This window comes from Alosa sapidissima, chromosome 4, assembly GCF_018492685.1.
Source record: "Alosa sapidissima isolate fAloSap1 chromosome 4, fAloSap1.pri, whole genome shotgun sequence".
In the NCBI taxonomy this organism is placed as follows: Eukaryota; Metazoa; Chordata; class Actinopteri; order Clupeiformes; family Clupeidae; genus Alosa; species Alosa sapidissima.
This window is the reverse complement of record NC_055960.1, coordinates 16,850,635-16,994,813: the sequence shown is the minus strand read 5'-3', so window position 1 is coordinate 16,994,813 and position 144,179 is coordinate 16,850,635. Positions and strand designations below refer to the sequence as shown.

Here is a 144,179-nt window from a genome sequence, read left to right as displayed (position 1 = left end):
CCCTAATTCCCTGCTCGTTTGTCAGTGTAGAACTGTGGCTGTGCCCCTCCTCCACATGCAACTGGTGGTTGACCATCTTCAAGCTTGCTGCTCCCACGCCACCTGATGCTGTCGCCCTGTCTTCTACTGCTGGTTATGTTTGTACCGTGTTTGTCCTCATCTTGAATGTTTGAGTGAATGCAACCCCCTCTCTGTACATACGTGCAGGTTGCGACCTTAAAGCTGACCAGGTGGTTGCGCTCATGCAGCCTGACCTCCAGGAGCTGTTGGGCCAAAGTGGGTGGCAAGCTGATTCCCAGGTGGTTGTTTCCCTTCACTGTCCTTTGTAATTGCTGTGCAACATGTGCTGTACCTGGATCCTACCCCTTGTTAGCCTCTTGCTAGCCCTGGTGAGCCCACTGCCCTGTTCCCGGCCTATTGGACCTTGTGCAATATCTGTGTGCAACCTGCTTGTATGTGGGTGTATCTTGTATATGATTAGTCTCGTGTGGTTGTATTCCTGTTTGTGTAGTCTCTGTGCAGTCCATAATGGACCTGTTATTGTTGTCAATAAATTGTCATTTTATTTTTATAGAACCATGTCTAGTCTCAGTGTTGTGAACCTGTGTGCCCAAAGGGGTCTAAACTGACCAACAAGGTTTCTAAATTAGTTCCTGGGAGGGCCTAACCCTTGCAGGTGGCGTAGTCGACTAGCTCCATTCTAACATCTACCTCTGCCCTGCTACACTTAGATACAGTATAAACCTTTGCTTCTGCAGTGATATCAGTTCAAAAACAATATCTCAGCTGATGATAAACAAACAATTGAATAATTGACACACAACTGATTTATGTTGGGTAAATTGGGCCAACCACAGCTGATTCCAGTCTGGCTTAGACTCAGTGGCAGGGGTTATTTTTTTCTATTACATTGACACTTAAACAGTAAAAGGAGGACTTTGAGGTAGAAAACGACTGGAAGAGGAAGAGCAAGGGGCCCAGGGAGAAGAGCAGGCCCAGTGAGAGGTGCAGGAGAAGAGCAGGCCCAAAGAGAGGGCAAGGTAGAGGTGTAAGAATGCGTGGTGGTGGCATTCCAAAGGCTGCAAGAACAGTTGTCAGTAATGAAATTCGTGCCACTATCATTGACCATGTAATCAATGCGATGTTGATGAAAACACGGTGCCTAACCCTGAAGATCGCAGAGATTAGATACAGTAATTTTGTGCTTTTTTGCTGTTTTTTTGTTCAGAATGCTCTTGTGTGTTTCATGGGTATTTTGTTCACTGTAAACAATACTGTAAAACCTTTTCTGTTCTGTCATACTGTAAACAGTATTTCTACTGTACCTCCTGTAGTAAACAGTATAAAGGGAAAAAAACTGATTTGCTTTTTACTGGAATGCTTTTGAATGTGAACATAACATGTAGACCTACAGTTCCCAATAAAGAAATTTAGTGTAAAAATGGCATGCAAATACCTGTAAAACTGAAACCTAAAAGTCTATGCAGTTTTTGTAACGTCAACAATAGCCAGTATTTTGAAACCTGGGGGGTACTACGAAGAACGTTAGACATATCTAGGCTATGTAGACATATCGAGGCTTGACAAAGCCTTGACTCAGGGGTATACGTTAAGTGATACTACGAATGCAGTTATGTGATACATTTGTCAAACTAGGCTTTCAGCTCAGATCTGTGCGCGTTCTCGGTGTTGGGATGACTTTGGCCAATCATGAAACGTGGAGACGCACAAGACCGCCTCTATTTAACAACAATTACTTAATTATTTAAAAACAATTACTTCCGCATTCATGAGCGATAGCTTAATCTACACTGCGGTGATTTTTTGTGTCTAACCTATAACATCAAATAAATCAATTGTCATCATTGTCATACACGATTTGAGCTATAACTTAGCACATAACCTCCTCCCGACCAGGTTTGGTTGACAGCATAAGATGCTATGGTGATATAGCGACACTAAAACAAATCCACTTTCGTGTCACAGTATACCCTAGCTTTGAGCGCAACATACCTCACTAACCCACTAATCGAGATTCGTAGTACACCCCACCGGTGTACTTTGATTGACTGCATGTACCTTGTGAAGTGAAAACAAGTGTTATTCTTTGACAGAATAATTTCATTTTGAGTGAGATTTCCAGTGTTTTGGTAAAGTTAGTGTGTGCAGAGAAAGATGTGTTAGTAATATATTTAACAAAATGTGTTTTTGAGAAGAAAATTATCCATTTGGCCCATTGTGTTTTGTAGGTGCGAGTCTGTGTTAAGAGTTTAGAAAAAGTATCTAAAGTATGAGTAAGCGCTTGTTAGCGATTAAAAAAAAACTGTAAGTCATCGGAGAGTTATCAGAGAGACAGGAAGAGGATCGGCAGTTGGTGGCCGTTTGACCCTGTGTGTCTGTCTGTGAGTCACATCGACTTGCCTCTCTTCATGACAGACTAATTTTTATCGCCATGGCAAAGGGTAAAAAGTGTACGCCACTGTTGCTATCTGGAGGAAGTGGGAGGTCTGAAGCCAATATCTTTATATGTCTCTCTCTCTCTGTGTCTGTGTGTGTGTGTAGGGATGCTTGTACTTGAGTGTGTGCACCTGATGGCTTGTGTGTACAAGTAGTAGCTATGGTATGTTAGTGCTTGTTTGTCTTTGTGTGTGTGACTGGGGAAAATAATCTTAGGAAATTGTTATTTGTGTTCTCCCTCCTTTCAAGTTCCTGATCGATTCGTCTCTTTCAACAAGTTTGTTATTATCTCTTGGATCAGTCAGGTGTTAAGGCTCAGCATTGACACTGTGTAATTCCAAACAAAAACTGTAATATAAAGAAAACCCAAAGAAGATTATTTAAAACATTCTTATACAGTCTTTTTTGAGCTCAGTGTGTTTGATTCCAGGTAACATTCAGAAACGGGCATTGCAGCCATTTTCATGAACACATACAGCAGTCAAAACTTCTCTGCATATACTGTATACTCATACTGTATGGAAGCACGTTTCTTCAGTAAGTCCACAGGCAATAGCTGTTTTATTTATTCTATATAACTGTTATATACAGTATAATATATATATAACTCTATATTTTAGTGTCTTTTTTTTCGAACATCTTCCTCAGTGCTTGACACTCTGTATCGTCCTCAACAGATTGCAGGCCTACTGGGTCAAAATAGATTTTTGAAAGCATTTCTTATTATCACTATATCAAGATATCAATATCAGAAAGATCACAAAGTGTCACTCTGTAATGGTATCTCATAGACCAAGTGATTGCTGTCGTTAGCAATAATATTTTTAGCTTTGTGTTTATCCACAAGAATTGCTCATTTAAAAATGTATTTTGGACTCTCCAGGGCTCTGTAGTCAGCAACTGAAATTCCACTCTGTCCAGCTGTGTTAACCAAGGAAACAACCAAAAGCCCAAGAATCCCTGACTGCCAATTATGGTGTGTATGCAGCACACATTCAAGGGATGAAAAGAAGTCCTGTGAAAAGGCCAGGCGGAAATGACGAGAAATGGTGACGGCAACCCTAATGATTTTACAGCCACATTTTGCTGTAATAAAACACATCACAGTAATAAAAGAAAGAGTGAGGTTATTGATTTATTAAAGATGATGAGCATGGATAGCATATAAACTACCACCATTACTATTAAATTGTGAGGTGATACTACTACACATGTTGTGGTTTCACTATTTATGGCCCACCCTGTCAACACATGCTTGAGTCAAGGACGTTTGTTGATGTGGGTTGCTGTAGGTTTCTATGTGTGTTTGTGAGAAACCAATAGCAAAGTTGTATGTGCTATGCATATGTTTATTTAGACATCTACAGCTGTGTGACCCTGCATATGTCATTCTTCACTACAAGCGCGGTGTCTGGTTAGTTTATTTGGCCCTTTGGCTGTAACAATTGCCCTCAGAAATGGCTCACACACTGCCAGTGAATCACTTATGATATGATAAACAATGAATTATTATACTGCCATATGTTACAAGCTGTGAACCCTAAGCCTTGATGAAATAGATGAGGGCGACTATCAAAACTAAATACAGTAGATTTTCAAGGACACTTCCAGAAAGTGAACCTCTGAGTAGAGTTTCCTTATCACAACAGCAGCATTACTACACTCACTGCCACAACATATACTGGTGTATGCAAAGAAAGACTCAAGCTCACTTGGAGAGAAGAAGGAAAGTAATTAAGTCCAAATTATAGTTTATGTCTAGGGGCCTCATGTACAAATGCTGCGTACGCCACTTCTCACGCTCACGTCCGGATGTGCGAAGAATGACTTGAACGTGAGAATGTGCGGTCCTACACGCAAACTTCATGTCTGGCGTACGCACATTTCCAATGTGTAGCCTATTGTCAGTTGGTGACACTTAGAGGCAATGCAGCGCAACAACATTAGTTGACCGCGAGTCTAGGCCTTTATTTGCACAGTATATTGTGAAACGTGGGTTATTAAAAATGATAACACTTCGAAAGTAGGCCTACTGTATGTTTCTATATAAATGGACATGCAACATGCTCAAATTCTACTAAGTTATGCAACAACCTATCTATAATAACAACTGTAGACTTATTAGAGGATATGAATTAAAAGGTAATGTGAAACCTATAGCCTACACAGATAGATAGAATAGACTGACTAATAAGTGCAGATATAAGCTATTTCCCTTAGTGTGATTGACTGCATAGGATACTTTGACATTCCTCGAGTAAGCATTCGCATTATTGTTGTCACACTTGTATGCAAATATAGGGATATGATCCAGAAATCGTAATGTTGCACGCAGGTCCTCCCCTCTGTCAGCTCGTCGCAGTATAACTGCGGGGGCTGGGTGGAACTGTGGCCATTAATGGGTGCCCAGGTTGGCAATCAGTCAGGCAATCAACCAGGCAATCAGTTATTCCTATTATTATACTTATCTTTAATAGAATAATTACAACTCCTCTCCTCTGAAACCCTCCCTCTGTGTTCCAGCTTCTCTCCTCCTGGCCCAACAGCAAGCCAGACTTACACATACTGTATGCACACACACACACATACATCCTCACATACTCACTACCCGTCACCCCCCATCCCAACACCACCTCTCAGAGCTCCCATCCGCACCCCCCCCCCCCCCACTTCTTTTCATTCCGGTCATCAATTTCATCCCTGATAATCATATCTGTAATCATCCTGGACGCAAATCATCCTTAGCCTTTCTGTTATTAATGTTATGTTGTGTTATGTTTGTGGAAGCCAAGTCAATGTGATGTCTTGTTGAGTTACAGTATGTGTTTATGTAATGTACCTCTGTTTGTCTTATGTAGTATTCTTGTGCATGTCGTAGTGTTGCATTTTCTGTAATGTCAATGATGTTTGCAAATAAAAAAAATAAAAAAAAGAAATCGTAATGTTGTGGCGATGTGGCCTGGATCAACTTTGTTTATTCCACCTCGAGTGCGCGATGCGTGGTAGCCTACTTGGACACGAGTGATGTAATGTTTTTTTTTTTTTAATTAATGCAGTTGTGTTGTAATGGTTCAAATGCATCAAACCCAGTTATGCGAACCCGGTCACCTACTTGCAGACTGACCAATAATTCTACCACGGTCTCTGACCCTATAGCTAGCCACTGCTACACTCTGCACTACTGTTTTTTTTGTTTTTGTTATTACAGAGTATAAAGACGTAAGATTCTTGCCATTTCGTCGGATAAACACTTCTACCCCGCATTCGCTGGAGATAAACTTTCTTTTATTGATTTGATGATTTAAATTATTACACTTTGGAGCAGGTTCGAGTATGAATGGATCCACAAATGAGTTTTCATTGTTATTAATATTGCGGGATAGGCCATTTTGTCTTCGCGGAGGTCTGCGCTCTCGAGTGGCCTTCTAGTTAGCATATTAAAATGAGTGTGATTGAGGGAGGAGAGAGGGTGGAGTGTAATGCTCGTGCATGTACGCTTACAGTAATTTCACGTTAATTGGGATGTACAAAGAAAAGCTGCGTGGAATGCTGCGTCCGCACAGTTTCATACATCAGGATTTTTTTGTGCGTACGCTACTTTTCAGGTTTGGACGTACGCAGGGGCGGAGCTTCAGGGGGTGCGGCACGCCCCCGGCCCAGGACCCGCAGGGGCCCGGTGCGAGGGCGCCCCTCCCCCACCTCCGGGTAAGGTGGGACGGGCCTCTCCCACGGCACAAGGCCGGAGGAGCTAAGATCACGCGAACAGTTGCTTTTCAATCATTTTCATCAGAGTGGGACGTATTAGGCTTATAGGTTGCCCCAGTCAGGACGAGTTGACTCACGGTTGCTGAAAAGTTTTGAAATTTACTTTGATGATTTAGTAGGTGTAAAATATTGAATAAAATGTTCTGTTGTATTTATTTTAACTCTCATATTGAACTTTACGACGTGCATATTTACAAAATTGGATCAACGATATTGTCTCCTACAGGCGTCAATGAGAGAACACTTACACTTACATGATTTTGGCTTCGATTTTCTAATTGGAGTAAGTCTTTCTGACAACACGTCATGATACATTTGAAAATGTTTGATAGTTGTTGTGGTATGAAGCATCTTTTAAGTAGCCTAATGAATGCGCTCTAGAAAGTGAAAGTAGCCTAACCTAGGCCTATATGCACTCTGTGTCTGAGCTGTCTGTGCACGTCCGCAATTGATTACGTTTCTCAGTTGGAGAACACATCAATCCCATGGTATTTTTTGCCCTAAAATGCATAAAACATGCAAGTTCAAAATCCCGCCGGTAGCCACGTTACATCTCCGTTTTATTTGCCTAGGCTACTAGCCTACAATAAATGAATTGAACGAACTCAACTGACAACAGGTATATCTACTGATTCGGTCATTGAGACTACAGAATAGGGGAGAACCGGGACGAATTAAACATTTCTTAATTAAATGTATATAAGTAAGTATATATACTTTTTTGATCCCGTGAAGGAAATTTGGTCTCTGCATTTAACCCAATCGGTGAATTAGTGAAACACAAACAGCACACAGTGAACACACAGTGAGGTGAAGCACGCGCTAATCCCGGCTCGGGGAGCAGTGAGGGGTTAGGTGCCTTGCTCAAGAGCACTTCAGCCACGGCCCACTGGTCGGGGCTCGAACCTCCGCCTTACAAGTCCAGAGTGCTAACCAGTGGCCCACGGCTGCCCAAATGTAATTTACAAAGACATCGTAAAACACTGAAAGTTAATATTTTGTCTCTAGCAACCTACATCTATCCTCTGTCAAATACAGTTGCATCTTCAGCTCTGAACAAAACCGTTCAAGAGTTATTGGTTGATGTCTGTTAACAACTCATTGATGTCATGGTAAAGCGCTTATCTCGCGGTTATGGAAATAGCATGCACTATGCCATTAATATAGCTAGAATAATGCATGTTTCGAATTATATAATGTTTCTGTTATTTCACTCTGTTTTTAAGTGGTTAAAGCCACCACACATCCAAATAAGTGCCCTTCATGACCGAATCTGACAACAGGTAAATCTAGGCTACTGATTTGGTCATTGAGACTCTATGAATACAATACAACAAACTTGTAGCCTAATGTTTTTGTTGTTGTTCTTTTGGTTACACTTCATGTACGTTTGATGGACTTCGAAATTACATAGTTGCTCTCCGTGGCGCTGACGCTTGTAGGCTAAGACCCGCTGTTTCGGGCATGTTGTAAAATTATGTTATGATGAGTTTAATAAAGGGCCCGGTCATGTGCCCCGCCCCCGGCCCGGCTCTGACTTGTTCCGCCACTGGACGTACGCAATGTTTTAGTATGAAATCCACACAAGTCTTTGTACATGAGGCCCCAGGTGATGGTTGTGGGCATGGCCAACAACTTCAAACAGGTCAGATAGTGGTGTCTGATTGAAATACTTGTTGAGAGGTGTCTGCTCACTGGCACAGGAGAGACACTCACAGGGCCATAGCCGAGGGCGAAAAGGGGGAAGAGCTTTTGTGTTGCCGTGAGGCAGGGTACATGCAAGGAGTTTGCCACTAGAGCTCTCAAATGTTTGGGGGAGGCATAGCCTACCTGAGGCATTGTATGCTAGGGAGTTTGCCTCTATTAGCCAGTGAGAAAGCCTTTGCCAGGAGACATGATCATGAATTCATGCATGAATAATTCATGACTTGTGCATTACTTAATTCCTTATATCTCATGATTCATCAGGAATTGACATGAGTTCTGTCAGGAGATATAAGCAACTCCTCTGCAGGATGAACGTTGTTTTACTCAGTCATTTGAACATTATTAGGGTAAGTGTTGCTTTTTCCAGCCTAGGCATGGTACTTGTACAGCCATTTGAAAAATAAATGAGTACAAGACACTGAATATTTAGACTGAGTTTTTCTCAGTCGCTTTTTTCAGATCAGAATGATAATTCGCATAACTATTAGTTCAATCTCCACAACATTTAGTCATTTGTGCACATCATAGTAGCAATTTCTCCTTCCTCTGAACAAATTGCAAATGCTTTTGGACATGTATCAGTTGCTTTTATACAATTCTCTGCTGTTTTTTTAACATTATCATTATCATAACATTATCATTTTTTTAACATTATCATTGTTGCAATTCTACAGCATTGTGACAGAATTTGATAACTAGTTCACCAATTTTGTATGTAACGACTCAAGCAATGAAATGAAGACTACAGTATTAGTTTTATTGGGAACGACTTATTTAGCATCCATAAGTATAGTTCATTTTGACTGACATGACAAAGCAACTGATACATGTTCAAAAGCATTTGCAATTTGTTCAGAGGAAGGAGACATTGCTACTATATGTGCACAAATGACTAAATGTTGTGGAGGTTGAACTAATAGTTATGAGAATTTTCATTCTGATCTGAGAAAAGCACCAAAGCGACTGAGAAAAACTGTAATCAAAAGGACCTCCCTTTTGCCAGCAAGCACAGATTCAGCCGGGGTGAGTGGAATCAGAATCTGTGCAAGCGGTAAATAAAACTCTGCCCTCCAAAAGAATCACCCAGCTCTCTGGGTGGGAGGTGTGCATATGTAAACATGTCATTAAAACTAGATGTCATTCTATTGGATGTTTTGTCACTGGCGCAAAACTATGACCTTTTTTTGTAGTGCGACACTCGTCACCTAGACCAGAAATGATCCATATTATCCATATTAAGGACAAGCACTTTAGTACAAATCCACTGTTGAAGTGCTTCTCTGCAAGAAACAGAATAGGCTTTTGTCTTGCATTGGCGTACCAAGAAAATGATATTGATTGACTATGGTTTGTTTACTGAAGATATACTGTATTAGATGACGCATGACATCTCTATTATGCGCGTCACATGATGTATAGACAATAATTTACATGTCAGGCATTGTGTTTGGGAAGACAACATACTTATCAGTGTAATATTTAGTGTGTCATGTAGAGTAAACAGTTGCATTTATAGTAAAGTGTTGAATTAAGTTTTGAAAGTCACCGTGCATCAAAGCTTTTGCTCATTTCATTTTTGTATGTAGAATAAAATGATAAATTAAGTTTTTTGAACTGAGAGTCATTATTTACGCTCATTTAATTTCATGTTCTTTTACTCAACAAAAGTTGAAAATGGGTATCGTGTCTGTTTTGTTCTCCAGGACTGACCCTTACTTCAGTGTGGAAGTTCTCTTAGGGGCAGCCGTGGCCTACTGGTTAGCACTTGTAACCGGAGGGTTGCAGGTTCGAACCCCGACCAGTAGGCACAGCTGAAGTGCCCCTGAGCAAAGCAGAATTGCCGTTCACCCTGTTACGAGTTGTTGAACCACTGAAACGATTTTGGAAATATTATTTTAAGGTACAAAAAACTCTTGGGTGTTCCTTTAATGCCTACTGCGACCGAGGGCCTCAGTAGGGTACTTTTACCACTCTATTCTGCCTGCGGCTCAAAGGGCGCTATCGTAAAAGACTCAGCACAAGCACAATTTCCCTTTTCCTCTGTGCTTAATGTGTCACTGTGTTGCAGATAGATATTGAGAAGACTCAGGGACCGACGTATTGCTGTGCTGCGAAGTTGTGACAAAGACTAATGTGAACATTTGAACGGTGCAAGGGTCTATACTTGCTAGAGGGAGTAAGCATCTGATTAAAATTCTGGGGTTCTCTGAGTAGAATGCAGAGCCGCTCAGTCTGTCTGTCAGTGAGGCGGCTACACAACATATGTGAGGTTATGTCTCCAGGGAGCTAACAGCATATGGTCCGCCAGCCTCCAAAGAGGCTGTCATAATCGAAGATCATGGTTCACATGTACTCTGTTAAACCAAACATGGCAATATGCCAATAACTGATAAACATCCCACGTGCCTGAGTCCCGTGCATTTGTGACTCAAATCTTTTACTTTCATTTTCATTGTCAGTATACTAGTATAACATGTCAGTAATGAAACTACCAGAAGCCTTTTCAAATAAATACTTCTTTGGGTATGACTGTACATAACATGGGGGTATTATAGTGCTTATTAACAGTTTTTAACCATTGCTTACAAACTAAAAACAAATACCTACACAAATTGCCTTAAACACTGTGTAACCATAACCAATTTTCTGCTTTATACATAGTTTGCAATTCTGCAACATACGTATTGCGAAACACTACACAGTGTCTTATATTTGAATAAATCATTATACCTTTGTGCAAATACCAATTTACATGTCACAAATCTTGACGTTGCGCTTGCAAATTGTCATCATATGGGTGGATTGCGGTGTTTGCATATACAAATAATATCGAGACATATCTCTCTCCATATATGTACTCTAAACAAATAAAAAATGTAGCAACGAAACAAAAGTAAAAGAAAAATTAATGGAGAAATTGCTATTGAAAAAACATATATTTTTTTCTTGTGTGTGTGTGTGTGGCAGGGGTGGGGGCTTTCCGGATCCTGTCGTCTATTCAGATCCGGCCACAAGTCATCGTCGACATCACAGGTGATGTCCTCTCGGGCTAGGCAACGGGGAGAATATCACCTTGTGTGCCATATGCACCCTTGAACTGACCAAACCTCAATGTCTCTGCATGCCCCTTCCATTGCATGGCATGCAGGTATGTGGTTGGTGGTCATACTTTTCATTGACCCACTGAAAATGATTCTCAGATAGGTTTTAGAAATGGGGAGTAAAGGGGCAAATACAGAACTGTACACAGGTACTTACAGTTTTTCTCGATTGCTTTTACCTGCTTAAGTAGAACCCACTTGGTCTTCATGACTACTTTCTTTGCACAGCAGAAGTCATCTCTTGCGAATGTGTTCACACATTTTCATTGGGTTCACACATTTCTCACACCCTTTTGCAAAACAGTTAACAAAGGTGTCATTCAAAAGCCCCAAACTCTATTGGTTTTCCCATGCTAAACAAAAGGAAAACATCTTTTCACAGGTGGTATAGATTCCTTGCATAAGTCTGAATCTCTGATACACCTGTGTGAAACTCCTTTGCACAATTCTTCAATCAGCAATCATTCATTATACATAAGAGATGTCTGTTCTGTGTTGCTATTTGCAAGTGTGGATCTAATGCACATTTAGACAAAGTACTGTATTGCCTATTTGGTGGAGAAAATAGTTAAAAAGGTGTTTACTGTAGGTCTATTTCGATGAAAAATGACAAGTTGTAGTTCAATGAAATTTACTGTATCTTGCTAGGTATTTACTGTATGTCTTACAGTAAATGTCAATGGCAGTTACATCTTGAGAGGAATGAATAAATTATTTTTTATTCAGTACATTTTGTCTTTTCACAGTTTTTTTCTGATAGGCCTACCAGAAAAATGAGAAAGTAATGGAACAGACATAGCAAAAAAGCTCATTTTGAGAACTAGATTTTGCATTTTGTTGTCCAGTGTGTAATGATTGATTAAAGAGTGTTTTTTAATTGGCAACAAGTTGTAGTGTTTGAAGGCAAGATTTGCTTTTGCTGCATGTTTTAAGTGTTTTGAGAGAATAACAGCCTTTTGCAAGCAAAATGTGTCATTTTGTCCAGAGTGCTTTTGTTCAGACACGGGTGTTAACTGTTTTGAGAGTGTGATTTCAGAGTTGACACAGGTATCAAAACGATCGAGAAAAACTGTAATGTACTTAATGTAGTCTTACCATGCTATTGTTATTATATTTGATTGAATGGACACTATAGTTTAATGTTGCTATTTTCCTTCATTTTCATTGTTTATTTCCATTAGGCTATTGATTGAATTGGCATAGTTGTTTATTATTGCTATTCTCCTTAATGTAGTCTAGCCAACATTTTTAAACTGTTCCCTGTTAAATTTCAGTTGGCCTATTATTGTTTTGTACTTGGACAAAAGCGTCTGCTAAAGCCCATAACCATAACCATACATGTACACACTTGAACAGGTACACAATAACTTACCTGAAATCTATTTGTAGTGCTAAGCCTCAGACTAATTGGTTTTCAGTTTTCTCTCTAAGTGTTTTCAGGTATGTGTGTGGGTTTTACCAATTACCAGATGTAATGTGCTTGAAGAGTTTTCTCAATGACAACAGGAGATCAAAGTGTTTAATGTAAGAAATGTGTAATAGGTGTGTTGCTGTATTGCAAACAATGTGCAAAGCAGAAAATGTCTTTAAGCTATGGTTACAGTGTTTAAAATCGAGGGTGAAATACGTATAGCATACACTGGACAGTTAAACGCAATTCCTTCAAACTATTGTGTTCAGAAACAAGCGGAACCCCATCTGAATTTAAAATGAATGCAGAAAGTGTAGGCTAACTGCTAGCATGCTTTCCTCAGAGCTCTCTTCTGTTCTGGCTTTCCCCAAAGATCATTGAGACACAATTGTTTTAAATTTTAACTTTTGGCAGAGAAAAGCAGACTGAATTTCCCCTGTGCGGTACAGGAGACATCTCATTTTTTGTGATAGACAAGGTGGTGAATATTCGCTAAATGAATAATTCGCCAACTTGAATATTCGCTGAAATTAGAAATTTACAAATATAGCCTAACAATTTTCTGTGTTAATTGAAATGCCTTGCGGCCACCAATCCGTGACGTCATACATTCAGCTTGCTAATGGTGGTAGTTCACTGTGATAAACATTAAAATTATAGCCTGACAAGCCAGACTAGGCAATAACATATTTGCTGCCGCTAGGGTGCGTCTAGATTTCTAGGCTATTAAAATTAGCTTTGAATTTAATCAATAAGATGTAGCCTTATAGCCTATGATCTCTGTGTAGACAATAGCCTAATGAAAACTGAAAAGACCTATCTGTCTGTGCCCTGGCTTGTCAGGCTATAATTTTAATGTTTATCACAGTGAACTACCACCATTAGCAAGCTGGTGTCTTGCAGATTCACGTGCTGTGCGTGTGGCCACTGAGTGAAATGACGCGTAATGTAGCCTACTGTAAACAGAGAACGACATGTGGAGTTGGGTTAGTTAAACAACTACAGTAGCTTATGTCGTCGGCTTATGACGATTTAGAACATGTTTGCCTACTCTGTTTTATTAACTAGGTCTACTAACCTAAGCTACTATAACATAGAAACCTAAACAGAATATGTTATGAACGTTCAGCCTTTGATTGATAGCCTACTTCATTAAACATGAAACAACTTTAAACATTTTATTCTCTATCTCTAAGCTGAATACTATTGCATGTTCAGACAGGCTAACTGCCAAGTGACCTTACCGTGCTCCCAAATGTCTCCTGCAGCATTGTGCCTGCGTGCACCTCCTGAGAGTTCACTGAATGTATGACGTCACGGATTGGTGGCCGCAAGGCATTTCAATTAACACAGAAAATTGTTATTTTTGTACATTTCTAATTTCAGCGAATATTCAAGTTGGCGAATTATTCATTTAGCGAATATTCAGGTTGTAACTAAGTATTACACATTTTGAAAAGTAAAAAACGGGTCTTGTCAAAAGGTCACTTGGACATCAAAGGGGCAAAAGGGCAGGTGCCAGAGCCCCTGTAGCCCCCCTTCTCTGCACGTGCCTGCACGGGTGTATGACGTTATATTCACCACTACCCTGTTCACAGAGTTCACCACTATCGTCGGGGTGGTCGTCTATGATAACGGGAGGTCCTCCAGTAGGTGCTCGTGCTTCCATGGCGGTCCTCCTCTAGCAACAAACAAGAGCTGAAATAGAGTGTGCAGCATGCGGAGCGTGCGTAATGCAATCTAGGAGCAGTGATTCGCCAAACCTCCCTTATTGCAGTCGCACACATTTTTCTAATTTTATGTTTTAGTAACGAGTAACGAAGATGCTTAGTGGAAATATAACGGAGTAAAAGTATACATTTTATCTAGGAAATGTAGTGGAGTAAAAGTGGAAGTTGACATAAATTTAAATAGCGAAGTAAAGTACAGATACGTGAAATTTCTACTTAAGTACAGTAACAAAGTATTTGTACTCCGTTACATTACAACACTGGTATGTAGCCATACATCTGTAACATTAAATTGATATTGGTGATACCTTACAAATTGTGGCTGCATTAAATTTTAGCCTTTGGCTCCAAATCCGTTTCCCATTCAGGGCTCTATCTTGCACTTTAGCGCAATCGACTTTGCGCAAATCGCTTTGTGGGCGGATCTTGGGCGCTGTTTCTATTTTACCGGCAGAATCATGACTGTTGCACCCGACGCAAATCTAAAATGGGGTGGTCTGTAGTAGCTACATTACTCATGGGTGTGGTTTGGGCGTAACGTGCAATAAACCAATCAGAGCGTCATCTCACATTCCCTTTAACAACAGGCACGCTTGTTCCATAGCGGATTGCTATTATGATGGCGGAATTGCCAGGAACGGTTCACAGCGCTATAGTCAGTTGGGAACAGTTTTCTATTGATTTTTCCTCTTGACAAAATGTAATACAGAAATGTCACTTTCCGATGTTTTGGGATCACTCTCACTGAATCACGAGGTTATGAATGCATGGTGATATTTTTGCAATGTAATCTACCTCACTATAGAGTGAGTATAGACAATGCAGATCTGTCAGATAAGCTCTCCTCTCCCGTGCTGCTGCTGGGGCATTTGGGTTAAATGGCATTGGCATGCAGTTCAACATTACGTCTCACGTCTCTAATATTTCCTAATTTATGTCATCAACACATCCATGATTCGTGGAAATGTGTACGCTAGATTTATACCTATTTTTTCACATCGGACACCACACTGATTTCCCTTGTGTAGCAATATTTGTCCTTGTAATTATGTATGGTTTGGAGAAATGGGAACTGCGTCGTATAGATGAGAGGAGCAAAGTGCATTGCGCAACACAGGCGCCCAAGCAAGCGCTCCTGCAGGTGTAAGCTACGGCTCTACCTTACCATCAGGCAACAGAAACTGTTTCCAAGTTGACCTAACTTTCCAACTCAACCCAACTCAACTCTACAGTATCCCATTAACTGCATGACAATAGGCTATTTACAATATTTTATGTAAAGTAGAGTTTGTAAACATGTTATCATCAACTTAATGCACGCACAACTTTTGTTTGAGCAGGAGAGAGAATAACAATGAATGGACGCAGCAACTACAGAAATTGTAGCCAAGGCTACTTGCTGCTTTCTTTTACTGTCTATGGTTGCTGGTTAACAGCACATAATAAGCTTATTTAAGCAAATTCACAAACTCAAGACTTCAAGGCCATCATAGATATAAAACGTTTTTTGAAAACAACGAAAGGATGGAGGGAACATAGCAAAGCTTGGAGTTATTTCAGATGGGCTACAACAAGGTAGGCAAAATTGTGGTGCTTGTCAAAACCCTAGCGCAGCTGGAATAATGCTTATAGGCTGATGTTAAAGCGCACACGATGTTTAAAGCCATACACAGGGCTCTCAAGTTTTGAAGTGAGACTTTGTTTCTCAGGGGGGAGGGGGCGTGGTATTGTCACAGTGCCACGCCCCCTCCCCCCTGATCAAAGTACATGAAAGTCCTACGTCTGCTTGAACTACTCGCTCCCCATAACCCATCGACCCAGCTTCACGAGAGAGCACAAATTCCATTATTTCAAACACACTGTTTTATTTATTCTAGAAACTTATAGTAAATAATAATAAATAATAATAACATAAATTATAATAATAATTTCACCCAAATGGGCCCTTTGAACAGCAGTGGCTCATTTTGCTCTAAACAAACAGAAAACAACCAAATGAGAAAAAGCACATTTAGCCCCAAAATGGTCTTTTGAACAGTGGTGGTTCTGTCCGTGTGTGTGTGTGTGTGTGTGTTTTTGAGTGATGTTGTGTGTTGTAAGTGTTTGTGGCAGATTTTGATGCCTTGATGACTGATACTGGGGGCTCCCATTTAAAGCACTGTGGTTCAATGTCAGCCATTTTCAGTCATGAGGCCATCCTTAAAAATATTCTTGTTTGCAGTAACAGCCAAATAAATTAAAAAAATGGGTCGGTGGGTAGGTCAATATTTTTTTTTTTCAAGATTCAAAGTAAAAAGAAAAGTACAATTTTGGTCATGGTGATTACGTAGGTATGAATTTAAACAAATGTGCATATTGTGACGTAACTGACAGGGTCCTCAACCCATGCCTTCAAGCGCATCACTGCAAACCTCAATCTGATGCAGGTTATGTAGACCAGCCTTTCTCAAACTTCTTTGACCTGAGGCCCAGTCATGGCAGACTTTGGGGTCATAGGGCTCATCTACACGTACCCAACCCCACTCCCTCCAAATCAAATTGTCATTATCATTATCACAATCATTATTATGCCTATATTGTTATATATGCACTTATACTTAAATGTTTTGTGACATGCACATCAGAGGACTGCTTTACTAATGTAAGATATAATTAGTTTAATTGCTTTTGCATGGTTGCATGATGCTTGCATAAGAAAAGAAATACTTCTCAAAACAGCAACAATTATATGGGTGCTATTGTTTTGGGATGTTTCCCTCATGCAAGCATCATACATTGGTAGGAAATGGAAAAACAAATACATGTTTTTTAATGAAGTTTAATTTGAATGCCTGAAGGATTCAGGAAACACAATACCAGCTTTTTTGTCGAGCAGATAGGCGTAAATCACTGATCTGTTGATCTTTAACAGATAGAAAGAAGGCTACAATAGCTTTTGGCCACGTTATATTCAAATTTGACTATACAATACTCAGTGCTATACAGTGTATTATACAGTCTCTGCTCTGTTTCTATGGAAGTTCCAAAAATCAACGTTGTTGTCAAGTGTCGTTAAACAATTAAATAGCATTCAACAGGTTGAAGCGGAGCTTTGATACCTTATCGATTAGTTAGATATAGGCCTAGGTCCGTGCAGACATAAAATATTTTAGGGTAAGGCTATTTGCACACCTGGTACAATTAGCAGTGTATGCTATTCATACCCTGGTGCAATTAGAAGTGAATTATATTTGTACCCCCGTGCACAATGTGTTCTATTAGGGTAAGGCTATTTGTACCCCTGGTACAATTACAGTAGCAGTGTATGCTATTCGTACCCCGGTGCACACAGCAATGTGTTCAATAAATACCCCGTCTGGTACAAATATCAGTGTATGCTATTTGCACCCCTGTGCATTTACTCTGGCATATTGATCACACAATGTAATATATAAAAAAAAAAACGAGCAACATGTTTTTGTTGTTACGTCAGGGTGTGAATAGCTCAGCTGTGTAATAGACACTCTGAATAAGGTATGCTGTTTGCATCAATGTATAGTTAGAAGTGGATGCTATTCATTCCCTGGTGTATATAGTAATGTACAGTATGCTTTCTGCTGACGAAAAAACAAATGTCTGCCATTTTTTTTGTGCACGTGAGCAACATCTTTTTGTTGTTATGTCACAGGGTGTGAATAGCTCAGCTGTGTGGCCAAGGCTATTCGTACCAGGGGTGTAAATAGACACAAATAGAATATTTTATTTAATAGGCTACAACTTCAATGAAATGCTACGCTATGCACAGCTAAAACATCAGAAAATTAATAACTGGTGAACGATAAGAAGTTCAATAAAAAGATTGTTTAATGCTTATTTCTCCTATTACTCCGTTTGTGTGAATGGAGGCGGGACACGTCTCCTCGTTGCCTGATCCGCCACCAGGTTGAACCACGTGATTGCGTGCTTGGTGACCTCCGTGATCGTGGCTGACCGTATCACCGTGTTTTTCCTCACAGCACCTGTAATCAAACAGACAGATATGTTCATGTTTATAGTATGTAGCATCCAAAGCCAAGAATGCCTACACAATACAATATATCAGATAGGTATTAAGGAGATTAAATTTAAAAAGAAACATGACTTGCAAAGTTCCTCTATTCTCTGTATGTTGAGGGCTGGTGTGGAGGGAGTTGAGGAGGGACTGCCGTTCCTGGCACATAGTGAGGTGGGCGGTGTGTGAGAGGGGGTAAAATTGTATTAAATAGTAGTCATATATTAACCTTTAAACACTTCGTTGCTACCCCCCTAATTTACTGTTCGTGGTCAAATTTGACCATACAGTTTTAACTGCTCTTATTTTAACATAAATTAAAAATGTACACTATAACAATAGTAATAATAATATTTTTTATGCATATATTTTTTTGCCTCAATGGATGTTGGTATGGTAGTCAGGGCACATACTCAACCATAGTGCTGGCATTTTGTAAAACTTAATGAAGCACACTAATGCACTTCACACAAACAGGTGCCCCTCGTACATCCTTCCATCCACTGTTCATCACAGACACAGAGTGCCTCACTAATGCATCGCCTTTCCATGGGGGCCCTCATACAGGGGTCAACCTGACCTAGGGGGCCCTCATACAGGAGTCAAACTGACCTAGGGGGCCCTCATACAGGAGTCAAACTGACCTAGGGGGCCCTCATACAGGAGTCAAACTGACCTAGGGGGCCCTCATACAGGGGTCAACCTGACCTAAGCGTCCCTCATACAGCTCTTACTTTGAGCACACATCCGTCAGCATCACAGCAAGCCCTTTCACTTATGGAATTATGTAGCAACAGGAGAAAGCAGCCCCACCTGGCCTCAAACCCCAGTACAAAACATGCACTCTGATTGCATTTTATTTATAGAGTGCTTTATCATGTACTCATTGTAGGGTAAAGAAGGGAGGCAGGCAGGATTAAAAGTAAAAAGAAAGTAGAATGAAATAATAAATAAGGAGGTGCACATAAAGTGTACAAGCAGTTGCAAGTGTGGAAAGAAAAGACATATGCCAGCATAATTAAAAAGTATTACATGTATAACTCTGTTTCTAACAAATGCAGACAATACATTTGCCAGTTTACTTACAAGTATAGGCAATATATTTGCTCCCATGGGCTCCTATAATTTACACAAGATTGATTTGTTTGGCAGGTTTGTGGTTCACATTGGGGGAGAAGTACATTAGTTCAAGAAAACACTGGGCTCCCATAATTTACTCTAAGCTTTCTTGTGGAAAGTACGATTGTATAGAATGGGCACACAAGCACAGGAAAGTTGTAGGAGTGTGTGTATGGAGATGTCTTTCATCTCCTTGATGAAAAGTATACTCTTTCACATTCATTTCCTATGGCGGTCATTTTTGACTGTAAACAAAAAAAGTGTGACCAAGTTGAATAAATCACTCAAAATTCAAAGACATTAGTCACAATGAATTTCATGTGTTCAAATGCCTTTTGTGAAGGATATCAAGGTCTTGAGGCAATCTGATGAAAAATGGCATATTTATGGTACAGGGAATGTGTAAATCGGTAATTTTTGTCCAGACCAGTGTTAGAAGGTTAACCATGACTGATAATACACATGGGGCCTTTCTATTCACTAATATTTTAGAGATCAGTCCGTACCTTGAGTAACTCTCTGCATGTTAAAAATGTGGGTATGAGCTGAAGTGGTAAAAGAGTGTTGCAGTGGTGAGGTGCTAAGAGAGAGAAATCGATATTAAATGGTTATCTGTCAACCATGGTAGACTGCAAGCTACAGGGCAAATGGCAAACAAAATATCTCTGGTATTGCTGAACATGAATTTGTATGTTTCAACATTTTGGTATACCTATTTCAACCCCAATGGATTGACATTGAAAATCAGTGTGTTTCAATATGATTTGATAATGATGAATGTAATATTGCATGTTGGATGCTGAGCCTTGCATGGAAGCGGATATTGCATGGAAGCAGATGATTTTAACTGACAAAATATTTGGCTGAGATTTTGATATTTTGAAAGTTACAATTTCATTATGCAGAAAATCTGAGATGGTACTGCAGATGCAATCTGTTGATTTGAAACAGAGTGACCATTGTTGTGTTAATATAGATGGGGCCACTGTATTCAATATTATTTTCATGTATATACCATTTTGTTCTATGGCCAAGTGCTCCAATTGCTATAAAAATGTGTAAGCAACATTACATTTTAACAATCCAAAAAGTATCTTACTTGCCAGGGCGTACAGTAGGTTTGGTCTCAGCTTTTGTGGGGACACACCCCCAACTCTGTCATGATACCAAAATTATTGTTTCAATAATACAAAGTGAAGAATCTCGATTTCAATACTTTAATACTCAATCCCCCACCACCTTGACGCCATCAGTAATATTGAATATTGTGTTATCATTCACATCGGTGGCGATCATAGAATATGATTGACCCTCTACACACACACACACACAAACACACACACGCATGCATGCACACACACATAGCCTCTCAAAACTACCGGTAAACACAAAACCCCAAATCTCTAATTCTCAAAACCTCTGACCTTTTCTCTGTCTTCAGATCATCTCACAAAGCAGTCAAAATGAAAACACTGCACTGAGCAGTCATTAAACACTACAACAACAAAAAATGGAAAACACTGTTCAAGGCAACTCATATAGCTCCAGGAGAAATTTTCATCGTTTACAATACAGTAAATGCATTTTGCTGAAATTGCCTGGGGTTTTTGTGTGTGTCTATGTGTGTTTGTGGGTGTGTTTGTGTGTGTGTGTGTACTGTATGTGTGTGTGCACGTGAGATAGAAAGAGAGAGACAGAGGGTGTATGTGCAGTACATTGGTAATATCTGTGCGTACATGCGTGTGCGTGTTTGGGAAAGAGTGTGTCTGTGTATAAAGACTGGGTGCAAATAGGGACAGATGATCATACATTTCCGTCTGACATTTTAAAAGCTGACTCCATTATATGGCCAGATGTGGCTGCATTCCAGTTTCTCACCAGAGAGATGAATTCTCACTTCCTGTGAGCTCTGTAAGTACCCATGGACAACACTACAGGGAATTGTTTGGGAAATTGAAGTAAGAAGTGTTCCCCACGTATAGTAGTGTTATCTACATCAGTGTTTCTCAAACTTGTTCATACCAAGGACCACTTAACGAGTCAAAAATAACCTCACGGACCACCTAGTTAAAAAAAAAAACCTACCTAAGACCTACTTCAACAGTGTATTACACAATAGACCTCACTGAACAACCTTGCTTATTGTCTTTGCACCTTGCTTATTGTGTCAGAGATATGATTTAAACTGGCGTAGCTTACATAGGCAGCGTTGCAGAACTGTTTGAATTTACATACAAATTGGTTCAATATTGCAAACAACTCATCTATATTATATTTTACCACGTCTGCTCGTGGACCACTTGGGGTAGCTTGTGGACCACACTTTGAGAAACACTGATCTACATGATGTAAGCTGCCTTGTTTGTTATGTTTTGTTAAATAACATGCCTTTTTCTAAACTAGCTGTAACTAGCTGTCCTTAGCTTGGTGTTTGTTTTATAGGAGCAAAATAAGTAAGGCCATGGATAAGTATTTCCACTTGAAACAACAAAGATACAATGATACAATAAATATAATGATGTGTTAAAAAGGTGATATCTGACAGCCTGGATTTCCTGTGTCGCAAACCTAACAAACTTATCCCATCAATTTGAGGGATATGCAAAGTGTCATGTTGGAAGAGAGACTGTTGTATCTGACTGTTGGAACTAATAAGCTCTGTAACCTAAATACTGTAAAAGGGGTACATGAAATGAAACTGAAAATGTGTAATCTTGAGGAACAGACATGACTTTTTAAGGGTTAATCAATGCTTGGAGGAAATGTCAATATGTGTTGATTTGAATTTCAGTACATTGTGACTGAAACATTATGACCATAATGAATGAATGAAAAACTTAAAAAACAAAAGGTTCTTTACTTGCTGAAACATTATGCAGTCAAAGTTGAAGTTAAAGTTGACATGGCCGTTAAAACTAGTTATGACCTCTTACCCTTTCATCTCTGACAATCTTTACATGTCTTTTGCAATCTATTTTATGCCAATCTTTTATATCATATGTTTTTTTCCACTCTAGGGTAAATGTGTGAAAAAAAAAAAAAAAAAAAAAAAAATATATATATATATATATATATATATATATATATATATTGCTCTCTACTGAAACATTGACAAACATCTGATATCAGCTGACTATTCATTAACTGTGTAATTTAGAAAGTATATGATACATTTCCGATGGTAATCGATTAGTCAGTTAGTGCTATCCCTTGTTTTTGTTTTTATCAAAATATCTGAAAACCTTTGCACATCATTGTACCAGGGTATGCCTAGCACCAAGCTGCAACCCCCACTCCTTATCTGGCCTCGTGGGGAGGCCTGATTATCTGATTGTCTGGGGATCTCCCTCTGCCACCTACACTGGATTGCACAGAGAAGTTTACAGCTTGTGTATAAACTTCTGCCCCCTCATATCATGCTGACTAGATAAGGTACTGTTAGACAGCTCACCTAAGAAACCTTGCCTACCACAAATCACTCAGCCAGGGTACGTCCCCTGTGTGTGTAGACCTGCTTTCGGTGATTGGGATCCCTGGATTGGGTATGGGCTCGTTAAGTACACCACTAAATTGTCACTTTGGTAATACTGTATGTCTGAGTCTACGACAGATAGGAGACCTCAAAAGCGTGATTTATATATAGTTGGAGTTGAGCTCAGGTCTTTTCTGGTGATTTAGTGCAGTGCAATGTTGTAGGGCTACTGCGCTTTTAAATAGCTGGCTGGCTGGCATTCAAAAGCCTCAGGTAATCTTCCATCCATCTTATGGGTGTCAGTGTCTGGAAGAAGAAGTGATTTTAGCTGGTACTCTCTCTCTCTCGCTCTCTCTCTCTCTCACTCACACACACACACACACTATTATTATAGACCCTTTCAAGAGAGTTCCATTATCAGCATCATAGTTGGCCCCACAAGACTTCCTTTTTAACATTCCATATGTTATCTTAATGCAGAGGAAGTAGATTGGGGCCCAAATAGAACGTTCAAGCATTGTTTTTGTTTTTATTGTTGAAAGGGTCTATTTATTGTTACCTGAGGTCTCTTCTGCACTTGAATGCTATTTGTCATTTTGTTAAATGAATAAAAGTAAATGCAAATGTTTATTGTCAACACAGGAGGTTTTTCATTATATAGGACAGTGGGAACGGCTGAAGTGCCCTTGAGCAAGGCACCTAACCCCTCACTGTTCCCCTAGTGGCGCTGTAGCAAGATCACTGTGTCTGCTTCACCTCACTGTGTGTTCACTGTGTGCTCTGTGTGTTCACTAATTCACAGGGATAAATGCAGTGACCATAGTCCTTGTATACGCAAGTATACTTGTCTAGAAACCTGATTTACATTTACATTCTGACGATGGTCGGCCGTCGTATAGGTGTGTCAATGCCTTAAGGCCCCGTCCACACGAGGCTGTTTTTCTTTTAAACCGGTAACGTTTTTTATCGGTTTGGCCATATGTCCACACGACCCTGGCGTTTTAGGAGCCCGAAACCTATCTTTTTTGAAACCCGGGTTCCAGAATGGATTTTTTTAAACTGGTGGTTAACTTTTGCCATGTGGCATTTCCAATGACGACATAGCCCCACCCCTAAACCCTGCCGCCCCCCGACCTAACACTCTGCTCGTCAGAACAAACCAAACTATTTGTTTGTCACATTGAAATGTGTTTCTTTTCCCTGTCATGATTTCTGTGCACGCAGGATAAGCCTATTGTGGCTAAGTTAGGCTACATTAAACGTTACTAAGCTTACTACAACCTATGAATAACGCATGTTAATTTCCCCAGTGTAACTTGCTGTACCAGAAGGCTACCAGAAATAATGCAAAATGTAAAAGCATTTCTACATACAGTATATAGCAGCCAGTCACAAACCCTGAAAATGAACTTTATTATGGTGATTCAAAAATTCCGTAAGAATACTTATCTAGAGAATGTCTGGCTTATCTCACGCGTCCGCTTCTGGAATGTTATTGTCTCTTCTTCATGAATTAGCGTGAAGCCTCTGCACCACCACGGCACAATCAACTGGCCTGGCATATGCACAGCGCTTTCTGATGATTTCACCTCTTCGTGTGGGCGCAAGTTTTTTGTTTTTACCTGTGTTGTTAAAGGTGTGAAAACGGTAAGAAAAAATATACTCGTCATTTTTGTGTGGACGTTGCCTAAATCTCAGCTCAGCTCAGTCTGCCTCAACTCTCTGACTGAGGTGAAGTAAATATCTCCAGACAAATCTTCAAATTGGACCAGATTTTTTCTAGCTCTGTCAAACATGCCAGAGGGTCTCATTTAAAGGGCCTCTTTGTGTTGGCCACTACCATGAAATATTTTAAATGTCCTCCTGGCGAAACTTTTCACTGTGCCCATGACATATGAAATATTGCTATGAAACAGTAAAAAAAAAAGCTTTGATTATTTTGCAGTACTGCAGGAACTTAACAGTATGTCACGGTTGAGTTATAATGCAAAAACATCAATGGAAGTGTATGGATGAATTGAAAAAATTTTTTAAAAAAAATATATATATATACATTGACAAGCATGAAACTGACTGCCCTGTCTGTATTGAGGTGGCATTGGTGTGAACGTGTGTCGGGGGCAAATAAGATGTCGGTGTCCTCTCTAGAAACCAGCACTGACTCCCACCATACTTCTGCTGACAGTGCAGGCACCTGTGACCGCTGACGCTGGGGCCTGGATCTTACTAAGAATGAGTACAAAGAAGTCAATGTGTTTGAAAGATGTCAACATTATATTCTTGCCCCTCATTTAGGTATACTGTCAGCTGTTGCTGGGCCTATGAGTAAGCATATTCTCCAGAAATTCATATGTCTGGCCATTATTAAGGGACCATTATTTAATGAGGCGCCAGGTTTGCAATACTTCCTGTGTCTGCCCACACTCCTAAAACAGCTGATTGCAATTTTACATAAACACTCACACATAAACACTCATAAACACTCACACAGACATAAACACTATTTATTATGAGCAACTGCAATGGTCAGATGATGATTAGCCCCCAACCCCCCTATACTCATTAAACTGTTGTCCCTGGTCCTCACTGTCTGGCCTAATTCCTGCCACTCCAAAAACCACACTGATTGACACTGGCTGAAGGTGCCTTGTGCCCCCCCGCCCCCCCAAAACAAAAATTGAAATCCCAATTACCATCTATAGCCCAGTGTTAACAGTAGGTTGCTTCTCAGAATGCACAGTAGGGCAGAAAGTGGTGATGACAGTGTGCTAATACTTAACATGGTTCATGTGAGCGAATAATAAAAAAGATGTTCTCTTGCTGATGTCATACCTCATTAATCAACAACGAGGAGAAATAAAGGTACATTTCTGTGATGCTTTCAGAGCAGACTGTTGATACTCACGCTGCTGTGACTGTTTATCTAAGACTGATAGTTCCTTTTAATGTGTTGCCCAGTAAATGTTTCAATTTAACATCAGGAGAGTGTCACTCCGGATGGCTTAGCTACCGTTTAATGGAATGGAATGGATCACTGTGTTGACAGGAGAGACCCTCAAGATCCCTGGAGCTGAAAAACAAGTGCCTCTTATTCTTTCTGGAACTGATGTACACTGTAGGACATCTGCACTTAAAGCTGAGTAGAATTACTGCCCTGCATTATCTTGCTGTATGTTATGTGCACTTTCTGTGGAGTGACAAAGGCAAGCGTGCCGGAAGCACTGGTGCAGGGGGTGCGAACGCTCGGGGGTAAAAAAAAAAGGGCAGTTGTTGACCACAACACCGACACGGCATCGCTCAGTGGTTCCCAAATGGGGGTACGTGAAGGCACTTCAGGGGATACGTGAGATTTTAACCATTTCGAAGCCGATTGACGCAAAGTGCGTCAAAAAACACACCCTTTCTTCTCTGTTACATTGCTCCGCAACTGTTCATAGCAGCGAGAAGCCTTTATTGCGTGACAGAGCAGAAGTGGGGCTTTCCAACGAGATCACGCACTTGTCTGTATGTTAAAGTATGAAGATTAAAAAAAATCAGGAAATTAAATCAAATTGCATCATATTTACAGTCTCTGCGTTCACCTGCGCACCCATTACTTTCATTTGAATAACATGACAATAAGATATGATATAATCATAAATAATGAGAGTAAGACCGTGACCAAACCATGTTTAAATAGTGAATCTTGAAAATGTCAGATATGGACTCAGCATCTCCAGTAACCCCTAAAAACATACTAACATTGTCAATTTTGGCCAAGCAGCTCCTATAATATGATCAATATAGGTGATTATGTTAATTAGCTTCATTACACAAATTGCCCAACATATGCAAATTAGCATCCGGCAGTTTCTGCATGCTGGGGACCCATAATATATATTTCTATCATAAAACTTTGGTGTACTCAACATTTCCGGGTTCACCTTTCTGTCAACTGGACTATCTGATACCTTCTTTACCAAAAACTAAACAGTATCTTAACAAGTATCCCATTAATCTGTGTTATTGGACATTTAACATTAGGATGTGCAATTTAAGACCTATTTTTCTAGCCTGGCGAGCCAGACCCACATTAAAATGTAGGGTCTGGGCACTCACCGTTCGCAGTGCTCAGTCCGAGGGGTGGGATAATCAGTTGTCTTTCAAATTCCCTCTGCACGCAATAGGACGCAATAGGATATTTGTTTTCAAGTAGCAGGGAATTCAAGCCAAACCGTTGCAACTCTGCCATCAATCATTATGTTAAGCCCACCAAACGACTCTATACACGATTTCAAAGGCCTGATTAAGTTTCGATTTCTGGAGCTCACAAGCCAACGGAGAGTTGCTAGACTAGCCCTGGCAGCAAATTTGCTAGGGGCGCATCTAGATTTCTAGGCTACTATTTTTCCCCACTGCTGGTCAAAAGTTTTGAACTCCTTTACTGGTCTTTCTTTTTTGACTTTTGTTACATTGTAGAGCAAAATTCAAACTCAAAACTATACATTGACACGTGGGGTTATGTAGTAAACAGAAAAGACTCATCAAAGCTGTTCTATATTTTAAGCTCAACAAAGCAGCCCACCTTTTGCTATGATGATAACATTTTACACTCTTGCCATTCTCTCAACCACCTTAAGTTAGACTGAGACTGGGAATGGTTTTCCAATAGTGAAAGAGTTCTCATACATGTTGAACACATGTAGGCAGGGACGTGCACAGGATTTTTGAGGGGCAAAAAAAAAAACTCACAGGGCTATATGGACTGAGAATAACAGGGTCTTTATTAAAATATATATACACAAAGCAGGGTTGTGCACAATTCGAATTGCAATTCTGCTTCCTGTTTGCTACCTCAATTGAAATGTAAGTGAAATTCAAGAACTGAATTGGAATTTAAGAGCCAGTTTCAATTCAATTCTGGAAGTAGAAGTAAAACACTGAAATACAGACCTCAATCACCTTAACTACTACTAATAATAACACAGAAAAACATGACTTGAGTCATGAAAATCCCTACATCAATATCCCTGGTCCACATTTTCCTCACATAGTCTGGAGTCTTGTGACTGCTCCTCATCTTAAATGTATTGTAATTATGAAACATTGCCATTAGTAGGCTAAAATATGAGTGATTAATTAATCAGTTCGCCAACACAGTGTCATGTCATCTTTATCCCAGTCCCAGTGAGAGCTATCACAGAGATGCCCAGCCCAACTAATGTGGGAGAGCTGCGCCTGTCTCACCTGCTGGTTGGCTTTTTTCGCAGCCAACCCTGCAGTGATGTGCTGCCCTTTGCTGCCTCCCTGAATGGTCTCTCCCTCTCCTGAATCCGTCTCTTTTCAGTGGGCATTGTCACATTACACACACACCGTGCTCTTGTTAACGCTGCCTTTCCCACCACCTCAGCAGGAGTCTTCCACCCCTTTTCTGTGTCCAGCTTAACTCGCACAGCCTGGCCTGTGGGCAACCCTGGAAGAGGGTGGGCAAAGTGTCGGCGGTTGTAGAAATACTCGTAGGATCTCTTGGCTTTAGAGTAATTTACTCGGACTTGGTCATGGCTTATTGGAGTTGCACACGAATTTTCCTCCAATGTGGGGACTGTGGTCCGAATCTGTTGTCCCATCATTAATTGAGCTGGACTGGCCCCTGTTGCAGCAATGGGTGTTGCCTGGTAACACATCAGGGCGAGGTATGGGTCCGGTTGCTTCAGGAACCTTTTAGCAGTCTGGACTGCTCTCTTAGCTGCCCCGTTCGCCTGCGGATAGTGGGGGCTCGAGGTTGTGTGTGTGAACCCATACTCTCTACTAAAGTCAGTGAATTCGGCTGATGTGAACTGCAGGCCGTTATCGGTTAGTTCAAGAGGGACTAGTTCAAGAGGGACACCCCATCTGCTGAAGATACCTTTGAGGCGAGTGATGACCTGCTGGCTTGATGTAGAAGGTAAGTGAGCCACTTCGATGTAACGGGAATAGTAATCCACTACTATCAAATACTGCTTCCCTTCTAGTTCGCATAAATCAGCAGCGATTCTCTGCCTGAAGACTTGGTGCAGCTCTCCCACATTAGTTGGGCTGGGCATCTCTGTGATAGCTCTCACCTTGCTTTTGTCTGGTTTCATGCCGTCCGCACTGATTATGTGTCCGAAGTAGCCAATCTCTGGCTTGCTGAAACAACACCTTGCTTTGTTTAGTTTTAACCCGGACTGCCAGATGGTCTCTAGGACTGCATTCAACCGTCTGTCGTGTTCCTCCTCAGTTGACCCATACACAAGTACGTCATCCATCACGACAACGACTCCGTCGTGACCCCTAAGCAGGTTAGTCATCAGTCTCTGGAAAATTTCAGGGTCTGAAGAAATCCCAAATGGGAGCCTCCTGAAGCAGAACCTGCCCATGGGTGTAATGGAGGTGGTCAGTGTTTGGCTATCGGGGTCAAGGGGAATGTGCCAAAAGCCACTAGAGGCATCCAATGTGGAAAATACTTTGGCTCCGGCTAACTTAGGAGTGATGTCCTCCAGTGTAGGCAGTATGTGTCTTTCCCGCTTGATGGCTTTGTTAAGACGCTTGAGGTCAACACACACTCTGACCTGATCCTTATTCTTCTTCTCTACTGGCACCATAGGTGCACACCAATCGGTGGGCACCATTACATGCTCTATGATGCCTAGTGTAAGGTCGGCCTCAAGCTGCAACTTTTGCGAGACATCTTCGTCTTGTATGCCAATGAAAAGTCGGTCTCTTATCTGCTCGTCTTTTGTCATGCCAAATTCACAATATTGGGCTAACTCATATAGGCTTCTCACGAAAGATTCTACGATTTCGCCCGGCTTCTGTACACGCTTGTGGAAGTAGGCTCGGTCATGAATTATGTTGCGTTTAGGCACAAAGTGTTCATCAAACTTTGCTACAACTGTCTTGTAGTCTAATTCTGGATGTTCTGCCTCTCCCGCATACACAAAAGATTCATAAATCGACTCTGCGTCCTTCCCCATCGAATACAGAAGGGAGTTAACTTGTACCTAGAAACCTGTCGAGGCGGCGCTTCCACACTGGCCATTCAGCCGGCTGGGTAAAGTTAAACTGTTTGGGTGGTCCAAACTTTGCCATCTTCGTTTTTGGCGTTCATTCCTTGACTTCTGACACCATGTCATGTCACGTTACACACACACTGTACTCTTGTTAACGTGGAGTTTATTATTCACACAAGCTAGTACAACCTATGAGTACAACGCACACATATGTCTCTGTCTCATTCTCTAGTCGCCCCCTCAGCTATGTCATCACCGTAACCATACCAACATAGTTGGGCATGTTCGTGCATCTCACTACAGGCATCATGGCTTCAAACAATACCCAAAATAGTGATAGGATTTAGCCATTTAACCATTTTAAATAAAATAATTAATGTGATGCATTACTTCCATCATTCATTCTTCTTGCTAAAACGAAATGTGAGACATGTAGCTTAGTTTGCCTAATGCCTACCAAAAAAATCTTAGCCCAGGCTGATAACGGGTTGCTTGTCTGCAAGCTATCTGTCTGATTATTTAGGCTAAACGTGGCAAACTCAGCCTGGATTTATGAAGATTTTAATTCATTTCATAAAACTTGATGATGATGATCGTTCGTTTGTTATACATCACAAACTCACCTTTTCCGACAACGCTGAGTCGTCTCACCCGACAACCGCGACAATCTCCTTCTAGGGCCACTCATGCAGGCTCAGCTCAGGTTGCCAGTCGCGTGCAGCGCTGCATCCACATAAACAGAGTTTGCCCTTCCCCTACTGACTTTCACTTTCGGTGCCCGAATTGAAGTGAATGAGGCTTTGCGATTTTTTTGATCTAGGCCTACGAGACACCCTGCTCACTTGAGACCTCTGCCGGTTGTTGCAGCGTCGTTGCAGCGTCACTGGAAAAATACAAATTAAAGTTGCGTGATGCCGCGTGATCCCGCGCGCTGACCGCGAGGGAAGCTGGCCAAGTCGAAGCACTGCCCACTGTACGAGAAATTCTGCATCCATTGTACGATTTATTTTTTTTATTTATTTTCCCCCTCAGAAGGGCAGCGTGAGTTGAGAAGGGCATATGGGCAGTTGTCCGGGCAACCTGAGCAACCCCCCTGTGCACCTCCCTGCATGTAGGCTGCTTTTCATTCACTTTTATTCATTGTTAATCGAGAAGCATTCCAGGTGACTGTTATAAAACTGATCTGAGTCATGAAGGTAAATGGAAGTTATTTTGAAGACTACATTGAAGGTATAAGGGTACATTTTAGAGTGACCCAGCCAGAGTCCAGACCTCAATCCATAAAAAAGTGAGCACAAGGCCAGAGTGATGGCAAATAATCGTTCCTGCCTCGAAACCCGGACTGGACACGGAGAGGCTTGGTAGGTATTTTAAGAACTATTTTGAAAGCTGTGATGGCAAATAAAGATGTTTCCATTGATTATTTTAAAAGGGTATGAACCATTTTGGACACACCATTTTTCATAAACTGTCACTGTCTTACAACCTTTTGGCAGTGGTAGGTAGTAACCCACCACCAGTACCCCTAGTTATAAGTAGGCCTAATGCAAATTTAAAAAAGAAAAAAAAAAAAAAAAAAGCACTTTTTTCAGGAGGCCAAAACTGATATTAAAACTTTGTCGGACACTTTTTGGTACAAGCATATAACCTATCCAGTATTAATATTTAACCCCTCAACATGTGTTCTAGCCAGGTTGTCAACTAAGCAAATGTTTTTTTTGTTGTCCATGACCACTTTTTTCTTAAAAGTGGTAAAATCAGATTTTGAAAATCAGATTTAAAATCAGTGCTTCCATTTTCTTCCATGTTACCTACTGTAATTTTAGGCAAATGTGCAATATAATCCAGATGATCACAGCAGGTGTCAACAGTCTGAACAAAACTTTATAAAGGAGTGAATCACACAATCACACAACAGATTAATAGTCAGGGGGCCAATTCTGAAAAGGGCTTCCGTTAAGACTTTTGCGGACATGTTTTGGTACAAGCTGTCACCCTATGTTTTTAGGTAGAAGACACCCTTAGGTAAGATATTAGGGTGGATGAAGTACCAAGTCCAGCTATTCTATCCACAGCAGAACAGTTTGTCTGCAAACTGTATGATCCAAAAACAACCATCACTTCAATTCATGATGTTTACTGTGCCCTGTTTCAGAAAGTGAAATCCAATGTGGATACTTTACCACCATCTCAGGATGCCTTGTCTCTGCACCTCATGAGGGCCCATTATCAAACAAAGGATTGGAAACAGTCACTAGTGACCCATCCACAGTTGCCCTCACTAACCAGTTGTGCAGGTTGGTGTAAGAATACTCAGGTACTCACATCATTATTATTGAGTTTTGCCACATTATATGCAACTATAGTGTTTGAGATTATTTACCATGATATCGTTTTTCCTGTTTTGAAGATTAGAGTTATATTATGCCATTGGATGCATGCATGCATGTCTTGTATTGGGAAGGTATTCATTATCAAAACAGTAAACTCTTCTTTTGTGTCCCTGACCAGGACTCAAGACTGAGCACACGGACATGGGTGCCTTCTGTTGGCTGCCTACCTGTGTGTCACTGCTTGGATGGCGAAAAACATACCTTTGCCATACGACTATTACATAGTTATTGCTACTAACTAGTTACTAACCCCTAACCCTAAAGAAGTGAGAGAGCAGTTATGTTAGGATGGAATTAATAACTATAGTGATATGCCAATTAAATATAATTTGTGTTACAACCTGGTACATTAATGAAGTCAAATAGCACCATAGACCACCATCTACCATTCTACATTTCCACCTTGACATTTAAGTATTATAACTTGTGCAGTATTGCACTGTCTCTCCCTACAAGCGTACTGATTGATAGAGGTTTTGGGATACTATGTATGTTATGTTTTCAAGATGATATTCACTTTGAAAACTGGTTATCTTTAGGCGGAGATTGTTTTTTTCATGTTCTAGTTCTGTTGTCTCTTACACTGAACAGTAAATGTTCATTCTGACACTTCTGCAGGCAGCCCATGAGTGTTGGCGTTCATTTAATATCATTTGTATGTATATGGACCTTGTGGTTGTGGAGATATTCAACATTTATTGTTGGCATGTTGTGTTGAGCAGGAAACCAAAAAATTGGTCACAATCTTACCTATGGGTGTCTTCTAACTAAAAAATAGGGTGACAGCTTGTACCAAAACATGTCATGAAATGAAGTTGTATGCAACAGCAAACCCTAGCTTACTAACAGGTTGGAATTTTGAAATGTCACGTGACGTGATGTCTTGCTTGAGGTAGCCTCCTGTTCGAAAGAAATTTCGAAAGAAATACTGGACTATGTTTTTTAAAAAAAAAACAAACGGCGACGAAATTGTGAATTTCCAGAGCGTGTTACTCCACACTCGGCAATCGACTCCTACGGACTTTCCCTTAAGGATGGCAGCTGCAGCAGCAACATTTCCGGAAAGGTACTGGCTTGATGAAATTCATTCTGGACTCTCTATCCGACCACATAAAGACCTCGGGATACTTCGGTTTGGTTTTAGGGACCCTCTACTCACTACCACGTAAGTGTAATGTTGTTTGGAACTATATAAGAGGTATAAAAATAGCGTTTTGTAGCGGCGAAATTACATGCCCGGGTCACTTCCAGGCTAACGAGTTTTGACTAAAAGCGAAAAATCGAACTTTCTCAAAGTTGTGGTGGTTACTATGCTGGTTGCTAGATTAAACTCATTGGTTGCTATGTTGGTTGCTAGGTTGTAACTCTGGAAGGTGGTTGCTAGGCAGTTGCTAGGGTATTTGACATGGTTGCTAGGTATTTGACATGGTTGCTAGGCTGTTGCTAGGGTACTTGAGGTGGTTGCTAGGCTGTTGCTAGGTTAGTTGTGGTGGTTGGTATGCTGGTTGCTAGGTTAAACTCATTGGTTGCTATATTGGTTGCTAGGTTGTGACTGTGAAGTGGTTGCTAGGCTGTTGCTAGGGTATTTGACATGGTTGCTAGATTGTTGCTAGGGTACCTGAGGTGGTTGCTAGGCTATTGCTAGGGTAGTTATGGTGGTTGCTATGCTGTTGCTATGGTAATTGAGGTGGTTGCTAGGCTGTTGCTAAGTTAGTTGTGGTGGTTGCTATGCTGGTTGCTATGTTAAACTCATTGGTTGCTGTATTGGTAGCTAGGTTGTAACTGTGGAAGTGGTTGCTAGGCTGTTGCTAGGATATTTGACATGGTTGCTAGGCTGTTTCTAGGGTACTTGAGGTGGTTGCTATGTTGGTTGCTAGGTAGTTGGTGGTTTAATATAGTTGGAATGACTGAACAGTTAAATAGGTGGATAGTTTAAATGGTTAAAATATTTAATAGGAAATTATTGTAGTGAGGACTTTTATTTTGAAACAGTTGTGGACAGAGGAAACAGTTGAAAAGGATGTGTAGTCTTAAGAGAATGAGACTGTATGCTTAAAGCACTGATCTATAAAGAACACTTTTCATGTACTGTAATTACTAATTGCATTAAATATAGCTTTTTTTGTTTTTAAACTTTGAAATGAACAAACTGAACAAAAAGCTAGTGTTGCATATTGATATTGAAGTTTTGAAGAATCAGATAAAAATACAGTTAATAAAGGCTCATAGGCCTACATAATATTGATTAAAAGTCACATAGGCCTATTATTTAGGAGGATTACCCTTGCAAATTACATGTTAAGTGTAAATTTGTTTGATGGCCTATTGTTATTATATCTGTGTCTGTCTGTCTGTCTCTCTCTGCCAGCCTGGTTAATGTTTCATTGGTAGTTGTGTTCCTACACACACCTCTTGCCTTTTGTCATATGCACAGAGCTGAAGTTAAATTACATGTTAAGTGTAAATTTGTTTGATGGCCTATATATTATTATTTTGTCTTTCTCCCTCCGTTTCTCTCCCTCTGCCATTCTCTCTCTCTCTCTCTCTCTCTCTCTCTCTCTCTCTCCCTCTGTCAGCCTGGTTAGTGTTTTTTTGGTAGTTGTGTTTCAACACACAAAATACACACATAAACGCATGCACACACACACACACACACACACACACACACACACACACACTCACACACACACACACAAATACGCGCAAGCACTCACGCACGCACACACACAGGCACGCACATATTAGCATATAAGTTGCAAGAGTAGGAGTGCTTGCAAGAATGCTTGCAAACCACAACAAATGTCTGATCGTGAATGTGTAATTTACTTCCATTAGCCCTTCCATACTGTCTAAACGGGCAGGCAGTTATAGTGCTACATTCTGGGGGCATGAACAGAAACAAAGATCCATGTGGAAAATTGCCGGAATTCTCCTTTAGGCGGGGATCACATTAGCCAGCGGCAAGCGGCAGCGGCAAGCGTAACGCAATGCTCAGATCATAGTAAGTTCCTATGGTAACACAAACGGTTTGCCTTATCTGACAATTGAATACCCTCGCATTGCACTTTGAAAGTTGAACTAAGTTCAACGCTTAGCTTGCTCAACGCTAGTGTTACACCAGCGTTGCCACCGTTCCGCTGCCGAACCATAGAACAATAGGAAACCTGCCGCTTGCCGCTGGCTAATGTGACCCCCGCCTTAAGGTGGTAGAGAGAATGTGTGAAATACTGTCATTACAGCAAAAGTTGTCTACTATGAAGAATCTACAGTATAACATTTTTTACCTTTTGTACACTTTGTACACCTTTTGTTTAGTACATAACCCTACCTGTATCATTCAACAGTTCTGAGTGTTCAATGTTGTTCTAAAATGTAAAAGGGTCAATGATGTGACGCTCATTTTTTTGTGTACATGATTAGATGGTACATGGGTTAGATACATTTAAAATTGTTGAAATTTCATACCATTATCATTTTCATCAAACCCTAATCTTAAAGTTTTGGATTTATTAAATTTTGAGAGAGTATTAACTGAATTTGGGTAAAAATGTCAATACGGTGTAACCACAAAAACATGAACCAAATAATTACACTCGCTGAAAAAAAATGTGAAATTCTCTCCAAAATCCCTTCTAAAATAATCTGGCATGATCTTGCATGAACAACTTTTCTATATTTAATAGAAGTAATGAAACCCCATTGTTCTGAATGTTTTAATTAATATGGGGAATCATGTCTGTCACATCAACCACTTGAAATGTCAAGTGGTGTAACCAACATTTAAGGAGCCATTTTGTAAGTATTATGTAACAGGATCATGTGACAGAAAATTATGTCAGAGAAGGACCCTTGAAGACCCACACTGCTATGAGTCAAGTTTAGTAACTATCTTAAAAAAGTAACAAAATAGTGTTTTAGGCCATGGTCAGGCAAGCTTAGGTTACATGTCAAATGGTATGACCTCCTGAAAATATTGATAAATCATAATAATCATAAAATATTGAATTTAATGTAAAAACTGTGTTTGAATATTCACATAAAGGTCAAGTGTGTACATAGTTGTCCATAATAATGCCTGCAAATTTTGCTTTTAAGTAGAAATGTCAAATAGTATAACCGGTTACACCATTTGACTCCTTTCTGTTTGAGACCAGTTTGATCAGATTTAGGGCCAAGAGTATGTCATTTTAAGTGCCAATTATATTATTTTTATAATTTAAATAGTGAATAACTGTTTAGCATTACAAGTAGCTTTAAAAGGGTTTAATCAGATTGTAATTTAAGCGATTTTTGAAATGTCAAAGTTTTTTATTTTAAATTTAAACTTCCATAATTCATTTTTAATATTTTATTATGATGTATGTAAAAAGTATGTTTAAATTATAAATAAATAATATAAATAAAGTGTACTTCTTGTCCCCCAATAGATGCCACTTTCAAGCAAGGAAAACGTGTCTCGCCACAGAGCGCAAGTGAATGCAGATCCTGCTGTTGGTTGGTTGTTAAGATGATGATGATCATACCCACTCTTTCACTCTCTCTTAGTTTGCAAAACTAAAAGCACAAACGCTGCTTTGCACTCAGTTTGCAATTTTGTAACACACACTTTGCACAACTGTAGGCACAATGGCTATTATTTACACTATTTTGCCAACTCTCTGGCACACTTTCTCATGTGAAAACTGTTTTAGATAATTAGTTCACTTTGCAATCAGCCTAAGCACTATAAATAAGCCACAGGTAATGTACAATGGGTACGATGGAGTGAGCAGGAAGAGTGAGAAGAGAAAAAAACAGACAAAAAAACAGTCTACATGTGGGGATATTGTCATGTCAGGCCTGGATACATCATTCCAGAATATATTTTTCCCGGTGCCTTGGACTAGGACATTGCATGTGATGTAGACAGAATTTTGAGAGAGACGACCCGATGTAGACTGATTTGTTTTGTCTCAGTGAAATGCTATTTTGTGTTTTGACTTGGAAAAACACACTTGTGTTTGTTTTGATGTGTGTAAATAAACACTAGTACTTGAAGTTGGGATCCCTGTATGTTTACAGAACTATGACAAAAGTATAGTATATAAAAGAGTTTTGCAAAAAAAGCCATAGTTACAAAAAATGTGCTTAAGCAATCAGAAAAAACTGTAATCAGTCATGGGTGTGTTTTGGGTGTAACATCCTTTAAAACAATGAGAATGACATCTGTCATTCCCTTTAACAGCAAGCAGTGCAACTTCAAACACCGCATCAGTATTTTGATAGTCAGTGAAGCATTTGAAGGAATCTGCTAGCATGCAAGACCGTATGAAACAGGTATTACACTAAACCATGCTTTACTAACACCTAGCAGAGTATAGGCTTCACGACAACAGTTATACACAGTTAATTACTTTCACTATTGACCGACAATCGGTTACCATCGTAAACTTAGCAAGTAAAATCAACACTTGCCCCAATAATGTTCAAATGACTGAATAAAAAACCTAAGGACATTTATCCTGTATAGAAGTTGCTGCTTACATCTCGTGACAGTGCGTCTTCAGCTGTGCTTCATATGCACCTTTCGCTGTAGACAAGGTTTTCCCTGGTCAGTGGTGTAATGTTTTTTAGATGGTGTAAGACGTAAGGTGTATGGCGTAAGACAGCGATTTTTAGATCATGTGTCAGACCACATCTTTTGTCGGTAATTGCCACACAGGGGCACATTGTTTAATAAAAGTGAAGTGTAAGATAGAAAAAAGCTTTGCGTGAGTATAATAATACGGTTTGCGCCGGGTTTTGTGTTGCGAAATAGGGCCCTTTATCTCTCTTATCTGTATGAGAACTGAACTGAAATCCAATAGAACACAGGTTAATCCTGTTTCTTCATTGATGTTATGAAATGATTTTTGATATGGAATATGATGAATGATATGATATTAAAATATCCAATTCAGTTTACCTTGAGGCCTATTTTCTGTGTCAATTTCTTGTCCTATTGCTGTAGACGTTTTATGGTCAGTTGGTGTAACCGATTTATGTCAACATAATTATGGATGTTTAAACTCAAATGGTCAAAGAAAAGACATAATACAAGATGTTTTCAGCATTTGTCTACTACTGGACTTGCTCAGTACAATGAAAACCCCATATCATTTAAATTTAGAAATAAATATAATAAAACATATTCTAATAGGATATTGCTAAATAAACTACTAATTTTATGAGAGCAATTGCATGACCTCTATGAGGTGTGAAATATTAGATATTTGTCATTTTTGTGGTTACACCATTTGACAATTTAACAGGCTGTCGGTTGTATCTTTTGTAAAAAAAATAGTATAAATGTCATATTGAATAATATGAATACAACAGAAATACAAAGTATACACTTTAACAAACCTCAGGCATGTTTTGTTTTAAAGTTTCAAACATATTTTTGAATTTGTCATCTTCCAAAACCCTTATCTGTCACTGACCCAAAAATAGTTTGAAAAAGAAAGAACCATAAAAAGTTTCAAAACTTTTGACTGGTAACTGTCAAGCATTTCAGTGCAAATATGCAAATAGACTTACCTGCCCTGACACTGCTGAACCACCCCTCCAAAACTTTATGGTTTATGTATAGTACCAGATGTCACCAAGCAGACACCATGGCAGTAAAAAGGGACTAACGTAATATTTGTAATTCATTCAGTGGCTGACTTGAAGGCCCTAATCTCATTTTCTTTCATGTCATCAGACGTAATCATGGTGTGATGTAGTTGTTTGTTTTATGGGCCACCATAAGGATGCTAAATCAAAGCAGCATTAAAAGACCTACTAAATCAGCCTCTGTGAGAAACAGGAGGGCCGCCAAACTGCAATCCAATCAGCCGAGGGCGTGGAGTGGCGCTCTTTTACGCTGATCCTCTGCCCTCTTATGGTAAACTCTTGCATTTCTTTAATCTCAAGCAGACTTGACAGTCTGCTCAAGCATTGGGTCTGATCAAATGCCTGAGTCGAATTCCCCCGTGATTTGTTTGAGTGATCAATACTAATTAACGTCTCCTGCAACCCTTGGTTCTTTTGTGGTTGTGTGATTATGGGCATAGTGGGCATATGGAAATCCAGGCATAGTGTTTATGTAATGGATTTTCAAGTATATCTAAGAGACTGAAAATACGACCACAATATGAATTGGAATTTGAAAGGATTTTCTTGGATGTCAAATGTTGAATACCAATGCGTAATAAGGCTCACACCGTTTCAGGCGGAGAAATGGGTTACCTGCTCAATGCCGTTGATAGGAGCAACAAGAAATCTGCAAAACTGTAAGCCGTTCAAAAGCAACTCTGTTAAAAGGCTTAATTAAAAGCTTTTTTTCTTATTTATTGAACAGCCACTACATGCCAAAGGTCCAGTTTCATCCACAATGACGGCACTTATGATCCCCCTCACATAATTGGCCAACAGTCTGTCCTTTGATACTGATAATAATCTCAGGATCTGTAGGAGTTCTTCACAAACCCGTCGGCTTTGAGGTCTTTCAGCTGTAGAAGACCACACATCAGCCTTTATTTATCTGTGCCTATAGTATTGTAGCCTATACAACCCCTTTCACATGCCTCTTTTATCTGTTTCACTTAATTCTCCCGGTGTCCTTTGTCTTCCTAATGTAATTCTCCACGTGTCCTCTGTCTTCCTAATGTAATTCTCCTGAATGCAGGACAGATAATAGCAGTAATTTGGAACAATATCTGAAATTCAAGCAAAAGATGTATCACCATGTTCTCATGCGTATTGCTTGTATTGACCGTGTGACACACATGACTAGACTCTGCTTCTGTACTGCGAAACTCCAACAGACCTAGTGGAAATTAATTAGCCTGCAATTTTTTTGTGTTTCCCTTCTACCACAAACCAAAGTGGACAACAATGGCAAATTTAGTTGCTTCCTATTTAGGCATCATTTTTCACAAAGATAAATTGAGGGCAATGTTCAGTGATTCACCTAAGCACTCAATGTCTTAAATAAGGGATAACGGCTGCCGAGTGGTCCCAATATACGGAATTAAAGGACGAGGCGGAAGCCAAGAACTCCACGCCGTGCAGCGGTGCCAAGTCCGCCTCAACCAAGTCCATTAATTCTGTATATCATATCTCGAAAGCTGCTATCCTGCTTATCCCCTGGTTGTCCCTATTTATATAGGCAATATTGTCATGCCTTTATAGCACACTAAGGAAAGCAGTTTACATGTAGTTTAAAAAGAACCCGACTTGTTCAGTTTTGTTCTACTACTTTCTTTGATCCTGACAGTGACGGTGGGGGGTAGTTAGCTTGTTTACAGTTAATTCAATTGTTGCGAAGCCTGCTTTCTCTTTCAACCGTCAACTATGGTTGTTAAAAGTACCATTCAAAAGAGCATTGATATGGAGCGGTGATTGAGCTAGATCTACTTCATAGGTGTCCTGATATAAGTAAGATATGAGTATTTAAAAAAGTTCTCTATCAAATAACTACAACGATCCCAAGAAATTTTGGAGAAATCTTAATGAGTTATTTAACAAATCTAATCCAAGTGCTCCAGCTAAAATTAGATTTAAAAATGATACTCTTTCTGATCCACTTGCAATAGCTAATGCTTTTAATCAGCATTTTGCTTCCATCTGCAAAACCCAGTCTCCTAATTCAACATCTTAGATATGGCTCAATACTCTTGTGAAACGCCTACCTCTTTTTCAACTATTAGTCCCGTCGATGTACAGAGTGCTATATCTGAACTGAAGACAGGCAGTGGTAGAGACTTCGATAGTCTGGAAACCAACATCATAAAGGTCGCCTCTGATATATTGTCATATCCACTGATTTATGATTATGATCTGATTTATTTAACCAATCTTTAACCACAGAGGTCCCATTAAGATGGAAATGTGCCAGGGTAACCCCAATCCATAAAGGAGGTGATCCATTTGACCTTAACAATTACAGACCCATTTCCATTATTAGTAGCGTGGCAAATGTTTTTGAAAAGCTAATATTTAATCAATTATATTAATGCGTCTTCTATTTTGTCTCAACATCAATCAGGTTTCAGACCTAAATTTTCCACCACAACTGCCTTATTGAAGTTCACCAATGATGTATCATCATCCCTCGATGGTAATATGTCTACTGGAGCGATTTTTATACTAACCAAAGCTTTTGACCTTGTTAATCACTACATGCTTTTAGATAAACTTCATGCTATTGGGCTCTCTAAACAAACTCTTCTTTGGTTTAGCTCTTATTTACATTTTCGTCAACAGTGTGTCCTTTTTTAGGGTAGTATATCCTCCTTTGCCATTATGGAAAAGGGTGTCCCTCAAGGATCTTTGTTAGGGCCTCTCCTATTTTTAGTCTTTATCAATGACCTTCCACAAGCTTGCTCAGACTGTTCTATTCACTTATATGCTGATGACACAGTGATCTATAATTCTGACTCTAAGATTTCTAAGATACATAACGCTCTTCAGACAGACTTTGATTACTCAAAAATGGTTCCAATGTAATGACCTCCTGTTGAATAAAAAGAAATCGGTAACACTTTATTTTAATGTGTCGCTGTTACAGTGTACCTACCTAATTAGGTACAGTGGTACAACCTGTGTAACAACATGTACTATCAGGTACTATCATTGTACTTGCATTATGTATTTGTGGGTACCTACATATAGTTGTTACATTGTAATACTGAGTGCTTTTACAAAACTTTGCCAATTTGTCTAAATTTTCATCAGAGGCAAAGAGCTGACCTGAGACCTGCTGGATGGGGTAAATCTGGTCATGATAGATTTGATATACAAATCATTCTTAGCTCCAGTCAAGGCCTCATTGTCTTCAGTGTACATGTAACAGCTGTGCTGCTACAACCTTGTTACTCTTTGATACAGTGGAATAAACCTATTAAGTGTACCAGTTAATTACTTACATGTACATATGACATGTATGTTATGTCTTCGATGTCTTGGAACAGGTCTACTAATTCACATGTACTGTGTGGTGTAACAGCAGACACGTTTCAACACATCAATTACAGGATGCATGACATCATTGACAGGATGTATATAATATGTAATTGTAAGTACTTAACTGGTACACTTTATTTTAATGGGTTTATTCCACTGTATCAAAATAGTAATAAATGTGTACCATGTACTATGTAGTGAATTAGTAGACCTGTTCCAAGATATCGAAGACTCAACACAACATACATGTCATATGTACATGTAAGTAATTAACTGGTACACTTTATTCCACTGTATCAAAGAGTAACAAGGTTGTAGCAGCACAGGTTGGAGCTAAGAATGGTTTGTATATCTATCATGACCAGATTTACCCCATCCAGCAGGTCTCAGGTCAGCTCTTTGTCTCTGATGAAAATTTAGACAAATTGGCAAAGTTTTGTAAAAGCACTCAGTATTACAATGTAACAACTATATGTAGGTACCCACAAATACATAATGCAAGTACAATGATAGTACATGATAGTACATGTTGTTACACAGGTTGTACCACTGTACCTAATTAGGTAGGTACACTGTAACAGCGACACATTAAAATAAAGTGTTACCAAGAAATCATACTGTATGCTTTTCCCAACAAGATCTACTGTTAAACAAACAAACTTGTCAATTAACTTTTTAGATGGCACCGCTCTTGGCAGAGTTGATGAATTCAAATACTTGAGCTTTTGGCTTGATTCTCAACTCTCCTATAAAACCCACATCAATCATACTATAAGAAAGTTGAATTGTAATATAAGGATGCTGTATCGTTTCAATAATTGTTTAACACAGCAGATCAGGTTGAGAATTGTGAAGCAATTATTATTTCCAATTATTACACGGCTCTTCAGAGTGCTGCAGAAAGTTCCATTCACATGAATGGGCCTTCCCAACATTCGGGCCTATGTTAAATCTATATCAATCACTGGCAAAGTATATAATCACCGCTGTCAATGGCAACGGGTTGATTAACGTCTTTCATGTCCCTCCGCAAGAATTCCGTTCGCTTATTGCAATGGAATTTCATTGAAAGGGAGTAAGCTAGTAAGACGTTGCCACGCAACACCTGAAACTGTCAAGTTCTATCTGTGTGGTGAACTAGGCCTATGTCTTTGTCAGCGGATTCATTGTGTTTCTTTTCTCGTTTTGGCAAGTAGCCGTGTAATAAGCGGGATAATGTATTGTCCGCCGGTAATTATCAGAAAATAAGCATATATGTGTCACTGTATGTATATATGTGGATATGTAGATGTATGTTTGTTGTATATATGTGTATTTGTATGTATTATTAGGGAATGGGAGCTGTTGGGTTGGAGTTGGGGGTGGGGGAAGGGGGCTGTATGTGAGTGAATGTGTATGTTGTACTGTACTGTACTGTAGTATCTTGTCCTTGTACCTTTGTCTTTGTCCAGTCCTATCGAGGACCCTCTCGAAAATGAGATGCCACATCTCAAGAGGCATTCCTCTTCAAATAAATAAATAAAATAAATAAATATAAAGAATTAATAGCCGCCGTACCAGCAGAAAAGTCAAGTCAAGTTTGTTTATATAGCATATTTCAAACACAGGGGGCATTCAATGTGCTTTACATAAAAAAGCAAAGAATAATAGTAAATAAAAGCATAAAAGGACACTAGTTAAAAATAGCTTAAAAGTAAAGTACATAATAATTAACTAGATGTACCGCATAGCGGTACAAAATATGACCGCCGCTCAGTCCTGTACATCCGTTCCTCGAAAATAAATCACACTAAGGTTGAAAAGGTGAATAGATTGTAGAATAGCCAAAGAAGTTGTAGCATTGTTATAAAACCTTTAAAATCTCTAAACAATCACAAGTAGGGCAGTTCATCACAGTTCATCCATTGCAACTGGATTGATGAAAGGTCACTTACACCTGTAGGCTACATTGTATTTGGGAAAAGCAAAAGGTATCAGCATAATGTTATATATTTTTTAAAAAATGTATTTATTTATTTATTTATTTATAAACAAAAACATCTCTGTCAGTTCCATGCCGTTTTCAACAGCTATCAAAAACAAAGGTCATTTTTGGATGGATGGATTTTTTGTGAATGTTTCTTCTTCTACATAAGATTTTAGTCATCTTTAGTTCATGTGATACTTTATTGTCAATGCACAAATTAAGTAACAGTAGTCTGAAACGAAATGCTGTTTTACATCTAACCAGTGGTGCAAATAACTGACATGTCCAAATGGGCCTTGATGAAATGCGTCGCTAGACTGTTCATACACATTTTAACGGGCCAAAGTTGAAGAGCTGTTGTCCGTTATTGTTCGACCAAGCTCAATCTTTTAAGAAATCAAAAAATAATAAATAGCGGTCAGATCAGGCTGGGTTCACCCAGCCTAGTCCATAGGCGCCCGATATTGTTTAATTTTCCGATTGAGATATCCACGCTCTGGCTATTCTAAATGCAAAAATGCATCAGGGAGTTATGACTAAACTGTAACTAACAAACTAGATCCTAATAGAAAGCTGTTAGCTTCCCTAAGCTACAGGTAGGCCTATTTACAACATAAAGTGTCAATAGGCTATGCTGGCGACACAAATAAAATCTCCTTTGGAAACCAATGGCTTACGCCTTACAGTAACAAGCGGACTTAAACTGCCATATCGTGGCGAAAAGTTTCACGCAGCTCCATGAGTCAAGGAAAGCGCAAATGAAGTAGCCACTTCTAAATGGGACCCACTACACAGTAGCTTAAGGTGTGTTGCTAAAGCAGCCATAATGAAATGAAAGTGTCATTGTTTGGATACTTTACACACACTTGCTTTTTAATCTCACAGACTACAACTACCAAGCTGGAATCAAAGCACATCGATTCCCCTCTCACACCCAGCACGCACTTAAAACAAATAAACAGGCGTCTCAGTCTCACGCATGTACAGGCAAAACTGTATCAGACCGGTGTAACGTTGGTAAATCTTCCATTGCACAGAATGATTTTTGTAGCACGTGCAACAAATGACAGTCGAAAGATACAATTACAGTGCTGCTATCAATTTGCTTGGTATAACCGCATTTATAGTTTTCTACAAATGCAATCAAATTGGCCTCCATCACTCAACCAACGCTAACGGTAACATTATTGTACCTAGGTCCTTATTGACAGTCGAAAGATACAATTACAGTGCTTCTATCAATTTGCTTGGTATATCCGCATTTATAGTTTTCTACAAATGCAATCAAATTGGCCTCCATCACTCAACCAATGCTAACGGTAACATTATTGTACCTAGGTCCTTATTGATATTATAAGATTAACGTACCTGCAGTAAAAACCAAGCATGTCCGATAAACATTCTCAGATTTATTTCGGCTTCAAGAAGAAATGAGAATTACATTTCATGTGAACATCGTCCTATCCTTATTAGACGTTCTCTGCGGTAAAATACAGTCCTTGTAGGAAGCGTCCATTGTTTTTCCAACCCACTTTTAACTTCCAACAAAATTACGTCTCACTGCAACGATGCGCCATCTAGTGGACAAACGACTACGTATCGCCAATACTGGAAATGCAGCCATGATGATGATGATGATGAATATTTGGCTTTCTTTTAATCCTACTGAATTATGTATCGGCCGTTCTAATACCGATAGTATGTGCGTGCCTGTGTGTGTGTGCATGTGTATATGTGTGCACCGCCATCTACAGGCCAATGAGTGTACATTTTTTTAGACCCCCCATGGATGAAATTCTACGAAACTTGGCATACCCCCAGAGAATGCCAGATCAATCATACACATAAAATTTGGTGCAGTTCTGAACATCTTAACTGAAGATAGGGGCGATTAAAGCAGAATGATATTGCATTTTCATTTTTTACCGGGGGGGGTGCAAATCACAAATGAGTGATTATGGGCCAGGTTGATGTGGGCCCTTACATGGGACCAACATACCATAAAAGATTCTTCATCCTCAGTGCCACGGTTCAGGTAGTTATTTAGGAAAAACTGCTTGGGAAAAACTGGGGCCCAGCACGGGGGGGGGGGGGGGGGGGGGGGGGTGGGAGTGGCCCCCGGGGACGAAACGAAATTTTTCCGTAAAAGTCTAGTGGGGCTACATACCCACCAAATTTCATGTGCACCGGTGTTTCGGTGTCCCGGGTATCGTTGACCAAAAATTCAGGAAGTAGATGACGGAAAAAAACTAAAAACTTTGACAATCATTATATGACCACTTCGCTAGCGGCGGTCATAATAATAAAAAAACAAACATAAAATACACAAGGTAGAGTAAATAAAAGACAGATTCAGAATTTGTAGCTCAGTGATAACAGGGAGTGAATTTGATCAGTTACCAGAAGGCATCTGAGAACAGTTTGGTCTAGATTTACTGTCTAGTTGGGGCCATGTCATCCGAAAGTCGGTTCCAGAGCTGAACCAGAAGAAACTAAAAACTGCTTCACCATGTTAAGTTCTAACAGCTGGTATTACTAACAAGTTTTGCTCCTGAGACCTGAGAGGTCTGGAGATGTCAAAATAGACCTATTTGTTGCACAAAACATGTCCCTCTAGCTGTTTGCGCAAAGATCCTCTCAGCTTACACATTATCAGCAGCTCCATTCTTGCCAGTTTCAGTCCCTTTCAGAATAGGCTGTACCTGGGGCCTGTTGGCTTAAATGCAAATGAGCTGTTGTTGGCCACGCCCTGCTCAGGAACTTGATTCCATGTTTACGGGCAGCATGGTCGTAAGCCAGGGAATAGTTGGTCGGTGACACGGCGATGGATTCTCCATCAGAGAGCATCTGACTGCCAGTGATAAAATGCGATTTGTTATGCAGGAATAATAGAGGGAGAGCAGCTTCACAGAAGAGAACTTCTGACGGCAAATTTGAGGAAAAGTTGGTAAACCACCCTTCTTACCTAATTTGAGGGTGCTGATTCTGAATATTTTGTTTACCAAGCTCAATTCTGAGTTCTAAGCCGCATAATCAGCATTTTAACATAAAATAGCGATTATTTTTGCTTATTTTTCCCTAAATTGGGTTGATTTCAAAAGTAATCACTAAAACCAAATAAAAGTGTTCTCTAAATACATGTTTGAGCATTAAAGAAGCCATACTATAGTTTATTAACGTATTTAATGGAAACATTATTACAGTTAACATGTAATAAACTCGGAAATTCTAATCAAAACGCAACCATATTTTTATTGCTAACATAGTGAGTCACTCGTGGTGGATGCATTTCATCACAATAACAAATTGCACAGATAACCTTCAACTCAGAATATATCCTACAGTACATATGAATTTAGATAGCGGGAATAAGCCTAATGCAGAACTGCATCTACCATCAGCAACAACCGACAAGTAAAAAACATTTTACTTCTAGTAACACTGGATTTGGTATGTGTGCTTGCCTCCATACTAGAGCTTGATAATGTGCTCTTCTAATATGCCATTGAGCAGCATCACTTGTTGGTGGTAGAGCCTCCGATCCTCGACATCTAGAAAACAGAGTGGCTCTGGCGTAGTGTTGTCACAATACCAAAATTATGACCTCGATACAATACCTGCCATAAATATATTGATACTCGATACTGAAACGATATCTAAATCCTAAAATATCTGGAAAAGAAAGGACGCAGGCCTCCTCCAAGTGTATTGAGTCATTTGTGTTGAATTTGGTGCACTTTTGGTCAATTCTGGGTTTTAAACTTCTAAACTTCCTACATAATTATTATTTTTGTAGTCAGTAAAATAGTAGTTTGTGTGTAATTAAGTCATTTATTGTTTGTTATAGCTCATTTATATTGTGTGATGTTTTGGCAATAAATTACCTTTAAATAGCCAAAGTAGGCTAGATCAAGGTCAGTGTTCAAATTACTGCATGCAAATCACTTAATGCTATGCTAATGCTAAGAGCCTATTAGTCTATTAATTTAATTAGTACGTTTCAACCACTCTGGGTCTTAATCAGATAGGCCTACACCATTATTACATTACATTACATTACATTTGGCTGACGCATTTTTAACCAAAGCGACTAACAACATGGTAACAGTTAAGTTTTAAAGCAATTCTCTCAACAATTTTAGGACAATTTAAAAACGGTAGAGTACAGTAAGAATAATCAGTGAGTGCTGTTTTTAAACAGTTGAGTGTCAGTTCAAGGCGGGTGGTAAGTGCTAGGATCAGCAAGACTTGTTGTCTATGAGAGGAGATGTTCTCTAAAGAGCTGGGTCTTCAGGAGTTTTTTGAAAATGGAGAGGGATGACCCTGCCCTTGTAGGAACTGGCAGTGTGTTCCACCCATACCTCAATGGTTCCACCGACGAGAAACAACAGATGAGAAAAGTTTGGATTGGCCTGAGCGTATCTGTTGCAATATCTGTGTGCATTCCTACATTAGGTCTATTTCTTTGATAGTCAACATCATTTGCTACCACATAACAAATACCAAATAACAATACAAAAGTTTCTTACAAACTTTCCTGCATATTTCTTAAATGTGCTGCAGTCAGATGGGTGTCCTAAAGACATAACTAGATCTTGAGATCTTGAGCATCTATTATCAGTGTTGAATGAGCAGTTTTTGCAGTGATCACTACTGGACATTCCACATTGCTAGACAGCACTTGAGTGAGGATAGACTTATTTCCACTTCACAAATAACCATCGCTATCTGCAATAGCTACAGTACAGGGACATTAATCAGTTAGCTGAGGATTTGTCCTAGGTCCACTTCCCTTTCAGCATCATATGCAGTAATGATGCACTGGAGAATGTTTCTTTTTGTTGCACTATAAAGGATATCTTGTCTACATTTTTTGCAAATAATGCAATCTCCATAGCACTCTTCAGCAACTCTTAAACATGCACACTCTTCCATTTTTTTGCATGGCTGGAATTTGAATGATAGGAAAGAGCACCAGTGAGATGTTTTAACTAGGCAAGTCGCCTTTACAGAACAAAAAAATACAGTGTAAATCCTCTGTAAAGACTGATAACTGTTTATAATAGTTAGTGACAAAGTACTTTCTACAGAAACTTTCTACTACCAATTTATTATCAAGGAATCTATTTTGCTTCTAAACGTCATACTGAATTTTAGCTATTATTTCAATTTCAATTTTAATTTTAGCTAATTTTCATTTGCTACTTGAGGGTCATTGGGGTAATTCCTGTCCTGTCCTACAACATATCTGATACATAAAGAGTATATTAATGCCTTATTTTTTGCAATTCCTATAATATCTGATGACAAAACCAAAAAGTATGTGAATTATGCTAATTATGCTAATTAGCAAGCTTAAAACTCAAAATTGAGCTTGCTAAACAAAATATTTGAATTCAGCACCCTCAAATTGAGTGAAATAGCCCCTTTACCGACTTTTCCTCAAATTTGCCAACAGGACTTTTTCTGAACGTTTGTTAGCTATCTGCTCTCCCTCTATAATAAAGAATGTATGACAAACGTCATTGCTGGCTCTGTTTGAATGTCCGTAAAGTAGACTAGTCAAGTTATTAGAGTTTAGCCGAAACACCTGCTAAATACAATAACCATAGCATAATCAATTCAGTCGCCTGCATGTATGATGTAACATGGCCTAACAATGTTAAATGATAATAGGTAAAACTTTATTTGGGTCAGTGTAAGCCCAGTAGAGGTGATGTAGCCTATTCCAGAGTTTAAAAGCATTTATGAAATTGGCTGCCTACTACCGAGTGGCCTGGGTCGCTTCCAGTGTAGGCTGGGCTACGTTATATGGACTTCGGCCTCATACCTATGGCCAAATTACAGCTGCAGGGATATCACTTACCAATCCCACTCGTTTGTATACTTGAAATATGGATGATATCAGGTGCGTAAAAGACATCTGGATAATTTGAGTAACCTACTACACAAAATACTGTTGATATTATTTTGCATGGTGCTGGTTGGAAACGATAGGCTACAACCAAAATGGAGGATCTTCGACAGGAAGTTCCTAACCTAGTAGGTGGGAATTTCAGATGGGGGTGGGTAGACAGCGCCATATGGCTCTGGGTGTAGTAATATTCAAATTTCCCTTATTTTGAGGTCTTAATAAGGGAGATTTCTGATTAACTCACAGAAGCGCATAGTTTCTGTCATTAAACTCTCTTAACTAACCCATAAAAACTCAACGCACAGTTTTGTTGTAGAAGCATCAAAGACCCAAATTTAAGTACAAAAGCACAGAAAAAGTGAGTTTTGCATAATATGGCTTAATTCTGTGTCTTACTGGAAGCCAGTGCAGGGGCCTATAAGTATTAGAGTAATGTGGTCAGTTCTTTTTGTTTTTGTGAGAACTCTAGCTGCTGCATTTTGTATCATCTGAAGCTGTTTGGTCTGAAGATCATCTGTGTGTGTGTTCGTGAAAATCGGACAAAATTTGTGAAATTTAGTTTCACTTTCAATAAAATCCAATATGGTGGAAGGTCCAACATTGCAGAAATTGATCTCATGGGGTGTGTTGAGTTCAACGTCATCCAAGGATTCCAACAATACCTAAATATTCACAGCTTTGGTGCTAGGTCTCCAATAAAGGGGGAAACTAGACTTATGGATACATCAATGCATATAGTGCAGATGCCCAATTTTTGGTCCATCGGCACCATTCGAGGGAAATAAGTTGTCATAGTGATTTCTGGCAAGTTATACTTCTCTGGAATGAGAAAATATGTGATAGCATATTTCTTTGGTATATTAACATTTTGCTCTGTCATCAAAATGAAAAAAGAAGAATTTTGAATCTATTTTGAAGAATGTATCCAATGTTAAGGTTCCTGTACTTGCAAATTATAACATATTTCAATAGATAATGGCTCACATGTAGGCCTATGCATACAATTTCAGAAAACATACAGCAATACAAAAAATATTGACTTAATATTAAAGGTGCTCTAAGCGATGCCACACGTTTTTTAGGCTAAAACATTTTATGTCATTTACTGCACCTAACCAACCGCTAGCTGTCTGTGTCCTGAATACACTGTAAAAAAAACACAATCTCTGTGGACAGCCCAGACTCCAAAAACGGCAACAAAAACAACCTGGGCAAACCTAGCCCATAAAATCATAACAAACTGTTCCAGCAAATCACAGACGAAATGCGCGTTTACGAGAGTTTCAATTGCACGGGAGCAGCACGGGAGGGAGGGGGGGGGGGGGGAAGTAGCGAGCTAGCTCTCTGTTTGTTTGAAAGTCAACAAAGGTGACGTTACCCAGCATCGCTTAGAGTACCTTTAATAATCTGTGGGGTATACTACGAAGCACGTTAGACATATCTAGGCTATGTAGACATATCGAGGCTTGACAAAGCCTTGACTCAGGGGTATACGTTAAGTGATACTACGATAGCAGTTATGTGATATATTTGTCAAACTAGGCTTTCAGCTCAGATCTGTGCGCGTTCTCGGTGTTGGGATGACGTTGGCCAATCGTGAAACGTGGAGACGCACAAGACCGCCTATAGTAAAAAACAATTACTTCCGCATTTATGAGCGACAGCGTAATCTACACTGCGGTCATTTTTTGTGTCTAACCCATAACATCAAATAAATCAATTGTCATCAGTTGTTGTATGGTAGCACGTCCATAGTGGGATATTTGCACGCACAGCACTATTAAAGCGCATTCGAGATCCAAAATGTTAGTAGAGGCGGAGCTCCACCTGTAAGATATATGACAGAATCCTACACGTTAGATAACTTCGTTTTTAAGACAATTGATTGGTCAGTGGGCGGTAGATTACACGATTTGAGCTATAATTTAGCACATAACCTCCTCCCGACCAGGTTTGGTTGACAGCATAAGATACCATGGTGATATAGCAACACTAAAACAGATCCACTTTCGTGTCACAGCATACCCTGGCTTTGAGCGCAACATACCTCGCTAACCCACTAATCGAGATTCGTAGTTTACCCCACTGGTGTGGAATTTTTGTGGGGATATCTATTAGTTTTTTGCCCTATTCACCTGTGACATATCCATGCAGGCATATAATAGATCTAAACATGATAAAATGATGTGTGTTCACTGTGTGCTGAGTGTGTTTCACTAATTCACGGATTGGGATAAATGCAGAGACCAAATTTCCCTCACGGGATCAAGAGTATATATACTTATACTTATACTTAAAACACAAAAAGCTACCAGCAATGCAATGCTATAATTTATTTTCTAACCCTAGGGTTGTATATTAACAAAAAATCACTAAGAGATGTATTACCCTCAGATACCCGCCAACATAGATATTAGAAAGCTAGATATTGCATTGGGCTTCAGAATGTACGTAAATAGCGATGGCATCTTGGTGGGGGCAACAATCACTGGAGGCCAATGGAGGAGCATGTGACTGACTGGAAATCAGACAGATGTCTGTGATTGCCTGCAAGTGTTGCCCATAGACAATAAAGGTGCTGCCCCCATCAATGTGGCTGCCGTGTTTACGATGCCACCTAATATAACTCGACAGACAATGCGGTATCTAGCTTTCTAATATCTATGCCCACCAACCTCTGTGCCTTAATGACTTATAGTACAGGAAGCAAGCAAAGCCCCACCCCCTCTCTTTCTTTCTGTGTAATTGGATGTGTCTCTCTCTGTCTCTGTGAGTGTGCATATGCATGGGTTTCATCAGGTCCCTTGCCACAGGTGAATAAAATCAGACACCATAGGTGCTTCATTTTATACACCTGTGGCGACTGGCTAGGGACCTAATGAAACCCATGAATAGAATGCTCATGTCCAGTAGCTATCCAGTTGTCTAGGCGTTGGAGCCCCAGCATGAAATAAACTGTGTGGCAAACTTTGTTAATGAAGGTAATCCATTTCTGCACTGCATTTCATTGAAATCGTTTGTTTGTACCTGATTTGCCATTATCCATTTTCAATAAGTCTCCTTTGAGCAAAAACTATTTCAACAATTTAGATAGTGAGAAAATTGCTGAGGAGCATCATCTGGAGAAATAATGCGTAATACTTGTCAAAATAAATTAGATGCTATATGGTTTATTTGATCGCTTATCCACAAATATTTTATCCTCCTTCAACAGCCTGAATGTGATCGTTTGGTTGGACGTCAGCGTGCACCTTATTTCAACACCGACCATGCTAACCGTCGACACCGCAATGCATCCAAGATAGTTATAGCAAACTGATGGATGCAGTGCGTGAGTTCATATCATCTACTTACCCAGCTTTGAATGAAGCAATTTGAAAACGCAACATCAGTGGTAAGCCTGTCTGTCTGCGTCACCGTCCGTCTTCAAGTGGTGATATGAAATAGGACGCGCATCATCTTACAGGAGTAATTGCGGTGTGCCGTTCCTTGCATGCATTGAGCTGAATTTGTTTGGACAAGTTTGGGCGTTTGGTTGAGTCACCCTTGCAACTGTGGTATAGATTTGGCCAGCACATGGTAAGTATCTCTTATAATGTTAAACTTGCGGTGTGTTGTGACCTTAGCTGTATGGATTTTACTTTGCACATAGATTTTTAGGTGATAACGATTTGTGTTGTTTGCAGGTTTTAAAACAACATTTATCCCAAAACAATGCATTGTTGAAAACAATATCTTGTCCCAAAAACAAATCTATTATAAAAAAAAAACAATAACAACAAAACAAACATAAAAAAACAACAACAAAATGTTTATTGATTTGTGGGTTAACCAGTACATCGTATGTTGAGACTCGGATCATAGATAGAACCCTATAATTCTATTTTTAACATAATCAACCAGCCGACTTCTTCAGATCATACCTTCATGTACATAATTTCATAGCAAAGAGACTCAGGGTTGTAATGGCTTCACTCATTGTTTACAGATATTGTATGCTTCTTAATAACTGAACCATGACTAGGCAATCGGACATGATTTTCACTGTAGCCTACTACAAATAGAGATTTAACAGCATCTGATCCATCACCATGGATCTTATTATGTCAATAACATTACTATTATCATTACTATTACTAACTGTAATAGGGGATCATTAGCCTATGCCTCAGCTTGAGGGGTTTATTGCTCTGCTTGCACTTCTTTAATTAACATTTCCAAGACACATTACATGACACTTAAATTCTGATTCACTGTCCGTATATCCTTGGCTGGCTGGATATTTAGCCAATAATCCTCCTATGTGAATTTAACCGACTATCACCGTCAATCATCAATCAAAAACACTCGAGCAATCACGGCCCAGGGAAACTTTGTCTCAGATTAGCAAATCCACACGGATTTGTGCGCATCAAACTTGGTAACGCTACAAGTGTTGTACAACTTTAGCAGCTTGTGCGTGGGGCACGTCGCCGCAATAGAACGTGTGTGAGACCCTGCGCAAATACCTATTTTGGACGTCCAATTTCAGGTGCACATTGTAACGCCAGATGTCTTTTTTTCCGACGTCCATATGTCAAACATAGGTCACATAGTCCTATTGACGTCCAAATAGGGTCATGACTAGACGTCAAAATAGCGGACCTAATTTGCACGTCCTGCAGTCGTCCAGAATCCCAGATAGCAAAATCAGATTGGATACCGGACCGCTGGTGGGATGCCGCCTGTGGTCCGCCGTTGGACCATCATCTCTTTAAATGTAGGCTAACTTGTCATGAATATTAAGAAAAGTAATTAATAAAATGATATAGCCTATGGAGTATAACTGAACAAATGAAAAAGATTTTAGACCAATAGTGGCAAAATATTGACGTGACCGCGGAGAGAGAGGTGTATTGGTGCGTTCATGCGCATGGGAAAACATTTTTCTTTCAGATTCTTTCATAGTTTTTTCATATTCTATTGTACGTTTATGCAAGTCTACGAGGAGTTTTGTCTCCTCATGTAGTCTTGTCAGCTAGCCTGCAAGTAGACTAAATAATATGCACATGAACAAATGACACATGTTAAAGTCACGTCAACATGTCTTTTACAATCGTTTAACCAACCATGTTGCAAATGTTTAGCACACAACACTGCCATTAAATTCAGTGCCGGTGTTACATGGCAACTGGCTCCCGTGTTAACTGGCGGCGTTGATGACGTTTCATGATTGATGACGAGTCTTTGACAGATGTGGCCGCTTGCAGATTTGTCACTTTCTGATATAATCTAGAGACAACACAAATATGCATGACATGTTTAAAAGTCAAAATTGTCTGTTGCCTAGTACTACATGCACTGGACCCAGAGGCGATTCTAGAGTTTGTGGGGGCCCTAAGCAAAAATTCCTAGGGGGCCCTACCAAACAGGGTTCATCACCAATATGTTAGGCTGTAAATAATCTGACATGAAAAACCTTGTTATGTTGAAGATATAAATGTAGCCTAAAGAATAAAACATGAATAAATAACGAAAAAAACAATACAGTAAATTAATACAGTAAATTAGGCCTACTTTAAAAACCTTTTCACAAAATATAAAGTTATTTATATTGACGAACTCCCCTTTCAATATTGTGAATAGAACATGTGGGCACTACAACATGAGACACTAGGCTACAATAATTGTGGCATTGATGGACAGTTTAACACGGAGCCTGGCTTATTCTAATTACTTCTTTGGATAAAGTCTATCTTACTTTTATTCTTAAATAGGCTACTTGGTTGGCCCATCTCCTGACAATGTTACAATGCTTACAGTAGAAGCGAGAAGCAAACTACAGAAATTGAAGCTGGGAGAAAAATAGCTGGGCCTATAAAGAGAAATAGAAAGAAAATGTTGCATTCATCTTACCCGGTTTCACAAATGCAAAGCCTGTGTATCTGATACTGTATGCAACAACGCTGTTGCTGTTTGAAAAGAATATCATAACGCACTACAAAACGCAGCGACACCTTCAAGGTGGCCTATCTGCTCCAAACAGAAGCACAAAAGCGGGGTATGCACAGCTAGCAGGATCCAGTGCGTTCTGGTGTTCTTTTTCATATTTGTTTAAGCACCACTCGCAGTCTAATTGGTGAATAGGCTATATGTAAATCGATATTGTAAAATAAAAAACTAAACAAATTGGACTGCCAGAATAATCTGGCTGGGCTAAATAATTTCAGAGGCGGGCCAGCTTTGGCCGCCTGTTGCCGACCCATGTCGTAGCCTAAATGCGAGGTGTTTCAGTGATATTTTAATTCCATGTCGACTGAGCCGACAGGGAGGTTTTTTTATTTTTTTATTTATTTTTTTTTAATTAAGTAAAACGCCTATTCAGCCGACCGGGAGTTCAGCAGAACTGCGTTGGTGTTCATGACTACAGGAGAAGTGTCTGTGTCAGTTTGAGGACAAGAAACGGTGCATCAAAGGGTCAAAATATTAGCAGCCAAAGAGAATCGTTGATAAAAGAACAAGTGATGGTGTAAACTTAAAAATCTTTGGCGGCACGCGATTTAAAAAATCAATGCGTTATACTTGGTGCTTAGCCAAATCGCATCGCAATTGACAGCCCTAATACAAACATATTAACATATCCTTGCTTAACTAGTTGTAACTGTCGCTAGCTAGCTCAAGTTTATTGTCATATAGATGTAGCAAACCATGTTCAATCTTTCTGTCAATTAACATTAGCCTACCATAACTTCATTGAGTCAATGCCAAACTCCGCTCGGGGCTCCAAGCAATTGCCTGCCTTGCCTATTGACAAGGTGCGCCTCTGACTGGACCATGAATGCCACCCAAAAAACAAACAACTAAATAGCATAAATTAACTCCACGTGGGTATCGAACCACGAATAAATTTAACTATTTGCTTGATAATCAAATGTCTACCTAGCCTAGAAATCTAGACGCGCCCCTAGCGGAAGCAAATTACATTTGCTGCCAGGGCTAGTCTAGCAACTCTCCGTTGGCTTGTGAGCTCCAGAAATCGAAACTTAATCAGACCAATGAAATCGTGTATAGAGTCGTTAGGTGGGCTTAACATAATGATTGATGGCAGAGTTGCAACGGTTTGGCTTGAATTCCCTGCTACTTGAAAACAAATAAGATGGATGTTGCTGCTAGCGAACAGTGTGACATGAGTTAAGCTTTTATTAAGTTGGCAAATGTTTGAACTAGCAAACTAGCTCTGCTGGTGGGAAACACATGGGACTCATAGCGCTGCCGCTGTCCTATTGCATGCAGAGGGAATTTGAAAGACAACTGATTATCCCGCCCCTCGGACTGAGCACTGTGAACGGTGAGTTTCCAGACCCTACATTTTAATGTGGGTCTGGCTCGTCAGGCTAACGTCTACCTGCTTGCGCCACGAACCAGCTGACAGCACTTACAGAAATTGATTGACTTACGATTAAAAGAAGTCAGTCAGTTATTATCATTGTAACAAGTTACTTTCAGTGTCCCGCCGGCGGGACTGTTACCCCCCTCCCCCACCTCCCCCCAACATTCTACATCAATTGTATGCACCATATTGCTATGTAGCATAGTAATGTTATACACCATTTCAAAGCTTTGACTCTTGGGAATCCAAAAATGACAACTTTTGACAATGAACAATCTGTATAGTGCTTTACATTCTCAGATGAATCTTATTATGTCTCAATTAAATTTGATCCAAAATGCCCCCCCCCCCTCCCCCTTCCGCTTTTGGTGCTACCCTGACTTCTGGCTGCAGTGTAGCTGCACAATAAGTAGATGCAACATATTGGGTACTGAAATATTCACAAGAATCCATAGAAATTGAATCTTCATGTTGCGTTATCCAATATTAGTTGTACAAATGTATAGTCTATCTTATACACACTCATTGAACCAACAAAGTCAATGCAAAAATAGACATTTTTGTAATTATTCCATATTTAGTGTAGTCATTCCATATCAGAACCCCTGAAGTATAATCCAAATACAAGCATAAAACCTCAAAGTGTTACCTTTCATTTGAGACCAGGATTATGCTTCTACACAAAGGGGTTCATGTGCAGTAAGCATTTTGGGTAACAAAAAGTCCTATGGGGAGTATCCATAGGCATTTTACAAAACGCATGGGCATACCTTGGCAAATAATAGTCTAAAGCACTCATATTTCCATTCTATATTGATCTACTTTTGCACACAACTTCACAAGACCTGGTGCTAGGGCTCAGTTGTGTTTCTAAGGGATATCAAGAGACCTAGAGGGCTGAAATGTGGTCAGTTCAGAGATGCTTGTAATCCGGCAGAAAGAAAAAACTATATTCTAGCCTCTGTAACTCTTTGTGAGTACATCACATATTTATTGTGACTGTTTCCTACGAAAACTAGAGGTTCTCAGCTTTCTATAGACATTGAAACGCACACTACAATGGGCAGGAGACGTCTATAACGTGTCCAAATTTTACACAAAATTTGTGCACAGGGAGACTCAAAACTCTTAGGCGGCATATATTAACGTTAAAGGGAAACTTGGCAGGATGTCCAAGTCAAGCGACGAGTAAGAATGAACAGGTATGATAAGGGGATCAGATTCCAAAAATAATTAAGTAGAAATGCATGGATTCCAGTTTCTTCCAGTAGCGGCAACTGGAATCCATGCATTTCCACGGAATTATTTTTGGAATCTGATCCCTTTCATAGCGTTTAGCGTTTGCAGCCATCTTGAATTTAGTCACGATAAGTCGAGCGACGAGTAAGAATGAACACTTACTCGTTGCTCGACTTATCGTGACTAAATTCAAGATGGTTGCAAACGCTAAACTTCGTGAAGATACTGTCTGTATAAATCGTCTTGTAAGTAAACTACCAGTGCTTTTTCAAAGTTCTCAATGTCTCGTTTTAAATGTCAGGGCCCTCGGAAGTCTACCAATGAAGTGTGGAGATACATTGAGCCTCGTAAATGGTGTAAAACAGTGATTTATTTGCATGGCTAGCCCGATGCCGAAGCACCACCATTGAAAAAGCTGTTGGTAGCATCGGCTAACTAGCGCCAGATTTTGGAGTGCAGGGGACAAGCCGAGATGGGCTATGAGACATACGTTCACACTCATTATCATGTTTCAACACACTTTAGGTCAATATCACACCGGAATTCTTCTTTAACCATCCAAATGATTTCTAAACGGGTTTATTACGTTGAAATAGTTGCCAAGTTCCCCATTAAAGTAGCTGACATGTAAACACGGGTTTGATGTTTTTTTGGTACTTTATTTATCAACTGGCAAACTGTTGCCTCTCCTGTGGCGCAGCAGGTTAATGCCTTATATTACTATTTTGCGCAGTCATGGGCGGATTATGAACTTTCGGGCCCCTGGGCCCAGACGTATTAAGGGCCCCCCCACTAATTGTCGTATATGTGGGAGGGGGGGTTTGGGGGTCCTCCCCCAGAAATTTTTTAATTTGTTTGATGTAATTTCCTGTATTCTGGTGCATTTTGGGGATGGCCAATACTAAATTCAATCAGATTCATAGCCTACATCCTGATTTGTTGATATTGAGGCAATGATTCCATGCAAATGCTTGGGCTTCAGGGCCCCCTGAACCCTTGGGCCCCTGGGCCTGGGCCGGTAGACCGTGCAGTAATCCATCCCTGACTGGGAGGATGATTACAAGGCCAAATTGAATGAACTAGGTTGGGAATTTAGCCAGCAAATCAGGGAACCACCTACTCTTTGCGATAAGTGCCATGGGATTTTTAACAACCATGGTGAGTCAGGACCTCAATTTAACGTTCATGCGAAGAAAAACATCTCCTGCAGTACAGTGTCCCTGTCACTGCAATAGGGCATTGGGATTGATATTTGTTTGGTGGCTTTTGGCTAGGGGTGTCACGATTCTCTAAATCCTCGATTCGATGTAATTTTCGATTTTAAAGTCACGATTCGATTCGATTTTCGATCATTTTTTAAATATTACTATTAATGCATTCCTTATGTTATTTACTCTTTTTGGCCTTTTCCTTTTCTGTTTCGGGGGGCTTTTATTTTGAAACCACTTTTTATTTTGAAACCGTTCCAACCGCGAGGTTGTAATGTAAACAGAAGTAACATTAGGCTAAAACAGAGACGTGAACATAGTGAAATGAAAACACAGAATGATAATTTGATCGTTTCAGCACACTCCAAAGAGACAGAAGGTTAGTGTTCATGGAATATGTAGCAGGTACTTATCAATGTGCATTTTAAGCCTTAAAGTAACTTTGGACTGTAACTAGATCATCTTTTCACTTGCTAAGTTGAGTAGGCTAAGTTAGTTTTAATTGACGTGAATGAACGAATACTTCCACACTGGTGATTTCAAAGTAGCAAGAGGGGGTTTGATTTCGGTAGGTTGATGTGTATATTTTTCAGCCTAAAATTAGAGGAGTGTTGACGCTGCAGTTCAGCACGTGTGTGTGCGTTTGTGCGTCTTGGCATACATGCTGGACGTGACATTGGGGGTGTGGCTGCATCGTCGATTCTACTTTTAAGTTCGAAGTTTGAGATTGAGATGTAATTTTGATCGATTTCAATATAAAATCGAAATCGTGACACCCTTACTTTTGGCCACAGGGAAGAGTGCCACCTACTGGCCAGCCACCAACACCACTTCCAGCAGGAACCTACTCTTCCAAGGAGGTTTCTTATCCCGGAGTGTCTATTTACACCCCTGGTACAAATAGCCTTGGCCACACAGCTGAGCTATTCACACCCTGTGACATAACAACAAAAAGACGTTGCTCACGTGCACAAAAAACATGGCGGACATTCGTTTTTTGTCAGCAGAAAGTGAAGAATTCTGAAAGGTTTCGGCACTAATATCTGTTCAGATTAAGTTTTAGATTGAAAAGTTGTGTTTTATTTTCATAATCTTGGTTCAGTGAACACATACAACCGTCAGTTTGTTAGTTAACAGAAATTTTGTGACTATGACGTTCAGGCCTATAAACTATAAGTTCACCTGCAAACACCCTTTACTTGTGGAAAAAGAGAGTGCAGTGGTCACAGACCTGGGTGAACATGTGAGAGACTGCGGTTCGATTCCTGTGTGATGCATTTTGGCAGAGTGAGTGTGCATGTGTACCAACGTCTCTGGAGTGAAGGCGCGAAATTTGAACAAGAAATCGGTTCTCAAACGGACGTTTTGATTGCAACAATTGCACCAGGGTGTAAATAGCATACAGTACTATAAACACCAGGGTACGAATAGCATCCACTTCTAACTGTACATTGATGCAAACAGCATACCTTATTCAGAGTCTATTACACAGCTGAGCTATTCACACCCTGTTATGTAACAACAAAAAAACATGTTGCTTGTTTTTTTTAAATATTATTATTACATTGTGTGATCAATATGCCAGAATAAATGCACAGGGGTGCAAATAGCATACACTGATATTTGTACCAGACGGGGTATTAATAGAACACATTGCTGTGTGCACCGGGGTACGAATAGCATACATTGATATTTGTACCAGACAGGATACTAATACGACACATTGCTGTGTGCACCGGTTGATGTGTGCGTGCATGTGTTTATGTGTGTATGTGCCTGTGTGCATGTGCATGCATGCGTACATATGTCTACTGTGTGTGTATGTGTGATACGTATGATTACTGTGAATGTAATGTAATGCTGAACAAAAGCTCAGTCTACCAACGATATCTGTGCAACTTGAGTGATTTCAATTTCTTTTGGGCAGATGCGGCGCACACACACTGAATAAACGCCACTACCACTTTATTGAATGCCTATGTTTGTTTGATGACGCCAAATTAGCAAGTATTTCCAGATTGAAGAAAAGTTGTGCCTATCAGAGCAGTGACAAAAGCACCGGACATAGCCTAGAGGAGGGAGGCAAAAACCTAATTCTTGCCTGCTTTAGCTGCGCGGTTCCTCGTCCTCGGACTGTTTACCTAGCTTGTCAGGTGGGGTATACTACGAATCTCAATTAGTGGGTTAGCGAGGTATGTTGCGCTCAAAGCCAGTCTGGGTCCAGACCAAAGCAGAGTGTGTGCAGACTGGTATTTCTTATGATGGACCTGGGCCAGCTTCCCTGTGATGGACCTGGACCAAATTTTTTATGATGAGCCTGGACCAACATCCCTGCGATGGACCTGGACCAACTTCCCTGTGATGGACCTGGGTCAACTTCCTTATGATGGACCTGGACCAACTTCCCTGTGATGGACATGAAGCAACTTCTTTGTGATGGGCCTGGACTTGCTTCACTGTGATGGACCTGGACCAACTTCCTTATCATGGACCTTGACCAACTTCCCTGTGATGTACAGGGACAAACTTCCCTATAATGGGCCTGGAATAAACAAAGCAGACAAAAATATTTTGTAGCTTATTGTATAAAGGTTTAAACATGGCAAGTTTCTCAGAAATGTAGCAAAAAAGAAAAACGGTCTAACGACAACTGACAGATTTGTATTGCCTATTAGCAAGCTATAAAGTCGGTCCTGGACCAACATTGTAAAGACGGTCCAAGACCAACATGGCAACGTCACTCCAGGACCATGTACACACAAAAGCTACTGCTTTAGCCTATTACCAAGCTACATTAGTAGTCCAAAAGTGTGCTATTAGGAAGCTAATGTATTACAGTAAATGTATGGTCCCTAGCCTGGCAGCTAACATTAGACAAACATGGAACCAAGTTCGAAACGAAAATAAAAAAAATCTAAGGTGCATATATATTCAGATTCCACTCGGAATTACTTTATTTTACAACTATGTTACACACAAATATGCAAGGACCTACTGTACCTTTATTGAGATACAAGTTGGTGATCCACTGGTTGTTTCTGGAGGGAAATTTCAAAATGGCAATGGGAGAAGCAGAAGACTCACATTGATGTCATCACAAGGCTGTGATTGGTTAAAGAGTTGTTGGTCCAGGACCGTCTTTAGAATGTTGGTCCAGGAACAACTCTTACTTGAACAAATCACGGTCACCGGCAGTCTTGTGCGTCTGCACGTTTCATGATTGGCCAATATCATCCCAACACCGAGAATGCGCACAGATCGGAGCTGAAAGCCTAGTTTGACAAATATATCACATAACTGCTATATCGTAGTATTACTTAACTTATACCCCTGAGTTAAGGCTTTGTGAATCCTCATATGTCTAGATAGCCTAGATATTATATGTCTAACGTGCTTCGTAGTATACCCCAAGGGTGTAGCGTTATCAGATGTGCACTCAGGCTGCTTGCTGCTACATACAGTATTCTGCAGATTAGCCTACGACATCATTAGGCTAATTGTTATTTCTCCGTTTTCTGATGGAAATCCAAAAATGTTCCAGACATCGCTGAAATGGTCAGGAGTGATCTCCGTGGGGGCATCGCTTCTGCCATATTTAGATTGTGCATTAGACATGACAAAACTCCCCAAAACACCACATTCGAATAGTAATTTCCAAATTTGATTAGTATTGATTTTTTTAAATATTCGATTTATATTCGACTTTAGAAATTCGTTCCAACAGCCCTAGTGACAATAAACTTCCTTGTATCCTTGTATCCTTGTAGTGTGTGCGTGTGTGTGTGTGTGTGTATATGGAATGGGTTAACATGACTTCTGGAGGCAGACATACACACAAAATTGGTCATCCTAGGCCCTACGGTTCTCAAGATATTCACAGAAAACTCTGTTGGTGTACAGTCACTAAATGTACACATAAATGAATTTATTGTATTGCCCCCCATGAACGGAATTCCACCAAACTTGGCGTGCATTTAGAGGGTGTCATAATGATCCTACACTTCCAATTTTGTGCAGTTTTGACCATGTCAGGTCACAGATACCTGCGATTACAACACCTCATTTTTACTTTTTCATTTTTAACTAGGTGGCGCTATACATGAAATGAGTGGTTATGAAATGGGTTGACATGGCCCCTTAAGATCAACATACAAAAAAAGGTGGTCCTCCTAAACCCTACGGTTCTCGAGATATTCACAGAAAACTGTGTCCGCCCTACCCTCCTTTCGGGGGGTCCAGTCCAGCGGGGGGGGGGGGGGGGGGGGCTACAGATCAAAACGAAAAACAATGGTTCCATGCTATCCTTGTGGGGCTACATGCCCACCAAGTTTCGTGCACCCCGGTCTTTCAGTGTCCCGGGAATCCTTGACGGAAAATTACGCATGCGGAAAAAAAAAAAAAAAATCTGACTAAACCTTATATGACTGCCCGCTTCGCTGTGCGGTGGTCATAATTAGTTCAGGCATAATTCATTTGGACTTCTTTGTCCTCATACCTCATGAATATCTGTTCAAGTTCATGCAACAGCACCCCCCCCCCCCCCCACACACATACAGTGTCCCCAATGCACCCCCCACCCCCCAAACACACAAACATAGAATCAAGCAGTGAGTCTTAATCAATGCAGAGCATATGGGTGTGTGACACTGAAGCCCCTTTGGCCCTAATGTTGGTGTACGGTCACTAAATGTACACACATTAATTTATTGTATGGCCCCCCATGAACAAAAGTCCACAAAACTTGGCATGCATTCATAATGATCCTACATATTCAATTTCCTGCAGTTTTGACCATGTCAGCCAGAGATATTGTGATTAAAACACCTAATTTTTTGCTTTTTAATTTTTAACTAGGTGGCGCTATACATGAATTGAGTGGTAATGGGATGGGTTGACATGTCCCCTTAAGACCAACATACAAAAAAAGGTGGTCCTCCTAGGCCCTAAGGTTCTCGAGATATTCACAGAAAACTGTGTCCGGCCACCTACAGGCCAGTTGGTGTACAGTAACATGAATTAATTTATTGTATGGCCCCCCATGAACGGAATTCCACGAAACTTGGCGTGCATTCAGAGGGTGTCATAATGATCCTACACTTCCAGTTTCGTGCAGTTTTGACCATGTTAGGTCACAAATACCTGCGATTACAACACCTCATTTTTAGTTTACAGATCAAAACGAAAAACAATGGTTCCATGCTATTCTTGTGGGGCTACATGCCCACCAAGTTTCGTGCACCCCGGTCTTCCCTCCCGGGAATCCTTGACATAAAATTGGCCATGCAAAAAAGAAAAAAAAATCTGACTAAACCTATATGACCGCCGCTTCGCTGCGCGGTGGTCATAATTACACTTACCACAATTACCACGTTACAGTATTACCATAAGTGATAATGTAGATAAGTAAGGAGACAGGTGAATGCATAATAACGGCTTTATCTTAAGCTATAAAAACTGTGTACATAACTGAATAGATGCTTTACAAGAAGTGATACTTTGATTTGTAACTCCTTATTAATGATCGCCTGTGGTCATAGTCGTCATCAAATGTCATGAAGTCTGCAAATTTTGGGTTCACCTGCAATTTCTTATAACAAAGTGAGAAGGTGTGAGAAATGTGAAAACTGTTAAGTCCTAATTTTCCTTCGTCATCTTCTGTTTTTGTTTTTGTCACTTTGTTCATGAAAAATGCACTATATAAATAAACATTTACTTACTTACTTAGGTGCCCCAGACAAGCCCACTGAGTCCCAGAATGCATTGCTGACAGCTCCCAGCATTCAATCGCCCTCCATTCACTGCCTTTAACCCAGAACACTATGTCCACCAGCCGCACTGAGGATTTCTTTCTGAACATGTCAGGACTCAACAGCAGTCTTTACAGCAACACCTCGGGGAACGACAGCGTGCCTGACCCTCCGCTGGAGGAGATCATGCTCCAATATCTGGGGCCACGACGGTCGCCCTTCTTCCTCCCGGTGGCCCTCACCTACCTGCTGATCTTCATTGTGGGAGTCGGGGGCAACCTGCTCACCTGCACGGTGATCGCCAAGCACCGCAAGATGCGCACGCCCACCAACCTGTACCTGTTCAGCCTGGCGGTGTCGGACCTACTGGTGCTGATCCTGGGCATGCCGCTGGAGACGTACGAGCTGTGGCAGAACTACCCGTTCCCTTTCGGTGAGGGTGGCTGCCTCTTCAAGGTGTTCCTCTTCGAGATGGTCTGCTTCGCCTCGGTGCTCAACGTGACGGCGCTGAGCGTGGAGCGCTACGTGGCGGTGGTGCATCCGCTGCGCACGCGCTACACCGTCACCACTCGCCATGTCCAGCGCGTCATCACGGCTGTGTGGCTGGCCGCCCTGCTCTGCGCCCTGCCCAATACCTCGCTGCACGGCATCTACTACCTGGAACTGGACAGCGGACCTGTCCCCGAGTCGGCCACCTGCCACATGCTCAAGCCCCTCTGGATCTACAACCTGGTCATCCAGGTGACCACCATCTCGTTCTACTTCATACCCATGACGGTGATCAGTGTGCTGTACATGGTGATCGGCGTGCGGCTGGGCCAGGACCAGAGGTCGCGGGGGAGTGGTGGCGACTCGGGGAAGAATGGCGGCTCTGAGGTCAGCTGGACCATCCACGTGGAGGGAGGGAAGAGGCGGCAGATCACTAAGATGCTCTGTAAGTTAACTTTTCTCTCTCACTCTCACTATTTCTCTTTCTCTCTCGTTTTCTTTCACTCACTCTCTTTCTATCTCTTTTTCTCTTTCAATTTCTCTTTCTCTGTCTTTCTCTTGCACTGAAGCAATAATATGGTGTTCAGATTCTGATGGAGGGTTTAATTCATTCCATTTTGCAACGGCATGCCATACCCTGTGGATAGGGTTGCCACATGCACTGGATTTCCCAGGATTGTTCTCTTTTTTTGAGTGACTGTCCCAGATAATTAATAATATTTCCCGGGACACACATTGTCCCGGTTTTTGGTGAAAATGAACCACAGACCCAGACCCCACTTTGTAGTGCGTAGTGCGCCTGTCCTAGTTGCTCTGTAGGCTAAGAAAGGGACAGCAGCAGGGAAAAGAGTCCAAAGCGAGTGTGTGTGTGTTTGCGTCAATGAGTGCATCAGGGCAAATATAGGTAAGAAACTATAGGAAATGTTTCAACATTGTATTCACCATGTGCATCACGCACAAGGGCACCAAGGGACAGAGGGGGTCCCAAAATGTAGTCAATAAATAGCTTTACTGCTAACTGCTTTTCTTTCTTCGAGAATGTCAAAATGCACCAACTTTGTGTTACATTCAAGGATGATCATGCAGGAGCATCTAACTTGAATGTTACTTACTCTAATTAATTGGGAAACATATCTTGCACCAGAGAGAGATAGACTGGCAGGTTCCAGGTGTCATTGTTGATATCCCCTTTTAATATATGAAACTTAGAACTGCTTAATATTATGTATAGTATTGTTAATATTGTGTTATCAATGTGGCACAAACAAACAAGGCTAGAGTTTTTGGATTAGCCTTATATCTTACATTCATTTCCATTTCTTATATCCATTTCCTCCTACAACAGGACAATGACCCAAAGCACACCTCCAAACTATGCAAAACTATTTAGCAGGTATTCTGTCTGACACCTCACAACCGCGTATAAACTTCTGCTCAATATTTGAACCTGAAGCATAGACGGTGGCGCAGTAATATCAACGTGCAATGAGTCTTCCAACAGAAATCAATGGGATTTTACAAAATGCCGAATAAAACATGACAGAAACTGTATTTCGCTACGCTACTTGTTTTGGAACATCAACGAACACCACTAACCACTCGTTGAGTTGCACAGTTTTGTGCAAAAACGAATGTTAAGGGTTGTTTTAGGACATGTTTGAGTATGCCTGTTGGCAGCCACTCTGAGTAGTTAAAGGCTATTCAAAACGAGTCAGAAAAGTCGAGACAGGACCAATCGTCAAAATTTCGGTGTCCACCACTCTAGTTCATCCAAAACAAACCAGAAAAGGGACTCTAAGTGCTAAATACCGGAATTTTCCTTTAATGTGTCCTAGTAATTATGTCTTTGAGGCAAGCACTGGTTCTAGATGCAATAATCAATATTGATAAGACAGCACAGCGCACAATGTCGGGTAGGCAATTGTTTCAGATTAGCCACATACATTTGCTTTAGATTAGATTTATAGATCATTGCTGAATGCGGTGCATGTAGTCCTTTACTCCATCTAATTTTGATGCATTTGCTCAATGATAAACTCAGACTCAAGGTCTGTAGGTCATGGTAGGTGTGAGGAATCCTAAAAAAATTGTATCCACTTATTCTTTTCAATAGCCTTTTTTCTCTGAGTTGTTTGGAGTGTTCTTTTGTCTTCATGGAATTATAGCCAGGAATACTGACTGGACCTTCAGTATACTACACATTTACTGCGCTCAGGCGATCTCCATTTCACTAATTGTGAGACTATTAGCACCGATTGACTGGACCACTGTTGATTTAGGGCAGTCACTTTAAGGGTTGGTGAATATTTATGTAATCACTTATTTTGCATTATATATTTTTAATTAATTAACATAACTTTGTAGAAATTTGCTTTCACTTTGACATTAAAAAGGGGATTTTTGTTAATTATTGTAAAAAAAGTGAACTTGTCACCTCAAACCGAATTTGAGTATGTTGTATTTGCATTTGAATAGTTGAATTTGAGCACTTGTATTGAGAAACCAAATTTGAATAGTATATGTTCAAATTGAATTCATCAGATTGAAACTGAATACCAGTCAACTTGAAACTGAATATAATATTCTGAATGTGTTTTTACCTTGGATTTTGGCACAAGGGATTATAACATAATCCTGTGTATTAATGTAATGAAATTTAACTAATTTGCTCTGATACATAAATTATCCTCATTGAAAATGTCACTCTTTGCACTTTCCGTGAAGATTGCAGATTCCACCTTAGATGAGGGGAAAACATAATGGTGCAGTCATTCCTGGCTCTAAACAGCACTCTGCCACAAAACAGTTGATCTGTTTTGTTTACCATACAGAATATACAGAATTAAGCCATCAATTATGCTGTTATTGCTTCTTAGACTTACAGTAGAGTCTATTGCAAGAGGTCACATTCTTGGGAGTACTTCTGATAGAAAACAGACAACACACATTTCTTTTGTCTTTGAGTTTCTTTTTTTTTTAGTTTTGGGGGTTTATTTTGGGGGGGGGGGGGGGGAAGTACGCCATATGCTATTTGGCATTGCCGTTTTTCTCTGAGGGCCCTTATAGATAAATGTGCCCTTTTTTTTCTGTGTGAGCCCCGGCATTAATTTCCGTCTGCCGTTCTTGTGTGTGAAGGTGCCATTCATCATTTGCTGCGTCTTAGTAAATGGGCTTGGCTGCAACAGAACAGGAGCAGCTCAATCTGCAATTATTAGCGGTCTTATTAGCTGCTTTGCTGAGAACTAAAGCATACCAACATTTGCCATTATGGAAACTGCCATAATGACTTCACTTAGTTCAGTCAAATCGGATGTTTTGTCATCACACGTCAAAACACACACACACACATATCTGACTTTCTCCAACTTTGCACATCTCCATAGAACTTTTTATTTATTATTTTTAATTTCTCCTCCATCTATCTACCCATGTCCTTGATTGCCTAGCCTTTCTGCCCCCCCCCCCCCCCCACCCCCATCCCCAACACACACACAAAAAACACACACACTTACATCATCACTGTCATCACCTCACATACATACAGCACACTGCTTGCTACAGTAAGCCTCCTCTACATACTTGCTGCACACTGCCCGCCCTCTCTACATACACAGCACATTGTCTTCAGGATCTTCTCCAACACACATCCTCTACATACTTACAGCACACTGCCCCCCACCTACCCACACACACACTACACACACACACACACACACACACAGTCATTGCTCCACTCCCCTTCCACCCACACACACATCTTCACGGTCATCACTCGCATACATCATACATACAGTACTCTGCTTGCAATAGTAAGTCCCTTCACCATTCTTGCAGTACACTGCCCCCCCCCCCCCCCCTCTCCCCTACATACACAGCACATTGTCTCATGAGGAAGCTTCTCCAACACACATATTGCACACTGCCCTCTCCCCACATACAGAGCACACTATCCCATCTCCCTTGTCATCCCCCCAACACACACACCAAGACCCCTGGCAGTTGGGTTAGCCCCTTGAGCCGTGGATCTGCCCAAGGTTTCTTCCTTAGTAAGGAGTTTTTTCTTGCCCCTGTTGCTCTTGGGTGCTCCTTGTTGGTGCGCCCCGCCCCCCCCCCCAATCCCAATCCTCCCCCACCTTTCTTATGCAGCCCTTGCCACTTAATTTACTATTAATTAATTTTAAATTAAACTTAATTTTACCCCCCCCCCCCCCATAAATGCACAAATAGGCTGACACCAGACATAATTTCACTGCATTTCTTACATCCAGTAACTATATGCATGTGACAATAAACTTCCTTGTATCCATTACTGAAACAGAGAGGATGGAGGAGCTGTAGGTAATGCCTGCAGTTTATTGCTCCTTAAATGGCTAAACAGTTGTTATAATTGAAACACCATTTAAAGGGAATAAACCTCAAAATGTTCAAATGTACAACCAAAGCAATAGAAGGTTAAGGTAAAGTCATTGAGAATAAGCTCAGCAATACTTTAGTTGAACTCAACCTTGTGCGCCATTCAGAGTGCATAAAGCTGGCTTTCATTGCATGCAAATAGGCAAAGAGAGTAAGAGATTAAATATCAGTCTAAGTCAGAGTGTGATTTGTGTTTGTTTATATTCATCTTTTAACTCTAGTGGATTAGACTTTAGTTATGTCTCCTCTACTCCCCAACCACATTACCTCACCGTCTGTCCTCTTGCCCTGTTTTGTTGGTGTTTTATTCTTTATCTTTCTATGTCTCTCACGTCCTTCTTGTCTCCAATCTCGACCATCTGTGCCACCATCTCTTTTAATTTGCGTACCCCCCCTTCCCGCTCTCTACTCACTCTCCTCCTCTCTCTCTTTCCTCCTCTCTCTCTTTCCTCCTCTCTTCTCCAGTTGTAGTGGTGGTGGTATTTGCCATTTGCTGGGCCCCCTTCCACATTGACCGGCTTCTGTGGAGCTTCACCACGCACTGGACGGACTACATGCACGGCGTCTACGAGTATGTGCACATCCTGTCGGGCGTGCTCTTCTACCTGAGCTCGGCCGTCAACCCCATCATCTACAACATGCTCTCCAGCCGTTTCCGCGAGCGTTTCCGCGAGCTCGTCTGCCACAAGGGCGGCGGCGCCACAGCGGCCTCACGCAACAGCTCGCCGCCCATCTCCAAGGTCCTCAAGAGTGCGTCCTGCTCCACACACGTGTCCAGCAGTGGACGCCGGAGCCGAGCCCGTGACACGGCCTCCACCAGCGGCTGGGAGCACGAGGACGAGACCACCTTCATGTGAAGGACCCTTGACTGTGGAGACCACCTTTACTGTATGTGAAAGACTCATGACTGTGGAGACCACCTTCATGTGAAGGACTCGTGACTGTGGAGACCATCTTCATGTGAAGGACTCGTGACTGCAGGGCTGTGCAGAGACCTTTTGAGGGGCAGGGGCTCAAATTCAAAAACGGGCACATGGAACAAGATTTGTTAACAATATGTCAACATTATTTTAAATACTGAATTATCCTTGTTCAAACAAAATGTTTGGAGAGGAGAGTTGAGCTTTGGAGAAGCACAATTGTTTTTCGCCTTATTTATTTATTTATTTATTATACACTTCATTCTAGGATGAATGGAGAGAATGACACTAACATGTGTATGAGAACTTATAGTTTAATTTGATACCCTGTTCGCCCAACAAGCCTTAGAATTTATCTCAATACAGAGGATACAGCAGATTAATCCATTGTGTTAATTTTATTTGTAAAGCTTACACCTTAAAGGTTGTATCAGTGATGGCAGACCCAAAAAAGGCCCAAACATAAATTTATCACATTCATCTAATCTTTCCTAACGATCCGCTAGCTGCCCGCCCCATAAGCAGGCCGTCAAAAAAACGTGTCTCTGTAGGCAGCCCAGGCTCTGAGATCTGTACACAAATACAATTGTTACCAACAAGTGTTGCCAACCACTCAAAGGCAAAATAAAGTGTTCCAACCAATAACCGACGAGATGCGCATTCAGGAGAGTTTCAATTGCACGGGAGGGAGGGGGAGGGAGCAGCGAGCTACAGTAGCTTTGTTTTGTTTGAATGTCAACAGAAGTGATGTTACCCTGCCATCGCCAATACAACGTTTAAGTTTGACAGCCCTAAAACATAAACCTTCAAAAACAACTTTTTTTTCATCACATTTGCTCGCGGACGGGAAAATTAAGTAGGGAGCCTATTTCTTATCAGCCTACCTGCCTGCCTATTAGGCTACTACTAGCGCCTCGAGGAGTTGCTTGCGTAACCTAGCCTACTGCCAGAGACAGAGTGGACATGAAACAGATTTGCCCATGTGGCCTAGTAGGTTACTAAATACATACCAAGTATACATGATTCAGTATAATGATGCATGTTTTCCCTTTCCAATTTCAAAAGGTTTCCCAGGTTAGCTGCTGCTAGCTGGTATAGAAAGGAAACCAAGTGGTAGCCAAGTGTAAGTCAATTCAGTTTAAAATTATGCTTGTTGAAAAGCTTTTGCTGGCAAACACATAGGCTACTTCAAAATGACACTAGAAAACGAGATTAATGTTACCGTTTATTTTTCAACATCAGCTAAATTGAGAATACAGAAAAATGAGGCACTCCTGATAAATATAAAAAAGCCTTTAATCAAAATTGGCTACATGCCAAAGCGTTTCAACTATACAGTTTTCATCAGGGCATGCCAGACACACACAGGTGAGCACATTTACCAGGTAGAGAGGTGTGGGAATGGTCACATGACCTAAGTCCCACCCCCAAACCTTAACAGCAACGACTAGATAATTGAAAATACTAATTATCTCATCACAGCCAAACACATACTGAGCTGTCCCAGGGACCCCAAAGAAAACACCAATGATTGAATGCAGATAGTAGTGTTTGCACAAAGCTATTTTCTGCACTTGAATATTATTATGCATACACATACACAAGACATACTTACTATGATATGTCTAAGAAGAAAACCAAAAGAGCATTAGAACAGACATACCAACATTACTAAAATGCCCTATAGAGAGGGTGAAAAATCCACATCATCATTTAGACCTGGGAAGGTGGTGGCTTTATGTTTCACGATCCACCAGGTCTCCCTTTGAAGATGTCGAAGCCTGTCCCCACCACTTACATTCCTAGAAATGACCTTTAATGACCATTACTTTCAAGTTTTTCAGATTCATGTGCCCAGCCTCTTTGAAATGCTAAATTGTTTTGGAAACAGACTGTCTGTAGTGAGCTTACGTTGCTTTTCGCCATCTTGCAGGCAAGCAAATGTGAAAGGTCACGTTGATAGCCTATGATGTCATATACCGGCAGCAGCGCAGGTAGACGAGGCTACCAACTTTACTTCTATATTATTTATTTTAAACATTTTTTATTCTTTATCCTCCCCGCACGTGCCTGCATGACTGTGAATGAAGATGATCTCCATTAGCTTGACTGGTTGATCCTCGCCTTCAGACACTGGATGGAGGTGTCCAGGCCTTTCTTAACTCCACCACACTGCCGTTGCTAGAACCTGCTGTATATTTGCTTCACGTTGCCTTGGATAAAACAAATATAGCTGAAACCTGTGCCATTGATTCGTGACATGCTGCCTTGAATACAATGCAAAACGTTACAATCATTACATAACAAGGAAAATAATTCCAGCCCACTGCCATAACTATTTACAACAACTCCCCTTTGTGTCGTGCGAAGAAAATCTTATGCTGAGAGACAATGCACAGTTTACAACCTCTTCAACGGAGACCATACCCAATTGTATTTATTTTTTAACTTGTATGTATGTATGTATGTATGTGTATATGTATGATATATGTTTATATTATTAATTGCTGCTGTAACACCATAATTTCCCTTTGGGGATGAATAAAGTAATCTATCTAAAGTATCTCTATCTATCTATCTATCTATCCATCCATCCATCCACAACTGACACACAGGCTGGTGATGACCTTATTTGATACCCTACTAGCACTCAGCTGCAGTGTTTGCTTCAAAATTACCTTTTGTTATTGGAGTGGGTATCCGTGCTAGAGTATCGAGGCTGGACTTCACACAGATTTCAGGTCAAATGAAAAATGAATGTTGGACATGACAAAAGGACATGTCTTCAAATTGTAGATACAGATTGAGTCTTACATGATTATTTCAGAGAGAATTGTGTTATATAACATTATTTGTCAGATGGTGTATTTATTTTCCCCACTGTATTTATAATATAATGGCTTGATGTCGATCTGCTCATCATGTGGATGTACTACGTGTTTCTAGGTGTGTAGATGATTCAACAACTGTTTTATACATCATGATAAACTGTAAGAAGTCTGTATTATACTGTATGAACTTTTCAAAAGACTAAGTTAAAAAAGGCTGAAAGATAAAATAACTTTGCTCATGGCGTATGACTCTTCATTCAAATGCTAATGATCAATGCACTTTCTTAATGCTAATGATCAATGAACTGTCTAAGCTACTTTTCAAGTTTGCTCCTGTTTTCTGTGAGGAGCAATGGAAAGGCATTGTTAATATTGTCAGCTTCATGTGGGCTTGACTCTGTTTGGCCTTTATACCCAGAGGGTGATGAAATTTGAAATTTTGGCCATGTTGCCATTGACAGTTGAGATGATGGGCTTGGATGATATTATGGGCTGTCATCCTGTGTTTTGTATGGAAAGGTGCCTGCCCCGACCCCCCCCCCCCCCCATGTCCACATAGCTTCCCTCGCATCCCCACAAAGAGAGAGTAATTGCTTCCATTGGGAGCGAAGGCATCCAACTGATTTAATCAAACCATAAATCTCTACCTCTTTTTATGAGGATGTTTCATGTTTGTTTGTTGCCTGGTTATCGTCATTTTGTTGTGTGAGTGAATGTGTGTGTATGTGTGCCTGTGTGCGTATACTGTAAGTGGGAGATGAAAAGACAGTGAGGAAAAAGGAACACCCAGGGGCTGGTGGTCACAGTTGTGTTTCTTCCCTCTCTTAATGAGGAAAAATATGAGGCTCAGTTTGGCACTTGTAGAGAGTAATCAACATGTGTGTGTGTGTACAGTATGCATATAAGAGTGAGCGGATGTGTGCAAATGGAGTGGGTGAATTATTTTGTGTTTTTATTTTGTGTTTATTGTGTGTGTGTATTTAAGTGTACATGTGCTTTTCCACATGTTTGTGTGTGTGTAGACATGACTGCACTTTTGCAGATGCATATTGGCAGGCAGACAACCACAGCCAATCCTTTCCATATTAAATTCTCATGGGAGGGTTCCTGGTCCCAAAATGAACAAGACAATGAAAAGACAATCAGATTATAAACCAAACAATCAGTGGCAACTAAGCCCTAAGTCAAAATAATTGCCAATATTCTGTTGATTGATTATGACAACAATATGATCAGTTGGACGATCCTACAGCATTCATCCACAGATTAAAAACAAAACACACTGTCTTCAGAGGAAGACAAGCATTGGTATCAAAATCACCTGTGCGTGGTCTAGACAGCAATGTATTTGTTTATTCTTTTCAGCAGAGTCATGTCACATTAGCACAGGGTGTATGGGGGTAAAGTGTAATTGGTTGTTGATGCACTGGTGAGAGACTAGAATCAGTGGTCCCCAAACTTTTTCTTCCGAGGGCCAGCTCACTATGCCTGGCTCTAAGAGAGGGCCAGAAACTTGGAGTATATTAGTAACCATAAATAGCTCAGTGCTGTGAACAGCAGTCTACCTTGAATATTCCATTACATTTAATCATAGGCTATTGCAATTTAATACCATTGTTAGCTGTGTTTATATTGCCATCATTGCCATATCAGTGTAAAATGTAGCTCAAATTAAATAATAGGCCTACTAATAAAAATACTTTTGCATTCCCAAAAGTATTAGCAGGGAGTCCCAAAGGTATATTTTATTAAAAGTGTGTGAACTCTGAACTCTGTGTCTTTGAATACACAGCACATGTTGTGAATATCCTACAAATAATTTAAAGTTCTCAAACTCTGAAAATTTTAGGAAGTGCTGAAGTGGTCTAATATTACCACCATTCTAACTTTCACTCACCTTATGAGAACTTTCTGAACTCTTTGTATGAACATTAGAACGAGTGAATAAAAAATAGAAATAATTATCCCAGAAAGTCCCAGAAATATGACTTGAATAGACGTTAGTTAGTTATTAACAATTAATGGATAAACATTTAGAATACTTTGAGCACTGATGCAGTCAGCATAGGCCTCTTACATTGTTTGCAGGTAGGACTGTACATTTCATTCCGTTTTCGATGGCAAACGCGAAACAGCGCCAAAACAACCACCAGTGGACAAAAAGAGTATTACATGTGTACTGTTAAGACTCGCCATAGAGAATGAATGGGGGAAATTGCGGAGGTTATAGTTTAACGATGTCGGACTCCCGTGCGGGCCGGATGCTACATACCACAGACATGTTTTGGGGGGCCACCCAAAATGAGGTGGCGGGCCGTAGTTTGGTGACCACTGGACTAGAACATGTGCCCTTCTCAAATCAGTCAGTTCTACACAGGAATTGGACAGCACAGAAGGCTCTGTGCCAAAATGGTGAGTCATGCAGAGTCAATTTGATGCGCTGATACAACTGGCCCTAATCAAAGCATTACAAAGGAGAGGGATCAAGGGACCAAAGGAGGCATTTTCCAGTTTAGATATGGGGGATTAAATGTACATGTTTCATCCATAGCTTTTAGAACAAAATAAAACAAACAAACAAACAAATAAATAAATAATGCATTATCAATCTGAAAAATAATGAATGGTTCTTTTGTTTCATGACAGACATAAAAACCACAGCAACAACAAAAACATCAACAGAAATCAGTGAAAAGAAAGGAGAGTTATATTGATTGTTTTAACTGTTCCATTTGCCCCTTAAATCCCCTGTCCTTGTGATGGGTGTTTGGGTGATGTGGAGAGGAGTTTTGTGTGTTTCCAAGCACTAACAACATTTACCATAATCATTCACACCTTAAGGACACAGATGAAATATGGTGGTGTTTGTTGCTAATAACAGAGAGAATCTGTCATGATGTAAAACAGGTAAGGGATTTTTCAATGTTCTGGTCTGGTAGTGCATGACGGTACAAAACACAAGAGATAAACATATCCAGAAAGGTTGACACAGGAACGACATGAACATATACATGCAAAACAGGCCCAAGGTTTGGTCAGCCAAGTGTATAAAAATAATATCAAATACAGCTCAGCAAAGTTTAAATAAAATAAATAAACAAAAAGTGAAAGAGAAATAATGAGAGAATGAAGGAAAGTATGAAAGAGAGAAAATTTTTTTCAAGAGTGTCACTCTATCTCCATTGCACCGCTTGCACTACTAATTATGTACAGTACAGAATGGCATGCACACAGTTTGCTTTGAAGGAATCAGTCAGGGTCATTTTGCTTGCCACTCACAGCCGTTACCCATTTAGCAAGCTAATTTGAAAACACGATGGGTCCAATATGCCCTCCCCCCCAAGAGTTTTTTTGAAGTTTGTTGAAGCTCAGGTGTTGAAAGTCGGGCGGCGGGCTATTCGGACCACGTTATATGTGTTGAGGCCAGGGGCATCAAAGCCCGGGGACAGCCCACGCTTGTCAAAGACGTAGAAGTTAAAGAGCTGTCCATCCTGTGCCTCCAGGGACACAGAGGCAGTGCTGACGCGCAGGACACAGGGGTACTCCTTCTCGAAGACCACCCGGAACACTCGGTCCACCAGGTAGTTCAGCTTAATCGTCCGGTACCTCTCCGGGATGAGGTCTGCAATCTGGGGCCCGAACTGCTGCATGATCAGAACACCGTCTGGTCCAGCTTTGATCTCGTAATAGGTGATGTTCCCGTAGGTGTAGAAGCCCACGTAGGGCACAGGGTCGGGCGGGGGAACCAGTGCCCGCTTGGCGTCGCGGAATGCCCGCTCCATGGCGGGAATGATGTGGCCGTAGGCCTTGGCCACAACATCCTGGTTCTGCGGCCGCGTACCGGCCATCAACACCACCAAGCCCAGCTTGAGACGCGGCACCAGCGAGAAGGTGGCCGAGTAGCCGTCCAGGTCGCCGTCCTTGCGCACCATCTCATAGCCCAGCACCTCGTTGACCTCCCAGGGTGTGCCGGTGCGGTTGGCGAAGTAGTCCTTGTCGCAGCGGAACAGTGGCGTCAGCATGATCTTCAGCGTGTCGGGCTCCAGCAGCTTGCGGTGGTAGGCGCCCAGCAGCATCATGGCCAGCTTAGCCAGGTCCGCTGCCGTGGAGAACATTTGGCCCGACGGCCGGTACCAGCCCAGGTCGTAGAGGGGCGCCGCCTGGCCGTTGCTGTACACCCCCACGGCCATCTGGGTCTGGATGGCCGGTGTGATGTCAAAGCCTGTGTCCTCCATGCCCAGGCGGTCCAGGATGTTGTCGTTGATCCACCGCTGGTAGTCCAGTCCCACCACCCTCTCTGCCATAACATGAGCCAATAGGGAGAAGGCCAGGTTGCTGTAATGACACCTGAGGAACGGATAATGCGCGACAGGTTTACAAAATCGCCTCATGATCCAATGAAATCATTATAAATGGAGAGTGTGGAAAAGTAATTCGGAAGAGTCAGAAAAGTGATTTTTTTTACCACCTGTGAGGATAATCATCTTTCTCATAACTCACCCTCTATCAGATATGAAGCGCATTGGCCCTGAAGTGAATGATATTAATTCACACCTTAAAGAGCTACTCACTTGGTGCCAGGGTCCGCCACAAGGACATCATCTTGCAATAAATTAATGGCAGATTGAGTTTTCCCCTTCCACAGCAGGTTTGTGGCCCTGAGTCGCCGTGGAAGACCTGCACATTATATGTGATAAATGGAGAGAAACGGAGTGGGAAGCCAGTGAGAGAGAGACAGATAAAGGGTGGGGGCAGAGAAAGAGAGAGAGAGAGAGAGATGGGTATTGGGTTCTCATCAAAAATGCTCTACGTATTCTTGCTGACACTGAAATGGGAATTTCAATCTTAAGCTTTGTTTTACACCCCTTCTAGCCATCAGTGGTACTGTATGTATATTTGATTGCCCATAAAATTTCAAACATGCCATTTACCCCAAATCATTTCTAATGTCTAACTTTCACTTTCACAACATCCACTTAAACTTTCCTATCTGCTAGATTTGGCTATTAAAGCCTACGTGCACGAGTAGTTTGAGTATTTTCTTAAGTGGAGTAGAATAGGCCTACTGCTTTGCATGATCTCTCTGCTTGTTGACATCTTCCGATCATGTATAGTATTATTTAGTATAGTATTATCATGACCGCTACACTTTTGATTCCTTTTAATGTTGCCCTCAGTTAACTGTTCAACTGCGCTTGTGATTGAACAGGGGTTGAGCCAAGTGCTGAACAAAGAAAGGTTAGCAAATAAGTCATAACAATAAGACCATTCATCTACACAAAGGCCATACATCTAAATACACTAAGTGTGATTATTCGTAGCAAGACAGCATTAGTAGCAGCGACAAGAAAATAGATAAGATAAATAAAAATAAATAAGAAAATTAAGACAAGACCAAAAACATCATACTGTATTAAAAGCAAGTGAGACAAATTATGTCTTGAGATTGGATTTGAAGGAGGTCATTGTAGGGGAGGATTTGATATGTGGAGGGAGGGTATTCCTGAGCTACAGAAAAAGCTCGGTCGCCACGGGTTTTAAGGCGTGTACGTGGGACAGCAAGCAGTAGTTGGTCTTGTGAGTGACCTGACCTGAGTGATCTGGTAGTAGAGTGTGGGGGCAGAAGTTCAGAGATGTAAAGTGGGGCTAAACCTTTAAGGGCTTTAAAAACAAAAAGTAAAATTTTAAACTCAATCCTGAATTTGACCGGAAGCCAGTGTAGCTGAGCTAAAATTGCTGTTATGTGATCACTCTTTTTGGTGTTGGTGAGGAACCTAGCAGCAGCGTTTTGTACCAGTTGGAGTTTATTTAGATTTGATTGTTACATGCCAATGTACAGAGAATTAGAGTAGTCTAAGCGGGAGGAGATGAAGGCATGGACAACGGTTTCAAGATTAGTCGCGGACAGAATGGGTTTCACCTTATCTATGGTTCTTAATTGGTAGAAACTTCCTTTGACTACACTGCTGACTTGTTTGTTAAAATTCAAGGACCCGTCTAACTGAACGCCCAGGTTTTTGACTTGGCTATGCAGGTTAGGTGAGAGAGGACCAAGTGTATTGCTTAGGTTGGCGACAGAGGAGGGGGAGCCAAAGATAATTATTTCTGTTTTGCTTTCATTTAATTGCAAAAAGTTGCATGCCATCCAGGATTTGATATCCTCAAGACAGCTAAACAGTTTGTTGAAGGTGGAAGTTAAATTTGGACTGAAAGGCAGATAGAGCTGCGTGTCATCAGTCACAGTGTTATTATGGTTTCCAGCTGCTGAGAGTGAAAAGCAACAACAACATTTGCAATGGCTCTCATGGGTAGGCAGTTGGGGAAATACGTGGGCACTGTTGTGGAATTCTCAGCTTCAGACATCCCTTGTTAGGTGTTCCTTGTTAAAATGTTTAATTCAATATGGATACACACACACACACACACACACACTTCTCACCGGAGAGCTGGCTGGCCATTCTGCGGAGCGTGACAGAGGAGGAGCGGATCTGGACCTCCCCGCTGTCAAGAAAGATCAGGCCATCTGTCACGTACTTAAGCTCGGAGTTAGGTGCTTTGCCCAGGGGGTTTTTGATGGTGAAGTTCTCCACATATTTCTCTAGGGGGTCGTCCAGGGAACCCACCTTCCCATCCTCCCACAGTTTATAGAGCATCAGAGTGGGGAAGATCTTGGACAGGCTGGCAATCCTGGTAAAAATGCATAGAAATGTGTTTGCCCAAAAAATAATAGCAGAAAATATGATCTAACAACCACGTAGGGTCTAGTTTTGGAGAATAACGAATGGGAATATTTGTTTGGGACCAAAACAATGTCGTGCAGTTTTGAGTAAGACTGGAATTAACAAACACTTGTCAACATCCAAAAGTTAACCATAGGACATTCGAGCCGGGGAGACAAAAAAAAAAAAAATTGTACAGGTCACACGGTTCTTACCGTAGCCGTGAGCACCCACTCCACCGACAGCACGCAACAGCAATTTATTTATTAGCACAACAGCACTCAAAGTTCAAATCTACACACAACGCAAAATGAGACCTGGCCTACCACTTGGGGAACACAGCATGAGAACATATAGAGAAAACAAACATGCTAAATAAAGATTTATATATATAATTACATTGTAACAATTTAAAAATTCGTCCTTATGAAATCCAATGCAGCACGGTTGTCTTGAAACGCAGTAGACAGGGGTGTCGCCTAGCAGTTGAAAACATTCGGGGCTTAGCCCATAGAGTCTGGTTGCTGCTCACTTTTGATAAATTAATCCACCGCCTCTAGCCTCATTTGTGCCACATTGATTGAATATTTTGTACAATCATATTTTGTTAATTAAAGAATGTCTGGATGCCAGCTAGCTTAGCTGTGCTTGTGGAAAGTTGGTAAACCTCCGACGCCTCAAGAGTGCTGCTGGCATGCGAGCCACCTAGCAGAGTGGACATTTATATACATGCCATTTAGGCAACCTTTATTGCAACATTGGCACGGTAAGATGTCCATATAGTGCAACAGTAATTTTCGTTTTTTGCGTCCTGTATGCCTCGTCAGGTTGGCCGTAATGTCGCTTTCGGTGTGAAGGATCGCAAAAGAAGAAAACCTGGCTGCTCCCATCATCAACTGCAGCCCGTTCCTTATATTGTTGTTTTGTGTTACTTAAATTATTTTTAAAATATCTGGTCATGCCAGACGTATTTCACTAATTTTTGAAACAATGCAATTACCCGTTTCCACCGGGGGGCAGTGCTCCCCCTGCCCCCCCACTAACTCCGCGTATGAAGTGGACCCTAGGTTGTTGTTAGACACCAAATGTTATTTCCCCTTTTCTGGCATCAACATACAGTATCTCTTCTCGTAACAATTTATCCAAATATTTGCATAGCTATCTAACTGTATTATTTAAAACAAAACCCACCAGCTAATAAAAAAACTACAATATAGACAACTACTATAACAACAACACTAATAACAACATAAACAAGCAAACACAACATAAACAAGCAAGGCACTGATGAAGGAACATCTGCTTCCGCAGTACTGCCGTAACATTCAATAAAGGAGAGGTCCGGATTTTTTTCACATAGATCTCAGTTTGTCGATGTTACAAATATAGGCTACTGTTAATCTTGGGACAAGCTCATGGGTCATAATCATGCATGTGTCACCTCCAGTGGAGAGAACTATGGCAAACAGTACACCCAAAGATCCTTAATATACAAGCTTTATCAACCGTCTCTGGTACACCTTTTGTGACGTTTTATTGGCCATGATTCTGACACCATGACAACGCCATCAAAGATTCTATAGTTAGCTTTATCAACCGTCTCTGACGCCATTCTCCAGTCTGCTTCCCTCTAATTTGTAGGCCTAAGTAAGGATGCAGTCCAAACCCTGTGAAGTTTTTGCCGCCTCTGATTATGTCTTCCTGTTCCAATACGTCTAATGGGGTCCCTTTGTGTTCAATTTACTCTTGTCCAAGAAGCACAGATGGAACATAAACATCTGCCATTAAATGAAATCATTGCATTCGCCATCAAGCTCAAGCCATGTTCTGACATACACACAAGGGAGGTTTTTGGCATCATTCCCGCGCAGCCATTTTTGGCCGTCTGACGTGACTGCCTGGCTGTGTGACTGGTGACTGAGCACATCGTTGCCGGGAGGAAGGGATGGACCTCAACAACTACTCAAAGTCTAATCTCCTGACCTCATATTTTTTTACATTTTTTACTTTTCTATTCAATCCATATTTTTTGGCAAAGTTTGAAACGTTGTGTTCAAACAGGAATAGCCTATTATATGCCTATTTATACACAAAAAAGGCCTCAAGCCCCTCTGTGCACGTCCCCTGGGGGGAGCAGTGCCGGCGGTGCTCTGCACACGCAACGCACATCACGCACTGCGCGTAGGCAGAGGCGCACCTTGTCAATAGGCAAGGCAGGCAATTGCTTGGAGCCCCGAGCTGCTAGGAGGCCCCCCGAGACCTGGTCTCAGCGCGTTTGCCGGTGGGACAAGCGAGAATTCCGTTCATAGATCTTGAATGATTGAGTGATTTTGTGTGCTCCTGTCCTGTTGTACAAACAGAGCATCTGTGTATGTATGCTATGGACTTATAAACAGAGGATCTGTGTTCAAAAGAGTTCAAAGAATCCGTATGGCCTACATATTTAGGCTATTGTGGTAAACTTCAATCGAGGGTGCAAAGTGATGACGGATCAACATCGGAGTTTGGCATTGACTCAATGAAGTTATGGTAGGCTAATGTTAATTGACAGAAAGATTGAACATGGTTTGCTACATCTATCTATATGACAATAAACTTGAGCTAGCTAGCGACAGTTACAACTAGTTAAGCAAGGATGTTAATATGTTTGTATTAGCTCTGTCAATTGCGGTGCGATTTGGCTAAGCACCAAGTAGGCTAGGCCTATAACGCATTGCTTTTTTAAATCGCGTGCCGCCAAAGATTTTTAAGTTTACACCATCACTTGTTCTTTTATCAACGATTCTCTTTGGCTGCTAATATTTTGACCCTTTGATGCACCGTGTCTTGTCCTCAAACTGACACAGACACTTCTCCTCCTGTAGTCATGAACACTAACAGTTCTGCTGAACTCTCGGTCGGCTGAATAGGCGTTTTACTTAATTAAAAAAAAAAAAAAAAAAAACCCTGTCGGCTCAGTCGACATGGAATTAAAATATCACTGAAACACCTCACATTTAGGCTACGACATGGGTCGGCAACAGGCGGACAAAGCTGGCCCGCCTCTGAAATTATTTAGCTCAGCCAGATTATTCTGGCAGTCCAATTTGTTTAGTCTTTTATTTTACAATATCGATTTACATATAGCCTAGGCTATTCACCAATTAGACTGCGAGTGGTGCTTAAACAAATATGAGAAAGAACACCAGAACGCACTGGATCCTGCTAGCTGTGCATACCCCGCTTTTGTGCTTCTGTTTGGAGCAGATAGGCCACCTTGAAGGTGCCGCTGCGTTTTGTAGTGCGTTATGATATTCTTTTCAAACAGCAACAGCGTTGTTGCATACAGTATCAGATACACAGGCTTTGCATTTGTGAAACCGGGTAAGATGAATGCAACATTTTCTTTCTATTTCTCTTTATAGGCCCAGCTGTTTTTCTCCCAGCTTCAACTTCTGTAGTTTGCTTCTCGCTTCTACTGTAAGCATTGTAACATTGTCAGGAGATGGGCCAACCAAGTAGCCTATTTAAGAATAAAAGTAAGATAGACTTTATCCAAAGAAGTAATTAGAATAAGCCAGGCTCCTTGTTAAACTGTCCATCAATGCCACAATTATTGTAGCCTAGTGTCTCATGTTGTAGTGCCCACATTTTCTATTCACAATATTGAAAGGGGAGTTCGTCAATATAAATAACTTTATATTTTGTGAAAAGGTTTTTAAAGTAGGCCTAATTTACTGTATTAATTTACTGTATTGTTTTTTTCGTTATTTATTCATGTTTTATTCTTTAGGCTACATTTATATCTTCAACATAACAAGGTTTTTCATGTCAGATTATTTACAGCCTAACATATTGGTGATGAACCCTGTTTGGTAGGGCCCCCTAGGAATTTTTGCTTAGGGCCCCCACAAACTCTAGAATCGCCTCTGCACGTAGGACACCTTTGACATGGCCTCAAGAGTCGGGGGCGGAAAAAAGGAAAAAGAAGAGACAGCCGGATGATACTCGCGCGGCGCTTGCAGGTAAGACAATGTTTTAAATAATAAAAAAAAATGTTAGTTTTGTGGCCCTTGCGTGTATGCATGTCCATGCTTTAAACTTTGTAACGTAAGCTCCTACTAGCCATGTTCATGTTCAAGTGTTACGTTGATTGATGCTGGCTAGCTAGTTATTTTACGTTGTGGATATGGATATGGATTATGGGTTATTGAATGCAATTCAACACTCTGTGGCTGTTTTCTGTTAACGTTAGCAATCGGTGCATAAGACTAGCAATCCTTCCTTAGGTTGCTAGCTAGCAATGGTATTTCTGATTAGCCTATGCTTAAACTGGGCTTGCTATTTCTTTTAGCCATCAGAGATAACGTTAGCCTATTAGCCTAGTTTGCTTTGCATTTCAGGACGCTTTTTTGGCGTTTGTTATCAATTACGATCAAACGATCTGATTGTGAAAAAGTAACGCTACAAGTGACACTTTCATAACGTAGGCCTAGATGAGTGGGATACGGCTCTTATTAAGGTGAACTTTGGAAAAACCCTGTAACTGAACGTAATGTGATTTTGCCAAATTAGACAGCTTTAGATAAGTTTAGTTGTTCTATGTGGTTATTTTCAAGAGGTTCATAGAGGGCGGCAAGTGTTGGTGGAACTGCAATTAGATTTCCATATTCACAGAGTTGTCAAATTATGTACAGAATTATTATATTGTGCCTAGACCTCTTTTAAAGGTAAAATAGAGTTTTGAATTTTACATTTTCACATAGTGACATGTGACACATAGGCCTATACATATATAAACCTAAAAGACTAGCCTAATGTGTGCAATATCTTTGTATGATGGTTCAATCAAAAATGCATTTCAGTAGAATCCCTGAATATTTTGTCTTGTATTTCTGAATGCAGGCTCAATGCTAAGATACATGCAAGGAGTAACTCAAGGCCAGGAGGAAGAATTAGATCAACCATCAGTTCTAGTCCACAACACCAGCGACCAACCAGCTCTGCAGACTCTGCAACAGCACTCAGCCCTGACCAACAATCATCAAATAGCCCAGGTACAGATACAAGTCGACACACAACCGCATCTGCTTCTGAAGGCAGAGTGAGTCCTGTCACTGAGGGGCCATCAGCAAGTGACACTGCAGAGACATATCTGCCCCCTCCAACTGATCCTGCTCTATGGTCAGCTCACATTTTAGATGCTGATGTGTGGAAATTGTGCGGAGAGGGCCTTTTAAAGTCAGCTCTGATTTTGTAAATAAAGAGAACCTAAGAAATTCTGAATGGTTGTTATTCCTTTGGTGGTGGTGGTGGTTGGTTGGTTGGGGGTTGGGGGCACCACCAAGCATTTGTGCTTAGGGCACCCAAATGGCTAGCGCCGGCCCTGGGGGGGGAGAAGTCATCAACAGGAGGAGAGAGTGAGCAGAGGAGAAGGCCATATTAGAGTGAAAGACGTAAAGGGTCAAGGGAGAGAAGGGAGAGGAAGAGGAGAGACAGAAGGAGACATCGGAAGAAGAGAATCAGGTGCAAATATAAGAGATAAGGTGAGGCAGGATAAAAGAGAGGGAGGGAGAAAGAAAGAGAAAAAGAGAGGGGGGGAGAGAGAGAGAAGAGGCAGAAGGCAGACCTTCTCTCAAATGTCATCAAATGGCCCATATTTTTCTTCCACAATGCTGCGTAATCTCAGACAGAGTTAGATTCGGTCTTTGATCAACAGTTTGTTGCCCGTGATGACAATGACCCCACTGACATCTTTTCTGTAAGTGGCCAGCTCCAGCCAATGGAAGGGAAATGGAGCGGAAAGGTTCCAATATGAAATCGAAACACGACGGCCACCTGGCCCACTGCTCACCATTATGAGGGTACTCACACAACCCAACAAACCCACCGAACCACAATAGACCAGCACAGTAGGTCAGTGCCATCTTGGAGAGAGGTATTTAAGCAGTCTGCATTCGCAGTGCAAAAAATTGGAACAACCAAAGGGGCAAACCCTGAAGAGAGCAACTGTGGTCGGTCAAATGAAGCAATTTCATGATTGGGATCAGTAAGCCCCCAAAAATGACACTCAATGAAAGCATCTGAGAGCGAATTGACAGACATGAAATAGAACACGTCTGGAAGCTGAGCATGTCTCCTTCAGCATCCCTGCTGCGCTCTAAAAAGGCTGAGACTGATTGTTTGCAGCTAAAGGCTTCAGACGCTATGTGAGCACATCTGAGTAAACAAACTACTTATCAACTGACTGCAGGTAAAGTCAAGATCACATGGGTGTCTTTAGATAAGAGTGTGTGTGAGTGTGTCTGTGTGTATGTTTGGGTGGGAGATGTCTCTGTATGTGGGTGTGTGTGTATGTGTGTGTGAGGGAGGGGGAGATACAGAGAAAGAGTGGGACAGTGTTAGTCTGTGTCTTCTGAGTGACTTCTGAACTGCCAGAGTGTGGGCTCTTTTCAAGAGACCGATTGACAGCAGTGGAAACCCACATCATCAGCATATATGAGTTCATCGAGCAGGAGCGCGAGCGGGAGCAAGAGCTGACCAATGACAAAACAAGGGGCCTCATCTGTATTCAAGAGAGAAAACTTCAATCACCACCTTTGGAATCTGCAGTCAGGCACACAGTAAATACCAAAACAGTGCCTGATAACGGTCCCTAAGTTCACTCACCTGGAAAGAATCCCAGCATGCCTTTCAAAGTTTACATACAGGCAATACAGTGCAGTTTTAATAAACAGCACTATTAGTCAAGGCTTTGGTCAAAATTATTGAAGCAAAGCCGTTGTACAAGATGTTCATGTTTGTAAAGGAACAACCACACAATCGAGGACAGTGTTGGAAACAGTGTTGTGGGGATTCTTCCTTTTTGTATTTTGGAACAGATGTTTTATTAAGACCTCAAGAAACTATTTAAAATAGTTTACTATTTAAAATAGTTAATTATGTGTATTATGTGTTTAGTGTGCCTATTTTAACATAATTCATGTTTTTTACCTTTTTTAGGATATAATACAGCGGGGAAAATAAGTATTGAACACGTCAACATTTTTTTCAGTAAGCATATTTCCAATGAGGTTATTTGCATGAAAATTTCACCAGACATTAGTAATAACTTAGGTAATCCACCCATTTAAAAACAATCCAAACATTAATGTCCAGAAGTTGAGTTATGAGTAAAAAAGTGGAATGGCACAGGAAAAAAGTATTGAACACGCTTAGAAAAAGCAGTACACAAAGGGAATATTTGTTTAAATATATAGGAATGGCAAGGAACGAGTTTGTATCTATAAATAGTTAGAGAGTAATTATCCCTCCTATCTGTGCAAATGAATATAAGCTGGGTTAGTACATATTGATGGGCTATCATTACCTAAGTGTCACACAAGAAACATTTTATGATGGGTAAAAGCAAAGAGCTCTCCCAAGACCTTTGCAACCTTATTGTTGCAAACCATATCAATGGAACTGGTTACAGATGCATTTCAAAACTTCAGAATCATCCAGTAAGCAGTATTGGAGCCATTATCTGCAAGTGAAAGGAACATCACTGCATCATCAACCGGCCATGCAAAGGATGTCCTCGCAAGATTTCTGACCAAAAAGTCAGAAGGATAGCCAGAAGAGTAGCCCAAGAGCCAAGGACCACTCGGAGAAAGCTCCAAAAAGACTTGGAGGCAGCAGGTACAATTGTTACAGAGACAATCATAGGTAATAGGCAACATTTGGACAAGCCTATGAAATACTGAGAGAATGTATTCTGGTCTGGCGAGAGCAGGGGCGGACTGGGACCAAAAATCAGCCCTGGCATATTTGGCCCAAGCGGCCCTCAAATCGTTCGGGCACACCTAATTAAATACAAAATCTTTGCATTACCCTTAAATATGCATATATTTTCAACTGTCATGGAGCACTTCTGCTTGAATTCAAAGTATCATTTCAAATTATTCAATAGGCTACATTCAGCACCAAACAGTTACTGAAGCCTATGTGTAAAGAGCTAAATTACCTTGATTGTCGTAGACGTTAATCACTGTAGGCCAACTGAAACAACACAAAATAAACAGGGCTGTTGCTGGAAATATGACTTTATGTTTTGTAGCCTACATTTCTGTCAGTTTACAGTCTTTTAGCCCATCTTTACCATGATAACCCTTCCAAGATAGAACGCTTTCGACGCTCTACTTTGAGAGACCAACCACCACTCATGCCATCGATGTTGAATTTTGGGCGTCTGACGGAGACTGATCAATCTGACCAACAATTAACATCGATTTGACACTCTTTTGCTGTTCGGGTTTACAAATCATTCATTTAGAACATTTAAGTTGCACTATTTGTTATTATAATCACAGCACGGCCTTACGTTATCATTACTATATCATTACATTATCGCAATTAATAAGTCATCATAATCATCATCGTCAGCATGGCATGTCACACATAGCCTACCTGCTCCACTACTGAGTTCTTATCATGAAGCCTCAACTAGGCTCCACCACCTGCTCACTGTCCCTCTGCTCTGCTTGCTCACATCCTCGTTCAAACTCAACGAACTTCAACATGTTGCTGACATATGCTAGCCTACTTGCAATATTGTATTTTTGAAGCTTCTACATTGGTGTTACTTTTGCACTATTGTCACTACCAGTGTTACATGGCAATTGGCACCCATGTTAACTGGCTGCGTTGGTGACGTTTCTTTGACAGATGTGGCCGCTTGCAGATTTGTCACTTTCTGATGGAAACTGGAGACGAACAAATACAAATATGCGTGACATATTTAAATGACAAAATTGTCTGTAGTAGGCCTACGCTACATGCACTGGACCATGAATATGCCACCAAAAAAATAAGTAACTAAATAGCCTAATAATTCCACGTGGGTATCGAACCTGCTTCCTAAATGAAACCTCTTACATGATAACCATTCATCTACGTACTTGCGCCATGAACCAGCTTTTAAGTTATAGTGAAACTTACTTAAGTTAGTCTATACAATTAGAAGTAAGCTGATGATTGAACAAGTTAACACGGCTGATGGTGTTGTCTTGCTACAGCAGTTGCCCAAGCCAGGTCTTCAAAGTATCATGGTTAACTTTTCAAACATTTCACTGACTGCTGGTCAGGCTCTCTGTGTCCACCTAGTCTATCTGTAGCCTAAATTGAGGAAGCGTTGCTGGTCTAAAAATAAATAAATAATAATAAAAAAACGTGTGATGGGGAGGATTGAACCCATGTCGACTGCGTGAAAAAGCAATTTACAGGCATGAACCTGTTGCGCCACAGGAGAAGCACCAGCTTACAAATTGGGAAATAAAGTATAAAAAAACATCAAACCCATGTTTACATGTCAGCAACATTAACGTTAATAGCCTATAAGCCTAAGAGTTTTGACTCTCCCTGTGCGCAAATTTTGTGTAAAATATTAGTTATAGACTTCTCCTGCCCATTGCAGTGTGCGTTTCAATGCCTGTGTTTCATGAACTGAATTCTTAAAAGAATAGGCTGGACAAAAGCATACACAATCAGGCAACACATTTTTATTTGATTTATTTGCTGACGTTCATGTGCCTCTACAGACACTTCAGGTAGGGGCGGGCGGCCACAGCCTAACCTCAGTGAAACGTTTGTAAAACTTAACCATGATACTTTGAAGGTCTACTAAATGGCTTGGGCAACGGTAGCATGATAACATGGTAGCCAGATAACATGAACAGCTATGTTAACTTGTTACAATCATAATAACGTTAGCTGACTTCTTTTAATCATACAATTAAAGTAAATTTCTGTGAGTACCGTCAGCTGGTTTGTGGCGCAAGTGGACAGACGTCTGATTACCAAGCAAATAAGTCAATTTATTCATGGTTCGATACCCACATGTGTTTATTTATGCTATTTAGATGTTTGTTTTTTGGGTGGCATATTCATGGTCCAGTGCATGTAGTACTACATACAATTTTGACTTTTAAACATGTCATGCATATTTGTGTGCGTCTCTAGTATATCAGAAAGTGACAAATCTGCAAGCGGCCACATCTGTCAAAGACTCATCATCAATCATGAAACGTCATCAACGCAGGCAGTTAACATGGGAGCCAGTTGCCATGTAACACCGGCACCCGCCGCGATTTCGTGTACACAATTTCGAATAAATTTTGATGTGCTCACAAAATCCTGGCTCCATGGGCGGACTGGCCATCTGGCATACCGGGCATTTTCACGGTGGGCCGACGCACCTTTTGGGCCGATAGAATAGGCTATATAATTTAATCATTTGGGCCAACGGTCGGCCCAAAAGGAAGGACAATCAGCGGCCCATTGGTTACATTTCCATATTGACACTCGACTGATCCAATGAAAGCTCACGTCAGGCCCTGACCCTCGCATTTTGGCTCAGAGCCAGGATTTTGTGAGCCATCAAAAGTTATTCGAAGTTGCCTACACGAAATTGCGGCGGGTGCCGGCAGTGACAATAGTGCAAAAGTAACACCAATGTAGAAGCTTCAAAAATACAATATTGCAAGTAGGCTAGCATATGTCAGCAACATGTTGAAGTTCGTTGAGTTTGACCGAGTATGTAAGCAACCATACAGAGCAGAGGGACAGACTACTGTATGTGTGACATGCCATGCTGACGATGATGATTATGATGACTTATTAATTGCGGTAATGATATGGTAATGATAACGTAAGGCCGTGCTGTGATTATAATAACAAATAGCGCAACTTAAATGTTCTAAATGAATGATTTGCAAACCCGGACAGCAAAAGACTGTCAAATGGATGTTAATTGTTGGTCAGATTGATCAGTTTCCGTCAGACGCCCAAAATTCAACATCGATGGCATGAGTGGTGGTTGGTCTCTCAAAGTAGAGCGTCGAAAGCGTTCTATCTTGGAAGGGTTATCATGGTAAAGATGGGCTAAAAGACTGTAAACTGACGGAAATGTAGGCTACAAAACATAAAGTCATATTCATGCACAAGCCAACTAATATACAGTAACATGATAGGCTACTGGAAGACATCAAAGATAATTAGTTAATGTAGCTATAATGTTCCAAAATACGTACCAGCAATGTAGTATAGCCTACAGGAATAACATATTTCCAGCAACAGTATTTTGTGTTGTCTCAGTTGTCCTACAGTGATTAACGTCTACGACAATCTAGGTATGCCTAATTTAGCTCTTTACACATAGGCTTCATTAACTGTTTGGTGCTGCTGTCAGTTGAGCATTGTATAGTTTAAATGTAGCCTAATGAATAATTTGAAATGATACTTTGAATTCAAGCAGAAACTCTTCTTTAATAATTGCTTGTAGGCTATAGCCTAGGCTACTTGAATATGGAGATCATGTGCTCCATGGCTACCGCTGATCAGTCAGAGTGATAACCAATGAGGCCTACATCACTTTCAGTGCTCCATGACAGTTGAAAATATATGCATATTTAAGGGTAATGCAAATATTTTGTATTTAATTAGGTGTGCCCGACCGATTTGAGGGCCGCTTGGACCAAATATGCCAGGGCCGATTTTTGGTCCCAGTCCGCCCCTGCCTGGCTCTACGCCAAAATGTGAGGGGTGGGGCCTGACGTGAGCTGTTATTGGATCAGTCGAGTGTCAATATGGAAATGTAACCAATGGGCTGCTGATTGTCCTTCCTTTGGGCCGATCGTTGGCCAAAATGATTAAATTATATATATAGCCTATTCTATGCAACATATTTGCCAATAGTTAGGAATAAAGGGTTTCCATGAAATTTAAAGCTGCAGTTGGCAGGATTGTTTTGATCATATTCACTGAAACCGACACTATGCTCCGACAGAACAACATAAATTAGCCGGTTTTAGAAAAAAAAAACGCACTTCTATTCACCTAGAACCTGTTATTTGTTTTGCAAAAATCCACAGCTCCCGGCTCTTCTGGTCCAGAGCTGTGTGAGATCTGACTGTCAATCACAGTCTGGTGCAGTCTGGTGTGCACTGATGAGCACAAACTCGATGAGAGGGTGCTCGATGGTAGTGGGGGGCATGAGAGTTATATATATTCAAAATTTTGGAATGGAAGCCCCACTAATGTGAGATTCCCTGAGCACCCATTGAAGCCATTTTGGGGGGACAGAGAATGAAGAAACAAGATTGATAACACTATTTAATATCTTCCAGTTTCTTGCAATATCTTCTTAGTTGGAACGATGAAAGCAATATGGCACTTGTGATCACTAGGTTGGTAAAGGATATCAACACGGCTCAACCTATAACACTGTAGCAATATGGCACCCCAATCTCACTTGTGCCATACAGTACTGCTTAATGAACTCATTTATATCAGCCCAATGCATCATCTTTGTGAGAATGCTGGTGCTTCTGTTAACGACTGACTCATTTTATTTTTGTTATTTTCTAGATTTCACAGCTTGACCCAGCCATAGGCACACAGAGCTACTGTCAGTATCTCATGACTAAATCGCTCCTGTGGGCTCTCCACGCCTGAACAAACATTCTACGGGCTTCATGAGCTTCCTTTAGCTAATTGTCCATCAGCATCGAGATCATGGCGCACTGGTCTGTACTTCCCAGACTTTTAATATCACCTCCTCTGGGCATGCTTCTCAGCCTTTTGACTTCAGAGTTCTGGCTTATGTCAGAATATAATTTCTTTCATTTATCTTACAGGCAATATGGAACTGTTAACTGGTCCTTGTCTAAAGTTCAACGCAAGTTCAAGGCACAGACATATAGCCACACCAATGACATCAGGGTACAAAGTTCTGCTGTCCAGACCCACACGCCCTAACATTACTCTAACATTAGGGCTTTGTGAGGTTGAACTACTCTAATTCATTAAAGGTACTCTAAGCGATGCCATGCGTTTTTTAGGCTAAAACATTTTATGTCACTTACTGCAAACATCATCTAACCAACCACATTTTATGTCACTTACTTCAAACATCACCTAACCAACATGATCTCTGTAGACAGTGCAGGCTCCAAAAACGGCAGCAAAAACAACCTGGGCAAACCTATAGCCCATATAAACATAACAAACTGTTCCAGCAAATCACAGACGAGATGCACATTTAGGAGAGTGTCAATTGCACTGGAGCCTCACGGGAGGGAGGGGGAGGAAGTAGCGAGCTAGCTCTCTGTTTTGCTTGAAAGTCAATAGAAGTGACGTTACCCAGCATCGCTTAGAGCACCTTTAATGTAAACATTAGGAAATGTTTCCTGGAACACAATTTCATATTTATTCACATGTGTATCTACTATAACAGTTCAGTGTTAGGGGCTTAATTGTTTACATGTTTTCTTGTGCAACTGAGGCTTATTTGCTTTGTCCTTGAGGTGGAAAACACAAGTCCAGTCTTTGCCAGAGGCGGGCAATCCGCTGCTCTGAAACCAGCCTCACATCTCAAGCTGTCGACAGGGAGTGGATGCTAAGATGCACTGCTGCGCTGTGTGCTGTGTTTGGCACCCACGACTCTGCCAAAATGCCAGACTCTGAGCAAGTAATGTCATCAATCTCCTCACTCATTCAACCCAAGAATATCTCAACACAGTCTCTCACTTCACTCAGTGGTGTGGAAATAACTATCTCAAACTCAACAAAAGAAATGGCTTTTGAATCCACACAAACCCACCACCCCATCATCATTTCCAATGAAACAGTGGAGACAGTAGACCATTTCAAATACCTTGGACTCACAATTGACAATAACCTCACCTTTGAACATCACACAACAGACATACAGAAAAAAGGAAACCAAAGACTGTCGGCAGTGCGCAAACTAAAAGGACTTCATGTTGCCCCTCATCTACTCCTACTACTGTATACCAGCATTGTCCAACCCATCCTTTTATACTGTTCCACCTGCTTCTTCAACATCCTTCTTCAACATCCAAACGTAACAAACTCACCCAACTAACCAATACTGCCACCAAAATAATAGGTCTGCATACAGTACCCCAAACCTACAAGAACTAAACACTAAGGCCATCGCACGTATTGCTCATTCAATATCCCTGGACATTACCCACCCACTCAATCGCTACTCCTCACCCCTACCCTCTGGCAGGAGGTTTAGTAGCATAAGGTGCAATAAAGCCCGCTTCAGCAGAAGCCTAATCCCCATAGGAATCCAAACACTCAACAACACAAAGCCCCATAGATAAATATATGCAGTGCAATAATGTATGTTTTCCCCATGAAACCCCCAATAATTTATGTAAAAGTCTGTGTCAATTGCCTGTGATGTATGTAAGGTGTATGTCTGTATGTCATTCTTATGTCTGTGTTCATGTATGTGCCTTTCTGTGCCTGTGATCATGCAGGATGAAAAGCCGTATGGAAAATGTGAAAAAGAATTTCCCTAAGGGGACAACTAATAAACTAACTAACTAACTAACTGAATGGTCATAGGAGGCTGGAGACGATCGATCGATCGATAGATCGATCGATAGATCGATAGATAGATAGATAGATTCCCCAAGGGGAAATTCAAGGTCTCAGTAGCATACAGACATCACACACAACATGCACTTACTAACAGAAAAAGTAATATATATAATATAAAAAACTCCACTGCACAATAGAGACAATAGAAGATTAAAAAATACTAAAATACTAAATATACTAAATAAACTAAATCAAATATCCACATAGTGTGTTTTCCTAAGTCACTGAAAACAGCTGTTGTAAAGCCACTTCTCAAGAAGAATAACATGGACACCTCCATCCTAAACAATTACAGGCCCATATCCAATCTTTTATTGGCAAAATTATTGAAAAAGTAGTCTTTAATCAACTAACCACCTTCCTAACATCAAATGGGTATTTTGATTACTTTCAGTCAGGTTTTCGGACAAATCACAGCACTGAAACAGCTCTCATCAAGGTTTTCAATGACATACGCCTCAATACAGATTCAGGTAAAACATCAGTCCTAGTGCTGCTTGACACTGTTGATCACAATATTTTATTACACAGACTAGAACACTGGGTTGGATTTACAGGCATAGTTATCAACTGACTGAAATCATATCTACAAGAAAGAAGTTTCTTTGTTGCCATTGGAAACTGTACCTCAACACCAATGTCCTTGACCCAGGGGCGCAGCTACCCATTTTTTGAGGGGTATGCAACAACAAATTGGCGCCCCTCCACCCCCCCCCCCCCCCCCAAAAAAAAAAAAAAAAAAAACACACAAACAACTAAAGTAAAACAAAAGGCCAATAATGTATTACATATTATTATTTTTAAGAAATTCTGCCGATTTGAACTTGAAGTATTGTTAAATGTCGCAGTCACTTTAAGAGAGTCTAAACGGTTCTCATAACGTCCTTTTGCCAGCTGTTGCTCACAAAGGATAAGGCTGATTCAACTCTAGCCTTTGTTTACGCCACATTGACAGCACAATATTAAGTTATTACAAGGAGTCTTCATTGTTAGGAAATGGAATCATGTAATGAGTTGTTGCTAGTGTGACATTTCTGTTTGCAGTTTGCCATTAAAAGTGCAGCATGAGCATGGTAGCCACCGAGCTATCTGAATGGAATAGGCTGTTTCAATCGGCATATGCTTAGCAAACGCTAGTTAGTCTGGTAACATGAATAACATGAACATGAAACGTGTGCTTCCAAGTACAGACGTCACACTTTAAATCCTACCTGTTGCTTTTCACCATCCACTTATTTAACTACTGTCGCATCCCTTGACATGTCATCTCATTTTCCCTTTCTTTTTCTATTTTAGCCCTAGCTCTGTCACCAAACGACTATGGTCCCCTTGAATCTCTGTGTCAGTGTATAGAACAAATCAACACGGACGTCTCAATTTTCTTCAGCTGAACAAAGAAAAAACTGAAGTAATTATATTTGGTAAAAAGGAGGAAAGACTTAGGGTTGCCACTGCCCTTGAAACAAAAGGGTTGAAAGCAAAGGATACTGTTAAAAATCTTGGTGTATTAATCGACAGTGATCTAAATTTCAACAGCCACATGAAAGCGATAACTAAATCAATTTATGCCTCACTGTTTGCGTGCTATATTAGCACATATGCATAACCCCCCCCCCCCCCCCCCCCCCTCCATGCCACAGCCGAACTGTGGCCACACTTATACATTTTCTTTAAATGGTTAAATATATAGATATATAGACTTTACTTTACTTTATTTCTGCATTGTTGCACTGTTGGACTTGCTCATTTCATTGCAAGCGCCTCTGATTGATTAATCACCACTATGTGGATACTGTTTTTAGAATTGATTTAGATTAAGTGTTAGTTAGTATAATTTGTATTTTAGTATATTTAGCATATACTTTATCTTCTACTGTCCTTATTGCTTAGTTGTGTTTTTATATTATATACTTTAATTACTCTTTCTGCTGTTAAAGAACATGTTTGTGTTGTCTGTATGCTGCTGAGACCTTGAATTTCCCCTGGGGATCAATAAAGTATCTATCTATCTATCTATCTATCTATCTATCTATCTAAACTAAATCAGCTTTTTACCACCTCAAAAATATTGCCAAACTTAGAGGGCTGATGTCAAAAGATGATTTAGAAAAACTCATTCATGCATTTATCTCCAGCAGGGTTGATTACTGCAATGGACTTTTCACAGGCCTTCCTAAAAAGACTATCAAACAGCTTCAGGTGATACAAAATGCAGCAGCTAGGGTTCTCACAAAAACTAAAAGAACTGACCACATTACTCCAATTCTTAAGTCCCTGCACTGTACTGGCTTCCAGTAAGTCACAGAATTTACTTTAAAGTACTACTGCTTGTTTATAAATCACTTAATGGAGCAGGACCTAAATACCTTTCAGACATGCTTCAGCAGTACACACCCTCCAGACCTCTCAGGTCTCAGGAGAAAAACATGTTAGTAAAACCTGCTGTTAGAACTAAACATGGTGAAGCAGCTTTTAGCTGCTATGCGGCTCAGCTCTGGAACCAACTTTCAGATGACATTAAAAAGGCCCCAACTGTAGCCAGTTTTAAATCTAGACTTAAGACCAAACTGTTCTCAGATGCTTTCTGCTAACTGCACTGAGTTATAATTTCTGAATCTGTCTTGACAATTATTCTACCCTGTGTCTTTTATTTTGACTTTTTAATCATTCTCTATTTTTAAATAATTTTACCTTGTATGTTTTATGTTTTTTCTTTTTATTATGATCTTTACCTTTTGAACTATTCTTTGACTATATTGCCCTTCTATGCTTTTATTTGTTATTATTGTTTTGTTTTGTTTATGTAAAGCACATTGAATGACCTCTGTGTATGAAATGCGCTGTATAAATAAACTTGACTTGACTTGACTTGACTAAGGATTATCAAGCATGAGACGCTTGCAGTGACAGGGCAGGGACTGAACCTGTAATTCTGTATGCATGGTAAGGTGATGATGGTGCAAATAAGTAAGTCCAACAGTGCAACAGTGCAAGAATAAAGTCTAGAGACCAGCATAAAATAAATGGACATATAAGAGAATAGTGTAGACAAAGTAATATAAAAAAAACTATATCAGTGCAAAAATAGGTTGAAGTAATAGGGTTACAGCCATTGGTCAAGTATTAAGTACGGCCACAATCCAGGCTGTGGGAGGAAGGGAGGGGTTATACATATGTGCTAATATAGCATGTAAACAATGTAGCAGTAAAACAGTAGGCAGTAGTGAACAGTCAGTACACAAACATGGAGAAGGTGGAGAGGCAGAGAAGTCTATCTTTCCTCTTCCATTTAGTGAAGCATTGAACAGTTCAATGGCCCTGGGGACAAATGACTTCCTCAGTCTGTCAGTTGTGCTTGACAGTGAGCGAAGTCTCCAGCTGATCAAGCTCTTCTGCTTTGTAATAGTGCTGTGGAGTGGATGACATTCATTGTCCAAGATGTTGATCAGTTTGTTCAGGGTCCTTTTGTCAGATATTGAAGTGATGCACTCCAGTTTGGTTCCCACTACAGAGCCAGCTTTCCTTACCAGCCCGTCTAGTCGCAAAGCATTCTTCTTTGTGCTTCCTCCCCAGCATACCACAGCATAGAAGAGGATGCTGGCAACAACAGACTGGTAAAACTGGTAATCATACTCTCACTGAACATCTTCTTCCTCCCAAAAGTCAGTAGTCCCAAAAGAGATTCATATCCAAGAGGAATGGCAACAATCTGCCGATATTAGCTGAGCTAGTCCAGACGTCTAGCATTTTATTTACACCCAAGGCCTCAGATTGTTTGTTTTTTTGGCATCTTGTTTGTTTGAGATGCCAAGGTATATCCTCAGGCAATTAATGTCCCTCAAACCCATAGAAAAGAAGACTCAGCGAAAGTCTCTTGGTAGAATAAACTAACATCCGCCAGCCAAGACTAAATCTGCATGCCTGCCACCAATGGATTACCACCCAGAAGCCAGATGGGTGCCTTACGTTTCAGGCTTGCTGTCCTAAACAACAGATAAAAGTGACTATGACTGTGGCCAAACTCCAAAACACTTTTTTGTGATTTAGTTTTGCCAGATTGTGACATTATTCTTAAGAGGATAGAGCTATATTATTTCATTATAAGGCTCTTCAGAGTGCTGCAGAAAGTTCTATTCACATACTTTCGCATAATGTATTGTCCGCCTGTCATTATCGGAAAATAAGTCCCTTAAAGGAGAATTCCGGTGTGATATTGACCTAAAGTGTTTTGAAACATGATACCGAGTGTGAACGTATGCCCAAGGCACCTCCATCGAAAAACTGTTGGTAGCATCGGCTAACTAACGGCAGATTTCTGAGTGCAGGGGACAAGCCAAGATGAGCTATGAGACATAAGTTCACACTCGGTATCATGTTTCAATACACTTTAGGTCAATATCACACTGGAATTCTCCTTTAAGGACGAAGCAAAACCCTCCACTTCACATCTGGGTCCTGTTTGCCCTGTTGGGATTTATTTTCCGATATTGACTGGCGGAAGATACATTATCCCTTACTTAGATTTCAGTTATTAATGTTGTTTTCTTTCTCTATTAGTTGAAAAACAACAATAGCACTTTGAAATTCAAACCACATTCACCAATTGTATTTGTTTAAAGAAAAACAATATGTCATAGTTTTTAATGGTATTGCCCACATGCAACAGTGCAGTCGTCTTGAATTTGCATGGACGCCTTGCAAAAGTATATTACCCAGTACATTAAACGTTGATGCCAAGAGGGAAATAACAATTTTTACCTAATGTTGCTAAATCAACATTAATTCAACTATATTGCAATTTCGTTGTACTGTCTCACACAACTACCAGTACTATGTCAGCTAAATAAGCAATGCATACCGGTAGATGGTATACTCATTTGGTGGGGTGGAGAGAGGGTCACTGCCGTTCCTCTTGCCGAAATTTCCTGTCCACAATACTGTGTCGTTGTAGATGACTATGGCTGACATTGCAGGCAGGCTGGTGGGGTTAATGCTTTGGCGCAGCAGTGCATCAACCTGGGGGATGAGATAACAATCTAATCTATATCTGTATTGGTCACCATTAACAGTGTGTCAACTGGCAAAAAACAGGCAATGAAAAAGTTGTTATAAATTTGGCATGATGACTACACTTAAAACCATGTTATAGTATTACTATGTCAGGGGCAAACAAAGAACTTGTGTTTACAATGAAACATGGCAGTTTTGTTTTGTGTTAACTAGGTCAATGGGAAAACCCCATACTGTCTAGGTTTATTATGGCATTGTCTTAGAAATGGAATCTTGGTCAATTTAGTTTGGCCTTTTTTTTTTAAGTATATTTTTGTTTTTTTATGCCTTTAATAAGATAGGACAGTGGAGAACGACAGGAAGTGAGTGGGAGAGAGAGTCGCGGTGGGATCCGGATAGGACCACGGGGCGGGAATTGAGCCACGGTCGCCGTCGTACGGTGCAGGTGCCCCAGCCAATTGTGCCACAGCTGGGGCCAAGTTTGGCCTTTTTAACAACAATATACAATAAACCCTCTTTAATGTCAAAGTAAAAGCAGATTTCTACAAGGTAATGTTAATTAAATATACATTGCAAAATCAGCAATGGATAAATATACATTCAATTAAGTCAGTCACTTTAAGGGGTGAAACCACTTATTCTACATTATAAATTTGTAATAAATGAACATTACTTTGTAGAAATCTGCTTTCACTTTGACATTAAAGCGGGTTTAAAGAGCCAGATTATAAGATTGCATTAATAAAATCAATAAAAGGGGTAAATATCCAAGGGGAGTGAATGCTTTTTATGGGCACTATATCAAGATTCATGTCACACTCACATCCCATGCTACTGACAAGAATGTTAAATAACCAATAAATAATTTAAAATTATTACAGTGAAAGGCTTGGAGGCACACCCAAGTTGAGGTGCTAGCCAGGGGTTTATCAAACATATTAAAAATTAAAAATTAAACTTCGGTTTGGCTGGACCAATGATTTTAAAGTTAATGCAAAGTATGATGCTAGGGTTGGAAACATTTTCCAATTGTGACACTCTTCACAAAGTGTGTGAGTCTGGTGAAACTAGGCTAGTGGATATTCCATATCAGCCCATACCTTCTCCAGGGCCTCCTTCAGAATGGGAATGGGGTGTTCAAGTGGGGCGGGCTCGGGAAAGCGCGGGCACATCCTGTCACCGTTGCCGTTCTTTCCCAGAGCATCGTCTGACGGAGTGGAAAAGAGAGAGAGAGAGATGGTGAATGAGGGACATGAGAGAAAGACACCCATTGGAGGGAAACATGGATGTGCTAATAGATACACATCTCCTTTAGGGGAAAGGGACGTTGACAAGAACCAAGTGAGCGGATGAGATAAGAGTGAAACTGATGAAGACAAGGGAAAGGCCATGAAGCCATGAGACGCAACAGCTTAGTGTGAAAATGTTTTCCATCTCCACAGCACTTCCATGGTAGCCTGACTCCGCCCTCCTACGTACTTCTGCTCAATTTTAATTTCCCTTCAGTACGTCGTCTGGGTCTGCGTTATATTCGCGGGTTTTCTCCTGCAAAAATCTGCAGGTCCAATCAGCGAACAGAGGGAGTAGCTGAGAACGATGACGTTGAGGTCGTGCGCTAGTTTGAGCCAGGCATACGTCACGACTAAACGTTAGCGATTGGTTATGGCAGATCCAGAGTGGCTCTGGGCAGATACAATAGTTTTAAACTCCAACAGAGTACTCGCCTTCAAGAAAGTTAACGCTTGGCAATGGAAAGTAGCCAGACTCTCTGTAGAAATGAAATGTCCTTTCGAGAGTCTGGATATTTCCAGGCTACTTCCATGGTTCCTTCCAGGTTCATTAATTCTGTGAGGAGGGTCCTATCAAGCTTCATTCTGGACATTTATGCAATTGAATAAAATATCACTCCCAAAGACTCCATGCTCTCTTTCTCTCTCTGATACACCACAAGCTCTTCCTTCCCCTTTTTCACTTCACAATGTGCTGCAAAAAACAGTTCTTTGGAAAGTCAACGGAGAAAAGTGGATACATTTAAAAAAAACTTTTGTTATTATGCCAGGCCAGCTATGCCAGACTGTTAACTACTACTTGCCCAATATAGATTTTCCCCTCAGCCCTCTGACCCGGAACAAACCTCCTACCCAGTTCACTGAGCAGCCCTGTGTTTCTGCTGGCTTCCAGGCATCCTTTCATCACTAATGGTTCCAATTCTTAATGCATTATCGGGGAAATCTCAGACATCTAAAAACACACTTGCCATCTCAGAGAACAGAGAAACTGGTTTATGTGTAGTAAGTGCTGACTTAAAACATTGAGGGGTAGAAGCTTTCACCTGGCTGACACTTCCCGTCGCTGCATACATGAGTGTTTCCGTTCTGTTCTGTTGACTGGTTCAGGAAAAAGAAAATGCAAGCTGTCTGTGTTTAGTTTTCCTAATCTCTTTCCGCCGCCCCCAGGAGAGCACTTAATAGGATGTAATAGGATGTACCGGTCGCCCTGTAGACTCTGACTCCCTCTCCTCTCCAGCCTGCACAGAAACAGCAAGCGCACCTTAGGGGGTCTTTATAAGGCTGCTCTTTGCATCTAATGAATGTGCGCTGCTCGTTTATTGGGTTTGATGAGTAAGGCTCTCCGCCATGCATTTCAGGGCAACAGGCCAATTAAAAGCACTTCACATGAGTTATTATACGGCTCTTCACAATGCTAGTAGAACACCCGACTGACTTGAATGGAATTTCCCAATGTTCTATGGTCAAATATATTCATGTAATTACCACCGTCAATGGCAACAAGTTTTGTGCTTCTGATTTACGTCTTTCATATCATCAAGTAATCCGGTCACTAATTATATATATCTGCTAGGCCAGGGGTCAGCAACCCGCGGCTCCGGAGCCACATGCGGCTCTTTGATTCCTCTGATGCGGCTCAGCTCAACAGAAAATAATTAATGAGTATTTAATTAAAATGTATTTTATTTTAGTTCGTTCATTTTCAAAATGTAATATTGTAGGTCTATCTGAGTAATTTATATAACTTTCCACCTCACTTGACTCTGTAACCGTAGCCTGCACAATATTGTTGAATGGAAATGGGAAAGTTTCCATCCGAAGACTGATTCTGAAAACGCGAAATTAACTGCCCGTTATATATCGCACACTGCAACGAGTTACTATTGCTGTGTTAACCCTTTTCCACTTGCATGTGAGAAATCTTCCTCACATATGAAAAATATAAAGACAAACCTGCACTCACATTTAAGGGCAATTCCGTGCAAAACTGTCACATAACGGCAACACAATGCCATGGTATTTAGTTGGCGTTATGGATATATATATGACAGTTTTGCGTGGAGTTGCCCTTAAATGATGACAGCCTCAATTCTTGCATGAAACTTCACCTCACTGAATATGAGCCAGCCAGACTCCAAGGCTATCACCAAATCTAACCTCTAATTTCGCCAATGACATGTCAACGAAAATTGAGTGTTGTGTTGTTAACTATGATGTTACCAAAGGACACTGGGAAAATAGGGGGTGGTGTTTAGCCTACATGGGAAGCCTAAGGCCTATACTTCTGTCATTCCACTTTACATTTCAAGTTACTTGCACATTACTTTTAAAACTAGTAGAAAATGTATTAAAAATCCTCTGTTAATTGAAAGTAACTGTACGTTAAATATCCAAACTTTTTCTTGTAACCTCTTTATGTGGCTCTTCTGAGATGTAAAAAAAAAAAAACATTGGTAAAAGTGGCTCTCCAGGCAAAAAAGGTTGCCGACCCCTGCGCTAGGCCAAGGTAAACAATGTCATGTTTTTCACTGATGGCAAACGGAGCTGGTCATGACAAACATACCGGCGAGTATCTTGGGCAGCTGGTATTGCCAGATGAAACAGGCCGTCATCACCACGGACAGCAGTAGGAAGAAGACCAGGCCCAGTTGGGTCCACTTCACCTTCATCTTGTTGGGTTTGGTGAGCCCATCAATGGCCACCACTGGCGTAGGCTGCAAGGAGAAACACAATAGACACACAGGTCAACCCCAGGAAACATGGAGTGACATGGGGGGTAAGTGGGCAATTTTACTCTCTGTATCAGACTACCCCTGGCAAGACACTTGCTTCAGAGTACAGTAATAACTGCAGTGGAGTTCCAGCTATAGTTGCCGATGCCTGGGTGCATTTTAGCGATCATTTGGGTCTGACTGGCTTAAAGTTTTCCTGGCAGATGCATCGTGGCAGACGAGAGCGTGAGTAATTCGCAAAAGGTGGAGTTTAGGTGAGTCCCAAGTGACAAGTGGAAGGGTACTAATTTAGCTACAGTTCCCCTGGCAGACCCCTGCAGAAGGCCAGGGACCACACGGATAATTTATCATCCCTCATGTTCCCTGAAGTAGCTCTATAAAGCTATAACTTATAGCACATTTGTACACAACACTTAACTTTATATTTAGCATAATGTATACAAGACAAGAGCAAAGCCAAACAGATACAGACCTCTCATCTAGGGTAGCCTAAATTAATCTAATTTGTCAAAGCGCTCCAGAGTAAATGCCACTCCCTCGGTGAAAACTCTGACATTCAATAACCTTAACATATACAGTTTAGTTTACTCACCACATCCACTTTTGTTTCTCTCTCTCTCCCTCTCTCTCTCTGTGTTTGAGCGGTGCAGTGAGGAGTTACAGAGCAAGATGAGATGTATGCGCCGATCGGAACACCATGGCCCTGTCCACTTCCTGTGTGGGCGCCATTAGCTGTGCTGGGTTACGGCCCCGCTGCCGGTAATCCTGTTCCCGCTCTCCTTAAGTGCTCGTTTCCACATCAGGTGCCAACCAGGCCTCGGCGTGCCGGTGAGAGTGGCGTGGCATCAGCCGTGGCCAGTTTCACCATCTCCACGCCGACCGTGCCGTAATCCCGGGCCAGCAGCAGCTCTCCCCTGACTCCCCTGAATTCAATTTCCTCTCTCTCTCTCTCTTTCTCTCTCTCTCTCTCTCTCTCTCTCTCTCTCAACGGCAGCAGGGACCTGGTGACATCATAATCCCCCTCCCCAGATTTACCCCGCTAAAACCCATCAAAGAGCGGAGAGTCTTAATCTTAATCCATCCCCGGCGATTCAATTCACTTCACTCCAGTTCCCCTGCTAACTGTAGCCTGGTGCTGCTACAGCTCCTGTGTGCTGTGGGGATGACAACATGGAGTCTCCCTGCCACTGTTTTGGTGAGGAGGGATTACAACCGGAGAGTCAAAAAAAGACACAGAGAAATTCCCCCAGCTCTGCTTGTAATGTGTGGAGAGGAGAAGATGGCCAGAGCAATGGCGTGTTGACAGTTTGGATGTACGATTGTTTGTCTCCGCTGTGGCCAGTGTCCACAGGAAGCAGGGTAGACACATTGCACAAAACACTCACTCACCATCAGATGTGCCCATCAAAACGATCAAAGACTGATAGTACCAGCACATCTATCACCTACCAGTTCAGATTCTCAGATTTAGAAATATCCTCTCCCACAGCCCAAGTGCACAGTATATAATTCAAAGAGGCCTATAACGTTATATAACAACATAGGCTACTATGATGTAGTAATATATGTAATATCCATATTATCCATATTATGGATGCCACAAATGTATCTAATGAACCTGATTTGGACATCTCCTAGTCTATATCCTCAAGCCACTCACTCATCCACTTCTATTTCTGTAACACAGAGAGGTCACCATGGCGCTAATCTTGCTCAGTGAGCTTGTAGATCACTGGTCAGTCACAGACAATGCTCTCATCAGCGTTTAAAAAAAAGCCACGCAGGTATAGGAGCTTATATCGTCTGGTCACTAATTGGGCCACTGATGTGATGTGTGTGTGGTCAGGGCGTTGTCGGCACACAGGGATTAGTGTCGACTCTGGCAGCAGTGGGGATGTCAGTACCACCACTACAGCACTGTAATGCTCATATGTGAGACGATCAGTGTGTCAAGGCACCGGGGCCTTACTGTGTTTAACACTCAAGACGTTCCCATGATGCATTGAACCACTACATCGCACACAAAACGAAAACAATTGGTGACATACATGGTGATGTGTACTTGAAATAATCATAAAAAAATAGAAAAAATAGGATGGATGGCAAAGCTACAAACAAAGGATCATACGTATGTGAGTGCTTTGGATATCCAGATAAAATGAATGTATTGTGTTATTGTTTTTGTTGTAAATAATCTATTGTGAGAAATTCATATTGACATGATAAATTGCTGGGTGGGATAAACAGAATCATGCCTTGGTTCATGTAACCGGCGATTTTTTTTTCAAATGCAGACTTAAACCAGTGTAATAACATTTTGATAAGGTCGATTCAATCTCTGTCAACACAGCTAGCTTATTAAACCCACAGGGAACCAGGGCCATAATGCATGCTGATGTATATAGCAAAGTCATGATAGAGGATCAAGAGCTAAACTGTGAAACTAAGCAGAAGTTGATCCATGTTGTGTAATCATGGGAACAGACAGTGGTTGAGGACTCATCCATCCACTCAAGCACTACCATGCACACGACAAACTGCCTGTTGCTCCCAACTAGAATTTGACCATGGTTAATGGGAATGGAAATGTATGACATACCTCTGGATAAAGGTGTCAGGCTAAATAAATAAATAAATAAATAAATAAATAAATAAATGTCATGAATGTACACAACAGACACTACATACATATGTTCTCATCTTTGATGGTTACTAGGCCACTGTAATAGAAAATGTGCTATGTAAATAAATTGACTTACCTCTCTCTCTCTCTCTCTCTCACACACACACACACACACACACAGGATATCTATGAAGGACATTTAGCACAGTGTTACCTGAGGCTGTGGCTGTACTCCATCCATAGAGGCTTCTCGTAAAACCTTACTCCCTGGCTTCCCCATCATGGGTCCTAAGGGGAAAGCACAGCTTCATGAATCACTGCATGCTCTCTCTCAGACAGCAGCAGCTACATGCATGGCCTGGTACGACACATTCATCATATCCAAACAATGATCATTCCATTAGGCTATCCATCATGACTTGCATTACTGTGTTATAAACAAGTCACAACAAGGTTATTTAGGGCTTTACGGCAAGGTCATGTAGGGCTTATTATCAGTGGCGGACATTACTTGAGTACATTTATTCAATTACTGTACTTAAGTCACTTTTTCATGTATCTGTACTTTACTTGAGCATTTCAATTTTGTTAAACTTTTTACTTTTACTCCAGTACATTTCTAAGCCAAATATCTTACTTTTTACTCCATTTTGTTACAGCTGAAGTACCGCTGAAGTTCCTTTTGCATAAAAGACTGTCCAAATACATTACTGTATATACATGTAAGTACTGTGTACTTACATGTATATTTTCTATTAAGCGAGCTAGGCTTTAAATAATGGTGTGGCCTAACCTATGTTATTGTTATATCCACTATTTACTGTACCTTGTTGACTCCTTTTCACAATATTGATGTTACCATAACTAGCCTCATGATGCCATCGGGCAAATGATGACAGACAAGTAAGGGATAATGTATAGAACGCCGGTCATTACTGGGAAAATAAGTCCCAACAGGGCGAACCGGACCCCGACGCGGCAATTTGGGTTTCCCGGTTCAGAAAAAATGTACCCGCGATAGTTATGTTGCATAGCGTCCCTTGGGTCTTTGTGATTTTTCGTTTCGGCATTAAACGATAGAGTGATATACTCTTTGCCATTTTCGTCCCGTTTGATGGTAAACGAATCCCTGGTCAGATCCCGGTTACCCTCCCTGCCTCTTCGTGCACGGTGCAACTGGACGTCAAACCATACCTTTCGGACTAAGCCAATGTCTGTGGTCGTAGAGAGGGCCTCTGATTCCCTGATTCGCTTTAGATCAGCGCTTGAGATGGGAGGATGGTGCTGGCCGATGTCTTTGCCACTCTTGCGAATATCTTTAATTACAGACTTAGGCCTAGTCCAGACGTACCAAACCAATCTTTTTTTCCTCCGTCTTCCCTGGAACCGTATCAAGAATATTTGCGTCCAAACGGATCCATCTCAACACGACTCAACACGTTACTTCATACCCCAGGCCTATAGGTGGCACTGTTTCTTTACAGAAATTGACCAAAACTTGCGCTTTACAAACAGACAGAATAGGCTACGACGAAATGGCTAGTGCAAGGAAACCAGAATTGTTTGTGTGGACTGATGGTGAACTGTCAACTGTAGTCAACTGTAAAACTAATAAACGTTATTTTACGGTTTGTGAAGGGTGCAGTCCCGTCCTTTATTTGGCTAACGCAGGTAGGCCTACTAATCACCTTTACTTTCTTTGGTTGTAGGATAGTCCGTGATTCACATTAGTTTTGGCTATCACCTCAATTAGGCTACTAAGCGCAAGGCTTACCCAAGTTCTAGGCTATTCTGTCGCCACATTTATAATATTGCTATAAAACCTGCATCAAATCGTGCATTCGCATTCAGTGGGCTACCATCGGCTTAACGTGAGTTCTAAGCGTCTTATATCTGATTTCACTCGACTGTGAATGCATGTATATATGTTGTAAGACATGTAAAATAAATGAATGACACTGGCATTACGCACAAATTAATGTAGCCTAAACTTACACCGCACTTTCCTAATAACTTAAGTTCTCTCGCGTCACTGACAGTAGCTAGAATGCATAAAAAAACACCGGGAAAAACAGTGTTCAGTCCACCAAGTCATAAGCTATCGGCGCTGCGCAGCACCAGTTGTGATATTTATCTTACGGAGTGTAATCGTAGGCAATGTCATGTATGAAAACTAGTATTGTTAGGCAATACTATAAGTGCAAGTCTAGGGCAGCTGAGGTGTGGCGATGACATCATCGATACGCGAGCAGGATGTGCGGTTTCGCTGTCTAAACGAATTCAAACGGGCTACGGTTTCAGATCTTTCCACTCTGGGACCAGGTTTCAGAAAAGTGCGGTTTCGGGCAGTGCGTTTACAGAATTCGTTTGGACGCTCGGCCAAGACGAAGCAAAACCTCTGCGTTTAACCTAAAAAGCGTCTCCGTGTGGACAGGCCCTTAAAAACATTGTTGCTGGACTTCAATTCTGGGTTCTGATGTATGTTGAATTTAGCATAAAAGCGATTTATTCCACTAAGGAGAGAATTGACAGCAGTAATTATATGTTTGCAGCAGTAATTCTGTCATGAGCCCTCTCACTCCACCGGGTTACCACCTTAATTGGTTTCCATTATCTTCCACTCTGCTCACCACTCTCTCTACTCAGCCTAACTAGCTCCACCTGTCCCTGCTCTGCTCTGCTCTAATTACTCTGCCAGCTGCGCTGCATTACCCACTAACCTCTCCCAGTATTTAAAGCCCTGTCTTTCAGCTCTCCTTTGTCAGATCGTCTGCAAAGCTCACACCCGGAACCTGTTTGCTCTGGCTCACTCTTGTTTTGTGACCCCGGACCTGCCTGAATCTTGGATACTCTTCTGCCCCAGAAAACCAGACCTGCTTTCTGCCGTAACGACTCCTGACTACTCTTCGATCCCGGTAACTCTGACCAGCCTTCTGCCTTGCTACTACGAATTTGGATTTCCCTTGAACTGTACTTCTGCCTTGTTTCATCCGCCCTGTTGTGTCTGTGTTCCCCCCCCAGGACTTCCGGACCACCCACCACCGGCGTCATAGGACGCATCGCTGCCACTGGGGGGGACACAGACACAGCACATTGGACGGAATCCCTGTTATTCCCAGTAACCCCTGGAGCCTTCACTCACTCCCTACTTCCCTTTTCCCTTAAGTTTAATAAACTTTCTGGTGTGACGCAATTGTGGTCCTCTGGTCGTCTGTCTGAACCGTGACAAATTCATGAATATATCTTACCGCTAGAACTTTGGGAAATCCCATTCAAGTCAATGGAGCATTCTACTAGCATTGTGAAGAGCCGTGTAATAATGATATATACAGTAGATATACAATGATAGACAATGAAAGACAATCTATTCTGACACTATCAAACACAAAAAGGAACCGTCTTGATTTGGTCCGAATGTGTAAAGCATTCAACAAAGCAAAAAGTGGTTACTTTGAAGTATCTAAGATATCACATTAGATTGTTTTTAGTTATTTCAACATACAACAATTCTTAGTTGATTTTGAAGAAAGGCTCAATGAATGCCTATGTCTGTACCGAATCATTTCGACAATAGTAAATGCAACTGTCAATGCATTAGTCATAATACATTTCAGGACTTTTACTTTTGATACTTAAGTACATTTGAAGGCAAGTACTTTTGTACTTCAAGTGGAAATGTAAAGGAGGATATCTACTTTTACTGGAGTAACATTTAAAGTGTAACTCCAGCACAATTAATAGATTAACCAAACGTGACCGTACAACGGATCCTTGTGATACTGGGTTGGAGGAGCTGGTACAGGGACAGTTCACAGTTGGTAAGTGTTCTTAACAGTCTTCTGTATAATAAACTCTGAGTTTGCTAACTATGTTATTGGCGCTTCGTTTTATGTGTAGGAACCCTGAGCAAGCTACTGACGAGGTCTGGTGCTGTTTTGAACAATATTACTGGTTAAAAATGCCATTTGGGAAGCGTTTGGCTCACCGCCCTTAGCTAATCCACAATATTTATGCACAGTAAGATCCCAGTGTCTATTCTGCTCCCAGGTCTGATGGTGACTTTGCTCCGCACTGCCACCCACCCAGCTCATTTACAACTTGTCAGGATTAACTTATAAGTCTCACTCTGGGAAAGCTTGCACATTTTTTTTCCATCTCTCTGCAATTTTTGAAACTTTATTTACCCCAGGGGTAGTTGACAGCATATCTGTTCGTTGTCAGGTACAGCCTGCCCCACTCTCTCTCTCTCTCTCTCTCACACACACACACACACACACACAGCCTGGTGAAGGCTCTGGTAACTGAACATAAAAAAATCGACATTTTGAATCCTTTTCTTCAGATTGTTTACAGAGTAGGAAACAACACAAAGAAAATCAACAAATACATTGATTATTTGTATAATTTCCAGAATACACCTCACCCTATTACATGAGCTTCCAAACTTTCCAAAATGTTCTTAAAAATTATAAAATTGCTATTGATTGCCATGTAAGATATGGTATTCAATTTACTTTCAGGCATAATATCAATAAGAAATCAATACTTTACCCCATATCCATCAATGGACATTCAATTTCAACAATCATTTAGAGAGCAATATCTTCTTATTGAATTTCCTCTGTTGTCCATTCTCTTGTCACCACGTGACCAGTAGCAGCAGAGGCCATGGCTCATTGCAGTACAATTGAAACAGACTGTCTATCATTGGGTCACTGTTTATTCAAGGTCTGGGCCAATGTTATCTGAAACCCCTAGTTGCTGCCGACGCCGGTTGCTGTGACGGCTTATCGAAAGGTTAAGGGTCGGTGTGTGTGTGTGTGTGTTGGGGGGGTGGGTGGGGGGGGGTTAAATGTTTGCTCAATCTGTCATGCGAGGAAACTGAATCATTGGCATTTACACACTGCATCACCACCATGGGTCTCTCTGTAAGGCATCTATTGTAGCCACTACATACACAATTATACACATCACAAAAAACAAGCTTCACATCTGTTTGCTTTTGGCTGCACCCATGAAAGAGGCATCAATAATGGAAACTTCAATCAACTGGAAACACTGTGCTGTTTAATGCTGATTGAAATGGAGCCACTGCTGTGTGCTGTGCTGTGGTGGTGCCTGCACCATGAGGACAGAGTAATAATCTCCACACAAGATGCTGATAACTGGATGAAGTGCAAGGTAATGCACTTACTACACAAACAGACAGTTTGTATAGCATTTCTTTACCAGGTAAAAAATACTTTATTTGCATAGACCCACTCTATAGTAGCCTAGCATGATTTTTTTAGCCTAGTTAATGGCTTAAAGAAGCAATTTATTTTGATGACTACGCTGTGTTCTATTCAGTTGTTAAAGTGTAACTCCGGAGTAAAAACAACCTAGGGTCTATTTACTAGTTAAGAACTTCAAACTTTTGATTGAGAGCAAAATTGCCGTAGACCTACCTTAATTGGTGGCGTTAATTGGTTTGAGCATGACGGTTTATTTGCATTATCACTGAATCGGCTTACAGTGATGCATGGTCGAACACACCCACTTATTTAACGATTCTGGATCAGGAAGCCATGGAATTTTCTCCCTACAGATACAGGTCTTGTTATAACCTCTTTGTACACTTTCACAGTTCACAATACTTAAGTTAGTGTAATTATATTTTGAGCATTGTTAGTGGTATAAAATAGCAACGTTGCACCTTGCCTGGTTAGCATCACTGTAAGCCCATTCAGTAGGACGATCAGGGGGGAGGGAGGTTTGTGTGAAAGAAGCCAAATACCAAATACAAAAAAGCTGCAAGCAGCAATGAGGGGGCCAAGTAGTCAGTTTAGCAGGCAAGATTTGCCATGTAATTCAGTGCGGTTGCATCAGATATATAGCATTAAGCCAGTCACAGCAAGTTCCATGCCAAACAACCCAAGATTGGCTGAGTTACAAGGTAATTTCCTGTTTGGCGGCTTCGCCACCAAATTCGATTGGTTGTTATGGGCGAATGCTTTTGTCAATCGTTCCAGAAAATTAAGCACTGATAAGGCATGGTCTGAAGATGGTCTGTGCCAATTTTGGTGAAAATCAGATGAAATTTGTGACTTTTTACTGTTTTTGATTTACATTACATTACATTACATTACATTTGGCTGACGCTTTTTTAACCAAAGCGACTAACAACATGGTAAACAGTAAGTTTTAGAACAATTCTCACAATTTTAGGACAGTTTTAGAAAAAACACATTAGAGTACAGTAAGAATAAGTGCGTCGGTGAGTGCTGTATTTTAACAGTTACTTGTCAGTTTAACGGCTGGTGAGTGCTAGGATCAGTAAGACTTGTTGTAAGTGTTGCTATGAGAGTAGATGTTCTCTAAAGAGCTGGGTCTTCAGGAGTTTTTTGAAAGTGGAAAAGGATGTCCCTGCCCTTGTAGGAACTGGCAGTGTGTTCCACCAACGAGGAACAACAGATGAGAAAAGTTTGGATTGGCTTGAGCGTACCGGTGGTAGAGCTAGACGTCGTTCGTCAGAGGAGCGCAGCGGTCTGGAGGTAGTGTAAGTCTGTATGAGGGCATTCAAGTAGGTGGGAGCAGAACCGGAGACTACTTTGTAGGCAAGCGTTAGAGACTTGAATTTGATGCGGGCCGCCATAGGTAGCCAGTGTAGCTGGATGAGCAGCGGGGTAACATGTGCCCTTTTGGGTTGGTTGTAGACCAGGCGCGCCGCCGCGTTCTGGATCATCTGAAGTGGTTTCACTGCGCAGGCTGGGAGACTGTCAGGAGGGCATTACAGTAGTCGAGTCGTGAGATGACTATTGCCTGAACCAGAAGTTGGGTAGCATCTTGAGTCAAGTAAGTCCTGATTTTCCGTATGTTGTAGAGTGCGAAACGACATGACCGGGCGACTGAGGCAACATGATCTGAGAAGTTTAGTTGGTTGTCGAGAACAACTCCTAGATATTTAATCAAATATGGCGGCGGAATCAATTACGATGACATCACAAGTTGCTTGGGTCGGCCTAAGGAACTCCAACAGTATTACCAGACACCACTAGTGCATTTTAATTCTAAGCACAACAGCAGCTACAGGCCAAAAAGCATATTTCTTAATTACAGCGCCCCCTAGAGGGCAAAGGTCACCAACATTTGTGATGGGGTCCGTAGTCTACATACTTCGTTTGGTTATGATACATGAAAGGGTTGCTGAGATATTGAGCTCACTTCCTGTTTGGCGGCTTTGCCACAAATTTCGATTGGCTGTTACGGGTGAACGGTTATATTTCCGAAGACAAAAAGTAATGCATTAATGAAGCATGGTCTGTAGATGATGTGTATTAAGTTTGGTGTCAATCGGACAAAATTTGTGACCTGTGAAAACCTTTAAGTGTTTTTGATGAAATCCAAAATGGCGGAAAATCCATCATGGTGGAAAGTGACGTCATAGGGTGCGTTGAACTCGGCTTGGTCCAAGGATTCCAACAATACCTCATTTTTGACATAAATCATTGGACTGTCCCCAATCAGTGTGCCAAATTTTACAACTTTTGACAAGACGGTTCTATGGGCTGCCATAGACTCCAATGGCGGAGGAAAGGTGTTGAATAATAATAGTAATAGTAAGAAATCATAGAAACACAATGTGTGCCTTCGCAGCTTCGCTGCTTGGCCCCCAAATACTGTTTAGTAGCATAAGCCCCGCTCACATTGGGTAGCCTAGGCGCTTTCGCTTCTCTTCTGATTGGCTATTTGATATTGACTATCAAAATTAGCATTGCCCTGGCATTCTGCTTCTGCTTGGAAAAGCAAGGCTTTATAAACCGCTCATAGAAGTATCTGGTGGCTCTGAACTTTTTTTTCTTCTGTAAAGTAAACTCCACAAGGTAGCATGTTCAGCGAGGTCTAAAGTCAACCTATGATAAAACACTGCTGTCTTGCAGCCCACGCTAAGACCTTGACAGGTCAACCAAGGTAGTTACAGAGCCTGCAGGAGCAAATGAAAATATAATGAGGTGCAGAATCTTTCTTTGTGCGTCATCTAAATGCACACGTAAGGCTCATACATTCACCGACATGCACATTCTTTACTAGAAATAACAACAGAAGACTGCCCTTGAGTAATGCAAACACTTCTTTTCGTAGGCTATGAATGGAGGTGTTTGTGAGCCTTGCACTCACTCCACCGCATCATCATTCATATTTCTTACCACTGTGTTCCATTAAAACAGAGTATGAGTCACATGGACCACAGTTACTGCTCACATTCTCACAATTCTAGCTTTTGATGCTGTACCATCATTTGAGTGGCAAGGACGGGAATAAGTGCTAATGGAAGCAAAACAGGATTTTGAGAATAAAATCAAATGGACAAACTAAATAATGGTATCAGCCAAGACAAAAATGTGAATATGAAAATACTGTATAGGCCTAGTTCTGATGCGACAGTCAATTATCAGTTGCACAATGCCCCCCCCCCCCCCCCCCCACCCCCTGCGGCCAGTAATTTGACTGCGTTGGAGTTGTAATTTGTTTTTATCAATGCCCCTCTACTCACTTTTAATAATGTCTCTCTTCTCTCTTAATCCTGGAAACACATGGACATGTCTCATCATTCCTGCTCAATAATGGCTGCCCTGGAGAATGCTGTTCTAGTGTTAACAACTCCAGCGGTAAGTACAGACAAAGAAATCCCAGTTGGGTTAGAAACTTTGGCTATGTGTATACGTCAAAAACAGAGTGACCTATATCATGCCACCTCTGGCACTAGCCTTGCCTGTTTGTCATACACACAGTAAGCACATGGATCACCCATGTGATGATTACTCTTGTGAACAAGTTCACCTTGCATTGGCCATCTTAAAGAAGATAAGCCGCACATTCTCAACATGTTATGTGCATCTGTTCTGATATAACCATTCAGTGTGTCCCGTGACATTAGTATTGTGCTAAAGCACTCACCAAAACGCCTAGTTTTATACAGAACTGTACTGTAGTGCGATGCAATGGTTCTCTCTCTAGCATCAAAGTGTAACAGTTGAAAGTAAAAAGTTTTCAGTGAGGGATGACCCATCATTTTGAGACACACTTTGACATTTTTGCTGCCAACATGATAATGGCCCATCTCTCCTACTGATCCTTAAAAAGGAATGTTTTTTTTGCATTATCTCTGGAATTACTGAGCAGAATTGGCAAATGCAGCACAGGGTAGCACAGTCATCAGTTTGGACTCTCGGGTAAAGCCAAAATCCCTCACGCATTAAATGAAAGGCAACACGCAAACCTGACTTTAGTGCGCACACAATGCTGTAAAACCTATGAATTGTTGAAATTAAAAAAATTAGTTTGCCATGTTGTATGTTTAGTAATTCAAAATCACACATGGGAAACCTAGCAGACCAAAAAGCAGGTACCACTGACAATGTCAAATAAATATCTTTCATAAGCCTGTTCATTCCATCTGTGAGTCTCACACGCATCCAATTCAGCATCATTCAGAAACACACGACTCCCAAGAGTGGTCAGCCACAAAAACTCACTGTGGGTGCAAACTTACCGGCCGAGCGGGACAGTACGAGTCCGAGGTGAGTTCTTCCTCCTCTTGGAGACGCTGGCGTCGAGGGGTCTGCCGATCCTCTCTCTCTGCACGCACACTCCGGCGCGCGGAGCCGACAGATGTTGTGATCATAGCTAGAGTTAATTCCGCCTTGTACCAGGCCCAGGATTCGGGATTATCCTCGGCGGCCATCATCTACATCTGCCAGCACACGGAAATGGACGCTCTTGCGAAAGGAAAAGATAGCAGTGTGTGTGTGCGTGTATGTGTTTGATGTGTATTTGTGTGTTTCAGAGAGTGAGAGAGAAAGAGAGTAAGAGAGAGGGATATTGACAGCTTGAATGTCCACGTGTGTGTCAATCTGTCCAGGCCAAAAGTTCAGGCAAGTTTTTTAGATAGATAAAAAAAATTGGGTGACCCTGAACTCAGGGCCAGATGTATGTACAATTGCGAACGTAGCGTTATCAGCGTCATGGACAAACCTCAGATTGCGAACGCTGTCAGACCCAAGTTTCCGTCATATTTATCAATCGTTCAATCCTTAGTGTAAACTGCGCCTTTCTCTGCCTTTCTCCGCCCATAAACGCAATTTACGAATGTCCACAACTGAATGGCAGCGCCTATACAAGTGCAGTTGAATGAACTTAACTGATGACAACATTAAAAAGAATCAGACGTTTAGCGATCATGGAATAATACCATACATGATAAGATGTCAACAAGCAGGGAGATAATGAAGAAGATCATTAGTGCTACTCAAACTACTTGTGCACGTAGGCTATGGAAGATTGCTCAAATCTAGCAAGTAGGAAAGTTTAAGTGAATGACGTGAAAGTGAAAGTAAGACATTCGAAAGGCCAACGAAAGTTAATGTTGCTTTTGATAGTACAAAGACTGACAAAAGTGCTCAAATAGCGATTCTGTTGTCTTTCTTTTTTTATATAATTTTATTTATTTAATTTCATCATACCAGTACATAATTATTTAACCCACTTCAGCATGCTCATATTTTACCAGTGCTCTTCTTATGTTACATATATATTAATTTCCTCGCACCAACATAATCATACATATACACAAATTTACATACAGACAATCACTTCAACCCACACAATACAGACAATCACTTACCCCCGACGCCCCCACATCTACATCCAGACACCCACACACACACTCATCTCCACACACACAGTTCCCCATCCATATCTGTCCCATCCCCTCCCTGTCCTTGTACTCATTCTTTTTATAAAGAATCATAAATGTCCTGCCATACATTACAAAATTGTTGTTTTTTATTTTTATTTTTTATTTTTTCTATATTTAAGTAATATTTCAGTAGTCCCTTCCATTCTTGCAGAGTTGGAGCCTGAGAGTCTTTCCAATATTTTAAGATTAGTTTTTTGAAAACCAAAGAAGAGAGTATAACCTGCCACCCTATCGGGTATCTCAGGTGGTCAGTTTTATGTAAAATACACTCCTGGGCTGTTAATTTAAAATCTATTTTACTTATATCAGCCATCCACTTTTGAATTTCCATCCAAATTTTATTTACCCTCTCACACTCCCAGAAGGCATGTATAATTGTATCCGTTTCAGTGCCACACTTTACACATAGAGCAGAGGACAAGGGATCAAATTTCTGAATTTTGTATTTTGTATAATATATTCTTGTCATAATCTTATATTGTATTAGACGTAGGTTTTCATTGATAGTCAGCGATTCTGTTGTCTTTCAAAGGTTCTCTTATTGACGCATTGAACCTCAATTTGGATTAACACCTGCTTTTACAAGGTGGAAGTATTTAGGCGCAGAATAGACGTGCGCTTTCAGGAGCAGTCTTTGTACATACCGCGGAATACATAATTAGGCACTCTTTACTCTTCCCCTCCCATCTTTTTACGCTAAACTCCCACTTTTCCCTGGATCCTCCCATGAATGCATATGCATGACATGAAAAACGCAATCTGCCACTTTCAGCTCCCGCGACAGGCAGTTTGCGCTTTTACATCATTGCGGCCTGTTTGTATATACCTCGCAATGATTTTACAAGCACGTTGCAAAACAAATATGCCTGAAGTGGGCGCAAAAGCATTAGTACATCTGGCCCTCAGCCTCTAAAGAGACTTTGTCTGTTGCATGTACAAAACACACAATCTGTGATGAGTTCAAAATAAAACTTTTTATTTACATTCATTTAAAAAAAAAAAAAACTATGAATCCACTTTCACAGTTTGTCACATTCAGAGGTTGTGGATGCATCCATGCAGGACATCAATTATCAAGACTACTGGGGAGGACACACAAACAACATCCTCCTTTGAATAGTGATAGAGGACTGCAACATGGCAAAATCCACTCCCTGCCACCCATTTGATATTTTTCTACATGTGCAGACTGTTACAGTACACTGAGACATGATCAACCATGGCTGAAACAAACAGCACAGCAGTCTAACCTTTGACATAATACACTCATCATATTCATTGTTTGACCTACATTAAGGTTCATTTTCATTTCCATCAGGACGAGAAAAATACAGACATCTGCCTGTCAAAAATAAATAAAATATTTAGTTCTGCCAGACCAGGCAGCATCTCAGAAATGTAAACATCAGCTGCCATGCAATATATTCTCCTGCCAATGATTAACATTAATGGGTCATCAAATGACAATATTTGAATTGGTGTACACAGTACAGTAGAGTTGCATTGGTCTTCGTTACACCTTATGTGTCTACGCTGTTGACTGAATTACTGATTGCACAAAGTGAAATTGAAAAGGCTGTCTTTTAATGAGATTAAAGCCATTATCTCACTCACATCTGCTGCCACACACCGATCAGCATATTATCATCAGTATCTTATCTAACAACCATTTAATTACATGCTTTGGTAACAGTTCAACGCATTACATGCCCTGCTTTGTCATGTCTGGAAAAACAATGCCAACCATGGCCTCTTGGGACAGAATTACAATAAGCCAATGGTCTAAATTACAATGGCAATGTTAAAAGAATGGGTCATATTGTGGGGCCTCTACAATGAAGGAGAGCAAAAGAGAGCCTGAGAAGGAGAGAGAGAGAGAGAGAGAGAGAGAGAGAGAGAGAGAGAGAGAGAACTTGGGATGGACAAGAGATAGTCAAGAAGAAGTGATGCGATACCAAGAGACACAGTGATTTGGCCACCCTGACTGTAATCCATCATAGTTGATCAACTCATTAAGAAGGGAATCATCATTTTTCTGTCTCCTTATTTATTTATTTATTATTTTTTTTTCTTTTTTTTTTTTCTTTAGTACTTTTGTGTGAATGATTACCGGGCCACTGAAAGACCGGGCTGCACGAAACTTGGTGGGCATGTAGCCCCACAAGGATGACACAGAACGCACGCATGCACACTCACGCGCTAGCCCATTATTAATACGCTATTCTAGAATTAATCGTTCAAAACATAAACGAAAATTTCAAGAGATTCCGCCCCGTAACTCTTTTTTTTTTTCATTGGTTTTACAGGGTTTTACAGGTTAGAATAATGTTGTTAAATAGGCCATTACTTCAATTCATCGTGTTTCCTTACTCTCTGACAACATGTGGTGATAATTTTTGGAATGGTTACAGTTTATTTTCCATTATTTCCTACATACTGGTCCTTTAAGCATTCCGCATGCCAGTCAGTCACTTACTGAGTTTCCTTATGCTGACCAGGGGCGCAGGAGGCACGGGGGACGTGGGGGATATGTCCCACGCAGTGCTGAAGAGACGGCCGTCGTCCCCCTCACTTTTGATAAGGAATAAATAATAACCTATAGGGTTTGCGCTAACTATGTAAAACTCCCCATTAACAGCATCACATCACTAACCACAGCCATCTACAGTACTGTAAGACTGCACAATCTCATATTCACTCTGTTGGATATCTGAAGCCAGTTTGTCTACTAACAACCATCATTAGATGCTTTTCGTTTGGAGCGGCATACTGGTAGGCCATCAAAAGCATAACATTTTCGGTTTGGTTTGGGATCTAATTTACTTTTGGACTGTTTGATTATATTGCTAAATGTTGGGACTGATGGGCACTGAACTCTGGGAGATATTTGATGGTTCACTGTTATGTTTCATGCAGTTGAAAAAGTGTCGGGATTTCCACCACTGTTTATTGCAAGACAAGGCAGCCATTCATTGAATAGGGGTTGTGCTGTAATAGAAACCTTTTTGCGTAGCCAAGTAGCCTAAATTGAGTTATTGTTTAATTATGCATGATTTAGTAGGCTACTTTTTATTAAATTCGTAGGCTGGAATGCCTTGAGTCACGCAACAATTGCGTTAAATGTAGGCTTCAGCCTCTGGCAATTAGCTCGAAAGGGGCGGCAAGACAATGAGCTTGAGAACGTGTGTTGGAGACCCATGGTAGGAAAACGACTTTAATAATCCAACCAACAATATAATAAAATATTAAGAAGAGGTGTTATTTCATTGACTTAAATCGAAGCAATGTCTTCTAGTGCTGGTGGACTGATGGCAATTGTTGGTATGGTATAGGCAAATATGGGAACCTGCCTTTATTTGTCCGGCTATAAATAGAATCAATCCCGGGCATAATTTGAGGATTTATGGTAGCCTATCTCCTGCTCAACAGGACATTAGCTGTTATGTTTATTGATAACAAACTCAACTAGCCTACGGATCAACTCGTTTTCACTAGCCTAACTATAAAATACAAGTATATAGGCCTACCCAAAGTTTTTGTTCTAAGACATTTATTTCAAACATCATTTCAAGACACAAATTGGATACTTACCTTGGTGCATAAATCCCAGAGAGTAGGCTACCACACCCCAGAGTGATGGGCCTTTCTTACGCGTTCAGTGTGGGGTAACAAGCTAAGAATTTAGCGGTGTCATAAAAGTAGAATTGCACATAGCAAGAAGCTGGTCTGAGGGCAGATCTGGCGTTGTGCTCATCTCACAGTTTTGACAACTTTAATCAAAAAATATTTTGAAAACAATCAATGGTATTATCTTAATATTCTGGCAAGTTTAAAATATGATGGTCGAAAGTGGGCCAGAGGTGGCGATCCGATATCTGGAAATCTGATCTCACTGTGGGTTTGTGTTCACAATTTGGTCCCCCTCACTTTCAAAATATCTCCTGCGCCCCTGATGCTGACAGTGGCTCATTGCACAGGCTGCATGCTGAAACTTCAACTCCTTGATCTTGTCTCGCTGCCTTCTGCAAGTGTTTTGTGCTTTTGGCTCAGAATCCATTAATTGGTCCTCCAAGCCGGATGAGTGCTTCTCTCCAATCCTGTATATCAGGAGTTTGAGGAAGTGCTGCAATGGATATAAGTAGCATGGTGACTCATAGGGCATACTCCTCACATTTGCAACCATTTCATATTCAGGAACAAATGTGTGTAATCTTATGTATTAAAGGTGCCCTGCCACACAAAACCATTTTTACTTGTACTTTTTTTAAACATGTTAGGTCCATATGTGTTTGTGCTATGTTGTGAATGTGAAAATGAACAGCTAACTCCTCTATCAACTCTAGCCACTGAAAAGAAATAAGCGGAGAAATTAGGCCAATTGCAAAAGCTCTTCAGATTGACGTGAAATTGATGAGCTCATTACTATTCATGAGCTTGCCCAGTTGAGACCTTGCCCACAAAATTCGTTTAGCTCTGTGACAGTTTTCGTAGGCCTATGCAAGGATGGCTGAATATCAACGGACTTGTGCGCTATATGCACAAATAGAACTTCAACAATGCATTTTGGCCAAGAACCCAGACTTGAGGATCAAATGGCTTCAGTTTATTTTTTGGAACAATGCCACAGGCTTTGCAAAAAGGTTGCTGTTGAAGCCTGGAGCAGGCTACCATCGCAGTCTACGACCAGTGCCTGTAAGTAAAACGTAATTGTGAACTCAAGGAAGTGCTATGTTATACAGGTTTAATGAACTCGCTAGCCTAGCAGGTTTTATTTATGCACATTTGGACAATGCTAGCACTCGCTAGCCAAGCTAAGTTCATGCCATGAAGCTAAAATTAGTTGATAATGGCTGTCATGTTATGGACGAAACCTACTAGCTGTTAGCCAATCAGAGTCAAGCAGCTTAGCTCGTTAAATATTAATGAGAACTGGCGCAAATAGGCCTTTATCACGGCAGCCGAAGTAGGAAGTGAACAGCCCTGTTCCAGTGTGAGCACAGGTGTTTCTAATTAAGTGTCAGATTTGGCCACAGTTACTTCAACCAGAGGCCTCGTTAATGTTTTTAGGAACACCTGTGGTTTGCCTGCCAACAGGAAAGTGAACAGCCCTGCTTCAGCTGCCGTGATAAAGGCCTATCGAGCAGAGTCTTCATGCAGGCTTTCAATACCACACTAGAATGGCTTGAAACAAGGTAACCAAAGCATGTTTTCCACAAAAAATGTTACAGAGTCCATGGTAGAACTTCAGACATTACCACAAAGTAATGAAATATGTGTGGCAGAGCATCTTTAAAGAATGTGAAAAATGTCAGAGTTATTGAGTTAGAGTTACCAACCCTAAGCCCTGGAAGGGCTGATAATTAACTCATCACAAAACAGCCACAAATATCAGTGACCAGCTCCCCTCCTTGCCATACATCTGGTCATCAAGCCGATGTTTATTAGAGACTTCTGGCGGTATTCATGTGCTCCATCTCCGTAGAGTGGTAGAACTGTGGTGCCACCTGAGAAACATTTGGCCTGGTTTTGGAACCCATGTTGTGAGTCCCTGTTGCTTTGGATAGTGTCTGCTAAATCTCACTTACTCTACCTTTATGAATAATTAACACATTTTTGTGTTAAAGAAGCCCTATGCAACAATTTTAGCAAAAATGACCTTAATTATGCAGGTTGAGAGTCGTTCTGATGGTTCTACAACACTTTTTGGGTCGTTTGGTGGGTGCTTCATCTCCCCCTAGTGCTTCTCCGCGGAAAAAACGAATTTGCAACTTTCTGGTCCCGGACCGAAGAAATCCGGATGTGACTCAGCGGAAGGCCTCGAAAATGTAGTCAGACTGTATTTTTTAAGAAGACTGCAAAACGGACTCCGACTTGGCTTTGTTGCTTCTGAAATTGTAAGTAGCCTACCCTCGGGTGAACTTCGTTTTTGTAATGTGGTTTGATAGTCTCTTGATCAATGTGTTTGCTCGACCGTTTAATTGTGAATTGTGTGTATGTGTTTAGCTTGGTTTCTTGATGGCTAGCTCGCTAGCTAGTGGGGGTTAGGTAGCAGTCACTTGCTACCGAAGCTGCAGGGGGAGCTATGTCGTGAAAAATGCGAGCCCAAATCAGGCGAAAACCCAGAAACAGCGAAGGAATAACCAGACTTGCATAGGGATTCTTTAATTAATCATCTTCGTAAGTCGGTATATGGTTAAATGACTCATTACGGGGCGAAAGAAGGCTCTCTCGCCCGCCCCTACTGCCTGTAGGAAGAATAGCCGGCGAAGAAGCAGCGAAAACCCTTGACGGAAGACGCAAAGAAAAGGAAAAGAGCTTCAGACCGAGTGAGGGGGGGTTTTGTAGAGAAAAAGCATCAGGCTTGCCTGGTGTCCCTTTAACAGACATATTCTCCACCCATTAGAGCGGTAAAACAATCTGCCATTCTTACATTAGCCTCCTCACTATGCCAGTTTCTGAATGCCGTATGCCCACTGCAGCTATCCATGCACGTGTTTGGACAAAATGTCCAAAGTGCCCTTTTAAGTGGCCATTTAAATGATCAATACTTCATAAAATCACACATGCACTTTTAAAAATTAACGTGTGAATCAATTAATCGATAATACATATTTTTTTAAGTAGTAATATAACCTAGAAGTAAAGTTGGTAAAGTCATTTGTGATTTGCACCCCCCAGGGGACCAGCTAGCTAGTTCCTATCTAGTTCCTATCTGACGAATGAGTAGTGTGACAACAGCGTTCTTATGGAAACGTTGGTGCTGTTGCGAGTTGCTGCACTGGTTTGAATCCACAGTTTACGTGTTGAATTACACAATAAAACGTGTTTTGCAGTAAGTTGCTGGTTTGTAGAATGTAGCACTAGCAGCTCGCCCAGTCTCGTTGCGAGTCCTGGCTCTCTCTGTCGACTCCCTCCCTCTCGCCGCCAGCAATTTTAAACTGCATGACGTAATACAAAAAAACATGGCTGACTTGGATGTGGGCTGGGCTTGATGTCAAGCCCCGCCTTCCCGCAGGCTGCAGCGAGAGGCTCCTCCGTAATTTTGTTGTAAGTTAAAAGTGGGTTGAAAAAACATGAAATGTAATTCCCATTTCTTCTTGAAGCCGAAATAAATCTGAGGATGTTTATCGGACATGCTTGGTTTTTACTGCAGGTAGGCTACGTTAATCTTATAATATCAATAAGGACCTAGGTAATGTTACCGTTAGCGTTGGTTGAGTGATGGAGGCCAATTGATTGATTGCATTTGTAGAAAACTATAAATGCGGTTATACCAAACAAATTGATAGAAGCACAGCACTGTAATTGTATCTTTCGACTGTCATTTGTTGCACGTGCTACAAAAATCATTCTGTGCAATGGAATATTTACCAACGTTACACCGGTCTGATACAGTTTTGCCTATACATGCGTGAGACTGAGACGCCTGTTTATTTTGTTTTAAGTGCGTGCAGGGTGTGAGAGGGAATCGATGTGCTTTGATTCCAGCTTGGTAGTTGTAGTCTGTGAAATTAAAAAGCATGTGTGTGTGAACTTGACTCATGGAGCTGCGTGAAACTTTTCGCCACGATATGGCAGTTTAAGTCCGCTTGATACTGTTAGGCGTAAGCCATTGGTTTCCAAACGAGAATTTATTTGTGTCGCCAGCATAGCCTATTGACAATTTATGTTGTAAATAGGCCTACCTTATAGGCCTGTAGCTTAGGGAAGCTAACAGCTTTCTATTAGGATCTAGTTTGTTAGTTACAGTTTTGTCATAACTCCCTGATGCATTTTTGCATTTAGAATAGCCAGAGCGTGGATATCTCAATCGGAAAATTAAACAATATCGGGTGCCTATGGACTAGGCTGGGTGAACCCAGCCTAATCTGCCCGCTATTTATTTTTTGATTTCTTAAAAGATTGAGCTTGGTCTGGTGAAAGCCAGACTAGCCATGGACCTCAGTTACACAATGCAAGGGAACATGAATCAGCCTATATTTGCATTAACAATAACGTTTCAGGCTACTGTTACTTAATTTGTGCATTGACAATAAAGTATTACATGAACTAAAGATGACAAATCTTATGTAGAAGAAGAAACATTCACAAAAAATCCATCCATCCAAAAATTACCTTTGTTTTTGATAGCTGTTGAAAACGGCATGGAATTGACAGATATTTTTGTTTATAAATAAATAAATAAATAAATAACATTATGCTGATACCTTTTGCTTTTCCCAAATACAATGTAGCCTACAGGTGTAAGTGACCTTTCATCAATCCAGTTGCAATGGATGAACTGTGATGAACTGCCCTACTTGTGATTGTTTAGAGATTTTAAAGGTTTTATAACAATGCTACATCTTCTTTGGCTATTCTACAATCTATCAGCCCAAAGTTGGAAACCATGTATAAATATGCTGCAATTTCAAAAAATTTGGGACACTGGACTACTGTACAGGGGAATGCTTCATACCCCCCTGTCCGGTTGAGGTCGGCTGTTTATTCTGATGTATGGTTTGCCATGCACAAGAGTAATAGGTGGAGATGGATGAACCGTTTATCACAGCACCAGTAGCCACTAATATTACTGGAAAGCTCCGGTTCTGCTCTTTCATGTGATATATATGGAATTTATGTAAGATAAGTACTCCGTGAGCAATTCAGCATAGAATAATGGGTGTGAATTTGGATGCATATTATTAATATATTTTTAGGGGGGCTTTTGATCATCATTTGATCATCCAAAATAGGCCTAACGACGTGTCTGTGCCCTCTAATTGTGCATCATTAAAACTCTATTAAAACTAATATAATCATTCAAATTCCAAAATACATCGAGGGAGCATGTAAATTATGTTCTTTAATATTCTCAATTTCAAGGGTTATGAAGACAACATCAATGTCTGCATGATGTTTTATTAGAATATTAAACAGGTTCATCAAAGAAAATTGGAACCTGAAATGAGAAATTAGACTTGTGTCTGTGTGTGTTGCTGTGGGGACTGTTGAGCATGGGACTTTGGAGGAACATCTGCAGAATGATTTATGTGTTTCTTTTGTTCAGTTAAATACATGACTACAACAGTGCGCACACACACACTCACACACACACACAAAGAGGATCTGTAGAGATTTAGGGCAAACAATAGGAAAGTGTTGTTTTCCTCCTGTAGCCTCACAGGTATGTTCAAGGGAACAGAGTGGGCAAAGAACCAAATCTGAGAGATAAACCCACAAACACACTGAATGGAGAATCTCTAGTGATTTGTACCCTAATGCTACGAGGAAATCGAAAATCTGCATCTCTTTCTGCCATTCTGAGTCTAGTCATCAGATCCCCTCAGAGGAGGGTTTGTTTAAAGATTGCCCATGGTTTAGAACATGTCATAAATATTTGGGTCTTTTTAATAACTTTAAATCTTAGTGGTGAAAGTATATACTGTAATTCCTTTGAAGGGGAATCAGGCCAAGAAAACATTTCAAAAGATAAAATCACTTTAGCGTGGCAAATAAGTATCACCTGCATCCTAATACCTCCCTGCGTTCTGGTGCAAGTGGCTAGGCAATAGAATTATTGCTAGCACTTTATGTGAACTGAAAAGTGCCAGCTCAATGTTAGTAAGCTTGAAATGACCGATCAACAGGGAAATTATGGCCTTTCTATCATCTGCGTCCATTGGCAGCAGATGTATGATTTACAGAAGAACATTTCTGACTGCATTAAATTGAAATGTATGCCCATTAAGGTGATTCAAATACTGAGGAGATTAATTATAATCACTTTGCCAACCTCTATCAATGAACTTACTCAATGAGCCATTCAACCATGCATCCACAAAGGCCTGTACACTGAACTGAGTGCTCCGTGTTCCTACCTAAGGCATGAATTTTGTGCTTCTAGTGAAGCTCTACATTGCGATGCTGTGTGAATTACACCTCACTAAAGGGATTCTCCACAGTAGAATGGGCAGGATATTTTTTTACTGAAGCAAGCTGCTCATTTCACATATCCTCATGGATAACTTGAAATGGGTTTCAGTAGTCTATCCACAATCTTTATGACTGTCAGCTCATCCTATTTCAAGCAATGAAATAAGCTGAACATGTTTGTTTGTGGGCAGAAAATCCAAAAAGAAGAATTATTTGCACTGTATGCTACAGCTTTAATTGCTATGCGCCCTCTACTTCTTGCTTCGTTCCCCATGGTGTTTAGATCACTCATCATGTCCTGAAGCTCAATCCCTTCCCTTGGCACTTTCCCCTAAAAGCAGAATACAAACAAAACCGAGGTGATTTGATTGTTGCAGGCTAACCACAGTGAACTGACAGCCTAACAAGACATGCCCTGTGTGTGACAGTATATGTCATTTGCTGCAAGTAATTGCAACCCAGTCCTGGTTGGTAATTATGACAGAGAATGGTTGAATGGGTTAAATAATAGGAACACAAAGCTTATCAATCCAACATACAGTCCCCCCTTTTTAAACCAGATTAAAAAGTGGTTTAGGATTAATCCATATAGCTTAGCTTGACAGATCATTATAAGTCGCACCCTTGTACACACAGAAAACGAATGTTCAATTGGTAAGAAAGAAAAATGTCATACTGTGGCTTGACAGGAGAGGTCCAACATAACATACATTTAAGATTTAAGTCATTTACAAGCCAACATGACATTCGACTTCAGTCATGCTGTGCATTCCAAATGTAGTTCTAACCATTGTGGCCGCCCGGCCGTGCGAGGCAGAATAGTGGGTCAACCAATTGGAACAAAGCAGTCAGACGCAGAGGTTGCAGTGAAACAAACTTAGGAATTTATTTATAATGTGTAGGGAAAGGGGATGGGGAGCAGAGTTCAACTTAAATCTTCAGTGCTGGACCGAGGCAGTCAGAGGACTCGTGTCGACTTCTGAGACAAAGGCGAGAGACACACAGGACAACGTTAGTGGGGAGTTCGGTCCCTGCCACTGACCTTGTCACCCAGCCCTATTGGTTGTCTTGGTGGGTTGTTCACGATTCTTCAGGCCCTCTTTCCTGTTCCAGCCGTCGTATCTTCCAGCAGCACAATCACTTCAGCCACGTTCCACTTCAACAAAATCACAACACAACGTTCCACAACGGGCAAACAGGTTACTTCTGAAAAGGGTGGCCATAAGCCCTTACCCTGAGACTGGCTTTGACGTCTGGTCTCCACTCTTCTTAAGCTCAAGCCAGTCTGCCTGAGGTTCTTCTTCTTCTTCTTTCCTTTAATGGCAGATTACATCGTTTAATTGATGTATACCGCCACCTACTGTACAGGAGTGTGTAGAGTGATTCTATTGGAGGTTTTGGCTATTCAATCAGAATCAGAAATGTGTAAAAATAAATCTAGAGATAATAAATAATAACAAAACAGAAACCAACAAATAAACAACCAATCAAAACAAAACCAAAAATTAAATTCTTTTCATTAACTCTACATTAAATTCTATCTACTTGCATTCCTTGTTCCCCAAGAATATCCTCTATGTTCTCATCCAATTCTTGCCATGTTTGTCTCTGTTCTCTGTATCTTCCACATCTAAACAAAACATGCCCCACATCTTCCAGTGTTTGGCACTCTATGCATAATACATCACCTTTTCCAATCAGTTTAAGTGTTGAATTTAGTCATGTGTGTCCCATTCTTAATCTTGTGTACACTATTTCTTCTTTTCTATTTTGCATATTCATTCTTTTTCCTCCAATGTTTTTCTGATTGTTGTAATAGTGTCTAGCCTTAGGTTCAGCGTCCCATTTCTGTTGCCATCTCTTCATTATTTCAGATTTAATTTTAGTTTTTGCTTCTCCTTTCCCTATTGGCACATTAATTTCTATTTCTTTATTTTTTAGTGCCTTTTTGGCTAATCCATCTGCCTTTTCATTTCCTCTAATTCCAATATGTGCTGGAACCCAACAAAACTGAACCATTAATCCTAGGCTTCTAATATTTAACAATATATTTCTAACTTCCATCCATAGGTCTTCTCTGACTGAATCACCACTTTCAAAGCTCTGCAGTACAGCCATTGAATCAGAGCATATTAGAGATGTTAATGGTTTTATCTCCTCTATCCACCTTAGAGCTGTTATTATGCCAGTCATTTCTATTGTGCATACTGAGAGGTAATTATTCAATCTGTACTTCAGTCCTTTTTTAAATTCAGGAATGTAAATTCCTATTCCACAATGACCATTTTGGTCTTTTGATCCATCAGTGAAAATTTTAATAAAACCATAAAATGAAGAGGATAGATATATTTCACTATAATTTGCAAAACTCTGATCATCAGGGTATTCCCTCTTTTCTTTCAGTATTTCTGTATTAACTTCTGGAATTGGTAGCATCCAGGGAGGGATTGCACTCAGAGCTATTGCAGGACTATATTCTAAATCTTTAATGTCATACTGCTCTGCTAATTTATTTATGTTCCATCCAAACCCTTTAGCCTTCGTTTGATACTCCCAACAATCATTCAGTACTGATGCTGCTGGATTATTACTATCCCCCATCAGTCGTACCCTATATGTCAAAGCCAGCTTAGTGTATCTTAAAGTAAGTGGAGCTTCCTCTGTCTCTACCAGAATAGCACTTGCTGGAGTTGTTTTAATAGCACCTAAGGCCATTCTTAATGCTCTAAACTGAATTCTGTCCAACTTAGTTTTACATGCTGTGCTATATACTAGACTTCCATAATCTATAATTGACCTTATTAATGCTATATAAATATTCATTAAAGATTGCTTATCTGCTCCCCAGTTATGTCCAGTAATCATCCTCATCAAGTTCAGGACTTTTTTACATTTAGTTTCGACATAATGCACATGATATTTCCATGTAAGTTTTTCATCCATCCAAACTCCTAAGTATTTAAATTTCACAACTCTTTTCAAAATTTGATTATACATAAATAAATGGTGGTCCTCAGCCATTTTCTTTCTTGTAAAGTACATAACATTTGTTGTTATATATGGAATATTTCTGCCTCTTTTCCATATTACCGCATCATCTGCATACAGTAATCCATCACTTCCTTTTCCTAGTTTGATAAATATATCATTAATCATTAAATTAAATAAGATGGGACTGATTACACTTCCTTGAGGAATTCCATTCTCCACTGTAAATTCATCTGAATTTTCTGAGCCTACTTTGACTCTAAAAGTACGTTGGGAAAGGAAGTCCAGTATGAAATTATACATCTTCCCTCCAATTCCCATTCTATTAAGTTTGATCAATAGCCCTTCTCTCCACATAGTATCATATGCCTTTTCTATGTCTAAAAACATGGCCACCATTTGCCTGAGGTTTGTCCTGTTGAGCTTTAAAAAGGCAGATAATTGCCTGCTTAACCTTCTGCACCTGGCCAGAGGCAAGCACAGGCACCTGGGGGGCGGAGCTTACTAACGCAGTGCTCTTAGGTAGATAGATAGATAGATAAATACTTTATTGATAAATCAAATACTTTATTGGAAATTCAAGGTCTCAGCAGCATACAGACAACACAGACACATTCTTCAACAGCAGAAAGAGTAATTAAAGTATATAATATAAAAACACAACTAAGCAATAAGGACAGTAGAAGATAAAGAATATGCTAAATATACTAAAATATAAATTATACTAACTAACACTTAATCTAAATCAATTCTAAAAACAGTATCCACATAGTGGTGATTAATCAATCAGAGGCGCTTGCAATGACTGAGGCAGGGACTGAGCCTGTGATTCTCTGTGCATAGTAAGGTAAGGTAAGGTGCTCTGTGTGAATGAGTGTCATGGTGATAGTGCAATGGTGATAGTGCAAATGAGTAAGTCCAACAGTGCAACAATGCAGAAATAAAGTAAAGTCTATATATCTATATATTTAACTATTTAAGAAAAGGTATAAGTGTGGCCACAGTTCGGCTGTGGCATGGAGGGAGGGGTTATGCATATGTGCTAATGTGCTAATATATGCTGCTTTCGAGATGTCTCGTAAATCATCGTACACTCACATGTACAACATGTACCAATGACTGGCTTTAGGAACGCCTTTCTCTCGAGCCATGAGGGGCATTAGCAGGAGGCTAGTCATTGTTATTGTTTTGTGCTACATGTAGCCTCTAGCTAAACGGCTGGAAAACAAATTGTTACATTGTATTGCAGGCACAGCAAGACCGTGCAATGCATGAATTGGTGACCGGATTGAAGTAGCAATGTAATCTAGTGTGTAAGAGCATTACATCAACTTTAACATGACCAACACAGTACATATGCAAAAAAAAATACATGCCATCTCATCTCAACTATGGGCGCAGCCATGTTTGTTGTAAGGTCTTACGTCCACCTCGGGGTACCCTCAAGTAAGGTAAAGTGGGCGTGCCTGCCCAAAATGCCGCAAGAAAGCTGGGTAATTTACACTTTCCAACTCGGCGGCGGCATTTACGAGACATCTCGAAAGCAGCAATAGCACGCAAACAGTGAGGCAGAAAGACAGTGGTAAAAGTGGCTAGTGGACAGACAGTATCCAAACATGGAGGGGGTGAAGAGGCAGACAGACTATGCAGAAAAGTCTATCTCTCCTCTTCCCTTAAAGGAGAATTCCGGTGTGATATTGACCTAAAGTGTATTGAAACATGATACCGAGTGTGAACGTATGTCTCATAGCCCATCTCGACTTGTCCCCTGCACTCCAAAATCTGGCGCTAGTTAGCCGATGCTACCAACAGCTTTTTCAGTAGTGGTGCTTCGGCATCGGGCTAGCCATGCAAATAAATCACTGTTTTACACCCATTTACGAGGCTCAATGTATCTCCACACTTCATTGGTAGACTTCCGAGGGCCCTGACATTTAAAACGAGACATTGAGAACTTTGAAAAAGCACTGGTAGTTTACTTACAAGACGATTTATACAGACAGTATCTTCACGAAGTTTAACGTTTGCAGCCATCTTGAATTTAGTCACGATAAGTCGAGCAACGAGTAAGAATGAACAGGTATGATCAGGGATCAGATTCCAAAAATAATTCAGTGGAAATGCATGGATTCCAGTTTCTTCCAGTAGCAGCAACTGGAATCCATGCATTTCCACTGAATTATTTTTGTCTGTGTGTGTCTAGGTAAAGCCTAGGCCTACCGTGCGCATATACTGTACTGCGCAAAAGCGCCACTTGCACCTAGGCCATTTCATTGTATCGCCTTGTTAGGCTATGCGCGGGGTGCACCAACTTTTTATGAGATAGAGAGACCCCCTTAAAGACAAAAAGATAATTCGAGCCCTGATTAAAAGTAATCAATTTCTATGAAAAATCTATGTCTGTTGTGTGCGTGTGTCAAGGTAAAGCCTAGGCCTACCGTGTGCATATACTGTACTGCGCAAAAACGCCACTTGCGCCTAGGCTATTTCATTGTATCGCCTTGTTAGGCTATGTGCGGGGTGTGTCAACTTTTTATGAGATAGAGAGATTATTATTATTTTAATATTTGAGTCTTGCATCAACTCACCAGTCACAGACGGTCTCTGAAAACACCCTTGACAGAGCATTTTGGCTGCTTTTCACGTGCAGTGAAGGTACCTTGAAGTTCACCAAAGGTAAAAGTCAACCCAAAACCTAGTAATATGGGTTTATTCTAGTCACTACATGGTTACTGAAAACACACAGAGTCATTATTTTAATATTTGACTCTTGCATCAACTCACCAGTCACAGACGGTCTCTGACAACACCCTTGACAGAGCATTTTGGCTGCTTTTCACGTGCAGTGAAGGTACCTTGAAGTTCACCAAAGGTAAAAGTCAACCCAAAACCTAGTAATATGGGTTTATTCTAGTCACTTGGATACTGAAGACACACAAAGTTTTTTTTTAAAACTTTTATTCAATGATGTATTTTGTTTTTATTGTAATTGTAACAAATTGTTAAAATTGTAACAATGTAACACGCGCAAACAACCAAATCAATTTCAGATGGATAACACTGCCCCATCTTGATAGTCTTTGCCTGTGACGGACTATCAATATGTTAATACTTATGGGCTCAGACGATCTCCTAATTAATAACATTCTTCATCGTTATTGTCATCACTGTCTCCACCGCTTTCATCTTCGTCTGTGTCATTTGTCATCCATTGTTCCTCATTATCATTGGGGTCCACTACTGCTGCGTTTGACATGTATGCCTGGCAGACCACCTCTAAATGTTTTTGGAGTTGGGCCAACTTTGACCTTAACAGACAGAGATGGCTACATGTTTCATCTGGGGAGTCTGTAAAAGTTCAGTTGAATGCACACATTTACACACATATTCACAGCCATTGAAAACATGGTGCAATTATTTTACTAATGAGATATTAGTCTTTGAAATACCCTACAAAACCAAAGTGCAGTATCTGTTTTGTTTAATTCCCTTCTTTGCACCAATATAACATGCCATATCCTCTGATCAATCTATTAAAACACATTTATCTATATGGCAACATTTCCTGGAGACAAAGGGGTTTTCCTGTCACAGTCTTTACTACAATAGAGTGTAAAAGACAAAGAAAAAGCTTTTTTCTCAGAAACTTTAGCAGATACTGCACTTTGGCCTTAAACAGTGTACATACATCCTCCTAATGACCAAGCATTTGATTATAAACAATTGTCTGTGATAGTGGTTTGGATTCACCTCTACATCTATGGTCATGTATTTTCCTTCTCACTGCTTCTGCCTCTGCTTTGAGTGAGGCTGAGTGTTTGGCCATCTCTCCCTCCAAAATGGCTTTCTCCTCTTCCAAGCGCAGTCTTGCCATGGCCACATCAAAGACTTTCTTTTTCTCAAGAAGGTTGCATGTATCTGTACCATTTACAATGTCTTTCATCAGTACTACAGTATAAACAAAATGTAATTGACCTCCATATCAATAATATTGAAAGAAAAAAAGCAATATTTTGGTATGGTGTTATTCATTATACCTCCTCCACTCCATGGCCATAGCTGTACAGCAGGAGCATTGCTGGCTAAGTTGGCCATAACGCCTCCTATATCCAACTGTTCCACCAGAGGTGTGGAATTGTACTGCAGAATCAGTCTTTTTAAGGTCATTCTATCTCCTTCAATTTTTTTCCGGATTCTGTTCCTGAATTTGTTGGTATCTGTTAAATATACGGGGTGAAGTAGTGATAAATGAGCTGGGCCAGCAAGCAGAAGCCACACAAAAAACCCAGAGTTGCACTGGGGACAATGACCCTTGTAATATAATTGACAGATAAAAGTGTCTAGCTTCGTGAGACCACCCTGATCTCGCAAGCTTCAGGTTTTCACCCGCAGATCAGTCTGGCAACTTTCTGATAGAGAAAATTTGGAGCAGTTCACCAAACGAACGGCCAATCAGCGTTGGTTTTGAGGCGGGTTTAGGTGTGATGCAACGAACAACATTACGACATCCACAGATGAGATGAGCACAGCTATCGCGCAAGTTTTATTCAAATAATAAAGTATTCCTGGGTAAGCTGTGAAGCTATGAGTCTCAGCCATGCAGCTGGGAGGAATGATCGACACAGACATCCTCCACAGCCGATTCCAGTTCATAATGGAATATACTTTCTTCAGATGTGTACTAGTGTACTAGGGCCTACCGTGAAAACTTGATGGGAATTGTCGTTGATTAGGTTCATGTCACATACAAATGGTAAGTTAAAAAATGTTAACGCAAGTTACGTTATCTAACTTAATTTTATGTTAAACAAAGGCATTAGAAGAACACTTTGTTCATCTAATTGGTTGATTTGGCCCGTCAATAACCAACATAGGTGGTGATAGACAGATGGTTTATCCAATCAGCTAACCAGTATTTCCGCCCCTTCACAAAAGTTTTCCAACAGAAAGTTCCCAGATGGACATGCAGAGCAAATGCGAAGCACCCATCTAGCGGAGTCAGGTTAAAAAGTGTCTACTAAATGAATAAATGTAAATGTGAAGGCCTTAAGTCAGTTTGTGTGAAAGCAATGACACTTAATTGATAGACACACAACAGAGTTATCATACCATATAGCATAGAGTTATCATACCAACTATGTCATATATAGTTTTTTCAAATACTGTACTGTGAAGAGATCAGGGGACAGTTACCATTGTGTCGGTACAGGTCCATTTTCCTTTGTTTAATGGAGAGGAAGAGGCTCTCAATTTTGTCCTGAAGAGGACTGTTTGCTACAGAAGCTACAAATGCACAGACAAATGTGTTCATATTGTTATTTTAATCCACGTACTGAAGAAGGCTGTTTGTGCCATTACGTGTGGGTCTTACCCTTCTCTGCTCATTGGTGAACATCCTCAACCATCTTGTTTATGTGTCCCTCACCAAGGGACTGTTTTAGGCCCTCGAACTGTATGTTCATCTCTTCATTTTTCATTTTTTTCTGTAATGTCTTTTGAAATGCACAGTATGATATACAGCAGGAGAAATCAATATTGAACAAATATATTTTTTGCAGCAGCAACTATACTTCCAGTGAGGCTATATTAGCATTTCACCAGACATTAGTATTAAGTCAGATAATCCACACATGTAAAACAATCCAAACATTTATATTAATTTGCACAGATAGGAGGGATAATTAATTAACTAATACAGATTCCAGCTTGTTCCTTGCCTTGGTGTACCACTTTTCAATACTTTTTTCTTTATTCTTTATTACACATAACTCTATTTATGGACTTTAATGTTCAGATTCTTTATACGTCTGGACGTATGTATGTATCAGGTACATCATGTCTCAATAACATTTGCTCAGATGTGAATTTCTGTATGGTGATATACCTTCCTGTAACGTTGTGAGAGATACCGGTGGAGATGATCTCTTTTCCTTCGGTTCCACTCCAAAGCCTGGACAGTGATCATATCCACCCGTGCTAAATACAGTATAGCAATGTTAAAAACTGTGTTGGTCAGTTTATAACCACTCTGTAACTTAACACAGCTGTGATTACTAACCTGCTTTAGTCATGTGTTTGCTGGTAGAACCAACCCTTGACATGTAGGAATTAACCTGCTCTACCTCCTCTCCCAGAGTCTTTCCCGCACCAGTCTGATTCATTCCTCCCCACTTGATCTGCAACAAAAAAAATGTTGCTTTTTTTTAATGAAAAATACTACTTTTACAGAATTTTCAAAACCTTCATATGGACTTTAAAGGAGCTACAGTAATGTAATCAAGACAGGAATAAAATATATGTACCAACATACTGCCCACATAGAAATGACATATGGTATAGAAAGGAACACAGTGAAATTACCTCACATTTGAGGGAGTGTGCCTTGGCATGCATTACGGAGAGGAATGGCTTGGTGTGAAGGATTAGCTCCTTCACATCCGCCCGTGCCTCCGCAACTCTTTCCAGGTATGGCCAGTATTTGCACACCATATCTGTACATACAAATTCGGCCCTAAACTGACTGTGGAGGTACAGGGGGTAGGCAAATATTTCCCCCCTGGTCATATTTAATGACCCTAGGAGAAAGCCGTGTCTACACACGGCAATCTCCAGGCCTTCCTCATCAAGGCGGGAGCCTGATTTCTGGGAAGTTTCGCGTGCTGCTCCCCATGAGGAGTCCCCACACTTTCCCTTGCCTGCTTTCTGGACCAGACAAAAAAAAAAAACAGTAAGAAATTCATGTACATGTTCTCACATGTAATCAATGCAATTTATAGACGGATGGGAATTACATGAGTGGTGGCGGATCTTATGCCATCCACAAAACTGGCCACCTCATCATCTGCCGCCACAAACATCCCATTGAAAATGGGCTTGTCGTTGTTCCTGTAATAATGACATGAAATGATAATGTCCAAAGTCAAGCTATTTAATAACAAGGCAATATTTATTTACTAATGTAATACTATGAGCAAGATCCTAAGCACAAACATTAGTGGAACAGCTCAATGGTCCTACGCACCACATTCAATTAAATTTCAATTTATTTTTTCTTATAGAGCGCCAAAACATTAGACATGTCTCATGGCGCTTTACAGAGTGTTAGACAATCAGAGAAAAGAAAAGAAGAGAAGGCCCATGGGTAACAGGGGCGAGGAAAAACTCCCTAGAATTGGAGATACATATAGGAAGAAACCCCGAGCAGATCCACGACTCAAGGGCCTGACCCATCTGCCTGAGGTCAGTTACAGAACAGTAAGGTCTGTATACATGATAAATGCATAAGTTAGTCGGATGTGGAGAATAGAACATGGTGTTTGTATGTTACAAGAGGTGGGATGGTTACATATCCGGTATGATAATGCATTAATCCTATTTAGTGTCAGAAAGTTCAAATAGTCCAGTGTAGGAAATGGAATTGTCAAATAGTCCAGTGTAGGAAATGGGATTAGGAGTGGTCATAAGGCAAGTGGTGGATCGCTAGGCAGTAAGGGCCAGGAATCCGGGCAGAGTTGTCATAGGCAGGTGGTGGGTTGCTATGATGTATGGGCCAGGAATTCAGGTAGGGGGGGGCGCAGTAATAGGCGATGATAGGGCAGTCATAGGGGTGGGACTTCAGGTGAGATGAGGGCCAAACACATGGATGGCTGATGACTGGTGATGGTATACCTCACAAGTCAGGTAAGGAGGAAGAGGGGATGTTGCACTTTGCCCATCATTGAAATTATGTGATAAAGATTAAACTTACCCTTCTTGTTTTCGGAAACGGTACAGCTTCCTGTTTCCATCAATTGCAACAGCCGTCATATGAGGACTGCAGGCAGGGCACTGGAAGGAGTTAAACCCTGCCATCCTCTCCAGCGAGTGGTTAACAAAAGCCCACTGCAAAAAGCTCCGCTGAAACATATCCCCGTTGATTTTTCCCTCCTTTGAAATACATATCATGTATTTTGGAATGTCACAATACTCTTAGCTATGTTACAAATTGTTAATATCACCTATGTTAACATCTTTGTTGCAGCTGCGCACCACCCCGGGTTCGAACCGGGATACAAGAATAGGGGTCTTGCATGGAGCCACTCCACCAGTAGTGCTTAGTTTGCAAACATGTCCACATTCATTTCCCTTCCTTAACAATAACAAGTTGCACATGCACAGTAATTTAGCAAATTCAATGTATAAAAGTTCATAGTCAGGAAATAGCAGTATTTTACAGTGTTGTAGGAATGTCTCAATACTCTTAACTATGCTAATACTTTTTTATGTTACCAACTTTCTTTGTTGCAGCTGCGCACCACCCCGGGTTCGAACCGGGATACAAGAATAGGGGTCTTGCATGGAGCCACTCCACCAGTAGTGCTTAGTTTGCAAACATTTTCACATGATATTGTCAATGTTTATCTACAACCTAAGCTATGCTACTTTTGTATGGATCCAAATGTGTTTATACTTACACGACCAAACCGGACACTCCTACGCTCAAGCATTGTGAGAAATGCTTGGCGAGAGAAACCTGGGGCTGTCCCTTTAATTTCTTCAAAACTTTGCATCACATCTGTCTGAAACAATGTGTTGCAGCTAAGGCTTCCGGGCCAGTACCCTAGATCTACCATGTCCCTTAGGGAGGGTGTCCATGATATTGGACATTCACAGTCCACAACCGGAAGGTGAACATCAAACCGACCTGCAAAAATAATGCATAACATTAATGTCACACAAAAGGTACTACTTATTTATAAACAATATTTACAAAGGTAAACAGTCAAAAAATGTGATTGATATATATATATATATATATATATATATATATATATATATATATCAGTCACCAATACCAAATTAGCAGTGATCTACTGCTTAACACTGTGGTGTGCTTTGTTTATGAGGTAAAAACAAGGGTTGATAGTATTGTAGTGAGCTGTACTCGCATTCAATAGCCAGAAAAGTTGTGAGTTCAGAGTTGCTCTAGGGAGATTGACCCTGGTAGTGATTGACATATGTAAGTCGCCTTGGATAAAAGTGAATCAGTAAGAAACCGAATGAAAAAAAAAACAGAAATGTTTTTGAGTTAGGGAAAAATTGTACTGGTCAGTTACCATTCATGGTGACAAGAATAATGGCCTGGCCTGCCCGTTGCTGTCTAGCCAGAGGTCCACACTTACAGCCTCTCTCCACCGGCAGCACACAGGCTATCATACACAGGCTATCATACATTCAAAATTTCATAAAACGTTTACATGTTCTATAACATCTTCATGTATGATAGAGAACCAAAACAGAGCTGACAACTTACACTTTTTAACCACTGCCAGGCTTCCTGTGCTGTCTTCTATCAGTATCTCTGATGGCGCAATATGCTTATAAAACCCATCCAACATGGATTCTCTATTGTGCAGGACATGGGACTCATGCACAGCCCTATCACACGCACAACAGAGATGCCTCCTTTAGCTGACAGCGCTGACACGGCATCTTTTTGATCTTTTTTGATGCCAAAACTCCCTCGGTGAGGTCTGTGTGTGTGCTTCTTTCCACCTCTGCTGGGAATGGTCTTGACGTTCCCTCCAGGTCATGCAATGACTGGACGTCTCTGGACCCACTAGACAATCAAAACTTGGCAAAGCTGGTAGCCATTCTCCTTAGACGGTGAGCAATAAGAGACACTACACAACTATCACCTGACGTTACATAAATGTATTAATGTAACTTGCATGATGTATTACATTTGTAGCAGTTGTGTCCTATACTAAGTGATTGTTCATTGATATAACTGAATATTAAATATCAATTGACAAACCTGTATCCTCCTGTTGTGCCACTGAAGATGTAGATTCTGGAGGAATGGGACAGTAATGTTTTGCACATAGAACATACATACAGAAAGTGAAATGGAAATTAGGAATGGAAAGCAGAAACATGGAGTAATAACTTGGAAAAGAAGTGTCCATGTTAACGTGGCAACTGTAGCGCTAAACTCACCCTGGGGCTCAGTCAGGGGTTTATTTCTAGATCCTGCCGGGGATAATAGAGACAATTTAGATCACAGGTGTGTTGACATGCTTTAAATGTAACACTTGCAATATCATGCACAGGCAAACACAAGCATACTTTTCCGGGGTTGTAGGCCTGGTGGATGAATCAAGCGTCCCCACTCATCCCTCTCCTCCCAAGTGATTTTACAATCAACCTGTGACACATGAAAATATGTATCTCTATGCAATCTATGTAGTTTACTTCCATTTACTCCTTAAAAAAAAGCCAACAGACTGATTGATCAAGTTACCTTGTTCGGTTTCGGCTTTTTTGGAATAAGGTGCTGTGTCGCTCTATCAAAAGCTGCCATGTCCTCAAGCAACTTGGCATATTCCTCCTCTCTGCTAGGACATGCCATAGAGAGAGAGAGAGAGAGAGAAAGAAAGAAAGAAAGAAAGAGAGAGTACTGGCTCTTAAAAGAGCCGTTGGCTTCTAAATTGATGTGAAGTGTATGTGTGTGCTTGTGTGTGTGTGTGTGTGTGTGTGTGAGTGTGTTTGTATGTGTGCGTAGGTAAAGGAAGCAGGAAATGTAAGACGTTGTATTTGTAAAATTAAATTAATTCTCTGAAAGAAAGAAAGAAAGAAAGAAAGAAAATGTTGTGATGACTTAACAATACATTCTGGTTAACCAAGCTCCATTTCAGTGCTGTAATACAACTTTCATGTAATTCAAAGTATTGAAAATACTCACTCACACTTAATCACTTTGAGTGATCTGTAAACTGTAGTGGGATACATTTTAAAAGTAACCTTCCCAACACTGTCTATGAGATACAGTCTCAGCTGCATCCATGAAGCAACCAACTCATACAAGTAGCCCTACAGTTGCAAAGACATAAATAGTGGTGTAGTAACACCACTACATACACCGCTGCATTAAAACAACAACAGCAAACACCAAAAAAGTGCCTGGAATAAAATGAGCTATGAATTGCAATTACAGCAGCAGGTGTTGAGTTGAACACCAGCAACTCTGTCATGAGTATTTGAACATTTGTCACCCTCTGGTGGCTGGAATTGATATTGAAGCTTTCCGAATTGCAACCTTTAAAACCCGATGGAAGCTGAATGCCTGCTACTGTAAGATGATTAAAAAAAACCTAAATCCACAGTTTCATATTCTAGGGTTAGAGATATTTCTGTATCTGAATAGTACACATAACTTTGCTAGAATTCATTTTGGACCTCAATGGACTTCTTAACCTCAGTTTCAATGAGATATTTCCGATAACTTGGACTTTCCATTGTCACTGAACTCTTGTCACAACTGCCATACCAGTAGTCACATCTCATTTAAGCTTTCAGTGACATCATTTGGAAGCTGTAGTCGATCCATAACCTTCTGTAAGCACATGCTCCTCTCTGCTATGCTGTTTAACACAAATCAGAGAGATTAGTTCCTTGCCAGGCTCATATGGCCTTTTCTGTCAATTAACGCAATATGGCCCTTCTTGTAGGCACCCCAGGAAGCTGAGCAATTGCTGTGTCTCATGCGGCGCACTTCTGTGAGTAGGCCTACACTTTCATGCAGCACCCTGTGTGCTTACTGGCGTAGTGCATATATTTTAACAGAATAGTGTCATGTCATATTGAACACCAACTCCATGCACTTAAAGGCGCTCTAAGCTATGTTGGGTGCATCACTTCTGTTGACGTTCAAACAAAACAGAGAGCTAGCTCGCTACTCCCTCCCCCTCCCCCTCTCTGCAATTGAAACTCTCCTAAACATGCATCTCTTTGGTGATTGGGTTTGTTGAACAGTTTGGAAAGTTTGTTTTTGTGGTCCAGACTGGATTTGGTTGTTTTTGTTTGTTGTTGTTTTTGGAGCCTGGCCTGTCCACAGGGACTGCATTTTTTGCAGTGTATTCAGGGCACAGGCAGCTAGTTATGGTGAGGTGATGTTCGATATGTGAAAAAAAAATATTTTAACTAGGAATCCACGTAACATTGCTTAGAACACCTTTAAAGGAGAAATTTCACCTTTAACGGAAATGACAATCACAACATTTAGGCGAAATATTACTTTTGGTGTCCTCTGTTTGACAGTGACATGGTTGTACTGTGTCAAAACTGTTATCGTATTGTTTATGTTATAATTGCTTGTACCTCTGCTCCCTCGGCTCCCTACTTCAGCTTTCTCAACCGCGATTATAGTGCAGGGCGATATGTAGCAAAAATAGTAGATTTTTGCAAATTATGTTTTTTCACTTCTTTAGACCCTATAGTTTGCAAAACTACCTGTTTCCATTTTTTCCCCGGACTGCACAGGTCCAAAATCCAAGATGGGGGATACATCACCAAAAATGGCAAATAATCACCTTTTTACACATTTTAAATGGATATATGTTAGGCATTATCATTATATACATACATTTTCTAATTAAATGTAATGACTTAGGTAAAAAATATGACCATGGGTGACATGAGATCTCATGATTATCAACCAGTGATGGTTGTAATCACCATTATGCTATTTATTGGCATACCCGGAAAAACGCATTGACTGATTAAAAGTTTCCTTCACATAACCTAATAATCATTTGAATTAAAGTAATGTTCTGCGTCTAACCAGAAGCAAAAAAGGAGAAAAGTGCAATGTGATATACAAAGTATAGACAGGTGGTGCATAGACAGGTCAAGAAATATAGTGCAGTGTAGACAGTAGTATACAGTTGATTTATATAAGGTAGAGAGGTTTAGAGTAATATAAATATGTGCAGTGTATTAGCAGTTACCTTACAAGAGCAGAATAAATATGGCTATGTAATGTGAACAATGTATGAACAACATACTTTAGGGGGGGGGGGGGTGTCTGCCTCTTTGTTGTCCCTATCAAGGTTGCTATGGTCGTGGACAGGCATAGGCAAGGAGGCATTGGGCGGGTCGGGCTTAGTTGGTTGGTTGTCACCGGGATGCAGAGCTAGAGTTCAGCTGCAGGAAATAAGCTTCCTCTGAACCTGCTGTACGCCTTACGCAAGCATCGCTGGCCCTGGATGGTCTCAATGGAGGGGAGTGAGGAACCGGTGATGCGTTGGGCAGTTTTCACGACCCTCTGCAGTGCTTTTTGGTCGTGGGCAGAGCAGTTGCCATACCAAACTGTGACACAGTTGGTAAGGACACGCTTGATGGTACAGGGGTAGAAGTTCACCATCTGAGGAGGCCGGAGGACCTTCTTTAGCCTCCACAGATAAGAGACGCTGGTAAGCCTTCTAGATCAGGGTAGAGGTGTTGAGGGTCCACAAGAGGTCCTCAGAGATGTGGACACCCAGAAATCTGAAGCTGGTGATACACTCCACTTCAGTCCCATTGATGAGAATAGGGGTGTGTGTGCTAGCTTTAGACTTCCCTGAAGTCCACAATGAGCTCTTTGGTCCTCAATAATTCTGTTAACAGGACTTGCAGGAAATTGTGGGAACATATGAATTTGTTGATTATATGCA

At 40.8% G+C, this 144,179-nt stretch overlaps 2 protein-coding genes and 3 long non-coding RNA genes across 8 annotated transcripts in view; 2 read left to right on the top strand and 3 right to left on the bottom strand.

Moving 5' to 3' along the window:
* Positions 1–52,935: 52,935 nt before the first annotated feature.
* Positions 52,936–71,767, top strand: nmur3 (neuromedin U receptor 3). Of its 2 annotated transcripts, XM_042090734.1 has the most exons (5): positions 52,936–53,025; positions 53,259–53,623; positions 65,586–65,597; positions 65,629–66,541; positions 70,975–71,767. In XM_042090734.1, exons 2-5 carry the CDS (start codon positions 53,621–53,623, stop codon positions 71,364–71,366), a joined length of 1,320 nt encoding a protein of 439 aa, XP_041946668.1. In that variant the 5' UTR covers positions 52,936–53,025; positions 53,259–53,620; the 3' UTR covers positions 71,367–71,767. The 2 variants fall into 2 exon arrangements, with proteins under 2 accessions (XP_041946668.1, XP_041946669.1); XM_042090735.1 differs by having other exon boundaries at positions 65,586–66,541.
* Positions 71,768–76,530: 4,763 nt separating this feature from the next.
* lactbl1b (lactamase, beta-like 1b) lies at positions 76,531–116,652 on the bottom strand. Of its 2 annotated transcripts, XM_042090639.1 has the most exons (8): positions 116,599–116,652; positions 107,281–107,354; positions 104,275–104,425; positions 101,523–101,629; positions 100,271–100,428; positions 80,700–80,947; positions 78,832–78,937; positions 76,531–78,607 (listed from the first exon to the last, which is right to left on the bottom strand). In XM_042090639.1, the coding sequence occupies exons 2-8, from the start codon at positions 107,347–107,349 to the stop codon at positions 77,629–77,631; spliced, it is 1,818 nt and encodes a 605-aa protein (XP_041946573.1). In that variant the 5' UTR covers positions 107,350–107,354; positions 116,599–116,652; the 3' UTR covers positions 76,531–77,628. The 2 variants fall into 2 exon arrangements, with proteins under 2 accessions (XP_041946573.1, XP_041946574.1); XM_042090640.1 differs by lacking the exons at positions 107,281–107,354; positions 116,599–116,652 and adding an exon at positions 105,036–105,176.
* A 17,085-nt stretch (positions 116,653–133,737) lies between these two features.
* LOC121707311 lies at positions 133,738–134,805 on the bottom strand. Its single transcript, XR_006031291.1, has 3 exons — positions 134,745–134,805; positions 134,458–134,625; positions 133,738–134,055 (listed from the first exon to the last, which is right to left on the bottom strand). It is a non-coding gene; the product is annotated as an uncharacterized LOC121707311 (long non-coding RNA).
* Positions 134,029–144,179, top strand: part of LOC121707313 — a 14,397-nt gene continuing 4,246 nt past the window's right edge. Inside the window, exons 1-2 of the long non-coding RNA XR_006031294.1 lie at positions 134,029–134,039; positions 135,177–135,180. This is a non-coding gene — a long non-coding RNA (uncharacterized LOC121707313). The remainder of the gene's footprint in view (positions 134,040–135,176; positions 135,181–144,179) is intronic.
* Positions 136,598–138,623, bottom strand: LOC121707312. 2 transcript variants are annotated; one of them, XR_006031292.1, is made up of 3 exons: positions 138,455–138,623; positions 136,766–136,883; positions 136,598–136,683 (listed from the first exon to the last, which is right to left on the bottom strand). It is a non-coding gene; the product is annotated as an uncharacterized LOC121707312 (long non-coding RNA). The 2 variants fall into 2 exon arrangements; XR_006031293.1 differs by lacking the exon at positions 138,455–138,623 and adding an exon at positions 137,068–137,147.

Bases quoted from the DNA above. Each gene is read 5' to 3' on its own strand.
- nmur3 (XM_042090734.1), top strand. The intron at 66,542-70,974 runs GTAAGTTAACTT...TCTCTTCTCCAG, and splicing joins GCAGATCACTAAGATGCTCT to TTGTAGTGGTGGTGGTATTT.
- lactbl1b (XM_042090639.1), bottom strand. From the start codon at position 107,349: ATGATGGGGAAGCCAGGGAGTAAGGTTTTACGAGAAGCCTCTATGGAT. The intron at 78,938-80,699 runs GTGAGAAGTGTG...TATAATGTGCAG, and splicing joins AATGGCCAGCCAGCTCTCCG to GTCTTCCACGGCGACTCAGG. The intron at 78,608-78,831 runs GTGAGTAGCTCT...TCCGTTCCTCAG, and splicing joins GTGGCGGACCCTGGCACCAA to GTGTCATTACAGCAACCTGG.